The sequence below is a fragment of the Halichoerus grypus genome, chromosome 3 (genome assembly GCF_964656455.1).
Source record: "Halichoerus grypus chromosome 3, mHalGry1.hap1.1, whole genome shotgun sequence".
Taxonomy (NCBI): domain Eukaryota; kingdom Metazoa; phylum Chordata; class Mammalia; order Carnivora; family Phocidae; genus Halichoerus; species Halichoerus grypus.
The window spans coordinates 155526490-155650602 of record NC_135714.1 but is presented as its reverse complement, the minus strand read 5'-3'; the positions used below and the strand labels follow the sequence as shown (position 1 = coordinate 155650602).

Below are 124113 nucleotides of genomic sequence, written 5' to 3'. Positions count from 1 at the left end.
CTCTCTGAGCTTCTGTTCCCTTCCTGTAAAATGGGGGTTATAATTGTACCTACCTCCTGAGGTCATTGAGGGGATTAAGTAAGAGGATACTGTAAAAAAAAAAAAATTTCAGCTGACTAAGTTGGAAGATCTAATTGGATTCATTAAATGATTCATGAATCAGGCAGCACCCCATCTGGCAAATAGAGGGGTACTCGGAGGAATTGTACAAAATGGAGAGTTTTTATGGAGGGGGCAAAAAATTACAAGCAAAAGAAAAGAAAGGATTATTGCTGGCAAAATCACCTTCCCATGGTGGGAAGAGCAGGGGTTTTATGACGCAGATTACCTCATCTTCCTTTGGGGAAGGGAGAAGACCCATGTCCACAGATAATCTCATTGGTGCTTATCAGAAAATTCCTGACTGACAGGTTTGAGACCTACATTTCTGGGGGAGATTGAAACTGCAGTTAGGTTAGGTATGAAGCCCAGGTTTGATGACCTGGCCTGGCCCAAGTACCTCCATTTGGGGCCCATGGTTTTCTTTTTAACAATGCACTTGGCCAGTTGCCTGGTACATTAGTCAGCTCAGGCTGCCATAACAAAGTACCACAGGCTGGGTGGCTCAACCAATACAAATGAATTTTCTCAGGGTTCTGGAGGCTAGGAAGTCGAAGGGCAAGATGCCAGATCTTCCTGACTTGTTGTGTCATCTGGTTCCAGGGTCGGGGGTGGGGAGAGAAGTGTCTGGGAGGAGAGAAAAGGAGTGAGAGAGAGAACACTTTTCCTTTTCTTATAAGGCCACGGTCCTAACAGATTAAGTCCCCACCTTATGATCTCATTTAACCCCAGTTACCTCCTAGTATCCTATCTCCAGATACAGTTGCATTGGGGGTTAGGGCTTCAGCATGTGGATTTTGTGTAGACACAATCCAGTCCGTAGAATACATGGCGGTGGTGATTATGTTACTAGCCATTGTCATGAGGGTCATTATACAGATCCAGAGCTTCCTGAATAGCAGTGGCACTCACCACTGTCCTCTGCAGATGACCAGCCAGAACTCCAGCCCCTGCAACTCCCACTCCCACATTCTCTGCATTGTTAGATCCAAGAGTGATCTGGTGCATCACCAGGCTCAGCCTCTCTACTTTCCAAGACAGAAAGCAAAGACTGCTAGAGGTGAGGAGTTTGTCACCATCTGGGACTAGAACTCAGGCCTCTCGGGTCCTGGTCCCCGCAACTTCTCACATCTCTGGTTGTGCTGCAACTCTACTTCTTGGGCCCCTTTGCTGTTGGTCACAACCATTGAGTACCTCCTGATGCACATTCCCCAGGAAGTACCCCCTAGTCCCTTTCTCTCATCAAATGGCCCCTACTACTAATGTGACTCTTCATAGTATCCAGACCATTTTAGGTGCTGCTGGGAAGCCCAAGAGCTGGCCGCAGGTGACGGTGGGCGGGGGGGCAGTGGGGTGGGGCTGGAACCATCAAGCGTGTAGCAAACACTCTGAATCAGTACACTGTTCTGTGCAAACACTGTGTGAGATGGATCCACCCACTTCATAGTGGGATGATTGGGTGGACTCCATGATGGAGTTCCTTCACGGACGTGGAACTGGAGCAGGTCATACTTCTGCCCCGCTGGGCTCTCCATTCATGGTGAGACTGCAGGCTGACAAAGCCCCTCTCTGACTTTTGCTTTCTCTGCTAGGAAACAAAGAGAGTGGTCCAGTCTTGACATTTCATCAGGGAGTCACCTGGAATATGCTGGATTCCTCTATCTTGCAATTCTAACCAAGTGTTCTTCCTCCTGCCCTGCTTAGTTGCCTTCCTGGAACTTGCCAGGGCTAAGGCATTAAAGTCTGAACCCAGATGGAGAGGTGACAGCCTGTGAGATCTCAGTCACTGGATTAGAATCATGGCCTTTGCCATCAGGTTGTTTTAATCCCCACCAGATTTGCAAAGCCTTGAAGGAACTTCTGGGCTTCCTTCTAAGGAGAGCAAAGGGGTTTCCTGGAGGCCACAGGACTGGGATATGTCTAACCCCCCCCCAGGCCTGCCCACCATTCCTCAGCGAGGGCCGCCGCCTCACGGCCCCTCCAGCTGGGGTAGGACATGGCCTAAGCAGAGCCTCCAGAACTTTGCCTGGCTCCTCTTCCCTGGCCAGGGCTGAGCTGGCTATGTGTGCTTGCCAGCCTTGGACACACCTGTCAAAACAGAGCCGCAGGAGAGGCGAGCAGGGAACTGACAAACATGGTCTGACCATGCCGTGCTTTCCAGCAGGGCTGGGCTGGGCTGGGCTGGGCTGGGGAAGGACTAGAGGGACACACAGGCAGGCTGCTCAGCGTGCAGCCTCCCAGGGGATGGCTTGACCTGCAGAAGCACCGGTTGTTTGTTCTCCTTGCCATCACCTGTCCAGTCCCTCTGTTTTCTTTTGAACACTTCCAAAGTGCAAGGCTCTGTGTTTGATGTGGTAGGAGATGCACAAAGATGAGGGCAGTGTTCTTAGCAGGAACAACTACCCAGGAGGCCATGGAAATGCAGACTGCCAAGCTCCACCACTGCTCCAGAAGCACAGATTGGGTGGCATCAAAGGAGGAGTGACGGGGAGCAATCCCCAGGGAATTCTGATGCCCCAAATAAAATTTGAGAACCACATGTGTAAGAGATACAGAAAGTGAATTATGTTTTTTTTTTTTAATTTATGTATAACATCTCATCCAAGTCTCACAAACTAGAAGTATTTGATTTTATACATCAGAAAACAAGGCACAGAAAAGTCAAATAATTCACTTAAGGCATGTAGACGTTATGTGGCTTTGAACCCAGCATTTATGGAAGCCAGCTATAGTGAGATACTTCTTACAGAATGATAGGATCGGGAATTTAGTTGGGCCTGTGCTTTGCAGCTGAGAAAGCTGAGATCCGCAGAAACAAACTTGTTCGAGGCCCCAGAGCAAGCTATTGACAAAGCTGTAATAAGGCCCCAGATCTCAGGGCTGCCAGGCCTCTCTGTCCCAGCTGCCTTGTCACTAAACACATCTGGGGATTAGGAAGAGCAGTGCAGGAGTTAGAGACAGGAGCAGGCTTTCTGCTGTGAAAGCTGGAGGCTTTGCAAAGGAAGCCAGGTGCCCACCCTCAGCCAGGCCACCAACCTCCCTATGGCCTTCTCCCTAAGCCCAAGGTCTCCAAAATGGGCACCCAACTAAATCCTCGGGGGTGAGGAACAAACTATTAAATATTAAAATGTCTACTAATTATGTTTCATCTATTCTAAGCCACAGTTTGTTTCCATGAAATCAGGTCTGACATGAAGTCAGCCAGGAAGTTTGGAATGACCAAGAATATGATCTGAAAATGAATTTATATTCACTATCTTTAATAATAAACAGTGCCCTAAGTGCAATTATGCCTTGAGACATTAGCCAATAATAAAACATAAAAAATAATTTACAAATAAATATATTTACATATATTGGGAAATTTTTAAAAATTCAAAATTTTTTTTCACTAAAGGGGGTGTGATAAAAATATTTGAAACCAACTGTCCTAAGTCAGCTCTGTTGCTTCTGATATTCTCCCTTGTGATAAAGCAGAGCTCTTGACTTAGAAAGAAAGAATCTCCATGTGATGATTTTGGATTTGTAGTCTGATGGTTCCTTCTTCTTCTGAACTTCAAGAACTTCTAAATGCCCTAGACAAGCCAGATTCCTAAGTTTACAACTTGAAATTTGCTTGCTCCCCATCATCCATCATTGTCCTTATTTTAGCTTCATAGAACTCCCTTCTTCCATACGTGGAAACATTTAAAAAATGTAATAGGTAGTATGGAGATCCCACTGAAGTTGTTCACTCATTCAACAAATAGTTCTTGAGCTGCAAGTAGCTGTCACATACTGTACTTGGTAAATAAAATTAAAAAAAAAAAAAAGAGGTGAGCTCCAGATTCATTTTAGCTTCCTGCCCAGGAACACTTTCCAAAGCACCTCACAGAGAGGTGGGGCCCAAGGAGAGAGTAGTGGTCTCACTGGCTGGAAGTAGTAGAGGTCAGACTTTGGGGCTGCCAAGGCAGTTGGAATTGGGTACGAGACAGGGTACTGGGCAGGAAGAAGCTGGGCACAGATTTTCCTTGAATGTGTGGGGCAAAAATCCCAGGGTTTGTGAGCTGACTGTGAACTGATTTTAGACACACAGTAACAAAGCCTTTCTCAATGATTGATGGAATAAGTAAACAAGAAAGCAATAAGGATATAGAAAATTTGAACAATACTATCAACTAATTTGAGCTAATGATAAGACAAGAACACTGCACCCAACAACAGTGAATATTTGTTCTTTTCAAAGGGAGATAAAACATTTACTAAGACAGAGCATACTGTAGGCCATAAAACAAGTATCAACAAACTCAAAAGAATTGAAACCGCTCAGAGTATATCCTCTGACCACATGGGATTAAATTAGAAATGAACACAGAAAGATAGCTAAGTCTCCAAATAAATGGAAACTAAACAATACACTTTTAATTGCCCAGGAGTCAAAGAAAAATATTGCGAGAGAAATTAGAAAATATTTTGAACTTCATAAAAATGAAAACATAACATAACAGAATTCATGTGACATAACTAAAGCAGTGCTTGGAGGGAAATCTGTAACATTAAATACTTATATTAGAAAAGAAGAAAGCTTTCGGGGTGCCTAGGTGGCTCAGTCGGTTAAGTGTTCAACTCTTGATCTCAGCTTAGGTCTTGATCTCAGGGTCATGAGTTCAAGCCCTGTGTTGGGCTCCACGCTGAGCATGGAGCCTACTTAAAAAAAAAAAAAGAAAGAAAGAAGAAAAGAAAAGAAAAGAAGAAAGTTCTCAATTCAATGACCTAAACTTTGACCTTAAGAAACTAGGAAAAGAGGGCGCCTGGGTGGCTCAGTTGGTTAAGCGACTGCCTTCGGCTCAGGTCATGATCCTGGAGTCCCTGGATCGAGTCCCACATCGGGCTCCCTGCTCGGCAGGGAGTCTGCTTCTCCCTCTGACCCTCCCCCCTCTCATGTGCTGTCTCTCATTCTCTCTCTCTCAAATAAATAAATAAAAATCTTTAAAAAAAAAGAAACTAGGAAAAGAAAAGAAAATTAAGTAAACAGAAGAAAAGAGATAATAGAGATAAAAAGTAAAAGAAAAAATACAGAGAAAAGTTCATAAAACAAAAAAACTGGTTCTTTGAGAAGATCAAGAAATGAATAAGCCTCTAATCATACGGATAGAAATAAGACACAAATAACTAATATCAGCAACAGTAGTGGGGCCATCACTACAGATCATAAAGACATTACAATAATAATAAGGACATATTATGAACAATTTTAAGCCAATTTAAGCCAATAACGTCAAAACTTAGATGAAATAAACAAATGTCTTGAAAAACATAAACTACTACAGCTCACTCAAGAAGAAATCAATAATAATAAATGTGAATAACTCTGTTACTATTAAATAAATACAATTTTAGTTAAAAAAACCTTCCCACGAAGAAAACCCAAGACTCAACTGGGCTCACCGATGAATTCTGCCAAACATTTAAAGAAAAAAATAATACAAATTCTGCACAAACTCTTTCAGAAAATAGAAGAGGAGGAAACACTTGCTAACTCATTCTATGAATCCAGCATTACCTTGATAACAAAACCTAATACATATTACAGGAAAAGAAAACCATTATACAAAAAGAAAACTGCAGATCAATATCCTTAGAATATAGAAGCAAAATTTCTTAACAAAATTTTAGCAAATTGAATCCAACATTATATAAGAAGGATAATATATCATGAATGTTTTATCCCAGGAATACAAAGTTGTTTTAACTCTCAAAATCAAGATAATTCACCACATTAATAGAAAATAAGCCAATATGATCATCTCTGTAGATGCAGAAAAAGCATTTGAAAAAAATCCAAAATTCATTAATTAAGAAAAACCTCACATCACACTAGGAATTGAATGGACCTCTCTCAATCTGATAAAAAATATCCTAAGACAAAGAAACAAATAAACAAACAACCTGCAGTTAACATCATACTTCATGATAAAAGACTTAATGCTTTCCCTTAAGATCTGAGAAGAGTCAAGGATGCATACTTTTACCACTTTGAGTTAACCATGTATTGGCAATCCTATCCAATGCAATAAAGGAAGTAAAAGAAAGGAGAAGATATCCAGGTTAAAAAGGAAAAAGGAAAAATGTCTTTATTTGAGGATAGTTTGATTGTCTATGTAAAGAATACTAAGGATTTACCAAAAAAAGTGATTCATAATAATTATGAGTAAATAAAATTTCAGAACACAAGGTCAATATACAAATATCAATTGTATTTCTATATACTAGCAAGGCAAAATTAGAAGTTGAAATAAAAAATAACACAATAGTATCAAAATGTGAAATATTCAGTAATAAATTCGGCAAAATACATGTAATACCTAAAATTTAGAAAATGGAAAATCACATAATATTACTGTGAGAACTTAAAGAAGACATAAAGAAATGTGTACATATACAATGTTCATGGATCAGAAGACTCAATATTGTTACAATATGAATTTACTCCATATTTCTATACAGCTTCAATGTAATCCTAACAAAAATCCCATGAGGAATTTTTAAGGAAATTGATAAACTTATTCAACGATTTGTTTGGAAATGCAAAGGACCTAGAAGAGCCAAAATTATTTTTAAAAATAAGAACAAAGTTGAAAGACTCATACTGCCTGATCTCAAGACTTACAAAGCTATGATAATCAAAATAATGTAGTATTTGCATAGAGATAGGCTCATAGATCAATGGGACAGAATAGAGAATTCAGAAATAGATCTACTTATATATTGTCTATTGATTTTCAACAAGAATGCCAAAGCAATTCAATGGAGAAAGGATAATCTTTACAACAAATGGTACTGGAACAATAGTATTATAGTAATATACAAAATATGAATCTTGACCCTTGTCTCATAACATACATAAAAATTAACTCAAAATGGATTATAGACCTAAATGTAAAAGTTCAAATATAAAATATCAAAAAAGCATAGAAAAATCTTAGTAAGTTAAGCAACAATTTCTTAAATATGATATTAAAACCATGTCAACATGTAAAAGCACACGAACGTGGACTATAAAAGACATTTTCATATAAATGAAGCTGAGCAATTTCATAACCAGTAGACCTGCACAAAAAAGAAATATTAAGGGAAGATCTTTGGGCTGAAACCAGTTAGAAACCTAAGTTCCACACGTAACACTCCCTTACCCAATGAGGGATACCATAAGTGCTAAGTTTATGTATATAAAATACTTTTTCTTTTTATTTCTTGATTTCTTTAAAAGAAAATGTATTGTTAAAGGGAAAATCATCACAATGCATTGTGAAGTTATTACAAACAGAAGAGCAAAATGAGTGATATTAGTGGAACAATGAAAGCGAGGTAGATAAGTGGAACGTTCTTACATTATATGTGAGTGAAAAAAATTAATTCAAGGTAGGCTGTGATAAGTAAGGATGTATATTGTAACTTTTATAGCAACCACTAAAAAATAAATCCGAGGTATAGCAGAAAAGCAAATAGAAGAGGTAAAATGAAATACTAAAAATACTTAATTGATCTAAAAATAGATGGGAAAGAGGAGTTAATGAACAAAAAATAGGACAAATAAAAAACAAAAAGAAGATATGGGCTTAAACAAATTATATAATAATTACATTAGATGTACATGAACTAGATGCTCAAAAGGCAGAGAATGTCAGACTAGATTTTTTAAAAAGTAAGACTTAATGATATGCTGTTTGAAAGAGAGATGCTTCTAACCCCACACTTCTAAATAACTATAGGTCAGAGAAAAAAATTCACAAAGACAATTAGAAAATATTTTTAACTGATATAGTAAATACAACATACCAAAATTTGTTGGATGCAGATAAAGTAGTGCTTAGAAAAAAAATTTAGAGCTTTAAATGACTACATAAGAAAAGAAAAACAATTTTTATTTATTTATTTATTATTATTATTTTTTAAAGATTTTATTTACTTATTTGACAGAGAGAGAGAGACAGCGAGAGAGGAAACACAAGCAGGGGGAGTAGGAGAGGGAGAAGCAGGCTTCCCGCAGAGCAGGGAGCCCGATGCGGGGCTCGATCCCAGGACCCTGGGATCATGACCTGAGCCGAAGGCAGACGCTTAACGACTGATCCACCCAGGTGCCTGAAAAACAATTTTTAAATCATTGATTTATGTTTCTACATTGAGAAGCTGGAAAAAGAAAACAAATGTAAACACAAAGTAAGATAAAGAAAGACAATAATAAATATTAAAGCCAAAATCAATAAAAACAGACAAACAATAAGGAAAATTAACACGGCCAAAAATTAGTTCTTTGAAAATATGAATAAAATTGATATGCTCCAACTAAATTGATCAGGAAAAACAAAGGAAGAAGAAATAAATTACCAATATCAGAAATGAAAGAGAAGACATCACTATGGATCCTACAGACAGTGAAGGATAATAAAGTAGTATTGTGAACAAGGTTATACCACCAAATTCAAAAATCTAGATGAAATGAAAAAATTTCTTGAAAGACAAAAATTACAGAAACTAATATAAAATAATCAAAAATCTCCATAACCCCATATATACATTTAAAAAATTGAACTAATAATCAAAAACTTTTTCCTAAAGACAATTTATTTTAAACATTTAAAAAATAAATACCAATCTTACATAAACTCCTTCAAAAGATAAGGAGGGAACCAGTAAAGTACAAGAAAATAAAATCATAGACCAATAATCTTCATGAATATGAATACAAAAATTCTTAACAAATTGAATTAAAGTATTAGCTAATCAAATCTAGCCATATATAAAAAAAGATAATTCACTGTGACTGAGTGGGGTTTATCACAGTAATGCTAGTTTAGTTTACATTTTGAAAATCAGTTAATATAGTTCATCATATATACAGAATAAAGGAGAAAAACCATTTGATCATCTCAACAGATGCAAAAAATCAACTGTTAAAATTCAACATTTTCTTTTTTTTTTAAGATTTTATTTATTTGAGGGAGAGAGACAGAGAAAGAGAGAGAGAGCATGAGCAGGGTGAAGGGCAGAGGGAGATGCAGACTCCCTGCTGAGCAGGGACCCCCCCCCCCGATGCAGAACTTGATCCTGGGACCCAGGGATCATGACCTGAGCTGAAGGCAGATGCTTAACCAACTGAGCCACCCAGGCACCCCAAAATTCAACGTTTTCTAATCAAAACTCTCAACAGACTATGAATCAAAGTTTGATAAAGTTTTCTTATGAAAATCTTTCAATTAACATCATACTTAAACATGGAAGACCAAATGCTTTCTCTCTAAAATCAAGAACAAGGCAAGGGTGTTGACTCACCATTTGCATTCAGCATTATACTGGAGGTCTTAGCCAGTGAAATAAGGCAAGCAGAGAAAATATAAAGCACGGGAAAGAAGTAAAATTGTCTCTATTTACAAACAAAATAATTGTATACATAGAAATTCCTAATGAATCCAATAAAAAAAAACCCTTACTTTTACCAAAACACAACTTATCAAGTTCAAAGAGCAAAATATAAAAATCAGTCATGTCTCTATATACTAGCTACAAAGAATTAAAAAATGAAATTTAAAAAAATATCACAATACATCAAAGAACATAAAATAATTAGGAATAACTTTAACAAAATTTGTGTGAAATCTCTACATATAATATTATAAAATGTGGCTAAGAGAAAATTTAAAAGACCAAAATAAATGGAGACATATACATGTTCACACACTGGAAGCCTTAATGTTGGACATTCTCCCCAATTGATCTATAATCAGTGAAATCCCAAACAAAGTTCCTGCATGTCTTTTTGTAGAAATTGAGAAGCAGATGCTAAAATGTATATGGTGGAACACCTGGGTGGCTCAGTTGGCTAAGCATCAGACTCTTGGTTTCATCTCATGCCATGATCTCAGGGTGGTGAGATCAAGCCCAGCATCAGGCTCCACACTCAGTGTGGAGTCTACTTGGGATTCTCTCCCTTTCTCTCTCCTTACCCCCTGCCCCTTCCCTTACTTGCACACCCTCTCCCCCACCTCAAATAAATAAATAAAATCTCAATAAAATGTATATAGCAATATAAATGACGCAAAATAGCAAAAAAGAAAAAAATTCTTGACAAAAGAACCAATTTGGAGGACATACATAGTCTGATTTCAGTGATTACTATGAAGATTTAGTATTTAAGATAGTATGGTATTGGCACAAAGACGAACAGACAAATGGAACAGAACAAAGTCAGAAATGAGCTCAATATTAAATAGTCAATTGATTTTTTTTGACAAAGGAGCCAAAAGAAATCAATGAAAAAAAAGAAAGATTCTTCAAAAATGGTACTGCGACAATTGAATATTCATAGGGGAAGATATATCTTGACCTCTAACTCATACTAAACATAAAAATTAATTCAAGATAGATGAAGACCAAATATAAATGTTAAAAATTATAGCACTTCTAGAATAAAACACAGAAAAATACCTTCATGATATTTGGGTGGCAAAGATTTCTTAGCTAGAACAAGAAAAACATTAACCATAAAAGAAAACATTGACAAATTAAATTTCATGAAATTAAAATCTGCACATTAAGAGATCCAGGCACGTAAATGATCAGACATGTTACACATTAGGAGAAAATATTTGACAAATAATTTACAAATAGAATATATAAATATCTCTTGCAACTCAGTAATAAGAAGATAAATAACCCATAAAAATGGGTGAAATATTTCAGCAGACTTCCAAAAGACATTTGTGCATGAAAAGATGGTCAACATCATAAGTGATCAGGGAAATAGAAATTAAAACCACAATGAGATACCACCACAAACCTATTAGAATAGCTAAAATTAAAAAGATTGACCGTGCCAAGTGTTGGTGAGATTGTGGTGAGGATGAAACTCTCATACACTGCTGGCAGAATATAAAATAATACACCACTTTGGAAAATAGTTTGGTAGTTTCTTAAAAAGTTAGACATACACTTATCATATGGTTCAGCCATTCCACTCCTAGGAATTTATCCAAAAGAAATAAAAACATGTATAAAATATACATTTATTCGTAATAGCCAAAAAGTGAAAACAATCCAAATGTCCATCATCAGGACAATGGATAAGTAAGTTGTGGTAGAGCCATACAATGGAATGTTACTCAGCAATGAAAAGGGAAATGTTAATGTTGGACACAAAAATATGAATCTTAAAGTAATTATGTTAAGTAAAAGAAGCCACACAAAAAAGAGTACATAGTGTATAATTCCATTTATATGAAATTCCAGAATAGGCAAAACAAATAAAAAATGATAGAAATAAGATTAGTGGTTACTGGGGCAGAAGTGGAGTGTAATTGACTAGAAAGGGGCATGAGAGTTTTCCAAGGTGATGGAATTGTTCTATATCTTGATTAGGGATGGTGATTACACAGGTGTGTACATCTGTCAAAACTCAAGAAATCACACACTTAAAATGTGTGCATTTTATTGCATTTAAATTATACATCGATAAAATTGATTTTAAAAAGCAACTAAGATACCATAATTTATTCACTAGAATAATAAAGTTGAAAAGACTTAAATATCCAGCAATAATGGAGTATGAGTGGTAGAGCCTCTTTGGAAAACTAGTTTGGCAGTTTCTTGTAAAGGTAAACATGCACTTACGCTATGACTCAACACTTCCACCCCTAGGTATTTACCCAAAAGAGATAAAAACATATTCCACAAAAAGACTTGTACAAAAACATTCACAGCAGCTTTCATCATAATTGCCCCAAGCTGGAAAGAGCCCAAATATCCATCAACAGAGGAATGAATAAATTGTTGTATTTTCATGCAATGGACTATGAGCCATTCAAAAGAAGAAAGAGAAGAAGGGGAGGAGGATGAGGTTGAAGAAGAAGAAAGAAAGCAACAACCAAAAAATACAAGCAACATTAAAAAAAACACTCAAAAATACTATACTGAAGAAAAGCTACACACCAAAGAGTACATATAGTATGGTTTCATTTCTATTAAATTTTGGGAGAGGCAAAGCTACTCTGTGATGCTAGAGATCAGAATAGTTGCAGCCTCAAGGTGTGCAGGGCAAGAGCAGGGACTGATGGAGAGACTGTAAGACAAGTTTCCACTGTCATGGAAATGCTCTGTGCCATGACAGTTGTGTGACTTACACAGATGGACGCACTTGGAAAAACTCATCAAACTATACACGTGATCTGTGCATTTCAACTGAAGGAATGTAAATTAACACTGAATTTTAAAAAATTATTCAAAAAAATAGAAATTCACTTCCAAAAGCTCATGAGTCAAAAGAGAAATTATAGGGGCTTTATTAGTAGAGTACACAGCTCGTGATCTTGGGGTCGTGAGTTCAAGCTTCACTTTGGGTGTGGAGCTTACTTAAAAAAAAAAAAACAAGAAAAAGGAAATTATAGTAAAAATTAGGTTGAAATAGACATAGAAAATATTTCAAAGCTATTTTATAATGAAATGTCTAAATCTCAGAAGTTCAGGTATGTAGTCAAGGGAATACCTGAAGAGAAAATTGATGCTCTTAAATACTTATATTAGAAAAAGAAGAAGGGCTAAAATAAATGAGCTACATGTCCCACTTGAAAAGTTTGAGGTATGCCAGAACACACATCAAGTGGAAAGAAGGAAATAATGAAGGCCCGAAATTAATGAAATGGGAAAAAGAAGATTTGAATGGGGAGGACTGACAAAGCCAAAAGTTGATTCTTTTTTTTAGGATTTTACTTATATATTTTAGATAGAGAGAGCACAGTGGGGCAGAGGGGGAGAGAGAAGGACAAGCAGACTCTGTGCTGAGCATGAGCCCCACGCAAGACTCGATCTCGCCACCCAGAGATCATAACCTGAGCCAAGATCAAGAGTCACATGTTCAACCAATTGAGCCATCCAGGCGCCCCAAAAGTTGGTTCTTTTAAAAGACTAATACAACTGATAAACTGTAAGCAATATTTATCAAGACAAATGCAAGAAAGCATCAATAAAAGATACTAGGAATAAAAAAGATGACATTAAACGGAAATGTTATGAACGTTTAGTGCCAGTCCCTTTGAAAACTTAGATGGACCAAACAAATTCACAGGAAAATGTAACTCATCAAAACTGACTTAAGAAGTAGAAAACCTGAATATTCTGAAGCCATTAGAGACATTGAATCCATGTTTAAAATATCCCCACAAAGAAAACACCAGGCCCATGGGGAAAGACTTACAGGCAAATTCTACCAAAACATTCAAAGACAATTCTAATCCAACACAAACCCTTCCAGAGAACAGATAAAATAGGGAAATTTTATCCTATTCCACGAGGATAGAAAAGCTTGTTACCAGAATCAGAAAAGGAAATAGATGAATAGATACAGAGAAAGTATTTCATAAATAAGGCATCCACTCATGACTTTTAAGAAATCAAACTATGGAAATTTTTTTTTAAGATTTTTTACTTATTTATTTGAGAGAGAGAGCACAAGCAGGGGGAGGGGAGAGGGAGAGGGAGAAGCAGGCTCTCCGCTGAGCAGGGAGCCCGACAGGGGGCTTCATCCCAGGACCCTGAGATCATGACCCTGAGATGCTTAACTGACTGAGCCCTCAGGCTCCCCAAAATGGGAACTTTTAAACCTAAAATGTAGTATCTATCAAAAACGTTCACAGCAAACACCTTTCATAAAAGTGAAAAATGAAAGCTGTTCCCTTTAAGAGAACCAGACATCGCATACCTCCTGACATGATATAATAGACTATACACGGCACCACCTATTAAGTTGACTTGCCAAAATAAAGAAAGAAAAAGAAAATTGCTCCTAATTGTAATCAAGCCTCTAGATCTATCTTTTTTTTTTTTTTTTTTAAAGATTTTATTTATTTATTTGACAGAGAGAGACACAGTGAGAGCAGGATCACAAGCAGGGGGAGAGGGGGAGGGAGAAGCAGGCTTCCACTGAACAGGGAGCCCGATGCGGGGCTCCATGCCAGGACCCTGGGATCATGACCTGAGCCAAAGGCAGACGCTTAACGACTGAGCCACCCAGGCGCCCCTAGATCTATCTTCCAGTCAACCTATGGCAGCTCCAAAGAGACAAACACCTGCCATCTTCATGATCTTGAGTTGTCAACCCAGAATGACTCATTTTTTCAACAAATAAATGGCACGGGAAAAGTAAAGTGGAGGGAATGTTACAGATTAAAAGAGGTTTAAAATTAATCTTCAAGTAAAAGTTTATTAAAGAGAGAGACTTAAATGTATCAACCAAGTGCAATGTTTGGACTTTGGATTTTAATTCAAACAAATCAATTTATAAAGACATTTTTTGAGAAAATCATGGAAATTTGAACACAGATTTGTTATTAGGCCATATTAAGACATTATTAAGTGTAATAATGTATTGTGATTACTTTTTAAAAAAAAAAAACCTCTATATGGGGGCGCCTGGGTGGCTCAGTCAGTGAAGCGTCTGTCTTCGGCTCAGGTCATGATCTCAGGGTCTTGGGATCAAACCCCACATCGGGCTCCCTGCCCAGTGGGGAGCCTCCCTCTCCCTCTGCCTGCCATTCTGCCTGCTTGTGTGCTCTCTCTCTATCAAATAAAAAAATAAAATCTTTAAAAAAACAAAACCAAAAAAACCTCTATATGTTAAAGATACATACCTTAAAATATTTAGAGCTGAAATGATTTGATGTCTGGGATTTGCTTTAAAATGTGCCATGAGATAAGACAAATAAAACACTTGGCAAAACATAGATAATTATAAAATTGGGTGATGGGTGGTACATGGGTACATGGGGGTACATTATCTAGTCTCTTTGCCTTTGTTGGAAACCCTCTATAATAACAACTTAAAAGACAAATAATGCCGATGATGGTAACAACAACAAATGTTATTTTAAAAAGAAAACAAAAAAGGCAAGAGGCCCTGCTCTTCCTTTGCCATCACGGAGCCTCCCAGGGAGACCAGGCTGCTGGTCCCCAGCACACCTCCATGGCTTTTGCTTATACCATTTCTTCCTCCCAGAAGAATTCCTTTTGTGCTTGTCTTTCCAGATCTAAGTCCTGCCTATCCTGCACCCCCAGCTCACCTGCTACTCTAGCAGATGGCTGTTGGAGTGAGTGAACCCCCACTCACTCTTCAAGTAACAACGCCCATCTGTCCATGCCTTTGGATAAACACCTCTAATGGCTCCATGTGGTTCAAATAGGGTTGACCCCGGTACCCACATTCCCTCAGAAGCAGACCAATGACTCAGGTCTGACCGGTGGGAATACCACAGCTCTGTCCACACTCAGTGCAGGAATGGACAAGTTACCCAGGCAGGACCAATTAACCAAAGAGTGTCAGCCTCCACACTTTCAGTGGAAATATTAGAAAAGAAGTACTTTCTCTTTACAAGGTAGCTAGATCAGAAGACTGAAAGCTTGGAGGGGTTGTGGCCATCTTCCTAAAAATGAGAGAAGATCCTGCCTAAGGAAGAAGGCATTCTCAAAAAGCAGACTCAGAGCCATACAATTATAATCCCTGAACATAGCCACACATCCTTCCCTCAATCTTCCAGTACATTCATTAATAAAATGCCCTTGTGTGTGTGTGTGCGTGTGTGCATGCGCACGCGCATACTTGAGAAAGAAAATTCATTCTCTGTAGGATCAAGAACAAGGGTGTCTGCTATCACCACTTGTACTCACATTGAGCTGGAGGTCCTATAAATTTCATTAAAGTAAGAAAAAGAAACAAATGGTATAAGGCATATGGGGTCTGAAATATTTTTCGCCTTTTACTGTCTAATGACATGCTAATTGAGTCCACATCCTTCCCTTTGCCATTGACCCTTTACCATGAACTTAATGGCCTGCCTGCCACCTGATTCCATACCCACCAGTCTGCCGGTCAGTGACCAAACCAGTCAGTCAGAAAAGGTCTGGAAATCAGAGGCAGTGCCTGAAAGGAGTGTGTCCAGGCAGCCCGAAAGGATCCTGGGAGAGAAATTTGATAAACCGGTTTTGGAAGTGTCCAGGGGAGCCACTCTCTAGGTGTGGGGTCTATAGGCCCCACAGTTCTATCCAAGCGGTGGACTTGGGGGAACAGTTGGAGCTTTTGTTTTCTCAGAATCTAGAAAGCTAAGAGGGAAAGGGCTTTGAGCCAGGCTGAGGATGGAGGCTCCTGAGGAATGAGGAAGTGAAAAAGGAGCTGCTGGTCACAAGTGTGATTATTCTGTGGCAGTTCCAAGCTAAACCAATGTGAAGTTGATAATGCACTGAGCCATGTCTCATTTATCTCTCATGATCTTCCCACATCACAGAGGAGGGATTCAGGTGGGTTGAACAGGCTTCCCAAGGCCCTGTCTTTGGAAACAAAAGTCCTATTATGTTTGTATGTGGGTGTTTAGGCACTGAGAAGACACTAAATTGCTCTAGAATCTGGAGAACCCTATGTTAAGGGGTTACTTTGACAGTCCTCTCAGGGCCCCCGTGCATTACAGAACCTGGTGGGAGAACAGGCCCAGGGGTGCTCTCTCAGCTCTGCTCAAGGTGAGCCAGACCCTGGGTGGACCCTAAGGGATCCCAGGCAACCCCCAAGACCAATTTGGACCAGAAAGCTGATTTAGGTTATTTATCACAAAGGACACATACTTCTAGAGACTGATATCTTTATCCTTTATCCAGAGAGATGCAACCTTTCCCAATATTAGGGCACCTGAGAGACTCATCGGAAGTTGCCCAGTTACTTTGGATTGGCCAGTACCTTGCTGAGCTTGACCCCATGTATGTTCAAGGATGTTTATTGTCCAGTATGTAATGGCAAAAGACTAGAAATTAACCTGAATTCCCATTCATATAAGACTAGTTAAATTATGAGACATCTACTACATAAAATTATGAGGCTGTTAAAAAGGCACAGGCTTTTAATAAGGCAGGCTGTTAATAAGGCAGTCCTCTAAACTGATAAAGAATAATTTCTGAAATACATTTAAAAAGTTAAAATTTGTAAAAAGCAATGTGCAAAAGAACATGTACATTACGCTATCATTCGTGTGAAAAATATAAATATACACATAGCTGTTTTTAAATTCTGATCCATAAAAGCCTGATAATAGAAGCCTCTGGAAAGGGGAGCTCAGGAAATGGGCCACAGAGGTAAGAGGGAGATCTGCCTTTCCCTTTATATTCTTTTGCACCATTTGGATTTTGTGACTGTATTAAGCATTGTTTTTATTTTAAAATATAAAAAAGTAAAGAAGCTAGGCTATCTTTCCAAAGCAAGGTATATTTACATTTAATCCAGACTGGGGAGAGTTTAGCAAATCATCAGTATGCATGTGAGAGTACAGCTTTCTAGGGACCACATATTTGAATCCCCTGACTCAGTTTTTCTCCCTTGGCCAGCACAGCAGAATCTCTGAGATTCCTACTTCCTTTTACTGTTTTTTCTTTTTCAAACTCTCAACCCCTTCCCTTCTTCTTGCACTTGCCATGACATCATGATTCATTTCAACATACTTTCATAGCATGCTAACATTTCCAACCAGACCATTCATTCGTTCTGATTATAAATGATGCTGGCACCCCCTGCTGAGGTGAGGGGAGGCTGATTGCCCTCACCTGGTTCCTGTCAATCCACATGCTAGTGGTTTCTGGGAAGGCTCTCTGCTGCATTAATCCTGCCTCCTGTGGATTCCTGTAAGTTTCAGTGCCACACTCACCTGGTTCCTGTCACTCCACATATGAGTGGCTTCTGGGAACACTCTCTGTCTGCTGCATTAATCCTGCCCCCTGTGGATTCCCGTAAATTTCAGGGCTGAATGGCCCTTTTGTCCCCTGCGGGTTCTATTCTTCCTGCTGACCTCATCCTCAATCCCTTCTCCTCTGAGACCTTGGACCCATTCCCTTGTATGATTCCCTTTCTGCAGTTTTCAATTTCTTTATTTTTTTTTGTAAAGATTTTATTTATTTGACAGAGAGAGACACAGTGAGAGAGGGAACACAAGCAGGGGGAGTGGGAGAGGGAGAAGCAGGCTTCCCGCGGAGCAGGGAGCCCAATGTGGGGCTCGATCCCAGGACCCTGAGATCATGACCTGAGCTGAAGGCAGATGCTTAACGACTGAGCCACACAGGCACCCCTGCAGTTTTCAATTACTTTAATCTCTGATCTCCTCAGCTCATTTCTCCTACCCTTCTCATTCTCCTGTGCCTGATCACAAAGCCTCCCAGATTGTACAGGTTTCAGATGGAGATTATAACAGAAGACCCTTGAGATCTGACAATTTCCATCAGGGCAATGCTGGACCATTCCAACTCATGAATCTAGGAACTATATGCTTTTTGACCAAATTTCTTAACAGACATCTTTCTGGGTAGAAAGTATTGCATAGTGAAAAGAGTCCAGATCTGAGCCAGAGAGCTATTGTTTGAATCTTTGCTCTGTCCTTTGTCAGCTGGGTCTTAGGCAAATTACTTTTACTTCATTGAACTCCAGCTTTCTTTCTAAAAAATAAATGTAAGAATCCTTACTTCACAGAGTACTAAAGAAGATTACATGAATTTTGTATGTAAAGGGTTTATTTCAGTGTCTTGGCTCAGAACCAATGCTTAGTGAACATAGTTCTCTCCCCCTGGATGTTTTCCAGCTTCGTTTCATAGAAACTATGCCATGTAAACTCTCACTAACATATGCGGGAATACCATTTGTCAGACATACATATGTAAATCAATTAATATGTGTAAAACAATTTATAAAATAATATAATATAAATTTTATAAATAACATAACATATAAATAATATGTAATAATTAAATAAATGGTATGATGTAAATTGATTTACATATATAAACTGATTTACACAAAGGTATATAGATCATATACATATGGCCCAAGAGACAATAACTTTTTTAAAAAATAGGAAAGCAAGTAGAGGAAAAGCATGTTTAGAAGGAGAAAGGAATGAGCAGATAGTTGGGAAAAAGGACAGCTGAGAAGAAGGTGAGGGAATGTGTGGGAATGAGAAGCAAACAAAGTTCTGATCAATAAGAAGCTCACCTCCATTGATAGTTTGTTAACAAGTTATTTATGACCTAATTTGTAAACCTAACCCATTCAGAATAACAGGAAACAGGAAAAGAAATGGAAGGTTGCCATAGAAAGAGAGATATGTGCCTATTTATTGCCTGCTGAAAGGTGAGCCAAAGTAGTTAAGTACATCTGTGGGTCACCTCAGGTTCCAGCAAGATCAAATCACCACAGGGCAGGGCTATAAATGGAAAAAGGAATACAGATAAAGGTATACATATAAATGGAATGGAAAATGTGGTAGAGTTGGGTAAAGTAATCCATCCTTATCAGGGTAGATCAAGGGTTTTCTAAGTAGTCTCCTTCAACACCTTACCATATGATACAGACTGAAGTGATGTTGAGACTTCCTTATCTGAAATCCACTGGATGATTTCCACTTTTGGATATAACAGAGTAACTGTCCATATCCATATCAGCCCTCCCACCATAAACAACCATAAAACTGGACAAAATATATAACACAACTGTTTTCAGACAGTGGATAATAGGCAGCATAAGACTCCAGTCCCCAAGAGAAAGAAAACCTGCAAGGTGAACTCACGATCATCCTGGGAACAATTTTGTAATAGATGGCAGAGGGTTACAGTCTAATCTAAGCAGAGGGTTAAGGTCTAATCTAAGCATAGTAGTCTTACTGAGCTGAGGAGTCAGCATTCACAGTTTGGGGTAGCTGAAGCAACTGGACACTGCAGGGCAAGGCAAAGAATAAGAAAGAGACATGCAGGGGCGCCTGGGTGGCTCAGTTGGTTAAGCGTCTGCCTTCGGCTCAGGTCATGATCCCAGGGTCCTGGGATCAAGCCCCGCATCGGGCTCCCTGCTCTGCGGGAAGCCTGTTTCTCCCTCTCCCACTCCCCCTGCTTGTGTTCCCTCTCTCGCTGTGTCTCTCTCTGTCAAATAAATAAATAAAATCTTTAAAAAAAAAAAAAAAAAGAAAGAAGGAGACATGCATATAAAATGCCCAAAAGTTGTGTTTGGGTTACACGTGAGGCCTTGGATGAGTCTTTACCTGCACACATAGGTAAAGAGTACAAAGGATTACCTGTGAGGTTAATATGGGCTTGAGAATGGAATAGAGATATGAGATCAAGAAGTCCTGGGGATATTGGAGATCCATAACAGCAGAGTAGAGAGACGTTACTAATACTTTAACATCTCGGGCATCAGGCTGAGACATCAGAAAATTGTGCTTTAAGAGTAAGAACTACACCCTAGAATAAGTCTTATCTTAGACTCACCAACAAACCTAAAGCTAGGCTCTGGAAAATGTCTAAGAGACAAAGTTTTGAGGGTGAGTCCCATGAAGTTAGAGGGCTGGGAATAACAAACGGTGTAAAAAAGCATAAAATCAAGTCAAGTTCAAAGGGATCAACCAGTGATCGAACTGATTACTAGAACAAAAATCAATGCTCTACTGAGGAAAATAATATATTCCATAGTTTTTAAAATGTGTCATCAATAATATCCAAAAATTACTAGATGTGTCCCCCATGAAGAACAAAAACCAGAAAAATGTGACCATCGGGGTGCATGGGTGGCTCAGTGGGTTGCGCATCTGACCCTTGATTTCAGCTCAAGTCACAGTCTCTGGATTATGAGATTACATCCCACATTAAGCAAGTGGAGCCTGCTTAAGATTCTCTTCTCTCTCTCCCTCTGCCTCTCTCTTTCTCTCTTGCTCTCCTTCCTTCTCTTAAAAAAAAAAAGAAAAAAAGAAAAATACGACCATTGTCAAGAAAAAAAATAAGCAGGGGCGCCTGGGTGGCTCAGTTGTTAAGCATCTGCCTTCAGCTCAGGTCATGATCCCAGGGTCCTGGGATCGAGCCCCGCATTGGGCTCCCTGCTCAGCGGGGAGCCTGCTTCTCCCTCTCCCACTCCCCCTGCTTGTGTTCCCTCTCTCGCTGTGTCTATCTCTGTCAAATAAATAAAATCTTTAAAAAAAATTAAAAAAATTAAAAAATAATAAGGGAATATTATGAACAATTTTATGCCAATGCATTTGATTACTTAGATAAAATGGACTTATTCCTTAAATACCACAACTTATAAAAACTAACTCAAGAAGAAATTCAAAATCTGGGGGCGCCTGGGTGGCTCAGTCGTTAAGCGTCTGCCTTCGGCTCAGGTCATGATCCCGGAGTCCTGGGATCGAGCCCCACATCGGGCTCCATGCTCCGCAGGAAGCCTGCTTCTCACTCTCTCACTCCCACTGCTTGTGTTCCCTCTCTCGCTGTGTCTGTCTCTGTCAAATAAATAAATAAAATCTTTAAAAAAATAAAAAAAATAAAAAAAAAGAAATTCAAAATCTGAATAGTACTATATGTGTTACAGAAATTGAATTTTTTGTTTTAAGTAGGGTCCACACCCAGCATGGAGCCCAATGCTGGACTCGAACTCAGGACCCTGAGATCAAGACCAGAGCTGAGATCGAGAGTCAGACACACAACCAACTGAGCCACCCAGGTGCCCCAGAAATTGAATTTTTTTTTTTTTTTTTTTTTTTTTTTAATATTTTATTTATTTGACAGAGAGAGAGAGAACACAAGCAGGGGGAGTGGGAGAGGGAGAAGCAGGCTTCCCGCCGAGCAGGGAGCCTGATGTGGGGCTCGATCCCAGGACCCTGGGATCATGACCTGAGCCGAAGGCAGACGCTTAACGACTGAGCCACCCAGGCGCCCCCAGAAATTGAATTTTTAATTGAAGAAAATTTCCCATAAAGTGAGCACCAGTCTCTGATGGTTTCACAGAGGAATTCTATAAAATGTTTAAGAAAGATATAGTATCATTCTTATGCAAACTGTTTCAGAAAATAGAGGAAAAGAAGAATCTTTTCAATTCAACTTGTGAGGCCAGTACCATGGGCTGAATAATTGTGTCTCCTCCCCAACCCCCCAAATTCATATGTTGAAACCCTAACCTTCAAGGTAATGGTATTGGGAGGTGGAGCCTTTGGGAGGTAATTGGTTCCTAAGGAAATAGGCATCATAAATGGGAGTTAGTGCCTTTGTAAGAAAGACCTAAGAGAGATCCCTTGAGAGACTATGAACCAGGAAATGGACCCTCACCAGACACCAAATCTTCTAGTGCCTTGATCTTGGACTTCCTAGACTCCAGAACTGTGAGAAATAAATATCTGTTGTTTATAAGCCACTTAGTCTGTGGTATTTTGTTATAGCAGCCCAAATGGACTGAGACAGCCAGTATAAATCTGGTAACAAAACCAGAAAAGGGCATTACAATGAAGAGAATTATAGATACATAAGCTTCATGAAATTCTTAACAAGCACAATTAGTAATATTAACAAATTCTTCAAAAGTACAATTAACAATATTAACAAATAAAATTCAATAATAGATTTAAAAAAATAATGCACCATGACCAAGTGGGGTTTATCCTGGAAATGAGAGATTATTTTAACATTTGAAAACTGGTCAAGGTAATTTACCACATTAACAGAGCAAAGGAGGAAACTTATTAAATCTTTTCAAAAGATGAAGAAGAGTAATTTAACAAAATTCAACAGGCTTCAGGTACCTGGGTGGTTCAGTCGGTTGGGTGTCTGTCTTTGGCTCGGGTCGTGATCCAAGGGCTCTGGGATCCAGTCCCTCGCTGGGCTCCCCGCTCAGTGGGGAGTCTACTTCTCCCTCTGCCCCTCCCCCTGATTGTGATCTCTCTCTCTCTCTCAAATAAGTAAATAAAAATCTTTAAAAAAATTCAACAGGCTTTTGTGATTTTAAAAAGTAACTCCCAGCAAATTATAAATAGAAAGAAAATTCTTCTACTTGATAAAGAACATCTATAAAAAATACCCTACAGCTAATCCTATATTTGATGATGAAAGACTAAAGGCTTTCTCTAATATTAGAAACAAGGCAAGGATCTTATCTCTTACTCCTCTATTCAATATTTTGCTGGAGGTTCTCCCCAGTGAAATAAGGCAAATAAAGAAATAAATATTGGAAAGAAAAATGTAAAGCTGTCTTTGTTCATAGATAGCAGAGTTGTTTATGTAGAAAATCCTGAGGCATCTACAAGAAAACAATTATTAATAAGTGAATTTATCAATTTCCCCATATAGATGACCGATACACTAAAACTCATTGCATTTCTACATAACAGGAGCAAAATAATTGGAAAATTAAATTTTAAAAAATGATCTAGCAATAGGAATAAAAACATAAGATACATAGGAAAAAGCTTATGAAAGATGTGCATGATCTCTATATTAAAAACTATAAAAAATTGCTGAGAGAAGTTTTAAAATACCTTTACAAATGGAAATATATATCATGTTTATGTATAAGAAGGTTCAGTGTTACTAAGACATCCATTCTTTCTATAATCATCCACAGATTCTATGCGTTCCCAATATAAGCCCAGCAGATTTTTTTTTAATTGACAAACTGATCCTAAAATATATATGTGAAAATGCAAAGGACCTAGAAAAAGCTAACAGAATTTTGAAGAGGAGTTAAATTAGGGAGCTTTTACTATGTGATATCAAGAGTTACTCTAAAGTAACAGTAATCAAGACAGTGTCATAATAGTGTAAAGATAAACATATAGATCAATTAAACCAAATAGAAAATGCAGATAGACCCATGCATATACTATCAATTGATTTTCCTCAAAGGCACCAAAGAATTTCAATAAGGAAAGAAAAGTCTTTCCAACAAATGATTTTTTTTCCTTATTGAAAAAATTAAGCTCGACATTACCTCATACCATACACAAAAATTTACCTTTTATGGACCATAAACCTAAATGTAAGAACTAAATCTATAAAACTTCTAAAAGGAAACTTAAGAGATAATTTTCATGACCTTGTGAGAGGCAAAGATTTCTGAGTACACAAAAATCAGAGCCACAAAAGAAAAATCTTGATAAATTATACTTTATCAAAATTAAAACCCTCTGTTCTTCAAAATACACCTTTAAGAAAATAAAAAGGCAAACCACAGACTGGGAGAAAATATTTGCAATACATATATTAGACAAAGGACTTTCATTCAGGATATATAAAGAACTCTAGCAATTTAATTTTAAAAGGACTTACAACCCAATTTAAAAATAGGTAAAAGACTAACAGACGTTTTGTGAAAGAAGATATATGAATGACATGGAAGTACATGAAAAGTGTTCAACTTCATTAATCATCAGAGAAATGAAAATTAAACTCCAATGAGATTTCACTACAATGGCTTAAATTTTAAAAACTGACAATACTAAATGTTGATGAAGATGTGGAGCAGGAACTCTCATACATTGATAGTGAGATTGTAAAATGATACAACCACTTTGGAAAAGTTAGGCAGTTTCCTATAAATTTGAGCATATATACTTAACAAATGATCCAGTAATTCCACTTCTAGGTATTTACTCAAGAGACACAAAGACTTGTATGTAATATTCATAACAGCATTATTCAGAATAGCAAAAAAAACAAAAAACCTGGAAACAACTCACATGTTCATCAATAGATAAAAGAAAAAACAAATTGTCATATATCCATACTCCAGAGTAAAAAAAGAAACAGACTACCGATACATACAACATCTCTGGTGAATCCCAAAAACAAATAAGCAAAGGAAGTCAGACTCTAAAGAGCACAGACTACATGATTCCAATTATATGAAGTTCTAGAACAGGTAAAACTAATCTATAGTTACAGAAACCAGGTAAGTGGTTACCTGGTATGGGATAGTTAGGATGGGATTGGCTGCAAAAGAGCACTAGGGAAGTTTCTGGGGTGAGGCAAATATTCTGGTTGGTGCCATTGTCACATGGATATATGCATTTGTCAAAATTCATTGAACCGTACATTGAAGTATGTACATTGTATTCTTTATTAATTATACCTCAATACAGGAGATTTTTTAAAAAAAATCTACCCCTACCTTCCCATTGCCCACAGGTGTTGCTATGGTGAAATTTCCCAGCTCCCCTACCAAGAGCTAGTCTCTACCTTCACCAAGTCCCACGCCTTTGTGTACCCTTTATCAGATCACTCATCACATGCTATTATGTGTCTGCCACTCTTTGCGGAGCATGAGCTGCTTGAGGTCTGGGACTGATGTGACCACCCATCCACGTTTTCATTACTAAAACCGGGAGAATCCCAGGCAAATACGGGTATGTAGGGTTTTGCTTTGTTGCTCTCATGCAAACAAGCCCCGAGAGGTGAAGCCAGGGGCGGTGGTGGATCCAGGCCCAGATGCCAAGTTCACTGTGTCCTGCCCATAGCTCTGGCCTCTCTACCATGACGTTGGGTGTTCTGGAAGGCAGATAAACAAGCCCTGTTGAAGTTTTATGGAGAGCAGACACCTTCCAGAGCCCCATCTCCAGGAAGCCGCACTCCCCACCATCTGGCCTGCCATTTCCCCACTCCTGAAAGTCATCGGACTCCAGGGAGAGTCAACAGTTTCCTTTCTCCCCACGCCTCCCAAACCCGCGGTCAAGTGCCCGTACTACCTGGGCTTAGTGCTGACCTTTCAGGGAGCAGTTTGGTTGGAAAGTGACGTTAGATAAACAAAAACAGCCTTCAGGTTTTCCAGAAGCAGGCTTATTTTCTTCTTCAGGTCGCGGGTCGAAAAATACCCAGTGGGAGGGAGGAGAGAGTGACTGAGGGAGTGACCCTGCCTCCCAGACCTTGGGCCTCTGTCCTCTCAGGCTTGTCCCTCGGGGCCTCCTTTGCCAGAACTCAGTTCTCAGTGGGGAGAGGGGATGGGGGCTGGGGAGGCTGGGGATTTCAACAATGCCACTGTGTCTGGCAGCGGAGCGGGATGCTTGACCTGATTAGGCTCCATGAGCCTGGGGAGAGGGAAGGAGCAAAGGCAGTCTTGAGAAACTATTTCCATTCACCCCCAACAGACTATTCTTCCCTGTGTCTCCACCAGGGCCTCTTCTTCAGGGGAAAACGCTGTATCATCTCCTTTCCACAAAGTCATCATGGCGTTTCTCCTCTCAGCCTGGACAAAAGCTTTGACCTGCCTGTCCTGCCTCCCTTTTGTCTTTCCTTCCCACCAACTAGCTCCCAAACAGAGGGTTTTTCACACTTGCTGCCTCCCTCCTCAGACCCTGCCAGGGCGAAGCTGGGCCCAGGAGTCCCCTGGCACCCACATGAAAGCCCTTCCTGTTGAGAACCCACATGGAACTGAAAGCTGCCCACACCCACAGCCCTGGCCCAGGGTCCCTGAACACAGGGCCACGGAAACTTGGCCACAGTGCTTCAGCGGAAAAAACAGCCCTGAGCCGCACAGGAGTGGAGCCTCCCGTGTCCTGCCAGGCAGGGTACATCAAGGGAGAAAGGAGCCGTGCCAAGGAACCCTGAGCATGCTATTCTGCACCACCTGCGCCTGGCGGAGGACATTCAGCCTGCGGGTACTAGTGCTTGGGGCAGCACTTAGAGTTTGTTAGTGCAGGTGGAGGGAAAACAGGAGCCTGCTGCAATTTCCAACACGGTCGCAGAAAAAGTGAAAGCTGAGAAGTCAAGGGTGAGGCCCAAAGGGATGTGAGGGGCTGTGTAGCCGGGCCAAGAATCTGGGTCTGATTCTCAAAATGGTGGCAAAAGGCAACCGGATGGGGCTTCCTTGAAAGAAAAATGTGGTCTCTCAAGCTGGGTGTGGTTACCGGGTGGCACAGCCGGGCCTTACCCCGCGATTCAGGTGTAGCCTAAGGAAACAGTGAGGCACATGGGAGTAGGAGGGGTGGTGATTTGCTCAAGATGGAGATTCAACTACAGACCCAGGGCTCCTGACTCCTGAAGAATCTCCTGCTAGATTTTGAAGTGTTTAGCCTTACAGAGAAATCTGGGAGAACATACACCAAGATGTCAACAATATGACTACGGGGGGCGCCTGGGTGGCTCAGTTGGTTAAGCGACTGCCTTCAGCTCAGGTCATGATCCTGGAGTCCCGGGATCGAGTCCCACATCGGGCTCCCTGCTCAGCAGGAAGTCTGCTTCTCCCTCTGACGCTCCCCCCTCTCATGCTCTCTCTGTCTCTATCTCATTCTCTCTTTCAAATAAATAAATAAAATCTTTAAAAAAAAAAAAAAAAAAAACAATATGACTACGGGGTGAACTTTAATTATTGTTGTTGTTTTTCTCTTTGGTTTTTGCTCACCTCTACTTTCTATTTTTTTTTTTTTTAACAAAAAGCAAGGGTTACTTGTGTAAAACATTTAAAGGGGAAAAAATAATTCCCACTAGATGATACACTACAAATAAGATGTTTAGCAAAATGAGGGGCTGGCATTTCTTAATGGATATTATTAGCATAAGGTGAGAAGGGGATAAGAAGAGGAAGCAGAAGGAAAGAAAAAAGAAGAGAGAGGAACATCCGAAATGAGGAAGGAATCGAAGCAGAAAGAAAAGGAGTGAAAGAGGGAAGGGGGAAGGAGGAAGGACATGAAGAGTTAATGTTCTCCTGCCAGATTCCTGGGGATCCGTGCTGGCCTCTCAGAGAGTGAGGCACTAGGGATAGCAAAAGAAATTTTAGTCCATGCTCCTTTTGCTTTTCTTACGGCCAATATTAAACACCCTGGCCTGGGCTGGACTAGAGGGAAACTTCCCGAAACAAGCTGTGGTTCTAGCGGGGGAGACGGTTAATAAAAGCATTTACAGAGATCCTGGTTTGTTATATATCTCTGGTTTCTGGAACTGTCTCAGCCTGTCTCTCTGTCTCTCTCTCTCACACACACCCACAAACACATGCACACACTCATACACCAGGAAGACACTGGGCCAACTTCCTTCAGAGCATCATTCCTGGTTTGAAATGAGTGTTCTTCTTGTCTCTCTCCCGAAGGAGCATGAGCTGGAGATGAAGGAGGGGTGTCTTTGCCGCCAGCACCCCACAGGGTAATCAAACCATCCTTGGTGACCTCATGTTTTCTGAGTGGATGTTTGCTTCAAAAGCTGCAAAATAATCTGAACTTTCAGCCCCAACTTCTCCCCAGAGGGCAGTGTCCTCTGAATTGGGCCAAAATAGAACTCATACCGCCTCTCATTAAGGGAGTAATTAGTAAGGGCACCAACAAGCTGCCTCTCTCACACTTCCCACCCACTTCGCCCATAAAAATCCTCATAGTCTGAATTTCTGTGTGTGCCAAGGGCTGGAAAAATGAGTGCAAGGGGGGTTAGGAGGGGAGGGGGAAAGGAAGCACAGGACCAAAGAGCCTGGTGCAGAATGGGGAATGACCCCCATCTGCCTCTCTCTGTGGCTGATGTCTTTTATTACGGGCACTTGGCTAGCCGGAACCCCACTGCAGGATGCTGGCAGACCCAGGCAGGAGCAGCTGAAAATCAATGCTGACGGTAGAGCCACCCTAGAGGACACTGGAAATTTAATCTCTGGAGGGCCAAGGTTAACACATCTGAGCCAGAGGCCAGAGCCTTGGAAAGCAAGTCCAGCTTGAAAGACTAGGTGCCTATCAAACAGGGGCTCCCAGGCCTTGGAACTAGAGAGACCTCAACGCAGATCCCAGCTGGTGAACTTGAACGATTTGCTTGGCTTCTCCAAACCTCACTTTCTGCCTATGAATATGGGAATCCAATCATTTACTTACAAGTTTATTTGTTCAACAGCTACTTATTGAGGGCCTACTATGTGCCAAGTGCTGTGTTAGGCACTGGGGATGCAATAGGAATCAAACTACTGTCCCTGTTCCAAAGGAGCTTGTAGCTTAGCAAGGATGAATCGTGCTACTCTAGGGCTGTATATAGGAGCACGAAGTAGTTTGGGGGTGAGGAAATCTTTCCCAGGGATATGACATCTAAGCTGAGTTTGGCGATACAGGAAAGAGTTTTTGAAAAGAAAAAAGAAAGCAAAGAGCAACATATGCATGGGCGTGGCAGTAAAAGAAAGCATGGCTTATCAGAGGAACAGAAATAGTTCAGAATGGCCAGAAATGGAGCATGTGTGGTAGGAAGGAGATCAGGGAGGAGAGAGGCTGGAGAGGATTGTAGAGGTTGGTTATCCATGCTTGAGTTCAGATTTTATCCTAAGTCTACACTTTAATAGAGGCTTTCAGCAAGGAAATGAGATGCAGCTAGAGGATGGAGAACTGACTGAAGGAGAGAAATACACAAGAAGGTGAAAAGATTGTTAGAAGAAGGCTGTTGGAGCAAACCAGGCAAGAGACAACAAGAGATCTGACTGTGGAGGTGAAGCGAAGGCAGAGAAGGGGAAAACGGAGAAGTGTGAGAGGTGATTGAGAGGAAGAATCAATGGAACTTGAAGACCGACTGGATGTTGCAGGAGTAGAGGAGGCTTTGATGTCGGGAGGAGTAGTTACTATTTTTAGCAGTGAAAGAAGAAATGTGCTAGTGGAGAATGATACTGATGAGGAAAGAGCCATAGATCGTGCCATAGATGCCTGGAGAAACTCAGAATGGAAAGGCACCAGCTAGGGAGGATGGTAGGATGAGGCATGGGAGAAAAATGAGGACATAGGTTGGAAACCTGTCTATCTTCAGAATTCTAGCAGGCAGATACTTATTTCTTAAGCAGGAGATAGTGTTGGAAGAAAGAGAACAGAAGAGGTTACGTACTTAGGGATCTAGGCACCAAATAATGAGGGTGAAATTCAGAGCTGGAAAGGAGGATTTAGTTGAAAGTCTGATTATAGAGCAGGAAGACCTTTAATCCCTTCGTCTTGCCCTATCTGCTAATGGGCATCTTTACCCCAGGTAGGAAAATAGGATTCTTTAAAAGAACTGAATGGTGCCTCTGGATAAAACTTAGATACGAATATTCTGGGGTGGTGTCTTCCAAAGAAATGGCCAAGTCTCATCCCATTCACCCTAAAGTGATAAGCAACACAGAGCTTACAGTCAACTTTTGTAGTTTCTCATTCTTAAACATGAACAACTGATCTCACATATTCATAGAAATATAAGAGGCCATAAAACAAGAACAAGATGCTATGCAAAAGGAATAATCATTTGACAAGAAAGAGTTCTTAGAAATTAATAGATAAAAGAAAACTTTCAATACAAGTGTTAGAAGATAAGATTGAGGACATTTCTGAGGAAGTTGAATATAGAAATAAGAAATAAGCAAGGAAAGATAAGAAAATTAAGGGATCCATGCAAGGGGTTCAACAACTGACTAACAGAAATTCCAGAGAAAGAGAAAATGGAAAAGAAGAAATTATCAAATAAATAATATAAGAAATATTTGCAGAACTAACGAGCACATGTCACAGGATTAAAAGAACTTGCCAAGAGCCCAGAGCGAAGAATTTGAAAAGATCTGAACCTAAAAGTTTGATCCTAAAATTTCAGGACACCAAGCATAAAGCAAAGAATTTACAAGCTTCCAGAGACAGAAGAAAGAAAGAAAAAATACACACAAAAGATAACAATGCCATTGGATTCTTAAATGTATCCTAAAATTATGACAGAAAATTGTTTTCTATATCCAGTTAATCTATTAGCCTAGTGTGAGAGGAGAAGAGAAATGTTTTCTGAACATACCAAGATTTTCCCATCCAAACTGCCTTAGGAAACTATGGGAGAATAGGTGCCAGCAAAACAAAAAAGTAAACCCAGACAGAAGTCATAGATTCCAGGAAATGGGATTGCAACCTAGAAGAGTAGTGAAAAAAAAGCAGAACTAGGATATGACCTGTCCAGGCTGGAGAAATACTGAGTTCTCTTAAAGGGAGTTCTCTAGAAAAAACCCAAACAAACAAAACAAAACAAAACAAAACAGACTTGATGATGTAAATGATGTGGTGGATTATATAACGGAGCTTCCAGAAAGAAGTCTGGAAAATTATGCAAGTAAGAAAAGAGCAATTAGTAACTCAAGGAAAAACAAAAAATTATGCAGGACAGAGAATGCAATCATAGTGTGCTACTTGATTCTGCCACAAACAGTATTTACAAGATCTTAATGATGTAAACCTGATTATTGATATAAAATAAAAAATAGTAACTTAACTATATTGAGAAGATGGGGAGACAACAGGTGGGAGAGGTAGTAAGAGAGCGAATATCATATACTATCATAACAAATAATAAATATATTATGTCTAAAACTGACATATCAAGAAAAAAGTAGTATTATATCATTTTTTATATTGTAGAGTTAACTACCAGTGGAAATGGGTGGAAGTGGTTGTCTAGGTGGTTGGTGAGGAAAAGGTTTTGGAATGTAGGGAGAAGTAAAACAGATGGTTACTGTTTTTCATTAGACTTTTAAAACCACATACAGATGTTTCTTTTATACAACATTTTAGTTTAAAAAATTAAATGTAAATGAAATAGCAAAAAAGAAATGTGAGTTCTCATTCCCATCCCTCCTCACCACCCACGCCCCCAACACACCCTTAGACTGCGAGGAGAACCCCAGCAGAGTCCCCTTGCATTTCAAAGTCAGGAAAGGGGAGAAAGGCAAGTTGCCAAATTTATATCTACAATCTATGATTGTCTTCTGGTCAGAGGGCACAGAGATGAAGTTAGTAAAGTACCCAACACAAAAATCTCCTCAAGAAATGTCAGTTTTCCTTTCTCCCCACCCCTTGAATGAGCACTTCCCATATATTTGATTATTTAATTAAATGAACACAGGTCAGAGAAAGGCGAAGGATCAGGCGGGAACAGACTCCAAAAAAGCAGAAGGAGACTTAGTGATCATGTGGTTTAGCACATAGTTTCTAACCTGTGTGATCATCAGAATCATTTAAGGAGATTTTGCAAGAAAAGATTTCCCTTCTCAAGACCTGAGGTAACTGGGCCCAGGGAGGAGGAGTAAGTGACCAGGCCAGGAAGAGGCAGGACTAGAACAAGGTCCCAGCTTCCAGCCCACAGTGCCATGGCCTCTGCACACCCATCTGGGTTTCTATGCCACCCTGGTTTTCTCTTTCATGGATCCCACTGGGTCCAGAAAGTTTCAACCATGCTTCTCTTTGGATAATGTTACTGACATTCAGTGCTAAGGCAAGGGTAAGGTTTGGGGGAATGGTGCTTCAAGTCCCATGGACTTTAGCTCAGATTCACCTGCCTGCCCTTGGAGTCCCCCAAACCCGAAGGAGCAGTGGAGCTCCCTTGCCTACTGGACAGCTGCTTGACTTCCCAAAATGCCCTTCTCTACCCTGAAGCATGGGGTGCTGGCCCAGGGCTGGAGCCAGAAAATCCAGCTGTACCATTTGCATGGCCAACTTAATGCTAATGCATGGTTCCAGCCAGCTCTGATTCATATACTTAATCACTTGGGCAAGATCCCACCCACTGTTCCTCCTTTCTTCCCTCTCTCTAGATTTCCCTCCCAGCAACTGGTTGATGGGCCGGCCCGGGTAGCTCTACCCCAGGATGTTAGGAACCCCAGGTCAGCAAATTCAGTAGTATGTGGTTGCAGAAAATCAAAGAAAGATTAGGCTTGAATGATTCCCTTATACTCAATTTTCCTATATCCTTATACCTTGGGGCCAAGAAAAATTCTTTTCAGGAGAAGGAATTGAAAATAAAAAACAATCTTGCTTTACATTTGCTTATCATTTTCTACATACAGGCTCTTTCATATATATTATCTCAGATATTTGAGCCTCACAAGCAATTTTTATGTTTGCTATTGGAGACCCTAAGTCCAAGACCTTACCTCATCAGCCTCTTCTCTTGTTTCTGCTCCCTTACTGTTGGGTGGAGAAAGAAGAAAGGTTTTCTGTTCAAGGGGATACAATTAACACAACATGAGAGAGGATCTCCTGCTCCCTTCAGAAGTGTGAGGTGGGCTTTAGGACGCACCAGAGCCAGAACAACCTAGGCAGAAATCAATAGGTACGTTGGGCGTAGTTACATTTACACGTGTTTATTATGGAAATTTATGTATTTGTTTTTTGAGATTATTTATTTGACAGAGAGAGCAAGAGAGCACAAGCACACGGAGCAGCAGAGGGAGAGGGAGAAGCAGGCCCTCCACTGAGCAGGGGGGCTGATGTGGGGCTCGATCCCAGGACCCTGAGATCTTGACCTGAACAGACCCTTAACCGGCTGAGCCACCCAGGCACCCCTATTATGGAAATTTAAAGCATAACCAAAGTAGAGAGCAGGGGCTCCTGGGTGGCTCAATCATTTAAGTATCCAACTCTTTTTTTTTTATTAACATATATTATTTCTTTCTTTCTTTTTTTTTTTTTTTTTTTAACTTTTAAGTATGCAACTCTTGATTTCAACCCAAGTCAGTATGTCAGGGTTGTCAGATCAAGCCACGCATAAGGCTCCATGCTCACATGCTCAGCACAGAATCTGCTTAACATTCTCTCCCACTCCCTGTGCCCCTCCCCCCCCACGCTTGCACTCTCCCTCTCTCTCTCAAAAAAAAACTGATAAAAATAAAATATTAAAAATATAAGTAAAAAAATTGGAGAGCAATGAACTACCATGAACTGATCACTCAGATTTTAAAAAAAGAAATCAACTCACGGCCCCACTTCTTCCAACTGTATCATTGCCCACTCCACTCCTCATCTCCACAAATGGATTGTTTTGAAGCAAATCCATATTATCATAAGCTCTTCAGTCAGTGTTCAAATTTCCCCCAAATGTTCACATCACATTTGGTTAATGTTAAGTTAATGTTGAGTCTCTTTGAAACTACACGTAGTTCCTGCCCCCTCTTTTCCCTTCTGATCCTGATTTTTTGAAGAAACCAGGTCATTTTTCCTACAAAGATTTTCCCATATTCTCAGTTATGCTGGTCACGTTTTTTAAAACCTGTTCCTCTGTCCCAGATATTTCCTGTAAACTGACAGTTAGATGTATACACATGAGGTATGATTTTTGAACAAAAATACTTCATGGGTTATATCGTACCATTAAGAGATACATTATATCTACTGATCTTTTTGTGATGTTAGTGAACACTGCTCATTATCTAGGTCCACTAGCTCATATGGGCTTTGCAGAATGATGATTTTAGTATTACATCTTCACTTACCAGCTGGAATTCTTACAGAGAGAAGACTTTATCCTCGAATAATGGTTATCTCCAATAATGGTATAAAATTCCTATGGGAAAGGCAGATTGAATTCTTTTTCCTCTTCCTTTTTTTTTTTTTTTTTTTGTTGCTGTTTTCTAGTGTTCAGAATATGTTGGTCCCACCACTATATCATTCAAGGATGACCTATGAGTTCTTTTAATTTTTTTATTGATCATTTTTTTTAACATATAATGTATTATTTGTTTCAGGGGTACAGGGCTGTGATTCAACAGTCTTACACAATTCACAGCACTCACCATAGCACATACCCTCCCCAATGTCCATCACCCAGCCACCCCATCCCTCCCAACCCCCTCCACTCCAGCAACCCTCACATTGTTTCCTGAGATTAAGAGTCTCTTATGGTTTGTCTCCCTCTCTGGTTTCATCTTGTTTCATTTTTCCCTCCCTTACCATATGATCCTCTGTCTTGTTCCTCAAATTCCTCATATCAGTGAGATCATATACTTGTCTTTCTCTGATTGACTTATTTCACTTAGCATAATACCCTCTAGTTCCATCCACTTTGTTGCAAATGGCAAGATTTCAATTTTTTGATGGCTGCATAACATTTCATTGTATATACCACATCTTCTTTATCCACTCATAGGTCGATGGACATCTAGGCTCTTTCCATAGTTTGGCTGTTGTGGACATTGCTGCTATAAACATTGGGGTGCACATACCCCTTCAGATCACTACATTTGTATCTTTGGGGTAAATACCCAGTAGTGCAGTTGCTGGGTTTTAGGGTAGCTCTATTTTCAACTTTTTGAGGAACCTCCATACTGTTTTCCAGAGTGGCTGCACCTGCTTGCATTCCCACCAACAGTGTAGGAGGTGCTCCTTTCTCCACATCCTTGCCAACATATGTCGTTTCCTGACTTGTTAATTTTAGCCATTCTGACTGGTATGAGGTGGTATCTTGTTGAGGTTTTGATTTGGATTTCCCTGATGCCGAGTGATGTTGAGCACTTTTTCATGTGTCTGTTGGCCATTTGGATGTCTTCTTTGCAGAAATGTCTGTTCATGTCTTCTGCCCATTTCTTGATTGGATTATTTGTTCTTTGGGTGTTGAGTTTAGTAAGTTCTTTATAGATTTTGGATACTAGCCCTTTATCTGATACGTCATTTGCAAATATCTTCTCCCATTCTGCTGGCTGTCTTTGGTTTTGTTGACTATTTCCTTTGCTGTGCAAAAGCTTTTTATCTTGATGAAGTCCCAATAGTTCATTTTTGCCCTTGCTTCCCTTGTCTTTGGCGATGTGTCTAGGAAGGAGTTGCTGCAGCTGAGGTTGAAGAGGTTGCTGCCTGTGTTCCCCTCAAGGATTTTGATGGATTCCTGTCTCACATTTAGGTCTTTCATCCATTTTGAGTCTATTTTTGTGTGTGGTGTAAGGAAATGGTCCAGTTTCATTCTTCTACATGTGGCTGTCCAATATTGTTTTTATTATTATGATGATTATTATGAACTCATGGGTTTTAAGAATTTGGATGTGTTTCAACCTATTGCACTTATTACTCTTATTTGTGGTCAAATAACCCATCTTTGGTCTCTTCGAGTTTGTTCCTGAATTCTTCTGACCCAACCTTAGTAATTATTGGTAGTTTTCTTGCTTTCAGGAATGATAAAATGTTCTTGGCTTAGCTCGTATATTTCCAGTCTTGGACCTATATTCCAATACTCTTTAAGGAATTTTGATTCCTTTTGGTGGAAAATGGTATTTAGAATTCATAATCTGGGCACAGGAGGCACTCATTGCACTGGTTGATCACTGTTTCTGAATATTTTTGAAGATTTATTTTTTTATTTTAGAGAGAGACAGCAGGAGGAAGAGGCAGAGGGAGAAGGAGAGAATCCTCAAGCAGACCTCCTGCTGAGTGTGGAGCCTGACACAGGGCTTGATCCAAGGACTCTGAAATCATGACCTGAGCCGAAATCAAAAGTTGGATGCTTAACCGACCGAGGCACCCATGCGCCCCTAATTATTTTTAATGGTTAGAGCCAGAAAATACATATATTTTGGTGCTGTTGCTCTTAGTTTTGAAAAAATTCAAACTTATGAAAAAGTTGCAAGTAAAGTATGAAGAACTCCACCTCCCCTCCCCAAAAAATTGAGAGTAAATTTGTGGCATGAATGTCCTATAACTCCCAAACACTTTAGCTGTATTTCCAACAAACAAAAACATTTTTTCCCCATAAGCACAGTATAACTATCAAAATGAGGTTGTTTTGTCATGGTTTCATTGTCTTTTATAACAAGAGATCCAATATAAGATCACACATTGCAATCTGCTGTCATATTTCTTTAGTCTCTTCCAGTCTAGAACAGTTCTCCATCTTTCCTTGAAATTCATGCCCTTGACATTTTTTGAGGATTATAAAGCAGCCATTTTGTGGAACATCCTACAGTTTGTGTTAGTCTGATGTTTCCTCATAATTAGTTTCAGGTTGTGCATCTAGGGCAAAAATATCACAGAAGTGACATCACTGCATCTTATTAGGTGACACATGATTTCAATCTGGTGAATTACAAATGATGTTTGTTTTGATCACTTGATTAATGATGGTGTCTACTAGGCTTTTCTATTGTAAAGTAATTCTTTTCCTCTTTGTAATTAATACATATTTTATGGAGAGGTATTCTAAAAACTCTTTGTCAAACTTTTAATTTAATCATTTATATTAATATAATCATTTATATTGTATAGACTCAAGTTTCCTATTTTATTAAATGGGTTATAATCCATTGCAAACATTATTTAGTTTGGTGCTCAAATTGTCTCAGATATGGTGGTCAGTATAGTTCTGTGTCTCTCTGACTTGTACCCATTATGTTCTAGGTTCATCTTGTCCTTTGCCCATCCCAGCTGTGAAATAAACCATTTCTTCAAAGAATCCAGTTTCTTTTAGTGTAGAATGGTATTTAGAAAGCAAGACCCTAGATGGGCTGATTGCTTTCTGAGGTGTTTGTATTCTCAGGACTTCTCTCAATGGACACAGCTAGGGGAGATATAAATGCACACACACACACACACACACACACACACACACACACACACACATCTATACTTATTTCTATTTCCATAGAGTTCAATTCCAATCTAACACCACAGGGTCCATTCTGCTTTTTCCCTTTCTGTATTTGTAATACATTTTTCCAGTGGTTCAACAATTGCTCCCATTAACCATAATGTATTTACTCATTGAGTCAATCCCCCACAATCTCCCATAGCAGCTACCACTTCCTCTCCTCTGAGGATCCTTCTGCCCACCCTACTGGGGCAGTGACTCCCACTTCAGCTACTGCCATTGACTACATGGACACCTTCTTCATCATGCCCACACTCCAATATTCAGTGTCAGGCACTCTCCTTGTCTCATTCAACTCTGAGCCCCCACACTGGCAGCCCACCTGTCCACAGGGACATCCTCCACACCCCCTGGGCTCCTCTGTCCCAAAACCCAAACATGGACACCTATTTTACTCCTCAGCTGCACATTATGGTTTTAGGAGTTTTTTCAAGGAAAAATAAAAAAGAAGGGAAATGAAAGGAAAGCAGAAGAGGACAAGAAGAAGGAATAGCTACATTTTTTTCTTTAAATAAAGAGAAAATACTTCTTGAGTATATGTAACATTTCCAATTTAGATTTAGGAGGAGTACACAATTTTACTTAACTTCTTTGATTCTATATTTTTATCTTTTTTCTCTTAAGCTAAAAATCTTGATTCCTGACATCCAGATTATTACTTATTTACTTCACCTTACTACATATTTAATAGTTTCAGAATAACAAAACCAATAACATTGCTAATAACTTGGTGAAACAAGTTTAAGATCTTTAAGAATTCTTTTTATCCTTAGGGTATTTCTGATTAAGAGTATACAGCCAAGTTACTGTGCTTTTTAGGTCAATTAAAGTATTACTCTCTGTGTGATTAAGCCTCCAACTCAAAATGTGGTTATGTTTGTTAGTTTCATTTGCCTTTGTATTTTAGGGATAATTGGAGGCCGAAAAGAGAACTGAGAGTGATAAGAAATTTTGGTGAGAACTGTCTGAAGGAGGCTATAGTTCGGGATGGGTGCAGGATAGAGTGGAGAGGTCCAAAAGGTTAGATGGTCAGAAAAAAGGATTGAAAAGCCACAGAAACCATATAACCTCTTTTAAGAGGAACTTAGCAGCATCTACCAACATATACCTGATACTTTACTACCATGTAATATTCTATTACTCATTATAAAGTTACTATGTAAATCTCCACATAAGTCTACTTACATATAGAATTACCCTTTGACCCACAAACCCCACTTCTAGGAATGTATCCCAAAGACACAACACCAGCATAAATATGAAAAGATATGTGTTCAAGGCTATTCATTGTGGCACTGTTTGTAATAGGAAAAGATTAGGGATAACACAAATGTCCATCAAGATGTTGAGACAGGGGCACCTGGGTGGCTCAGTCGGTTAAGTGTCTAGCTCTTGATTTCAGCTCAGGTCATGATCTCAGGGTCCTGGGATTAAGCCTCATGTTGGGCTCCACACTGAGCGGGGAGTCTGCTTAAGGATTCTCTCTCTCTCCCAGCCCTTCCCCTGTTCACTCTTTCTCTAAGATAAATAAATAAACCTAAAAAAAAAAAAAAATGTTGAGACAATCATGAGAACATAGGGCCATGAGGCATCATGATAAATCAAAGTTTGAGGAAGCAGAAACTGTGGGGAAACAGAATTATGAGGGAGAAATATAGGGAGAGAAGAGAAGAATTGATTCAATTGGAAGCTCTGTGAAGCCAGTCAGGAACCTTTCTGTTTTAAGTCACTATAGTATCTCAAATACCTAAAATGGTGCTTGGCACATAATGGGCGCTCAATAAATACTTACTGATAAATAAGCTAGCAAGGTAGGAAGAAAGAATGAATCTGACAGAGAGACGCGGTGACCAAAAAAACCCCCAAAAACAAACAAACAAAAAACAACTATATAAGCCACAAAAAGGAGACAAAGAAAGCAAGTTTTTCTTCCCTAGTCTACCATGTTCTTAGCGTACTTGATTCAAAGCATCCTGGGATCCAAAGATCCAACTCAGGGGTCAAGATAAAATCTGCCCTCTTATAAATTCTACCCCCTGTCTTCTGGAATTATCAAAATAAAAATACGTGGTCAAACTTTTACCTTTTTCCTGTTGAATAGATAAGAAGTGATACCTCTGTGTAGCTTAAATTTGCATTTCTTTTATTATGAGTAAAGTTGATCATATATATATATATATATATTTTTTTTTTTATTTTTTTTTTTAAGTAGATTCCACTCCCAAAGTGAGGCTTGAACTCACAGCCCTGAGATCAAGGGTTGCATGCTCTACTGACTGAGCCGGTCACGTGCCCCTCTTCCCATGTTTAATAGCCATTTGTACTTTTCCTTTTTGGCCCCTCCCATAATGTCCTTTTTGACTTCCTGAGTTGGGAGACCTCTGTATTGCCTTTGGGAACATGATAAGCCTGTCTTAATTACTTTATGACATAAATTGTTTTTTAATTGCACAAAAGTTAATAGCAGCCAGACACAAGAAGGTGAATACAAGGTATAAGTAAAACAACTTCCTAACAAATTCCATTCTAGGCCCGCCCCCTGACCTCACTCCCACTCCACACTCCTCAAATCAGCTCAAACCTCAGAAACAATAGGAAACCTTATTACATTCTTAGCAACATCATCTGGCCAGAAATCTCAATTACTCTCCCCTCCTCTCTTGCTCCTTTCTTGCCCCACCCACTATACCACCTTGTCACCTAGTTGGTGACAAATACAGTCTCTCAGTCCTCACAGTTATAACAACATCTTAACTAACTGGTTTCTCTGCCTCCAGGTTGGCTCTGCTCTAATCCATTCTTCACAGTCTTTCATGATGGGGAAGGCTTTCTAATGATGACTCAAAATCTAGAAACCATAAAAGAAAATATTAATAAACTCAATTATATAAAAATAAAAAATTTTCCACATGGAAAATATTCTTTATGCAAAATCCAAAGGGAAATAGAGAAGTGGGAAAATGGTTTGCAGCTTACGTTGCAGACAAAGAGCTAATCTCCCTAGTAGCAGAGGTCCAACAAATCAAAAAGTTAAGAAGGATGGGAACAAAGAGACAGAAAATGAAATATAAATGGCCTGTAAGAGAATGATGAAGTTAACTCTTAATAAATGTTCTCAAAGGGGGCAATTTGACAAATTTATCCAAATTAAAGTGCACTTGCATCTTTAAACCAGTAACCCTCTCATGAGAATTTATCCTGCAGATTCATCTGTGCATGTACAAAATAATGCTAAACACCATTATTGGTTATTCATTTCAACATTCCAACAGACTGGAATCAATCCAAGTGCCTTTCTAAATGGGACTGATTAAATAAACTGTGGTACATCTACAAAATGGAATGCTATGCAGACTTTTTTTAAAAAGAAATATACTAATAAGAAAGATCTCCTAGACATATTAGTGAAAAATCAAAATGCAGGCCCATGGACACATATACATGGCAGACACTGGCTAGTTGTTTTCCAAAATGTTTCCCCTTTTCTCCTGGTACCGCTAGGCAACAATTCTCAACCTCCATCACAATAGGGCTGCCTATTGACTAAATTCTGGCCAAAAAATGTAAGCAAAAGTGATTTAATGTCACTTGGAGGCCTGGCCCATAAAACTGTTCCGCGGGACATTTGCCATTCTTTCTCTTCTTATACTACTGGCTAGATGCATAGGATCCTATAGAGCTTTCCAAAGCTTTAGTGGATGGTAGAGCTATTTAGAAGAACACAATTCTTGAAGGTCTATATGATCTGCCAACCAATACCAGACTGTTGTGAGCAAAAAATAAATCTATTTTGAGTTGTAGGGACTATTTGTTACACCAGGCAGCACACATTGATTATGATGACATTATGCTACCAAAGTAGTTCATTCTATGCATCAACTTGGGTAGGCCATGGTCCTCGGTTATCTGATCAAATATCCATCTAGATATTGCTGTGCAGGTATTTTTTAGATTGATTAACATTTAAATCAGTAGACTTTGAGAAAAGTAGGTGACCCTCATCCAATCAGTTGAAGGCCTTAAGAGCAAATACTGAAGTCCCCCAAAAAAGGGAAGGCTTTTGCCTCTAGACTGCAACATAGACATTTGCTTGAGTTCCCAGCCTACTGACTCAAAATTGCAACATCAATTCTTGTCTGGATTTCTAGTCTGCCATCTGCCCTGCAGATTTCAGGCTTGCCAGCCAAGCCCCACAATTGCATGAGCCAATTCTTTAAAAAAAAAAAGAAAAGTATGCGTGTGTGTGTGTGCGCACGCGCACGCTGGCTGAGATGGCCAGTAATGGGGAGCCACACAAACATGGCGTTAGAGCAGGTGGTAGGGGAACCTGGTGGTTGGCTACATGCATGAGATTGAACAAGTAAATAAATTGAGGACAATGGGAGTCAGGTTTCTCATTGACAGAGATAATCGGTGTAAATACAAAAAGGGAGAAAAGAAGAATGAACCCTGCAATATGAAACTGAAAGTATGAAACCATGAATCAGTATTCATGGTTTGATAGATAGATAGATAGATAGGTAGATAGATAGATAGATAGACAGATAGATAGATAATAGATAGATGATAGATAGATGATAGACAGATAGATAGATAGATAGATAGATAGATAGATAGATAGATAGAAGATAAATGGACACGTAAAGGGGTCCGTGCATATATCTCCACTGAGAGAGCTTGAGAGCAGTGCTCCCCAGCAGAAATGATCACGTCTGGCTCTGACATCTCAAAGGCCCTGACCCTTAAATACCACTCTCTACTAAAAGGAACCAGGAGTTCATGAAAAAATGACTGATTCCAGGGCTGGGGAAGTACAAGATGAGCCTGGAACTTTTCTTTTTTCTTTTTCTTTTCTTTTCTTTTCTTTTTGGTAGTACCAGAAATTAAGGAAATTCTCAAAGAATGATAGGAATATGTAAAAGGACATGGAAACTATCTTGCAGGGGCTCCTGAGTGTCAAATCTGGAACACTTCAAGCATCAAAACAATAATATTAATAGATTTTAATCCATTACTTAAAATAGGAAATCTATACTGATATATGTAAGCAAACTAATAAATAGATGGGAAGAAGAGAAAGATGTTTCATATAACAAAATGGCACATAATAAATACAAAGGAATGATGAAGTTAAAAAAAAAACACTTTATAGCCACCATAGGAATAATTAAATCAGACCAAAACAAAATTGATGGATGTTAAAACTAGTAGGTGAGAGTGGAATAAGAAATATAATAATCACATAGTCTCAAAGGATTGCCACACCAAGTATCTTTTTGGTACAAAGTAGGAAATACATAGATTTCCAGTGGAGAAACCTGGCAGACACCATCTTAATTAAGTGATTAAAGCTAACACCACCAGGAATGGAACAAGTCAACATCATGTGAAATCTAATAGGGCATAACAAGAACATAGCATCACTTCTGTGCTATTTCTGCCCCCCTCCCAATGCATAATCTGGGCCTAATCCCAAGGAAATGCTGCGTGAACCCAAATTGCAGGATCTTCTACAAAGGCTGCCTTATAATCCTAAAAATATATGCCCAGGGTCTGAAATTCAAGGAGGACCTGTTCCAGATTGAAGGAGACTAGACAGGCATGACAGCTGGGTGTGAAGTGTACCCCAGGACTGCATTGGGGCCAGGGATCGAATATCACCAGGCCAATTGGTGTAACGTAAGCGGGGGCTGTGAGTGAAGTTCTTCGTAGCATTTTTGCAACTTTTCCATAGAATCGAAATGGCTCCAAAATAAAATAGAGATATGGATGTAGCTACAGATACAGGGATAGACGTAGATGTAGATATAAACATTAGAATGATACAAAAAAAAAAAAAAACTAATAAAAAGTGGTAAGCTAAGGCACCAGGGTGTGGGAGAATGGATGGTTGGAGTCAGGTACCAGGACAAGACTTCTCAATGGATATCTTTTAATATATTTTTTATTGCAAACCATGCAAGTATTGATTTACTCAAAAAATAAACAATTTTGAGAAGTGCAAAACACAACTCTGACCATGTCCCTGTTCCGCCTAAACCTTATCGTGGCATTTAGTTCTGTCTGTCCTTCTGTCTTAAGCAAGCTTCCTTGCTGTTCTCATCCCATTCACACCCTTTCAACCCTGCCTCTCTCCCAGATCCTCCCTCAGGTTCTATTACTACCATGAACACTTTTGGGCACTCACTAGGTACTTAGGTTGTGCCGAGCACTTGGCACATACCTTATCTAATTGTATGTGCTTCCCCCACTATGGCCCCGGTTCCATGGAAGACCCTCTACCGAGAATGCTCTTCCACAACCTGGTAAGTTCTTACCGATCCTTTGAAACCCAGCTCAAACCCAGCCTTCTCTGTGGAATCTTCCTTGGCCCATGCTGGTTAATTGCCCCCTCCCCTGGGTTCTCAGGGCACTTTGTCATCTAGTCACTTGTCCACTGTGGATGTGTTTACCTCCAGCAACTTCAGGAGTGTCTTCGGGAAAAGTTATCTACTTCTGCAGATCCTCAAGCAAGACCTGAAAGGGTCAGATGTCTAATGAACATTTACCTATGTCATTTAGATTGAGAAAAATGTTCCCCAAAATGTTAGATCAGCAGCTAAGATCTTTTCTTGGCAAAGAATGGATTTCAAACAAATTTGTGGGTCCTATGGCTCTTCTACCTGAACAGAACCCCAGAGAGCTCAGAAGGTTGAGGAACTCTCACCAGCTCCATTGTTTCAGCTGGACCATTGGCATAACTGTAGGTCCCTTGCGCAATGGGGGAGTATTTATTGGGAAAATCATATAGAACAGTAGAGTAATTCATTTAGGCCACAAAAGATGCAATACATAAGTGTAAGTGCAGCTTTTCACCAGCTGAGGACAGAATGACTTTGGGAGGAAGGGGAAGATGTCCCCTGTCTCCCCACTCTCCATTAAGACTAATCAGAATTTCACAGCACCCAGATGATTGTATAAAAGCAAAAATCTCAGGCTTTTACATTATATTCTCTCCCCTTCTTTGAAGTAAGGTGTCTGTACTCTTATAACTAACTTCCAAAACAGAAAATGATTCTTTTTTTTTTTAAAGATTTTATTTATTTATTTTATTTTAGAGAGAGAGAGTGGGGCAGGGAGGGACAGAGGGAGAGGGAGAGAGAGAGAATCTCAAGCAGACTCCGTACTGAACGTGGAGAGGCAGGGCTCAATCCCATGACCTTGAGATCACACCCTGAGCCGAAACCAAGAGTTGGATGCTTAACCACCTGAGCCACCAAGGCGCCCCAGAAAATAATTCTTATGTTTTTCTGGCAGGGAAAGAATAATGACTTTCCCTCCCTCTTAAATCAGCTAGGCTCAGATACCCAACTGTCTCAAGAGACAAGTAGGTCATTATGCTTGTAATGTCATAGTATTTTAACACAAAGAGAAGTTACTTCCCCTGCAAGAAGAAATGCAAGTTGTTCCACTCTGGGAGGTTTTGAAGACAGGGAAACGGCAGCACGTGTGATCCTGTCCACCAGGGATAGTGATGATTACTTCCCAGAGTGGTAAGGCCCAGGCTGTGTGATGCTGAGCGAGCCGCTGGGCTTCTCAGGGTCGGCGCTCCCATCTGTTTAATGTGCACACTAGCAAAGGAGTCTTAAGGATCGAACAACACTGTACCTGGCACGGAAGAGGCACTTGGTAAATTCCTGTTGGTGGCTTTTTTTCCCCGTGTGCTTTTTATGTTTTTGCAATGAGAGAAGCAAGCGTGGTCCTCGGTAAACGAATTGTCTCCATTCCCAACTGCCTTTACGTAGCCAACCCTCCTCACTTGTTTGAGCTTCTGTCACCAAAATGTCTTTGGGTTTAAGTGATAAAAGCCCAGTCTTTGCTCCCTGGGGACAAATAATGGATTACCATTTACTTTGAGAATTGTTAAATAGAGATCATTCCAGAAAACCAAGAAACAGAGAGAAAGAGCAGGTAAGTCAGCCTGCAGCGGATCAGGGAGAGTAAAGCCTTCCAGGCTGAGCAGGACTTGGCTGGGTCAAAGATGGGAGGGGACCAGGGCTCCTCCCCAGGAGAGACCTACAATTGGGGTTATGGAGATTATAGGAGATGAGGGGTGCTCCACAGCTGGGTATCAGCTGGGTGAGAAAGTGCACCTAACTCCAGCAAACTCGAATCAAGAGGTGCTGAGCAGCCCCGGTAACGGAGGCTGGGTCTCCAGCCTTGCTCAAGTGGCAGAAGATCCAGGGGAGGCTGATGGTTCAGAGGCAGCAGAAGTGGGATGGAGCCATGATCACTGTCTCAGACCCAGACTTCCTCCTTTGTTCTTCATGTGAGCTTGAAGGTCTGGTCTTCTCAGCAGCATATTTGGGGGTGGCAGGTGCAGAGGGAATAGACAGCCTGGGCAGGACTCCATTCTCTCCCTGACTATGAGCCCAGCCCCCAGGACGGCTGGCTTGCCGAGGCCCGCTCCTTCCCTTCTCTCCAGCAAGGCCAGAGCTCATCCAGGAAGAGGAGGGCTTTCTCCCCCACATGGCCCCATTTCCGACCTCTCCAATGAGGCTGTTGCAGGTCCCTACTAAGCCACGGCAGAAAAATGGCACCTTTTTGTAAATCTTGTCTCTTCTCCAAGTTTGGGGCCTGGTGGGCCTGGGAGGTAGGTGGGTCAGTCGTTTAGGGATATGTGTATGGGGTAGGAGTGGGGAGTGAGGTAGGCCTTTTGGTCTGTGCGCAAGACTGGATGGATCCCAGTTTCGGGGAGCCTGAAGCTCGTACAATTTGGCAGGAGGTGCTTTTTAAGAAGAGGAACAGAACATTACAAATGCAAAAATAATAGACCTTGGGTATAGGTCTGTGCAAGTGAGTTGACTCTGCAACTTAAGCATCATTGACCTCATGGTAAGCCCATCCCTGCTAAGATGCTCACCACACCCTCCACTCACTGCACATGGAGCTGGGGGAAGGGGGGGAAGAAGGACACAGGATGGAAGCTACAAAGACAGTAGCAGCCAGGGAGTCAAGACCCTGGTTCCAGTCCTGCCTCTGCCATTCCCTGGATGATGAAATCAGAGCACATCTCTGTCTGGCTCATCTGTAAGGTCCTTTTCATCTTCCTTCCTCTCTCCCTTCCTTCCTTCCTTCCTTCCATTCCTCCTTCCTTCCTTCTTTCCTTCCTTCCTTCCCTCCTTCATTTCATGAGCAAAGCCATTTAAAAGTCATCCAAGCCCCTATTACTTTTTTTTAGAAGCCCCATCTTGCCTCACATTAAATGCAGCAAAATGCATTCATATCACCCATTAAATATATACTTGTATGTTCTGTAAAATCTGGTGTTTTTAAACTTTTTTTAAACTTATAAGTTGAACTTTTTCAACTTCGCTTTTGAAAATTTCATTCGTTCAACAAATATTTTATTGAGCACCTAGTATGAGCCAAGCACTGTTCTAGCTGTTGAGGTACAGAGTTAACAAAATCCCTGCCCTACAGGGCATATGTGGGATTCAGCCCAACAAAGAGATACAAAAAATATATATAGTACGGCAGATGGTGATAAATGCTAGGGAGAAAAATAAAGCAAGGGGGAAAAAAACAAAAATTAAATTTAAAAAATGAAGCCAGAATGGGGGTAAGGTTGGTTTATTGCCCATGAAGTTCCCTGGGTTTCAGTGGTTAGTTCTGGCCTGAGGCCATGATTAATAAAGGATCACTGAAATTAGCCCAAGGGAGATAAAGTCGGTGAGACTGAAGGTCTTGCCAGGAAAATCAGGATCCTGGAGCTCAGCCTTGACTCAGAGATGATTCAGATGTTGTTTGGCTTGGGTGAACTCAATCACTTTATAGATGATTACGATTTCTCAGTCATCAAAGTGTATTGCTAAGTCACAAGTTTAAAATAAAATGTTTATGAATGCTAAATCTAAGCATAAGGATGGCATCCTAGTATTACATTTGTAGACATAGTTCAGTATATATATATTAGACTGTGCTGGTTCCTATTTCAGTTTGGAAGCCAACATGTGTTTTTAAAGGTGTCACCTATTCCTATGCCCTGGAAAGCTCACGGGTATTTTGCCGAGTAAATCGTCCTGTTAATGAGCTCCCCACATTGGGCACGGATGTGACTAAAGAGCCAGGCAGGCCCTGCTTGCAGGGTACTCATCATTTATGTTCACATCTACTCTACATTTATGAAAGGGAGATCATCTCTACCCCACAGGGCGGTGTGAGGCTGCAACAAGATCATTCCTGGTCCTCACACAGAGCCCCCAACTCTTTGTTCCTTCCTCTCTGTTATCCCCAGCATCTGTCCTTGAAAAACCGCCCCCCAGCTCCCCTGCTAGGTCCTGCAACTGTCCGTTCGGCCTCAGCCCCATTCCCGAAAGTCTGACTCCCAGAGCTGCTGTCCCTGAGCCCAGCAGTTCCAGCTTCATCACTGTGAACTTCCACTCCCTCTCAGTGCCTTTCTCTCTTTGGCCCTTCTCCTTAGTCAAAGTGGCTTTTCCCTGTCCTTTGGGGACATTTGGGGAACCCACTGCCATCACGTTCTAGGGCCCTGTAGGAAACTGCCTTGTCCCCTGCTACAGCATCCAGACCACTAGCCCGTCGCTGTCCCCCTACTCCTCCTTGGAAGATCATGCCACCTGACTCTGGTACGTGTCCTTTCAACTCCGGTGACTCTGGCACCTAAGGTGACTTGGAAGATGCCTGGTGCCCTGAACATCAGCAGTGCTCACCTGCACGGGGATGCCCCACCTGCGCCTGTCCCCACCCTCCTGATGTCTTCAGCAACAGGCAGCACCACTTTCCAGGCCACATGTCACCCTACTCCATGCGTCTCCTACTCAGGACCTTCCCTTTCCTACCATAACCAAACTCACTTACCTCTCATTAAACCCCCAGTCACATAACCTATCCATTTGCCCCAGTCTACACCTCCTTTTGCTCCATCTGATTTCCTTCCCCTAGGGCCTGGAGCCCTTCAACCCCTCAACCCCTTTGGTGTGGCCCCCACAAATGGCCTAAACTCACCTAAATTTACCCAGGCCTATCCTGTCTTCTTTCTCCTCTCCTGCTCCTTGGCTGGGAGTTGACCGGTGGAAAGAGTTATCATTCCATGCTAAATGGACCGACTGCAAAATCATCCTCTCTCTACTCTTTTCTTTTGGCAATCTGATGCATTTCTCATAAAAGCATGCTTTCATGATTCCAGTCACTATCTCAACCTGGCTCCTTCACCCTCAAATTCTTATTCCCACTCCTCTTGCCAATTTCTGAAAATTACTTCATCTGCCACTTTCTGGAAGCCAATCATTAAGAGCTTTGTCCTCCTTTCTGTGCTAAAAATGCCCTCCTTGTCCCAGCAGATTAATCTCGTCCCCTCCAAGTCATAACTCCCTGGTCCAGGCGAAGGACATTCCAGGTACTGAAAACTCGTGAAGGGAGGTCATGCAGGCGTTATTTGTGAAATCAGAACTCATGGAAGGTAATAGAAAGCGGAGTTCTGATTTTCTGAGGGTTCTGATTTTCTGAGGGTCAAAAGTGATTTCCTACAACTGTAGGCTTGGTGAGCTTGCAATCATCGCAGGCAGAATTACTGAAGGGCTGCTTTAGGTGATTTAGAAAATGTTACAGCAATTATTAGGAGCCAGTACAAGTTCTCTAAGTCACATTTTGACAACGTTGCTCAATGGGTAAATCAGGAAAATGCCATAAATCTATTTGATCTGGATTTCAAACAAGGTGTTTTCTGATACCTATGTGAGCAGGTAGAAAAATATGGTCTGCATTAAAGTAAAATTAAGAGGATTAGTTACTGGGAGAGTGTGCCCAAAAAGTGTTGAATAATTGATTAATCTCGATCAGAAAGGATGGTTCTAGAGGTTTGCTGAAGGTCCTACCCTGAGACCTTCCCCATTTAATGTTTTCCTAGATTTTTGAATTATAATATGGAAGGAATGTTTACAAATATGTAGATAATATTTGTAAAAGGGGTTATTTTGGAGTAAATATTTAAAGTCAGAATTAAGTCAATGGACTCTAAAAAGATATCTTTAATAGGGAAAATTCATTAAACACATAAACTAAGTGAAAGAAGCAAATCATAGAAAAAAATTTCAATAAGATTCCAAGTGAATGTATCTTTCTATGCACTCCTTTGGGTGTTTGTTACATTTTAAAACCAAAAAAAAAAAAAAATCGATCAATCTATCCATCAGTCAAAACGCCTCTAATCTAAAAAAAACTCCCCAAAGTCCCAACACTCTAATCACCATGATGTGTGGAAAAGAGTTTGGGGACTGAGTTGACAGTGTCGGTCAGAGGTCAGCTGATCAAGGCTACACGTGGAGAAGAATGGTTTCTCTCCTCCTCTGTGCAAGCCTCTGGGGTTAGGGCCAGGGACTGTGAACCCTCGGGGAGCTGCTTTTTCCCTGGGAGTCAGGCAAATGACCGAGTGAGGGGCACTTGCCCCATGCGATGTGAGGGGTCTCTGTCCTCAGATGCCTGTTTTTCTGCTAAGGAGACATTTAGGAGCAGTCCCAGGTAGCAAAAGACAGAATGATGGGTAGAAGTCACTGTGAGACCTGTGTGGCTCATAAGTAACTTTCTAATAGACCTGTGGCTTTAGATTTTTTTTTTCTTTAAGATTTATTTATTTATTTGAGAGAGAGTGCACAAGCAGGAGGGGCAGAGGGAGAGGGAGAGAGAGAGAATCTTCAGCAGATTCTGCGTTGGGCATGGAGCCTGACTCAGGACTCAATGCGGGGCTCGATCTCACGCCCCTGAGATCATGACCTGAGCAGAAACCAAGAGTCGGACGTTTAACCCACTGAGCCACCCGGGAGCCCCTAGATAAATGGCTTTAGAAAGTACTGAGCTTCCTGTCTCTGAATGCATTCATGCTGACACTGGAGGAGTTCTGTTATAGGATGTTGTGAAGGGCACAGAAGAGCTCAATCGGCTTAGGTGACCTTCAAGGTCCCTTCCAAACTCCACGGGATACGTTTCTATGAAAATCCATGATTCTATGAAACCTGTGCATGAATGCCCGTGAGGGAAAGCTAGAGGCTGAATCCGAAACAAAAGAAACCTGTTTTTAAATATAGGCATTATGGGGGCGCCTGGGTGGCTCAGTCATTAAGCGTCTGCCTTCGGCTCAGGTCATGATCCCAGGGTCCTGGGATCAAACCCCACATCGGGCTCCCTGCCCGGCGGGAAGCCTCCTTCTCCCTCTCCCACTCCCCCTGCTTGTGTTCCCTCTCTCGCTATGTCTCTCTCTGTCAAATAAATAAATAAAATCTTAAAAAAAAAATAAATATAGGCATGTTTTGACAGCCATTTTCTTTTTAAATCAATACGTGGTATTGGTTTAGAAGATTCAGTCACCTTCTACCCCACATTTCTAATATTTCAATGGCAAAGAGCTTTGAGACCCCTTCCTCCCACCCAGACACCAAAGCATAGCTTTTCCAGATGTGCTTCCAAATTCTTGGTGCTGGAGGGATACCTGAGGTCCTGCATTCCTTCCCCGATCCAAATGCAAGACCACAATATGGACTCACAAGTTGACAGCTGGAACCACGACTGGACGGAAGCTGAGACCCGTGCTATTCTCTCCTGCCACCTGCAGGCCCTTCCCTTCAGGTCTTGTTTCAGCAGGACAGAAGAATTCATTTCCAGGAGGCCTCTGCCACCCAGAAGGCCTCTTAGAGGGGAAGTGGGGGGTAGTTTCCCTGTCTGTAAGGGGAAAGCTTGGATGACTTCCAGTGGTTCTTACTCAATCTAAGAAAATCGTAACTTTGCAGATGACAGTGACTGGAAGAGACCTTCAAACCTGTTCTAAGCCAGCCCTCGATTGATAGCCTGGTTTGGCCCAGCAGTGTTGAATAATCTTGAGCTAACATATACAAATTTGACTTAAAAATCAGATTTGTGATGTAATTTGCTAGTGGATAGTCATGAAGTGGTAAAGCTGAGAGCAGCCTGTAGGTGAGTACATCCACATTTCAGTCGCAAGACACGTCAGTAATGAGAGTACAATAGTACCAGTCACAAAAGGCCTGCACCTGCCTTGTCTACCTTTCTAGCCCCCGCCCCACTTCTAGAAGAGCTGGCCGCTGGGGAAGAGCGAAGCATCGGGGGAGAGCTGGAAGAAGCAGTGACCAGTCAGACCTGAACTAGCAGATGGGTTGAAGTTTTGAATTATATTTGGGATTAAAGTTTTGATTTAAATAACAACATTTTTAATACCTAAAAGGAAGTTGTAATTTTAAAGTGAATCTGTTCCTATTTGGGAGCACTTGATCAGAAAGTCACGGAATCTGATCTATTAGGCCAAGACGTCATCAAAGGGCGGACAAGAGAATCCAGAGTTCTGCTGAAGGAAGACCTGGAAGGAAACAACCACTCTTTTTTCCGGTCCTATCAAGTTCAGCCCCTCGGATGAAATCGGTTAATAAAACCTTGTTTCCCCACGGCGATTGTTGGCCCGAGCTGAGAAGCAACTGCCCCCCTTAGGAAGCTCACGCGTGGTGTGTGTATGCACTTGCCCATCTCGCCAGCCCTCCTTCCCATTACCTGCCTGACCCCACAGGCTGGAATTTACCTTGCTCTCGTCCTAATCCTCATTTTCCAGTGGGCAAAAGGAAGCCCCAAAGGGGACAACTGGCTTGTGCTAGGTCACATAGAAAATGAGCTGAGTTTCATCCTAAAATCCACACTCCTAAAGGTAAAATCCATGGAAATGGTGTACGGTGTACGGCTCCCTTTCCTTCGTGTTCCTGTGCCTATCCTCACCCATACTAGATCTTTCCTCCCATCCCTTACGTTGCAGGAGGAAGGGGCGCTGGGACACGGGTAGCGAAGGTCGCAGGGGGGTTGGGGTGAGGACATCCTGAGTTGCTTGAGGCCAGTTCTGTCCCCATCACCTCCTTTCCCACCCCCAAGCACCAAACTGAGATGAAAGCAAGCATCTCTCTTCCTTCCTTGTGTTCCTTCTCCACTGAGTTCAGATTGACCTGGAACATGGGAGTTCATCGAGAGACAGCCTGTCCAAACATACGTTGTTTTGTGGGTGGGGACACCAAGGCACTTCTCTCTTGATCCTCTCCATTTCAGAACTCATTAACCACCCCTAAGCCCCAGAAACCAGGTGTGACGTCTGGGAAGTGGCTGGGCATTTTCTTTTGGATTAGATGCCCCAGGAGGCAAAGGCAGAGAGAAGCCCCTCTCCCCTCCCTCCTTAGCTGAGCCGCTGCTACATCCAGGCCCAGCTCAGCTGGGTCCAGATAGAGAAATTCTACCTTTGATAAAAAACTGGTAACACTGGTTGCCTCCAAGAAGGGGAACTGGGAACACATCACTCTGTACCTTTCTCTTCTCTTAAGTAGACTTTATTTTTTAGAGCAGTTTTACGTTTGCTGCGTAATTGAGAAGATACAGAGCGTTCCCATTTACCACCTACCCCCACACCTACACACAGCCTCCCCCACTATCAACCTCCCACCAGAGGGGTACATTTGTTACCACTGATGAACATCCACTGACACGTCATCGTCACCCAGAGCCCAGTTTACCTTAGGGTCCATTCTTGGTGTACATTCTATGGGTTTGCACAAATGTATACTGACATGTATCCACCATTACAGTATCCTACAGAGCATTTTCATTGCCCTAAAACTCTGCACTCTGCCCTTTTATACCTTTTGAATTCTGAACCATGTATACCTAATTCATATAAGGGAAAACAGTTTAAACACTCTTCCCAACTCAGAATGCCAAGAAATCCTGGGGTTGGGGGGTAGTCCTCCAGTGGAGCTCGTTCACAGAGCCTGGAGGCAGCTGTGGGCAAGCTCAAGTGAGGGAGGGTTTGTGTTTCCTGTACTCTTTAATCCCTGCTATATGAGCAGTTGTCTGAATACAAGCGAGGAAGAAACAGTCCAGCTAATCAATGTATTGTTCGGTACAACAAGGTTTTACTATGTTACAAATCTTCAATCATTATCTGGTTTTAAACATGACGGATAACACCTTTCACCATGGCAGAAGAGGGACCAGGCAGGGCCTCACACTGGGGGTGAGGGGCAGGAACATAGATGACCTTCTCCCTTCTTCTGGAAAAAGGAAACATTTTCTAACCACAGGCATCCATAAAGCTTTCTCTGTGACCAAATTTAAGTTTTGTCTCTGAGACCTTCCACCCCTTTCCAGAGACTTTTTTTTTTTTTTCCTCCCATGAGAAATGTAAATAACATGCCAGAAAAGGCCAGGGAGAAGGAATTTCACAGTCCCTGAGCAGACAGCTCTAACTTCAGCTTCTCCTGCAGCAAAGGCGGTGGGAAGACTGGGCTGACCCTGGGCAAAAGCAGGGGCAGGGGAGACTAGGCCTGGCAGGGTGGTGGGAGAGGCCACAAAGTTCCTACCTGCTAGGAGCTCTGGAAGCACCTGGGGGAGACTGGGACATGGTGGTGGGTAGTGGGAAGTGGCTGGGCATTTTGGATTAGATGCCCCAGGAGGCAAAGGCAGAGAGAAGCCCCTCTCCCCTCCCTCCTTAGCTGAGCCGCTGCTACATCCAGGCCCAGCTCAGCTGAGTCCAGATAGAGAAATTCTACCTTTGATAAAAAACTGGTAACACTGGTTGCCTCCAAGAAGGGGAACTGGGAACACATCACTCTGTACCTTTCTCTTCTTTTAAGTAGACTTTATTTTTTAGATGTCTGGGAAGTGGCTGGGCCCAGGGGATGCTTGCACATCCAACATTCACACGTCTTGACAGCAGCTTTGGGAGGTCTCATGCCCATTTTGCAGATGAGGAAATGAAGGCTCTCAGAGGTGAGGTCTCAGCAAACAGCAGAGGCAAGAAGAGCAGGCCCACAGTTTCACGAGAGGTCTGGAGCAGGACTGTCAGCACAGAGGTCCCCATGGTGACATTCTCATACAAGCCAACGTGTAGTCAGGCTGGCTGAAGATAGGCAGGTTGTCATTCTCATTGATGAGGGTGACCTTCACCTTGGCGTAGCCCACATGGTCAGACACACTCTCTGGCAAAGAGGTCAAAGTCATAGTGGTCCATGGTCTCATAGTCCCGGGGGACGGCCACCTGGATATGAATGTCCGCTTTCCTTTGGACAGAGGTAGGGAGATAATGGAGTGCTGGGAATCGTTCCCTACCAGGTACACCTTGAACATGCTGTTCAGGCCCAAGTTCCATTACTCTGCATAATCTTCTTCCCATGGGCCATAGGGCAGGGATGAAGGAACAGTGGAGCTTGGAAACCCCTCCAGAGGAAATGGGAGTTCAGAGTGGTTGACTAAGCCACCCAAGGTCACACAGGACATTGGAGGCAGTGAGGATACAAGTCCAGGCCCAGCTCCCAGGCTGGGCTGCCTTCCAGCCCGGGGGAAGCGGGGTCAGGGCATCCCCCAGTAGCAGCTGCAGTGCAATCTGAGTTACCAGAGCAAACAGAGAGTAAGGCTGAGCACCCCAGAGCCACATGCGAGTGAATGCCAGCAGGTGAGGCCAAGCAGGCAGTTGCCCCGAGGAGGGGAGGTTTGAACTGGCTTTAGGAATGAAGGGAGAATGGACTAGAAGAGTTCCAAAGACTAGCAATTCTAGTTTTGAAATGAGTTACATAAGCCTCGTTGATACTGAGGACATTAATGATAAAATGAGAAAGTTTGAGTCTTGAAGTGACAGAACAGAGCTAAGGGCTTCACAACCGAAGAGAAGTCTGGCAAGGCTGAGCTGGGTCAAGGGCACTGCCGCTAACGGTATTTGTCTCTCGACCTTCTTCAGCCTGTAATTTTGACCCATTGACCCTGGATTTGGCCGAGGAGCCAAAAAGGTTCAAGACTAACGGACCAGCCTTTGGCAGCTGAAAGATCCTATTCTCAGCAGCAGATCCCCGGAATCAGAAGCAAATGTTAGCCTGCTCTCTGCGAGGCAAAGTGCCGAAGCCGAAGCCAAAATACCAGCAGGAGTGCGGGCGCCTAGGCCTCAGCCAGGCAGGATGTGAAATGTCAGGCCATTAGGCTTGTATTTTTACTGCAGCGGTTACAGGATGGCGTTGATGTGGGAATGAAAACGCATGCTGACTTAGGGGAGTTTTTTGGGTTTTTTTTCCCAGTCTTAAATATCGACACCCACTCACCAGGTTCGGGAACGAGTAAACGCTACGGAAAATATTAAGGGTGAACCTTCATTTCCCCTGGCCTCCATTCCCTGGCTATCAACACGGGCAGAAAATGCCAGGTCAGTGCCAATCGGTGCATGCCAACAGCAGAGAAGTTTATTTCATCTGGCTCCGGGGCAGAACTACAGTCACAACGACTAAGGTGGGAAGTTCCTCAAGTAACTGATCCTGTGAGATCAGAAAGGCAGAGGGAGGGGCGCCTGGGTGGCTCAGATGGTTAAGCGTCTGCCTTCGGCTCAGGTCATGATCTCAGGGTCCTGGGATCGAGTCCCGCATCGGGCTCCCTGCTCAGTGCAGAGCCTGCTTCTCCCTCTCCCTATGCTTGTGCTCTTCTATCTCTCTGTCAAATAAATAAATGAAATCTTTAGAAAAAAAAAAGGCAGAGGGAAGCCATCAACGTGAGCCAGAAAAAGAGGTAAAATCTATTCTAATGATAAACCATGGGTGACACGTGCTGTGAGATAGGTATTTGTATTTGCAGTGTATTCCTGAGGCCACCAAGTAAATGCATGGACCTCTACATTTTTGGTATGAAAATTCTGGTTTCAACTTATATTCTCCGTATTAGTTTACTCAAACACTGAAATCCAAGAATTCTCATAGCTAAGGCAGTTAAAACCAAAAGGATGTAGGTACTGCCCCGACTAGTGAGAAATAGGACTCAAAAATGTCTTCTAATAATCATTGAAGAATTCAAATATGCTTTCGTGGCTGGGAGAGACACTTGAATGTTTCTGTGGCTCCCTCTACCCCAAGACCTCCCCCTGCAAACATACTCAGTTACAGAAAAAGCACCACCACAGAAGAGGTGAAACTGTAAATAACGCTGGTCCAAAGCCTCTACATTCATCAGGGATACCATTCCAGGGCCTGGGTGACTCAGTTGGTTCAACTTCTGACTTCAGTTCAGGTTATGATCTCGGGGACATGGGATCAGGTGATGAACCCAGCGTTGGCCTTCTTACTCGGCTGGGAGTCTGTTTCTCCCTCCCTCTGCCCCTCCCCCATTCATGCTCTCGTTCTCTCAAATAAATAAAATCTTAAAAAAAAAAAAAAAAGATACCATTCCAGCAAGTCTTCAGAAGTGTAGCCTCATCCTGGTCAAAATCTCAGCAGACCCCTAAGAATTCTGGAAGGCGGGGTATCAAGTTGTAAACTTCGAATACTAGTGCTCAAACATCATGGCCCTTGAGATCCAGGGTTTTTGCTTCTCTTCCTGGAATTCTCGGGCAATCTTCCCTTCACCCTAAGTTGCTCTTTTCCTCCTACTAAGGAGCAAAACTGACCGTTTGAAGGGTATCATTTCAGGCAGCCAAGAACCTCCTTCTTCCTACTCGCCTAAAAGAGGTATGCACATCCCATCAGTGAGAGACTTGGGGAAGCAAAGTGAAAAGTAAAATCACACACACACACACACACTTGATTCTACTCAAACTATAAGCTTTTATTGTATTTTACATATCATTCCTCCAGGACATGATGAATATGCAGTTGGCATCTTCTCATTTGTGAAATGAATAGCGCGCCTAAGGCCTCCTGCTGCGTGCCGGGCCCAGGTGAGCGGAGAAGAGCTCCAAGTGAAGCTGGAATGGGAGGCTGCCTGGGCGCGGGCAGTGGCCTCATTTCTGAGCTGTCACACTTACTGGATGGAGTGAGATGGGCTGCGACTGACACTTAGCTTGGAATTTCAGTTTCTAATTTTACACTTCTGATTATAGGACAGTTTGATTGTTTTATAGTCTACATTAAGATCAAAAGGTTGCCCACTCACTGGGATTTGTTATTCACAATGCTGTATTTGAAATCAAATAGAGACAAAGCAGGCTTCAATATCACAGCTCAGGAAAAACTCAGGAAAGGAAAGGTGTTCTATTTCTGTGTCCTGAGCGGTTTTCCCAGAACCTGTTCTAGCCCAGAGAACAAGGGCTTTGACTCTCAGATGCAAAGGTGGCGGGAGAGCCGGTCCCCAGCTGGAGGCCAGAGCTGAATTCTTTCTCCTCCTGCTCTGTGTATGCCTGCCACCTTCCTTCCTGAGTGGGGACACCATTGGCACTGAATAGTTTAAAGGCTCACCAAAAGCCGGGCTTCCAGAAAGAGTTAAAAGTAAAACAACAAAATAAACAAGAGCTACTGACAGGGCTCAACTAAAGCGTGCTGTAGTCCACACCTTCCAGACTCCGGTAAGCTTCCCCACGTGCGTTCCAGCACCAGCGCGGTGACGAAGCGCCCTCGCCCAAAGATCGTGACCCTAGATCAACAAAGGCCAGTAAGAAATGAATTCTAAAGCTGTAAAAGAGCTGAGCTTGTGAAGCAGATTACATAATGTGGCCCTCACTGGCATGCAGATCGGAGCAGGGAAATGAGACACAGTTAAAAAGACATACCCTCAGAATGCATGGAGTTGATCATAGGCACAGCTCCTAAATATAAGGATTTGCAATTTTCCTACAGGTAGTTTAGGAAACGTGTCACTAGCAAGAAATGAGATGGTTTCAGCGGCAACAGTGTGACCTGTGGGCACGGAACCAACGTCCTCAAGAGAAAAGGTCCTTGTTTTTTCTGGATCCACGGGCACTGGGGAAAAGACTGCCCCCCACACAGAGGCAGGGGAAATCAGCACAGAGCAGCTCAAGAAGTTCGAGAGCTAGGAATTAAACTTGGGCAATTCAGAGGAGAGGCTTTGACACTTGAAAGCAGTGTGAGGTGAGAATTAGGAGAGGTTTAAAATTCGGACCCCAGGATCTCTCACACTACACTGAACATAGACGTCTGCTCCAGAAGCTGTAACTCTACCTGCCGTAACGGCGGGCAGGGGAGTCCTTCAGAAGCGGTGGCAGGCTGAGGTAACACGGGTGAGGCCAGAGGCAAGCTCTCCCCATTCTAGATGTTGGCCACAGCGTGAAAGAAGTGCCTGTGGGCTGGGCAGGAGCCCTACCAGCTTCCACTCAATCCACAGAGGGCTTGGGAAAGGTCATCCACTTCAGCCCCCTGGGCATCTAGAGGGCAGACGCACGTGGCCACGAGGGAGGAAGAAGCTCTAGAAGCTGCCATGTTGAGCCTTGGATGGACGAGGTTTTTTATAGCCAGATCACTCCAAAACCAGCGTGGGGATGGGGATAACAAGCAAATTCTATGAGTTCATATATTAATGTCCTTCCAAATAAAAAAATGATTCTTTATTTTTACATTTCTAAAATCACAGAACTCCAGGCTGAATGTTATCTCACACACACACACACAAAAAAAAATCACTAATTTCTGGAGTCATCATATGGGAAAAATTTCCCATATCCCCTCTTCAAATCTGGCCGAGTTATGCCTCAGGGAAATTTTCCAGTTCCGCCCCACACACCGACTTGGGATAAATAGAAACACTGAGGTCGTTTAGTTTTACCCACAGTTCCAAAGTGCTCTGACAGGATAACTCTCACCGGGTTAGAATACAGTTAGGAAGAATAAAGCTGCGTGTAGAGTTCTGGGTGTGGTTAAAATGTGAATGTGTGCGCCTCCTGACCTGCGGGCTTTGTTCTCTTCTCCTTTCACTTGTTTTGTTTTGTTGCTTCCTACCGGGATTGCAACAAAAATATACCTTCTATTCAGAATCCCACTGGAGAGTAGGAGGTTCAGATGAGTAGTCCTGTTACATATTAAGTTACTGGGCCTACAACTGAGAAATCTGAACTCTGGGGATACAACTCAAAGTAAATATTGTCTCAAGGTAAATAAACAAATTACTTGGCTGGCTGGTGAAATGCTTCCTTCTAAGATCGTAACCCCAGCACGGGACGTTTGCTTTCTGCAGGTGCATCCCAAGACAAAAATCAGGTAACCTGACATCCTCAAAATGATTCAGATCATGCCTTCCTATTTCTCCCCTCAGCGCTGAGCAATAGCTCCAGAGCCTGGAAGTCGTCACGTATGTGGCTTGGGTTACTCGGCACTCAGGTAAACACTGCCACGTGCCCGACCGTGACTAACACGGACTACTTCTCTAAGCATGATGGTAACTAGGGGGGAGGCCCTTGCTCAGGGAAAGGACGCGGAAGGTGGAAGCCAGGACAAGGGGAGAGCTGAGGACAACGCTGCTAACAGACTCACACGACACCATGGGACGGGAATACTGAAGCCGGCAATCTTCTGAAAATACCACTATCACCATCAAAACCCGTAAGCTTTCTTGTTCTAGTCAGGAAATCGGGGCCAAGGGCAACGTTCGCATACATTGCTCACTGATACATTCTTCTTAACAGAAGTGAAGCTATTTTAAGAATATGAAAAAGCTTCTCAAGACATCTGTTCTCAGGGACAGACCACAGTAACAAATACTTCTCAGAGCTGGTCTGTTCTAAAGTCTATCCCAAGAACAAGGGCAGTCAACTATCATGAGGTACCAAGACATGTTTCAGCAAAAATATTTTCACTTTCCTCAAGTTATATGCTGTTTTTCAAGTCCAAATATATTATAAATATCTGATCCTTTTCCGTCGGCAAAAAAGGGAACACTTTTTTTGTTTTTTAGACTCCAACGCTGGTAATATTTGTGTAGAACGAAGGTAGAATTTTAGTTGTTTTTTTTATAACTCCAAACACAGATGAAATCAAACCGTCTGCAATTGTCCCGAAATTCACATCTTTCAAAGGTCCTTTCCTCCATTCACATGAATTCATCTGAATCATTGCCGTCCTGCAGGAAACAAAAAAGTGAAACTGTAAAAGCCTTCAAAATAAATAACTCAAAATTTTAAAAATGTACACAATTAGTCTTAAGTAACAAGCTTCCTGATGCGTAACTGCAAAGTTCAGAAAGTGAAAGTAAAAAGTAACATCATTAAATTCACTCACCACTTCTCTATCTTAAAGTAGGAACTGTTTAGACTAGCTGGATTTCTATGGCATCATTGTATGGCCTGAATCACACAGCAACAAATGACCAACAGTTTCCAAATTATGAAGTAAAGGCCCACCTGCCCTAGGACAGGATGTAACAAGTGTGACGAAAACAAAATGTGATCACTCCAACAAATACAGCAAAATATGAATCCAAACAGATCCTGCCTCAAATCCTTATGCCAAGGATGCTGCCAATAGGCAATGAGGCAAACACATTTTTGGCCTAGATTCCATTATTTTTAGCCTCAAGGTTGTCACAAGATGGGTTTTTTTTTTTTTTAAATAGGAAAAGTGATTAGGAAGCCATAGGCTAGGTACCAAGTTCAGTGGCCTGCCAAGTTTTTGATTAAAAAACCTTATATGATGGTATACAGTAGAAAGGCCCTGATTTTATTGTGTGTCTTATAGACACGTCCTAAAGACCAAGGACAAAAGTAGAGCCCCAGACTCCTTTTTGATCTATTGCATACCCTGAGAAAACGGCCCTGGATGCCAACATTCACTAAGTGTCTAAGTTTGGGACATCAGCTTGAAAACGTCACAACGTGCATATGGCACTTGCTGTAGCTTCTCTTTCCCATGGCCTGATACCGGAGCTGAGAGAGAAGGGGAGGGCTCAGGCTTCCAGGTATATATGCTCTGCTCCTCCTTAATAGCTCTTATTAAAGATGGGCCAGGAAACAGGAGATCCCAGCAGGAAACGCTGGTTTCTGAGGTCTGCTTTGATCGCTGGTTTCTTTCAGTAGTTCTCTGTGCTTTTCATCAAGGAGCACAGCGAACCGAGGCCACGGCAAAAATGCCTTAGATAATTGTATGAAGAGCAAGCTCATGTTGGTATTCTATGCACAAACCAGAACTGTGACTGCCTTAGAGTCCTACGCTGAAATCAAAGCATCAGAGATGTTCAAAGTCACCATCTATCTTGGAAGGTCAGTATTAGAACCTGAACACTGAGGTGGAAAAATGCTCTTGGACAATTTGGATTGGTGACAATGAAAGTGTGTCACTCCCGATAAAGGCTGTGAGTCAGATTTGCAGAGTGTCTGTCCCATGTGTCTGCGGATCTGTATTTGGGGATTACAGCAACTTTTAAATAGATATCTGAGACCCAAGACTTTATTTGGACAATTTAATTTTTTTTAGAGAGAAAAAGAGAGTGTGTATGAAGTGGGGCAGGGGGTGGGGAGGGGCAAAGGGAGAGGGGGAGAGAGAATCCTAAGCAGGCTCCAGCGCGGAGCCCAACGTGGGCTTCGATCCCAACACCCTGAGATCATGACCTGAGCCAAAATCAAGAGTCGGACGCTAGAACGACTGAACAACCCAGGTGCCCCTATTTGGCCAATTTTTATATTTAAGATTCCCTTTAAGAGTCAATATGTTTTTCAATATAGCAAAATAGGTTTCTTGTCATCTACCTATAAAGTGATAAACAAAATCAAATTGAAAGAACTGTTTACTGATAACAAATTAAAAGATTAGGAAGAAATTACAGATTGAAGAGGATTATTCTAAATAGGAGAGCAAGAGCTCAAAATTAAAACCAACTTCAGAGTGGAAGACTAATATTTTTCCTGATGAATTTATATAAGCCACATGAAAACTCAAGTCCTATCATATATAAACGCAGCTTTAACTGAAGATCAACTGATCATGCAGCCAAACTGGATCATAACAGGTCTGTACCCCCTTAAGAGAAGAGGGTTACAAGGAGAACGAAAACCTATTCTTTGGCAGTATGGGGGGAAAGCTGTAAGAGTCCTTCCACTGCAAGACAGAGTAAAAACTCCCAGTGCAAAACTTCCCTGGAAACATGAATCTGATTGAAATCTGGAGCTCAGGGACAGGGGAGCAAACAACAGACAGAGAGGAATGGCAGAAGAGTTAGGAGTCTTTTCGTCTATAAATCTGACTTGCTAATCCTGGAGCGTATGTATGTATGTATGTATGTATGTATGTATTTATTTATTTGACAGAGAGACACAGCAAGAGAGGGACCACAAGCAGGTGGAGTGGGGGAGGGAGAAGCAGGCTAATCCTGGAGTTTGTTTGTTTGTTTATTCATTTGTTTGTTTGACAGAGAGAGAGACAGCGAGAGAGGGACCACAAGCAGGCAGAGTGGGGGAGGGAGAAGCAGGCTTCCCGCTGAGCAGGGAGCCCAATGCGGGGCTCGATCCCAGGACCCTGAGATCATGACCCGAGCTAAAGGCAGACACCTAACGACTGAGCCACCCAGGCGCCCCGCTAATCCTGGAGCTTTCAACATCTGTCGCTACTCAGATCATGTCTGTATATTTGTATGTGTGTGTGTGTGTGTGTGTGTGTATTAATTCCAAAAGAATGTCCAAAATTTAATAATCCACAATGATGGAAATGAAAATGCCTAAGATTAACATAATCCAGGTGCCCAATTTCTGCTGGAAAGTAGCCTCTAAATCACAGAAGATTTTTAAGCAACAATAACCACAACAAAGACATTAGACTGAGGGTATGTTAAAGACTTCTGTTTAACTGTTAAGCTGTTTTAAGAGTTCCAAGAAATCTAACAGTAGTTTCCAGAAGGGATTAAATACATATCACCATTAATACTGAAACTCTGTGGGAAAAGAGCAGTTAAGGGCTGTATCGACAAGAAATTAACAATGACCATTTATATTCAGAGACTGAGGAACAACTTTCACATATATGCCCTTGTTTAAATTCTAGTGCAGACCCAGGAAGAAATTAAGTCTCCCTTCCACTGCTGATGAATACTCCTTCAGAGAGGTTAAATAACTTTATTAGGCTTATCCATGTAGTAAATGATAGCTTAGGGCTCTAACCTTCAAATTCAAGGTGTATTTAATTACATAATGCTACTCTTGAATTTTTCAAGAATAAATTACAAAGCTACATCTCTGACTCACAAAGGAGCCTCATAAATTTAGTTCTTCACAGAGACAGAAATAAGAATATTGTCCTTACTCATTTTTAGAAGGACATTAAGATATGAACAAGGTGTAAAATCCTACTAAAAACCCCCAATGATGAACTAAATATGGGGTCTGACTAGATGAGATGACCTTTAAGGGATCTTAAATTTTGTTAATTATTTCTAAGCATCTAAGGCAGTAGTGTGTAATATTATTTTCTTTGATGGTGGAAATGTTCTATTTCTGCGCTGTCCAATATGACCACTAGCCACATGTGGCTAGTATGACTGAGCAGAGTTTTTAAAGTAAACTAAATTTTAATCAAATTTAAATGGTCACACGTAATTAGTGCCTAGTATCCTGAACAACAAGATCTAAAGCATACATAGTTGCCCCCTGAACAACACGGGTTTGAACCACACGGGTCTACTTCTACACAGACCCTTTTTCAATAAATATAGTTTGGGACTGTAAAAGTATTTTCTTCTCCCTATGACTTTATGGTCTTTTCTCTAGCTTACTTTATTATGTGAATATGGTACATAATACATATGACATACAAAATATGTGTCAATCGACTGTTTATATTATGGGTAAGGCTTCTGGTCAACAGTAGGCTACCAGCAGTTAAGTTCTGGGGGAGTCAAAAGTTATATGGAGATTTTTCAACTGTGTAGGGGGTTTGGCACCCCTAACCCCCTTACTGTTCAAGGGCCAACTGTATTTGTAAACTATACTATAAAATATGCAACATAGCAAATATATCCACCCAGTTTCGATTTTCTGCAGCCTGTTACATAATAGCTAAATTGGGCTATCTCCAGCCATTTCAAAATAAATTTTGGGAAGAGAGTACTCATGGACAGTAAGTCCCTGACATAGTTCCAATAAAATAATTAGATGCTGATACTAAGAAAATTCTTTCAGTACTATAATCTGGATCTCCATTTCTCTTATCTGAGGTCCTGAGAACATGAAATCAACCAATGTGTCACTTAGGCTGCAGGTAAGATCTTGGGGTTAATACTTCCATTTTGTTTTTTAATTGAAGGTGAGAATTTTGTTTTCAGTTGTAATATAGGATCTACAGTAACATTAATGTAGAATATTAATAAGGGCCCTTCTGCATGCCACAACTAGGAAAGGGGAAATGAGGAGCAAGAACGTTCTGTTAACAGACCTGCACATCATAACAGAGCCCGATGATTTCTTTCCGTGAGGTGACCTACTTAAAAACACATTGCCCCTCTTTCCCTCTTGGCCCAGGAAAAGAGGGGCAATGCCCAATAGAATGCACTTGAGCGTATGATGGTTGCCAAATCATGTCAAGCCATCAGCAACATGTGAATCAGTACTGGCTAGTCACTCAATTATTAAAAACTCTTAATTATTTTAAGGTACAACATTAAAACAAGTAACTTGAACATACCTGATTTGAAGACATATTCTCAACTTTCATTAGTGATGAATAGCTCCTAGAAGAAAACACATTTAAAATAAGGTTATCCAGGGGCGCCTCGTTGGCTCAGTCGGTTAAGTGTCCAACTCTTGATTTTGGGTCAGGTCATGATCTCAGGGTGGTGAGATCGAGCCCCACGGTAGGCTCCGCATTGGATGTGGAGCCTGCTTAAGTCCCCCCTTCTCTAAAAATAAACAAAATAAGGCTATCCAGCCAGCAAGTATTTCATGAACATTTACCATGTACCCAACAGGGTCTTTCGGAGGAAAATATGATCCCTGCCCTCAAGGAGATTGCAACAAATACCTTTGAACAGTAAATAAGATGTGCACAGCACTTTACAGTTTAGAAAGTGCTTGCTCATACTCATTTCATGTCACTTCCACACTGTGAGGTAGGTGGCGTTATTCAGATGAAGAAACCCATCTATGGCCAAGAGCAAACAGGACTCCTTGCTGGGGGCGGACTGCCCGGACTGCAGAGGCTACAGGAACTCATGACGAGATGCACCAGCACAGGGGCAGATCCAGAGAATGGTAGGAGCAAAGGCAAAGAGATGGTATTTATAAAGACATCTCAAGTCCATTCAAGTGCAGTCCGAAGGCAAAGTAGCGGGAAATTAGGCTGGATGTGTGGGGCCCGATTATGTTGTCCTAACTGCGTGAGCTAACACAACGTGATCGGCAAGAAGCCACAATAAAAGATGGGAGCAGAAGAGAGACATACGAGATTCAGCAAGTATTTATTAAATATCTGTGAGGTGTAAAGCCCTGTGCTAAGCCTGGGTGGAGGATGAGATGGGAAGAAAACAGAACATGATGAACAAGACAAAGCCTAGCCCCAAAGAGCTTACCAGGAGAGGAGATAAGACCTATTCAGCCATAAGTCTGCAAAAAGTTCAATTAAAAATACACAAAGAGACAAACGAAAGTGAGACCATAGAACACCAGTGTTTAATCTGTAGCAGACAGAAGAGAGGGAGAAGGGAAATTAAGGCAAAGAGATGAGTTAATAGTAACAGTATTTACATTTACCATTTACCAAGTATCCTTTATTTGCTAGGACCTGTGTTCTATGCTTCATAAATTACCGCTAATCCCCCAACCACTTTATAAGGCAAGGGAGAGTCTCATGCCTACTCAAGACACAGGAGGCAGAGCGGGGGACGTTAAGGAAGTCGTGCAAGCTCTCCCAGCTAACTAGTGGAGAAGCGAGCCTCTGAATCCGCGTCAGATTCCTGAGCTCACACTCCTGCCATCATGCTCCATCCAGTCTGCTGCAATGTTCCCCCACTGAGGGCATGAATCCAGGCTGTTAACAGCTGTCCTGGTAAGAAGGGATAAATCTGAGAGGAATCAACGATGACATCAAGGTTTCTATCTTGGGTGATTTGAAGAAAATAATGCTACAGTTGAGAGAAATGGGCAAATGCTGCAAGGAAGGTGTGCTCGGTGTGGGGCATGTTGCATGTGAAGGAATGGTGAGACATCCAAGTAGAAAATACGAACTGTAGAAACGGAAAACTGAGAACGAGAGGGAAGGAGAACAGTCCCAGTTTGAGACAACCATCCGGGAGACATGTGGAGAGAGAGATTAGGCGAAGCTTGTCGGAGGACGTGGTTATCTCTAAGAAATACACAGGTAAGATGGAGAAGCTGCAAGAGCAGAAAGAGAGAGGCATGCTGAGCGCAAAGTGGGTAGAGCAGGGAATCTCAATCCTGGCTGCATTTCAAAATCGCCTAATGAAGACGGGCATCCCCGCACCGCATTCAAGAACCACTGGGTCTGAGAGCCCACTTCGATGAAAGCAACACACAGAGTTACCCTTTGTTAGGCCATGCCTGTCCTCTGAGCTCTGTCCCATTCATCCATCTGCCTATCTGACATTTTTTTGGATACCTCAAGGTATTGTCAGATTCATATGTCCCTTCACTACTCATGGTCCCACACCAGTTTGGTTCTTTCCCAGTATCCCCTGGGCCCAGAGAACGGCACCGCCATCCATTTCATCTCACACACCAGAAACCTAGCAGTCACTCTTTTCCCCTGCCCGTCCCCTCCATTCGATCTAGCTTCAAATCTTGTCATTTTACCTACAAAATCACTTCTCCCTGGTCTACTTCTCTCTACCCCTCCACAACACTCCCATATTCCAAGCTACCATCACCTGTCTTGTGGACAACTAATAGTTTTCTAATTGGCCTAGCCACCCCCCACCAGGTTCCCCTTCCATTCAGGTCAGCAAAGTGAGCTTTCCGAAGCACAAACCTTATCATACAATCCCCTGCTTAAAAGTCTTTGATGATCTCACAAAAGTCTGATGAAGGATGAAGACAAACATGACACCAACAGGCCCCGTGTGCTCGGGCACTTTGATCCATGCATCCCCTCACTCCTGGGTTCCATACATTTGGGCCTGCCTTTCTAGTCCTGGATTCTGCCTTGCTGCCTCCCACACAGAGTCTTTCTTTGCACACCCAGTTCCCTCTGCTTAGAGCCCTCTTGCCACCCATCCCCCTTTTAACCAGCAAACATAGTTCTGATCTTAGCTCAAGCATCACTGTCTCAGAGAAGCCAATCTCTGTTATTTATACATCCGCAATATATTAACCAATCTTACTCACTGCATATGCAAAGCACCGGATCACACATAAAGGGATGCAAAGATGCATATAAGTGCCTCTTTGAAGGAGTCTGCCATTAAAACGGAGAGCTACAGCATACAGAGCATTAGTTATAGAAGGCAGCAGTGTTCGTGTGTGAGGGAGAAACAAAAGAAGGTCCAATTAAAGCAGTCATTTCTACACTGGACTGTATCATCTTTTTAATCATTGGTCTTTTACCTTTTCTACATGTTGCCACTAAACTCCTCCTACAGGTCTACTTCTTCCTAACATCCTAGGACACCTATGATGGCTCCTTATCACTTACAACCTGAAATTCTGTACTACGCAAAACCTTTTAAAATCCCTCTCCGATGTGCCTAATCTTTTATTCTTTTATTTGCCTATATATGACCTTGACTCTGGCCTTGCCAACCCGTTCCTTTCTTGCCTTACAGGCAGTACGGTGCGGACCTCAGGACTCCAGACTTGAGTTAGAATTCCTGCTTTGCCCCTTACCAGCTATAACTTTCCACACATTAACCATCTTTTTTTTTTTTTTTAAGATTTTACTTATTTATTTGACAGAGAGAGACAGAGCGAGAGAGGGAACACAAGCAGGGGAGTGGGAGAGGGAGAAGCAGGCTCCCCACCGAGCAGGGAGCCCGATGCGGGGCTCGATCCCAGGACCCTAGGATCATGACCTGAGCCGAAGGCAGACGCTTAATGACTGAGCCACCCAGGCGCCCCCCACACATTAACCATCTTGCTAAACTCATCTTTGTCCCCAAATCCAGCTCAGGTTACTTGTCCAAACTGATGATCCATTCACCTGTGACTTGCCATTTTACCTGGGCCTTGTACTTGTCTGACTTCAATCACCCGAGCCTTGGTTTCAAATTTCGACCTCCCAGACTCCCAATTTTTAAATATCTCTATCTCAGGTAGCCACAGTCCCTATCTTTTTCTTTTCTGATCTGTTACTCACTTATCCTCTATTAACTACCTTTTTCTATTGTTTCTTCTGGTTTTAATATCCACATGGTGGAGCTTAATTTTGATGTTGATGTTTGTTATAATACCACAAAGCCCAAATTAGTGAATACAAGACTGAAACAGAACAGGTGAGCTTTCATTTGGATGCAACCATGCATTCCACTACAGAGATGAAACGACGCAGCCAGGACACACTGAAGGGAGCCAGGGATGCTCTTCCCTAGCACCTGCCAATAAATGATGGTGTCCACTGGGAGACTCACCAGTAACCTGTCTAAAGGATTTCTCCAAATGCCGGCTCTCTCAAACCAAATGTAGACTGAGTAGAAGCTGTTCTGCTTCTCACTCTCAAGATCACGTCTAAGACACCAACTACTCTAAAAACCTGTGTTGAATCTCTGCTATTACCTCATCTTAATGTATGGTTGCAGTGTAGCAGTCAGAGAGAGGAAGGAATGTGTGAGGAGGCTTCTTCCCTACACCCCAAACCCCATGAGCTCCTAGGCTCACAGGGCATGTGTCTAAGGAGCTAACGAGTAAGATGGGTAAGTGAGAATATGCAAAATCTAAGGAAGGGGAAATTTTTCCCAATGGTTTAGATGAAGAAAATAAATGGTGAACAGACGGTATTAATATACTGCCCTCTCAACAACCCAAATATTTCTAAAACCTGTCTAAGAGGATGTTCTTTACGTAGACCTATTTACATTATCAGATCATCACAGTTCCTGCATGCTGAGGTCAAGGAGTAAAGGCTCATCGGCAAGAGCAAGATGGAGTTCTGTCTCCAGGGGCTATCATTCCTCGCCTCGGAGCAGAAGTCGTGCCTTCCACAGGGCGGGCTGGGCTTTGTTCATCGCTGAGCTGAGGGCCGACAGAGGATCCTGACTAGAGCTCGGAGAACTTGGAGCTGGATAATGGCAATTCCATCCATTTCTTCTCCCAGTAGATATTAGAAATGAGAGGCTTATTGCCATTCTTGTTCAACAAGTTGAGAAAAGAAAGGGGACAAGAATCTAAATAATGGTTTTAGAATTGGAGGGAAGTTGGATATCTCCGGATATGAGGCTGTTGAGTATTTCTTTGCTGAAATCATCTGGAGGCATTGGGGATAACTTCTGGGATAAGAATATCTCTTGGTTTCTCTGCAGAATCCCCTTCAGACCCAAAAGTCGGTTTCTTAGGCATTCGCAGCAACTAAAGTGGACATCCCCTACCAGATGGTTCAAATAAAAGAACGAGCTGCTGGTGAAAGCTAATGAAATTGTCATTGTCAGAAAACCAAGTGAAAGACTTGAGAATGAGAAGATTCTGTAGGCCCAGCATTTGATCTCTTGGGTGGAAGAGTCAAAGACAGAAACTAAGGTGATGTATAAAGCACTACCAAGGTATAAAAACAGATTTTAAAATGGGGCAGAAGCTTAGAGCTTGTGGCTGGAACTTCACAGAAGCTGCAGGAGCCGGCACGCAAACAGGCAGGTCCCTGGTCTGTCGCTGCGTGGCTTCCCCGCGCTGCAGCCTTGCCTCTCACCCTCCCAGCTTCAGCAGCTTGGGAAAGCAAATCATTGCCGTGGCACAGGTTTCACAGAAATGAACGCATCAGCTGTTTCTGGTTTTCTGAGAGCCATGATCATTTATTAAAAAGAAAGCGTCAGGGAAAAACTGTGTAGAAAAACATGAACTAGAAAAGTGATTTTCCCATTTATTCCACTTACATTTTCCTTTTGATATTTATGGGCCAGAGCGATATAGGACAAAAATTTGTGTCTGAGAAAACAAATGGAAAAATTACAAGTGACGAGGGACAGCTTAGAAAATGGGACTGATCAGATAAATTTGCTTTTGAGGCAAAAATTTCATTCAATAACAATGAGAATTTTTTTCCCCCCATCAACTTATTTAAATATTTTATGTGTTATTGATACTATAAAAGAAAATCTGGGAGATAAGCACATCGTGTTTTAGTTTAATAAAATCAAATATACAAAATCCCCTAAATTTTACTAGTACACAGCTTGTTTTGAAGCAAAAACAAAATGCATTTTAAGATAAATTCCCGTATCTATAAATTACTTGATTCATATGGAATAAATTTTACTTTAACGCTGAATAGACTGAACAGAGGCAGAAAAGAGTGGTAATAGCGTGTTGTGAGCTTGAGAATCAGACAAGACTAGCTCTGTGACTTTGGGCAAGTTACTTAACTGTTTGTCAGGCTGTTTCCTCTTCTAGAAAATGCAGGTAATAACAATATTTGCCTCATATTGGCTATTGTTAGGATCAAATGAAATAATGGAGCTAAATATAGTACAGGGTTTGGCAGATGACAAGTGCCCAAAAACGTTAGCTATTCTTTCTTGTTAAGTTTTTAAGTAAATTAAGTGATATTATATTCCTAACATACTATGTTTCTGAACAAAATTGTTAGATCTGTAGAGGGCACAAGAAGGTACGTTTTCACTCTTTTCCCCACTCCACACGAAAAACAAAAATGAATAAGCTACTCTCAATCCTACATTGCTCAAAATTCCACACATTTTACTGCGCTGATCGAGCTGATAATTTTTCTTTCACTCACAACACAAAGCAGACTCACACTAGGTCAAACCAAATCTGGGCATTCGTTTGTCTCGTGTCAGCAGATTATAACTCAGGATAACACTTCCGGAGCTCTCCATCTGAATATATTTTAAATGCAGCCACTTATCCCGTTTCAGCAGAACCTCCAAAGGAGCACGTGCATGTGGATAACTAAGAAATACCAGTACTTGATCATTATACCTACATTCTGACCCAACAACCTTTCTAATCACCCAGTGTATTCCAAGGAAACCAAGTCAGGACATGGCAAGACAGCTCATTTTGATCCTATGCCACTCCCAAAGGCACAGCAATGCCTTTTCTTCCCCCCCTTCTTTTTGGTATGCTTAACACAAATGATATCTACGGAGAACTGTGGGAAAATCTAGAAATCCTGTGAGTAGAAGTTGCAGGATTAAATTCCCTCTTTGACAAAGAAAACCCAGGAGTCTCTTTAGGTATAAACTATACATCTACTACAGATTCAGTGTGGTGGGCAGACTAATGATCCCAACCATAGATGTCCACATCCCAATCCCCAGAACCTGCAAATATGTCACCTCATCTGGCATAAGGGGCTTTGCAGATGTGGTTGGGTTAAGGATCTTAGATGGAGAGGTTATGGATTGTCTGGGTGGGCCCAATGTCACTGCACTGGTCCTCAACAGTACAGAAGGCTGTGGTCAGAGATGGGGCTGCGACTCTGGAGGGAGGGTCTCAGAGATGCCATATGGCCAGCTCTGAAGTTGGAGGAAGGGGCCACAAGCCAAGGAATGTGGGTGGCCTTTAGGAGCTGGAAAAGGAAACAGATTCTCCCCTAGAGCTCCAGAAAGGAACACAGCCCAGCTGACACCTTGATATTAGCCCATTGAGAACCACGCTGGACTTCTAACATATGAATGGATGGAACTGTAAGGTAGAAAATCTATGTTGTTTGAAGCCACTAAATCTGTGATAATTTGTTATAGAAGCCACAGAAAACTCAGTCTGGATTCTCATACACTAGAAATTCAGGACTCAAGTTGTATTTTAACTACTATTTATCATTTTACTTATTTTTATTTGTTTATTTTTTAAAGATTTTGTATCTTATTTTATTAAGTAGGCTCCACACCCAACATGGGGATTGAACTCACAACCCCAAGATAGAGTCACATGCTCTACTGACTGAGCCAGCTAGGCACCCCCTACTATTTATCATTTTAAAGTGTAGTGCTTTGGGGTAGGCCTCATTACATTAATCACTTCTAACTTACGAAAAAAATTTTTTATTTTAAAAAACAGATTTTAAGAATTACTAGCATTGGGGCACCTGGCTGGCTCAGTCGGTTAAGTGTTGTTTGCCTTTGGCACAGGTCATAGATCCCAGGGTCCAGTGATTGAGCCCTACATCAGGTTCCCTGCTCAGCTGGGGGTCTGCTTCTCCCTCTCCCCTCTGCCTCTCAACTCCTCCTACACCCCCCACCCCTGCTCATACTCTCTCTCTCAAATAAACAAATAAAATCTTAAAAAAAAAAAAAAAAGAATTACTAGCATAGGCCTTCAGAGCTAAGACCACCTTATTCAAGTACCACAGCAAGTCAATGTTAAATCCTTAATATAACATCTTGTCTTTTCCTGAAGATGTTTACAAACCGAACTCTAAAGATGACGGTTTATCTAAGAATAAAATTAGCTCTTTTATTTCACACACACTCATATCCCGTCCCTATAAAAGGGCGTCATTTGACCAACGCCTCAGCATAACTGCCTTTTCCTAGACCGTCTCAGGCCCCGCGTCTGTTCTCTGTCCTGCCCTCCACCAGTATATCCTTCCTACGGGTTGGTCCCTGATGAAAATCAACAGCGAGGAATCTCCAAGGTCAACACCACAGCTCCGACATACCTAAGTTCGTCCATTTCCCGCTTCTTCTTCATCTCTTCCTTCTCTCTCCTTTTCATTTCCTGAATTTGGGCTTTTTTCTCATTCCTCTCTTCTCGGTCTCTGCATTCCTTCTCTGCTGCGAGGTCTGGGAACCGCTCCATTTTGGTCTTTTCTAATCGGTTCAGGATCTCATTCACTTTCTTCTCCACGGTCACAATTTTCACCTTTGAGGGAGATGGGAGGGAACAATATTGAATCTTTATTGTAGGTTTTCCCCCCCAGAACAGAGGCAACGCTTTCTAGGGGCCAAACAACCCAGCTGAAAAGGGATTTAGAAGGCATAGCCTTCATGCTGAGCCTTCAACAATGAAGGCAGGAGACGGAAAAGCCCGGGGCTCCACGGCACCTCCCCCGGCGGCGCACAACACTTACATCCTTCTGCCTGTGAAAGCCTATCTGTCCCACATCCATGTCAGCTGTTTTCTTCAGGTTAGACCACGGTGTATATACCACATTAACGTTGTTCATCTTGCAGCCTGCCAAGAGAAACTGTCTTCAACATGAGGGCCGGAGCATACTGAGTTCCCTCACCCACTGGCCAATTACCAAAATCCAACAAAGGGAAAGGCTGAGTGCAAAACAGCCATTGACGGATTCAAACCACCAAATATTTTTTTTTTTTGAACCCACCCACGAAAGGCAAATGGTAAAGGTGACCAACACAATTCAAGCAATAGTGTTATGAAGGAAAGCAGGGGTCTGTGGATTAGCTTCAGGGACTTCTGAGACTCCCAAATGCTGAAAACAAAATTTATGATACGCATTTTTTAAAAAGAGAAATGGACCAAACAGGTTTCCCTCAGGTTCCCAATGGAGTCGTTGATTCAGTAAAGGCTAAACATCGAGATAAAGCAAAAAGCCATGGTCTGGGATTCAAGAGACCAGCACGAGACCCTGGCACCAACACAAACCAGCTGTGTCACTTAGGGAACGTGCCCAGGGCTCCCGGAATGTCATCTGAAACAGGAAGAGATCGGACTAGTAGAATTTTTTGTTTGTTTGTTTCTTTTCACAGTGGTAGTACCTCTTTTACCAAAGAAAACATATCAAAGTAACAAAAGCAGAGATGCTCTGGATGAAAGGGGTGCCGGGTACCCCATACCCCACTCATTCCTCCTACCACCTCCACCTCACATTTCCCCTCTGCCCTGGACCGCTTCTCAGGCAGCTTGAAGAATCCCAGTTTAATCACTGGCCCAACACTCTTTAAGGCCCTTTTCAGTATATTATATAGTTTATTAAATCACCACATACATTGGAGAAAACTGGTGAATAACTGCTTACTTAAGTGATCAAAATTAACATCATCAAAAATGGAGCAAAATGGCACCATGTGACTCCTGATTGTAACGCACAAGACTTCACTTATATGTTATTCCTGACTGAAAATGCATGTGATCCTACTCAAGTGGAAGCATCAGACCAACCCAAATCACAGGATATCCTACAACTGGTCTCCATTCAAAGCGTCAATGTCTTGAAAGACAAAGAAGTATCTTCAGATTAAAAGAGATCAGAGACATGATGAGTAACTATAACATATGATCTTGGATCAGAAAAAGAAATGCTAGGGTGCCTGGGTGGCTCAGGCAGTTAAGCTTCTGCCTTCAGCTCAAGTCATGATCCCAGGGTCCTGGGATCAAATCCCACATCGGGCTCCCCATGCTCTGCAGGGAGCCTTCTTCTCCCTCTGCCTGCAGCTCCCCCTGCTTGTGCATTCTCTCTCTCAAATAAATAAATAAAATCTTTAAAAAAAAAAGAGAGAAAAAGAAATGCTATAAAGGGATAGTAGCGGGACAACTGGAAAAACTTACATATGGACTGTATATCAAATGACAGTATTCTAGCCATGTTAAACTTCCTGAATCTGGTCACAGTAATGCAGTTACTTAGACAATGTCCTTGTTCTTAGGACATGCTAAAGAGTTATGAGGTCTATAATTTTCCTTCGAATGATTCAGCTAAAAAAAGGAATAATTAGAACATTATAGAGAGAAAGCAAATACATATGGAAAAATGATTGAATCTAAGTGAAGGGCATACAGGAGTTGTATTTTTCTAGCAACGTTTCTGTAGGTTTGAAATTTTTTTTTTCAAAATTAAGATTTAAAAAAATCTCCATGTGTGTGGTGCTACGGGAGATCCAAACATGGATCAGATAATGGGTCTTGTCTTCCAAGACTAAAGGAAAGCAGGTAAATACATAAATAACCTCAATGAAAAGCAGACTTCTTCAGGGCGCCCGGGTGGCTCAGTCGGTTAAGCATCTGCCTTCGGCTCAGGTCATGATCTCAGGGTCCTGGGATCGAGCCCCGCATCAGACTTCTTGCTCAGCAGGGAGTATGCTTCTTTCTCTCTGCCCTCCCCGCCCCCCCACCCCCAGCTCTCGCTCTCTCTCAAATAAATAAATATAATCTTTAGGAAAAAAAAAAGAAAGAAAGAAAAGCAGAACTCATCAAATGCTATTGGAAAGGTACAGGTAAAGTCCTAATGCTGCTCTGAGAGGGCAGTGGTCACCCATGCTGGAAGAAGGGAAAGGCTCCATCAGAGAGGTTAATACAGTTTAGTGGTTAAGACAGAAGACTTGCAGGTCAGACTGACTTCAAATGCACCCACCACCACACTTCAGAGCTCTGAGACGTTGGGCAGGTTCCTTAACTCCCTTAAGCTCAGCTCACTCATCTCTAGAATGAAAATAATAACACATATCTCAGTAGGGTTGATAAGTGAAATAATCTGTGAAGTTTTAGCATATAGTGCCAGGCATGTAATTAATGTTCAAGGTTAGCTATTACTACCATTACTACAACTACTGGGTGGACCCTGAACCTAAGCTTGCATCTAGACACGGGACGACTGAAAGGCAGACAAAACTGAGGACAGAGGAGACAACATAAGCAGAGATATATGGTAGGAAAACAGCCAATACGTGCTTTGGCTGGAGGGTGAAATATGTGAAGGGAAAAAAGCCTGTAGTCAGAGCAGAGATGCTTAACTTCTAGCTTAAGAAGTCTGGATTTATATGTATAATTAAGGTGAGGCGTGTCACAGAAAGTATCTAAGACTTTAGAAAGTTTAATCTGGCAAAAGATTCTATGAATAAACTGACTGACCAGATTCTACGATGACAAACAAGTTTAACCCAATTTCCTTGGTTCTGAGAGCCAAAGGCAGTCTAGCAGGGGGGGAATATTTTAACTGCACAGCAACGCAAATGGAGCATCCTCAGCATCCTCTGCTGTCAACTCATGAGTGAGGCTCCTGGGCTTAGCTCCTTATTCTGCTAAGTGAGCTCTCACTGTGGAAGGCTGAAGTGGAGAGCAGAGAAGGGCAGTGTCATGACTCTTCTGCCTTTTCTGTTTTCTCTAGAACTAGTAAACTATAAAGAGATTAAGAATAAAGAGGCCAGGCCCAGAATAAAGAGTCCAAAGACCCTTTAATAAAGTCACATCTGCTAGCCAGGGGCATGGAAAGGGAACAAGATCATGTGAAAGAGGTTGCAACACACAAGAGGATAATGATTGTTTTAATTTTATTATTTTTACTTTAATAACTGAAGCTCGTGACTGGAAATCTTAAAAACTCTGTTCTGCTCATAAAAATGGAATGTCCTAAAAGACTAACTGCAATTTAATGATTTACAGCGTTGAAAACCAGTGACTCTACACAACCAGACTTCTACTTCTTTGGCTAGGCATCTGACTCAGTAAAGCTGTCCAACTTAGTCTAAGTGATGAGGAAGGGGTACACTGGCCAACTCTTATCCTGTCATCTCCAACCCTGGTACCTACTATCAGCTAAGTGTCTGCCCTCTATCCAAACCATATTTCTTTCCAACCCTCTGGATAATCTCTCAACCTCACATCAAACCAAACTTACCTCCACTCTATCTAGCTGTGTCCTACACCCCAAAATCCAACCTACTAGCTCAACCATTCTTAGCAGAACACCATCTCCTGGCTCCCCTTTTTAACTCCCACTTCCTCCCCCAAAATTGTCCTTCTTGACCTGTACTGACTACTGACCAATTAAATCTACTACTGACAGGGGCGCCTGGGTGGCTCAGTTGTTTAAATGACTGCCTTCGGCTCAGGTCGTGATCCCAGGGTCATGGGATCGAGCCCCACATTGGGCTCCTATCTCAGTGGGAAGCCTGCTTCTCCCTCTCCCTCTGCTGCTCCCCCTGCTTGTGCTCTCCTGCTCTGTCTCTGTCAAATAAATAAAATTCTTAGAAAAAAAAAAATCTACTACTGATAAAACTAAACAAGCACCAAGCCCAGAATTACAGGCCTCCCCTAAAACAGGACAATTGTTCTCAACCAACCCTCTGTACATATTACAATTTCCCGGAGAACACTGGAAAAATACAGATACTCATGGATCACCCCAGACCAACTAAATGAGATTCTTTGGGAGATAAGAAGATCAACAGACTTGATACCTTCACAATATACAGGGAGAATAAAGTATGAAAGAGGAGAAGGAGAGAAAAAAAAGTAAGAAACAGGGATATAGAGACTTGAGTTCTAGAATTTAAGAACAAATGATGGAAAGAAAGACATCACACAGCATTAAAAATAAAGCCATGACACACATCTCTTGCTTAGCTATTAACCTAACCTCATTTCCAAAAGCCCCCCACCTTTTTTTGAAGATTTATTTGAGAGAGAGCACGCGTGCACACGCGTTGGGGGAAGGGCAGAGGGAGAGAATATCCAAGCAGACGCCCGCTGAGTGTGGAGCCCCATGAGGGGCTCGATCTCATGAGCCATGAAATCAGGACCTGAGCCGAAAGCAAGAATCAGTTTGACTAAGCCACCCAGGCACCCCCGAAAGTCTTTCTATGAATAACATCAAGGGTAGGCAGGTTTAGACAAGCTTCTAGTCAAGGTAAGGGGAACACAGTAGAAAGAGCTGAGAAAGGACCACGAACATGAGAGGGGTGGAGAGATTAGCTTTCAGTTCTCAGACAGGCAGCAGAACAAAACAGGGGAAAGGTATATTACATATTATTCATTTGACTCAAGCCCAAGTCACTGACATGTTCTCTAAAATGTATTCAATTTCAGATACAGATATTGGCGTTAATTCTGAAAACACCTCTAAGAGAACTGACCTTGAATGCTATTGGCCTTCACAAGATGGGCACAGTCCATCAGGACTTCCTTTGGTATGTCTTCTATCTTCTCCCCCTGGAACATAAAAATAAACCAGATGGTCCACTACCTTGTCACTGATCAATACTGGAGCACTTATAGGGCTTTACTGCCTTACTAGGCAAAACTTTATTAAAAGCAGAGGCTCTTCACTGTATTTCAGAACACTGAAAAATGAAGTCTATTATGGGAATGTTTGAGAGAAGGCAGTACAAGTAATATGGAAAATATTAATACTTAATAAGTGGGTGAAAAGGGTATAAAAGAAAACCACTAAAGTACTAACTGTAATTATGTCTCAGGAACTTTCTCCTCTTTCTTGTCACTTTCTTCTCTTCATTCTTTCTTCTGGAAACCTTGTGGGGAAATGGTGCCTATTTCTGATAATTGGAAGTCTTCTTTGCTGAGGTCCCTATGACCTTCCTTTCAAAGAGATATCTTATGGTCTTGAGTCTCAAACATCGTTTGAGGTAGGTCATCCATCAGCCTTAATTAGGAACCCCGCTCTTGGTGTGTTCGATATAACCACCCACCCTAAGGGAAAAATAATATTGACTCATTTTCTGTACAGATATTGTAACAAAGTCAAAGCTGAAAAAGCAAAGCCATTCCAAAAGAACAAAAATATTTCAAAGGCCGAACAAGTGGGAATCACCTCAGTACTGGCTCCAGCTAGGCATGGGATTAAAGCAGCACTTCTGTATGGGAATGAAATGTGCCACCTACCTAAATAACTGGAGATAAATTAAGTTTATTCCATTATGTTTCAGAATTTTTTTTGTTTGTTTTTAAAATGTTTTAAAATGAGGATCTCTCAAATACATACCGTTGACCCAAAAAAATACGTGATTTAAGTTTGCCACTACTTTAATAACATAGCTCATAATGTGCAATTCCCTGACCACTTAAAGAAAGGATTCTGAATTTAGCATCTTGATAACACAATGTCATTACTAAGAGTATCAACCATTACACTAGGCCATAATATGGTGATAGTGATGCCTTCGGGAGAATCAAAAATACACAGAAGCAGACTGACCCTATTCTAAATAAATCAACATAATTAAAAAACAAAACAGCTGAAGTACCCACCATGTGCCAGGCACTAAGTAAACAGCCATATGATAAAGATAGTATTATCTTCACTTCAGCAACGATGAAAATGAAGCTTAGCAGGGTTAAGTAACTGGGCTAGGGTCCCCTAAATCTAGTAAGTGACAGAGCTGAGAGATGAACCCAGGCCCAAGGGTTGTAGCAACTGACCCCAGAGTACAGTGCCTTTGGAATTCTTGTGGAAATGTAGTTTCTTGGTCCTGGATGTCAGCCTACATCCTCATATCCCTTCTTGCTACCTGTGTCTGTCACTATTTCTGAAGCAAGCTCATCTTCCTGTTGGCTACTTCTAATATAATATGAGCAGACTTAAAAAAAAAAAAAAAAAAATCCTTCAGCTTAGCGTTATGCATAAAGTCAGAGTGAACTCTGACTGGAGAGTCTGAGGTGCTCTCAATACATAAATGTCAGAATTTTGACTGTGGGCTTTGTGCCATCTCTGTCAATGAGGTAAGAGACCTCTGGACAGCTAAGGGTTTTCCATGGGTTTTCAAAAACCAAAGAAGCCTAGGAAAGAACACTGCTGAATATCTCTGATCTTCAAGGTCTGGGTTGAATTCAACTGAATTCAACAACCAAAAAGTTAACACATACGATGCTTAACATGTGCCAGGCATTATTCTAACTGCTTCAGTCATGCTAGCTCATTTAATGGTCACAATGGCCCAAGAAGATAGGTACTGTTAGCTCCCTCTTACAGATGAGGAAACGGGCACAGCTAGGTGACTTGCTCAATAAGTCACACAGCTAGTACGCAGGACAGCTAGGGCTCCCCTCCAGCAGTCTGGGTCCCCAACTGCTTGGTTTTACTCCATCTCCAACACTCACTTGGTACCTACTAAGTACAAAAGGCTACGCCACTTACTGCAGATCAACCAGATAAACAAACCCTAAAAAGCACATATTTTTATTGAGCACATGATGTCGCTTCCAAAAGAAAATGAAATTAAACTTCTTTTCAAACAAGGAGTAACTGGTAGTAAGTGTACTTGGGACTACCACTATTATTTCCATTTTCTGACACAGCAGAGTCTAAAGGAAAAGAAAAACTTAATCTGAACCAAAAGGAAACTTGGTAACACCATACTCTATTTTCTCTAAACTTAAAATAGTTCCAAAATGGCAAGACGTTGCCAAGGAGAATCCAGACTTTTGTTCCAGCAGAATTCACAATCTTCCTCTTTTTGACATGGCTCATAATGTGCTTTACAATACAGTTCTCAAAAACATAAAGAGTATAAATAAAGATGGGGCACAGTGTATAACCTTGCTAACAGATTAAGAAGTGAATATTATAATCATAATGAAATAGCATCTTATACTTATTTAAAAATTGTCAAAAGGTTGCTATTTTTTTTAAGTTGTAAAATCCCAGGAAGGGTTTGGAAAACCTGTACGTATCAGGTAGCATTTTAAACTAGTGCAATTATTTTTAGAGAGCAATCGGCCTCTGAAAGATTTACCAAATGTTTCTATCTTTTGGCTCAGTGACTCCATTTCTGAGAATTATTGTAAAAAACTTACTTCGAAAGAAAAACAATATGGTTCATAAAGAAAATTTCTTGTTGGGGATTCATAATGTTGAAAACTGTAAACAACTTATATTCTGAAAGGGACGTTTCGTATTAATTGTGGCATATTATCTACCAACTCAAAGCGGCCAGTCAAAACAATAAATATGAAAATAATATGGTAAGATGAAAGTTTATCACACTGTCACTTTAAAAGAGTCATACAATCAACTAGGGGAATTAACAACTGTAATAATACAACAGGATGGAACGTAAACAAAAAAAAATCTAAGTGCATGGCATGACATCTCTCAAAGGCATGTGGTAAAAAATAGAGCAGCTTACAAATAACTCTGGAAAACAGCATTTTGACTGGAAACTAAAGGCAAAAAGACAAAAATAATTGCACGTAAACACTGTACTTTACTTGATAAAGTTGTTTTGAATGGGGAGACAGCTTAACAAATCTGAAACCACTTACACAAATAGTGCAATCAAATAAGCAAATAGATGGTGGATGGTGGGAACCAGGCTTCTCGCGCTGAGAAGGAAATAACAGAGAAGCAAGGAGAAAAGGCTAGAATGGCCTCTGTAATAACAGATTTGTCAAAGACATCAGTATGAGCTCATGTTTTGCTTAACACAGATACAAATGGAGACACAGAAACAAAGATTCACAGGAATTACTAACATGCGTTAGTATACCTACATGTAGTTCCTAGCTCCGTAGCTCATGTATACAGACATGTAGTTCCTAGCCCTCTGACAGGGCCTAGAAGCAATGACACTCCAGGAGCAGTGAGCACACCACGTCCAGATCTTGGCTTCTAAATACCACTCCCCAATAAAAGGAATCAGGGTTGCTTGGAGAAAGGGCTGATTCAAGGACTGGGGCAGGGAAAATACAAGATGAGCCCATAGCATCTTAGAGAGCCAGAGAGCAAGGAAGTGCTCAAAAACCAAAGGATGGGAGCATATCAAAGGAACACAAGAGCCAAGCTGAAAGAGCTCCAACTAAAGCTGGGACAACTTCAGCTACCAAATAACACAGAATTGGATTATAACCCCGAATATAAAATAAACATATGAGTCCATAGTGATACAAATAAACTACTGTATTAAATATATAGGGGAGAAGAGATGAATCTTCCTTATATATGTAAATACTCCCCCCACTGCAAGAAGTAGAGCTTAATTCCATCCCCATCCCCTTGAGTATGGGCTGGACTTGGTAACTTGTCTCCAAATAACAGAGTATGGAAGGGGGGAGAAAAACAAGACTCTAGTGGACAAACCTGGCAAACACTGGGCTGGCCAGGAGATGAAGGTTAGCAACATCAGTGCTAAGTTCTATTAATGCAGGTACCCTTGACATGATGTGATGAGGAGGGCACTCCACCTTTGTGCTATTCTTTCTCCAAAACCCAGAACATCAGTCATGAGAAAAACATCAGATAAACTCAAATTGAGTAATATTCTGTCAAGAACCTGACCCGTACTTCTCAAATTGTCATGGTCATGAGAAATAGGGAGAGTCTCACACTTTCACAGTGTGAAACTGCCACAGACCAGAGCCTAGGCAGACATGACAATTAAACACAATGTGGGACACTGGGCTGGAGGAGGACATTAATGGAAAAACTGGTGAAATCAAAATAGAGTCCAGAGTTTAGTTAATGGTAACGTACCAATGTTGGTTTCTTGGTTCTAACAAATCTGCCGTAATAATATAAAATGTTCACAATGGGGGGAGAACTAGGCACGAGGTATATGGGAACTCTGTACAATCTCTGCAACTTCTCTCTAAATCTAAAATCATTCCAAAGTAAGACATTAAAAAAAAAAAAGTAATACATATAGCAAGTATATATACCCTATGATTCAACTGTATAAAATATAATATGAGGGGCGCCTGGGTGGCTCAGTTGTCAAGCGTCTGCCTTAGGCGCAGGTCATGGTCCCAGGGTCCTGGGATTGAGCCCCACATCGGGCTCCCTGCTCTGCAGGAAGCCTGCTTCTCCCTCTTCCACTCCCCCTGCTTGTGTTCCCTCTCTCGCTCTCTCTCTGTCAAATAAATAAATAAAATCTTTAAAAAAATAAATAAATAAATAAAATAAAATAAAATATATGAAAGTAAAGGCATTAGAAAACCAGTGCTTTTGGGACGCCTGGGTGGCTCAGTCAGTTGGGCATCTGCCTTCGGCTCAGGTCATGATCCCAGGGTCCTGGGATGGAGTCCCACATTGGGCTCCTTGCTCAGCGGGAAGCCTGCTTCTCCCTCTGCCTGCCACTCCCCCTGCTTGTGCTTACTCACTCTCTCTCTATCTCTCTGACAAATAAATAAATAAAATCTTTAAAACAAATAAAAAATAAGTAAAGTCCTCTGCTCCAGAGAACACCTCCACTACCTCAAAAAAAAAAAAAAAAAAAAGAAAGAAAACCAGTGCTTTTATGTTACTAGGAAACGTTGCATCTTTTCCCCTTACTATTCTAATGCTGTTTTAAATGTCCCAAAGAAGCCCCTGATAACTGGGAATATCCACCCTCGGTGAGGGAGTGTGAGAAGGAACCACACATGATCTCCACGGGAAAAGACAGAAGGTCTGGAATTGTCCACTGAAATGAAAGGGAGAGAGAGCAGAGGTGACAAACCAAACAGCTGAACTGGTAGGATAATTACGCAGTGGGGACAGTGGTTCTAGCTGGGGTATATGGACTATGCCCCCTTCCAAGTATCCAAAAATCACCAGACTTTCCCTTAGTGATTTTCCAGGTCAGGGGTAAGACATCTCTTCATTTGCTGATTTTCCAACTTTTGTACATATTTATTACTTGAAGCAATTTAAACTGCAAAAAAAGGACAGAGGACAAGATAGGATGCTCATAGCTAGAGAAAAAGTCATGAGTCCATGTTTAAATCCAGTTACCTTATGTAATCGAAGGTATACATGAGCCGAAGAGAGTTTGTCCACATGAAACCTACAAAGAATGAAAACCACTTTTAGCAAGAGGTACAAGACAACCACCTCCTCAGACCCCTTGCCTTTAAAGCATTCCAATCCAGAAAGTATTAACTCAGTGCTCACCACATGCCAAGCACCATAGGGAGTATAAAACACAGTCACTGCTTCCAAAGGCACTATTGACTGGGAGAGGTAAGATAAACATGGAAGGTTCTGCAGCTGTGTGAGACTAAGTGCCAAGATGAATACTAGAGACGATAAATGGAAATGCCCCGGAAAGGGTGATTTTTCTAGTGAGAAAGAGCTATCCGTGACCAAAGGCTTCATTGATGGACTGAGGTTTAGAGGGTCCCTGACTGAAGCACGGGACTTAGAGGAAACACAGAGAAAGGAATTTCAGGTAAGGAGAGAAAGGAATGGAAGAAGTCATCAAGACTGCGGTGTTGCAAGCCTGGGAGACTGGCAGGACCACAGAGAGAAATACTTTACAGCTGGAGAAGACACCAGTTTGGGGAAAAAAGATGAGAGGTTTGGTTTGGGACATCCTAAGTTTCAAGTGATGGCAAAACAATCCAAAGAGAAGCACAGAGTTGGAAGAGTCATAAAATGGGTCAGACCAACAATTCATCCTGCCTCACATCTGACAATGGCCCTAATACAGGGCTTCTGGGAAAGCATGGGGGTTGCCCTTTATGATATTGTCCTAAAAACATCTGGAACGCCCTCCCATCCCAATGTCCCAAATTTACCTTTTATTAAGGCTCTATCATCTGCCAATTTAATGAAATCTTTCTAAACTTAAATCCTTTCTCACCTATCTTAACGTTTTGAGATACTAAGTTTTTCATATTTATAATTCACCAAATAAAGTTGACTTTCTCTCTTTTCAACTTCCAGAGACACCCCCAGGACTCTAGCACCAAACAACAGTAACACATGATGGTCACTTTGGGATTCTGTTAACTTTAATCATCTCTTCTTTAGTTCCTAACTTTCCAGGCTAAAGAGTTTTCAGTAAAAACCTAAGGAGGTATATATTTCTCTAGACATTTTCTTAGCAATAATGTATCTTTCAGAGGTGAAAATGGTCACACACTCACACCTAGTACAAGATGCAGACAGCATGGTTCTACATAAATGTTAAGATTACGGTGTTCCCTCTTCAACAAGTTAAGCATCTTGTTAGTCACTTTGGATACAGAAAAATATTACACTTTTTTGGCAGTCTATGATGACTCTAGGTTCTATTAACCTTTACTGCTAGCCAGAAGTGGACATTGATTTATTTTTCCCCAACTGGTTCATTTACTCATTTGCATTCCCATATAAGAGATTCCTACTGATTAGTGTCTTCAGCTCGGCCTTTTCCACTGAAAAAAATGTGTTTTTGCAAATCTGAAATTACATAGCTCATTACCCTTTTTCAGGATCTTAGGATTAGAACCCATTAGGAAGCAAGTTCAGCTGAGAAGTAACTTCTCCCATTCCAACTTGTTTTAAGCCAGTTCTCCATTTAAAACAACTCTTTCCTACATACCCACAGTAGCTCGATTGTATTCTGATTTTCCTTAAGATAAGGTCTCTGATGTGGAATTTTGTCAAAAGAAACACACAAATAATTCAATATACATCGAATGGAGCAATACATAAGTAGCTGAAATCCCAAAACACACAGGGAATATATCACTGCTGATACACAGACCAACTCCAGGCTGGTAGGTATACCTCTATAAGGGCACGAGGAATGTGGGGAAGTATGGGGCTTTGGTTGAACTGTAAAAACAAACAAAAAAGCCAGCTCTGTAAACAAACTATCGTGAGCAAGTTTCCTTAAAAAAAACCTTTCCAAACCTTCTAAAATGTTTACTCCAAAAAGTTTAATCATGCCCAGTAGTTCCCTAGTTCCTTCTTATCCTTGTTATCTTCCTCTCTCTCTACTTCATCACTGTTTTCTTTACTGAATGCAGAGACTAGAAAGCTCAATAAATGAGCATCAATGACTGGGGGATGCAGAGATGCAGGCCCTCAGAAGCTGAGTCATTTAACTCCTGAAAGTGGGGTCCCTGGAAATACTGTTCATTAGGGAGTTTGGAGGCAGTAAACACACACTATTTCTATTTTCTTTTGTTTAAAGATAAATTCAGTTCCATTCTCATTTAGTCCCGGGAAAATCCTTTGCTTAAAGGTGCCTCAGAAGGTTTTCTGGTATAAACTCAGATGCTGATGTTCACACAGGTAAAGTTCCAAAATTTATCTCAGAGCGAACCATGCTGAAAAACTGCCCCGGAATGTCAATCAACTGAATCATTCCTAGCATGCCCAGGAATGTTTCCAGGACTGACAGAAGAGTCTTGAAATTTAGGGCTGGCTATTCTACCTCACATTAGGCCTCGAATAGCTTCTAAAAGTGAAAGTCAATCACTTCCAACAACAGTCATTAGTCTCAAGGATGTCAAGATGGGTATCAAGGTATCTGTAGACACCAATTTGGTTAAATAGCATTCCAGGAGATAATCAACCATAATGAAATAAAAAACCCAACTCAGAACACAGAGGGTGTATGTTGTAAATTAGAAATTTCTCTTCCACTTACTTAATTAAAAAAAAAAAAGTCAGGTAAAAGGCTGTGGTAAATTGACTTTCGTGATGCATCTGAATATGTAACCTTTACTATGCAGGTATTTATGCCTCAAACCTGACATGTTTAAAAATTCACAGCAGATAACTACATAACAGGTGTGGCCATTCTAATATCCCTTGACAGAATCTGGAGATCTTTGGGCTTTAAGGACAACTGAAATAATCCAGCTCGGTGACAGGTGCTCAAAATGGAGATACCAGAATGCAGTTATTATGAAGAAATGTCCAGTAGAGATCACTGCTAGAGAGGCAGAGTTAGTTAATTTTTACTGAACGTGTACCATGGGCCAGGTCCTATGGTAGGTAATGGGATGTGGTAGTAAACAAAGTAATCGTTGTCCTCATGACACTTATAGTCTAAAGTTCCAGGAAGGTAAGCAGCACTCAATCTAGAAGCCCTGGGCATTGCAAACCCTGCACCTGAGGTAAGGGGGTACGAAGCAGTGTCTACCTTGATGACACCTGATATTTGAGTTCAGAAGACAGGCCACTGTGCTGGAACAGGGAGGAAATTAAAAAAAAAAAAAAAAAAAAAAAAAAGACTTTAAAATTCCTCAGGTTTATAGTTCCTCTTGGTTCCTTTAGCGAGGACAAACAGGAAAGCATTTCCTCTGCATCATGAATTAGCCCCTCCATAATGGGGTAGGCTGGAGCAAGATAGGAGGCGCCCCTTGGTGGGTGTCTGCAGCTGGGCCCGGGGGGGGGGGGGTCTGAGGATGGCCACATCTGGGGGAGCTTAAGTTAGTCTCTGTGCAACAGTTTTCCTATTAAATGTTCAATGCTGTCCACTTTACTGAAAATCAAGCAGCTCTTCTAAAAAGTGCCTAACCTATGTGTCTCTAGGGAACTGAGTGAAGGATCCAGGCCCACACTTGGAGAAAAGAGGTCCAGAGAGAGCTGCAGCAATGGCCTGAGGGACGAAGGAAGGCACCCTTAGCCAAAGAGCAGCAGCCGAAGGGAAGAAAGAAATTGGTAATTCAAAACTAGAGCCAGCTGGGGGGCCAGCAACAACCAGAGCACATCTGTTCAGTTTCCCTTAGCCTTAGCTTCCTCATCTGAAAATGGGCTTAATACCAGTAACTCTTTTACAGGGCTACTGTGAAATTAAATGTATTAATAAAGTAAACACCTACCAGTACTTGGCATATAGCTAGGTATTCAGTAAGTGTTCATTATTATTATTGTTAAAGCCAAGAGGATCTGTGTGCTTATCTTTAGGGATAGCATTTGGCCGGGGCGGGGGGGGGGGGGGCGGTGTTTGGAGTTGTGGAGACCACACCCCGCTCTATATATAGAATTAGGCTCCAGGAGAGACACATCACAAGAGTAGAAGCTGAAGACAGAAAAGGAAAGCAAACTGAGCCCAACAGTGTTACATGAAAGTCATGGGAGCCCATGTCCTCCTAAAAGGTTTGAGGTCTGAGTGGTAGAAATGCCCATATGGCATTCTAAGGCAGTTAGAAAAGAAAAAGAATTCAACTAAAATGAAGGAGTTTTTTGTTCACTGGTCATCGTTTTTTGGGCTGGGTTTTGTGAACAGCAAAAATAAATTATCTTGGAAGGAGGCAAAGAAAGTATAATTATTATTCTTTAAATTTCCAGAAAATATTTTAGAAAGAGGGAGTAGAGGCTGGATCAAGACAGGGCTAACGTCATAAGGGAGCTGAGAAGACAAAGGGAACCTAGCCTATGTTTTCTTTAAAGCTGTACCTGGTCAGATGCTCTATCTATTCCATCTACACGGAAGCTTCTATTTTCCTCACTGCCACCTGTGAAGCCCTCATCCATCCTTCGTCCTTCCAAGAAGAGTGGTCTGAGTGTTTGAGTGAGGTGGTCTCACTAGTCCACTATGAGAAGACCACACATGAGGTTAAAGAATGTCTTGGTTCCAGAAGCCTCTATGGTCATCCCCAGTTTACACGGCAATTATAAATGAAGGGGGCTGGCAGGCAGCTACTTACCACTGACCATTCATAAACAAAATGCAAAGCAAGAGTTCTAGGTTTCATCATAGAAGTCAGGTGGTTGGCCAAATCTCAGAAAGTAAATAAGGCATAGAAAACAGAACCAAAGTTGTTACTTACCAAATATCTTCAGGCCAGCCATGCTTTATTAGATCTTCATCTATAGTGAGGAACAAGAAAACAAAGAAAAGGTTAAAAATAACCTGTCAAATGAAAATATGCCAGAGTTTACAGTAAGCGGGGGAGTGGAGAAATACCAAGCCTTTCCACAAGTGTTTCTCTCCCTTAATGGAGGAAAGAGTAATTCAGAGGTTTTGATGCTTGAAAAATACAGGGAAAAAAAATTTGTAAAAATGGTTCTTACATTTGGGCCATCATAATTGTTATTATTTTTACAATAATACTTACAAGAAACTTCAAAGATATTTACATTAAAAGGTAGTAAAACTTCAAATTAGAGCAGCTAAGAAGTTAGATGAGGTCTTAGAAAATTGATTCACTGTAAGAAACTTATTTGTTAAAATGGCTTTGCTAATCAGTGGACTGCATTTTACTTTTTAAAAAAGACCTCTCAATTATAAAACTGTAGAACATTAGAAGATAAAACAACCACCAGAAGTATAAAAAAGAAAATAAAAATCACCTAAAATTCTGTCACATACAAAAAGAAAAATAAAATAGAAGAAATAGCTAGAAGTTAAAACTAACTGTCTCTGTGGGATGGAACATGGGTGTTGGAAAGGATAGGGTGAAAAACTAATGTTTTTATGATATGCATTCTGTTACTATTTCAAATTTTAAGCTATGTATTTATTAGATCAAAGTAAAATAAAAAATGAAAAAGTTCTTTGGAAACAATGACTACTTAATTCTATCATGTGAATAAACTTTTCTACTGTTCAGATTTGGATTGTTTTTAATTATAAATGCTTCAGTAAATATTTTTAAAATAAATATGTCCACATTCCTGATTATTTCTTTCAAAGCATATTTATAAAAGGTGAATTATTCATTCAAAATGTATACTTTTACATTTTTAAGGCTAATAATATATATCACTACAGAAAGGTAGTATCAATATACATTCCCAATAGCCACGTTAATAATTAGAAACTAATTGTGTTTAATACAAAAGCATTATTTAAAGTATTAGACACAAGGTTAAAAACTGTAAGATAAACAAAATGATTGATATGATGGTTTAAAATGTACCCAAGAGAGTATAATCTATCTAACTTGAAAGGTATTCATTTTCCAGAAAAACAAAAGGATGATAAATCTTGGATGAGGGTACTCTCAGAAACGGCAGACACCATAAATTTTCTGAAGGGCTTTCTACTAGCTTAAACGGGAAGCTGAGCCAATAGCCAACAAGTAATCAAAAAAAGTAAAGGGAAATGTAAAAACCTCTTTTCCTCAGTCAGGCAATGTTTGGCTCCCTGGTGACACCTGCTGGCTAATAAAAAGAAAACATCTGCAAGCTTTTTAGTGAAAGTTAATTATTCAATTAAAAATTCATTTATGTTCCATCTAGTCATTTGTATGAAGTCATCAAGGCTATTAGACATAAGTATGAAGTGCTAGGAGCACTAGAAAATGGGGTACTTTAAAAATGTAATACCTTTCTTACAAAGCAGACTAGGAAAGCTGACACCTCCAAATGACTCCAAGTGGTCATGGGGAAAAAAAGTTCTATACATAGATTTTTTTCTACATACATTTTAATGACAGCAAAACACTACTCCAGTGGGCTCTGGAAAGAATCTAAATTTACATCTGTAGGCATAAATTGTGTATCTAGATTTATATCTGTAGATACAAGTTTCTACAACCGACATTCCTTTAAGTGGGCTGCAATCAAGCCCATCCTAACCCTTCTCCACGAAGCCTGCTTGGTTCTCTCGCAATCACATTTACTCTCTGCCCCCTCTACTGCTACAGCACTTACTCATATTGCTTCATTTCACCCATACGTGTTAAAACAGGCTTCATTTTTTAGAGAATTTTAGGTTCACAGCAAAATGACCCATTATTTTTGTGTGCACGTCTCCACCTTTAATGCTGTAAAAGCACAGACCACATCTTCGTCTTTGGCTACTCAGACAGGTTGGCATATGGCCCCAAGAAGATCAGCCCCAGCAAATGATAAACTAAAATGGAAGGAAAAAAGAGACATGGTGGGAATGTCACTGGCAAAGCTGCCTTAGGTCAGTACCACCAGGAGCCCAGCAGTGGGAAGCAGTATCAGTGCAGTCCTTCACTGTAAGAAAGTTCCCTGCCCAGAGTCACACAGTGCAGAACCCACACAACGGTACGTAGCAGCTCTCCTTTAGGTGCTTCTCAGTAACCTAAGTCTTGGGCTTGCATCCTTGATGTGGTAGAAAGAAAAGCAGATTGGATCAGGTGTGGATCCACATCTACTGTAGATAACCAGGACTGGTTCTAACAGTGCCTCCTTGCTCAATGTCATACAAGGAGATAGCATCCCCTTCTCAGCCACATTCATCAGGAGGATGCAATGAAAAAAATACAAATTACCTATGATGATGTATGAGTTACTAGGAGAAACAGAAAACTCAAGTATTAATATACAGCAGACTGCTTCTCCATAAGTCACACCAGAGACAATGGCATAAATTCATTATAAGGAAAAACTGTTTAAAAATTATTTTATGTTTTTTTTTTTTTCTCTTGGATAGGATGTTAATAGTCTTGCTTATTCTGATTCTGCTTTATAGCAACCAATATCATTGCAAAGTTCTAAACCATTTATATAGATCTGAATAATAACTATATATATTTACACAGCTATTACATAAATCACATTACATATTTTATATATGTTACACTGTATGTGTTCTATTAGATATGAGTATATGTTAACTATAGTTATATATCTATATATACTACAGTAATATACAACATTACTGTTCTTTGACATTTTTTCCTTTCTGGCTTTATTTATTTCATTCATGTCAAATGTCTCATACTGAAGAATGTTATACTTGCCTCTTTTAGAGAATCAAGTTTAAACTGTTGTCAGTTTCAAACTGCACCTAGAAGAGACTGATGGTTTTGGGGGGGGGGGGAAGCAATACCCGGAGGTTAAAGAAAAGTAATTGGAGGGAATTGGCCAGCTCTCAGATTACTGAAGCGGTCACCCAGCCCTGGAGTGGTCCCAGGAGAGGGAGGAGCCAGCTCTGGAGAGCTAAAAAAACTCCGTCAGTTTACTGAGCACCCACCCTGGGCCAGGCGCTTTACTCAGGCTCTTTCATTTACCCCTCACACCCCTGCAAGGCAGATACTGGCCCATGATGCTCTCCTTACATCTCAGCAATGTGAGGTTCAGAGAGGTGAAGTGACTACAGCTAGTCTGCTAAGAGCTGGGATTTTAACGCAGATGGGCCTGACTTCAGAGAGCTCTTTTCCAAAACGTGACACTACCCCTGTGAGAAGAGCCATTGTGTTTTCTCCAAGCTTAAAGCAGAGTGCTTCTGTCAAGGTCTCCAAGCTCCCCTGCTGGAGATCTTTTCTCCCTCAACTCAGTGCTGTCAACTTACTACTCCAGAGCAAGCAGTTTTCCCTTTTAAACTTTAGTTCACATTGATTAGTGGGTCAAGAAATTAATTTAGCTGGTTGAGTCTAGCTTTGTAAAAATAAAACAAAACAGAAAAGAGGGCATAGCAAAGAGTATGGGTATTTTTTTGTAAATTTTCGTTTTAGTTACATCAATGTGTACAATATGGAATAATGGATTTCATTCTGATGAGAGTGATCAACAAAGCTTGAAAAAATGTTAACATTTCGTAACTCAAAAGGAGCCATCTTTAGCCTCAAAAACCCTAAAAGTATGTTTCCTCTATTCTTAAATGTGGTAAAAATGTACAGAAAATGATCTTTTCAACCAAGTCACAGATGATTTTTACTTCAATAAGTTAGCACAGGTTAACCTCTGATTCGTATCACCCTAAATCAAACGATACCACAAAACTCTTAGTAAAAGTTAAGTTTCTAATCAGCAACAAGTGGTCCAATAGGCCCCAATATTATTTGATATAACTAAATTCTAGGAAAGTTAACCCACTGAAGTTCCTCATAATGGGCTTAACTAGTAGTAGTTAGCTGAAAACTCATATCCGACCAACTGTGGGGGGTGGGGGAGAAGGCAGTTAACACTTACCTGCTGGAAATTTCAAAATCAAATGCTTTTGAAAAACTTACTTTCATATTTATCCTTTCCCATGTAAATAGTGTAAGCAGATGAGTTAACTAAGACAAAACAAAAATATAAAAAACAGTTAGAGAACTTCATCCCCAACAAAACTGCTTCATGGGAAAAATACATGACAAATGCTTCAATTAGAGGTTGGCAACACGTGGCCCACATGCCAGATCCAGCCCTGTTTTTGGACAGCCCCCATGCTAAGAAACGACTTTTACATTTTTAAAGAGTTGAAAACACAAAATGAGGAAGAATAAAGCTACAGAGACTGTATGTGGCTCACAAAGTATAAAATATTTACTACCTGGCCCAAATAGAACAAGTTTATTGACCCTTATTATAGAATAGCCACTTCCCTACTTTCATCAGGGATACAGTTCAATACAATTCCAGTTCAGTCCTATACTTTTGCCTTCTTCTTTCAAAAGAGTAAAAAAACAAACAACAACCCAACCTTCACCTCAACCATTTAAAAATAGGCTCCTCTACTTAGTTGAGTTTTTTCATAATTTTATTTAGGCAATATTAGTTACCTTCCAGGTGTGTTGCATATTATAATGGACTATCCCATTCTGGGGAAAGACGGTTTTTCAAGCATCTTCTACATCAGTGACTCTGAACCCCGATTACACATTAGAATCACCTAATTATGTCCCAGCTCCATTAAGACTAACCAAATCCAAATTTCTGGTGGATAAGCAATGGTGTTTTTTTAAAGGCTCTTCAACTATTTCCAATGTGAAATGAGTGTTAGGAACCACTGCCTTAAACCAAACTGAATATTCTAGGTATGGCTTACCTTGGAAATGACATTTGCTTTACTGAGCTAGTGTCTTTTACTGCAGGCATCCTCCATCTGGAGTCAAACAAAAAGTTAAGTTTCCGAAATTGAAATTCTATCTGGGCACTGGGTTTCCAAGCTAGTCTACCAAACTTGTTTGACCCCATCTGGATCTAAACTCCTGAGTTAATATATTGTCACTGGGCCCCCAGTCTGGGCAGCTTGTTGGCTGTCACTCCAGAGCACAGAACTAGTACATGTGAGTGGAGCTCTGAAGGCCAGGGGGTAGCACGCTCATGTATAAATTCTTAAATTCTTAAATAAATTGCCTGTACTTTCAGCAATGAGAAGCTCTTTAAATTATCAATCATAGTTGCCTCTCTTGGGGAAGGAAAATCCCATTTCCTTCAGTCAACAGTTATAATGATCACAACTCAAAATTACCTGGAAGTAGTTGAGAGAACTATCTGGAAAGGAGAGAATATTTGCACTGACTAGTTGACAGAAATACTTGTCTATAAGCATTACATTAGCTTGGTAAGGCCTTAGCATAGCCAGAACAGCCATTATAACAAATGGCAGAAGTGCAGAAATAAAACCATTTCAGATTGTCTCTGAACAACCTAGCCTTATCCTATGTGTACCCTCTTTGATCCTGTAATGTCACCACTAAGTATATGCTATAATTACTCTATCAAGCAATGATGTTCTTTTTACAACCTCAACACTCATTAAGACTGGTTAAACACATTGTAGAACATCCATAAACAAAATACCACCTACCCACCGAAAACAAAAGGTAGAAATTAAATAACAGTATTTTTCTATACATACAGCAAGATTCAATTTGTAAAAAATGAATATATAGTTGTATACGCATGTTTACAACTAGATGCTTAACATATGTACCTATTTTCTTTATATGTATGGGAAGATATACATATAACTGTTAACAATACTTACCTTGGCTAGCTGGCTTACCAAACATATGGATGGTTTTTATAATCAGAACGAAAGTAATTTTTCAAATGATTAAAATAAAATAAAGCTGTTTGTGCAGGCTAAGCCAACTAAATTATAGCCAAGAGAGTGACAGACAATTGTTTGGATGGTTGACTATAAAATGAGGTGATTAAGAACATAACTCAAATGCAAACTGAGGGGCATTCTACAAAATAATTCTTCAACAACAGTGTCATGAAAGACAAAGACTGAGCAACTGCTCCAGATTAGAATAGGCCGAAGAGTATGAATGACAACTGAATGCAACAACGATTTGTAATGTTCCTTTGTTATAAATGCATTATTAGGACACCAATGAAAACCGAATAAAAGCTGATGAGTTAATAGTATTGCTGCAATGTTAATTTCCTAATTTTGATAATAAGGAATGCTTTTTGATAATAGAACATCTTTGATTTTGGGGGGGCACCCTGAAGTATTTAGGGGTAAAATGTGACCAACAAATGGCTCAAGAAAAAATGTGTGTGTGTGTGTGTACGTGTGCATGCGTATGTGGAGAGAGGGAGATGAAGAAAAAGAAAGAGGAAAAGAAAGAAATAAGTTCTAATGTTAGAATTTGGGGGATCTGAGAGGTTATAAAGGAAATCTTTTATTAATTTTGTAACTTTCCTGAAAGACCGTAATTAGTCAAAATAGAAAATTCAAAATAAAAAGGAGCATGACTGCTGAGCAAGAAGTCTGAATGAAGTTCCTGTGTATGTTAATAGGGATAAAGGAAATGTAAATTGAATTATTCTAGTACTTTTGTTACTCTTGCCCAAAGAACAGGGTTGATTAGTATGAAACTAGTCATCTTAAAGGTACCGGATTCAGGTGTAGCAACCAATCCAACTTTAGAGGCTCTGTGATAATTTCATAATTTACATAACAATCTATCTTGAGGTAGACGCAATTAAAAGGTACTAAAAGTACAGATGGACTTAATGAGCCAAGTGCAGATACTTCGTGGGCCCATAAATCAGATGGTCTTGAATTTGACAGTGGAAATACAGTAAGGCTAATGTTTCATTATTTCCTTAGGACAGAGCATGAAACATGAATAAAGTTTAAGAGATTTTAGTTAGATAATTTTATTTTAAAAGGAAAGGCAATAACTTTGTATTGAGATTTTCTCCCCATTTAAAAAAAGTTCTTATACACCATGAGAGACGATGGACTCTGAAAAACAAACTGAGGGTTCTAGAGGGGAGGGGGTTGGGAGGATGGGTTAGCCTGGTGATGGGTATTGAGGAGGGCACGTTCTGCATGGAGCACTGGGTGTTATGCACAAACAATGAATCATGGAACACTATATCTAAAACTAATGATGTAATGTATGGGGATTAACATAACAATAAAAAAATTAAAAAAAAAAAGTTCTTATACAGTAAACCCTAAGTTGGTTGAAAAGCTTGGCTAGCTATATGAAGTCATTTCCTGGAGATTCTGTATGTTTAGGTTGTTTTCTCTAATGGAATATGTTAAAGTTTTATTACTATTTTACTGACAAAGTTATAATTTTTTCATTAACTTTGCAATTTTATTTTTTAAAGATTTTATTTATTCGAGAGAGAGAGAGAGAACCAGAGCTTGAGAAAGAGAGAGGGGCAGACGGAGAGGAAGAAGCAGGATCCCCGCTGAGCAGGGAGCCCGATACGGGGCTCCATCCCAGGACCCTGGGATCATGACCTGAGCCGAAGGCAGAAGCTTAACCGACTGAGCCACCAGGCGCCCCTTTTGCAATTTTAAAGATTTGCTGCCCAAGTACGTTTTGTTAAACTTAAAGTCCAAATATTTTTCCAACAGGAAGCAGTTCTAACCTTTTAATGGAAGCCAATGAGAAAAATATGACCCATAATCTGCTGAAACATTGTTCTATTACAGGCATCTGTGTAAATATGAATAGTGCTCCAAGAATTTAGAATGGCTTTAAGGAGAATAAGGCAGCTAACATAAAATACATGTAGTACCTATATACCCTGCCTGTATTTTTTATTCCATTGTTGGGCTTCTTTGGATACCTATGTTGTTGCGAACTCTCATGAGTGGAGAAGCTAAAAAGAGATGTTGGAGTTAGGACAAAGTGTGCAAACAAAAAAGAGGGAGGATGCTATTAGGGGCCTATAACGGCTTTTCAGGCTAGTGTGAATTGTTTCTGGTAATTTTAATAATATGGGTAAGACAAACCAAATCTATAAAGGCAGGAAATGGTTTATGGCACCCTGTGGAAATCTAGACTACTGAAAAAAATAATGAGATGTGACAGTGTGATGGAATGGGGGGGGCAGTCTGTGAGCAAATTCCCTGGGCCTTAATGTTCTCATCTTTAGGGAAAGTATCATCACCCTATTCAACAACATGGGGCTAGTTTCGCTTAAATCTCACGTTTAACAAGCAAGCAAAGAGAGTAACAATAGAATAGTATGTGCTATGACTAAGTCAGAAAATACCTTTATTCAACAAGCATTTATTAACTACTATAAGCCAGGCACTAGACTAGGGAAACAAGGAGATACTGCCCCTGTCCTCAAGAAGCTTACACTCTAGATTAAGCAGACAGCATTTAATACCATATGATAAGAGCAATACCAAAGATACACACGGGGTATTAAGAGAGTGCCCCAAAGAGGTTTAGCTAAGCAACCTCTAGCTAAGCAACCTCTGGGTGGGAGTTAGGTTGGGAGAGTCATTTGTAAAAGATGAGCCAGAGCTGTCTTACGGGAATTAATGCGATTGATCAGGCAAAGGGAACAACATACGCAGAAAAAACGAGGTCAAGATATAGCACTTCCTGGGAACTAAAAGCACGCTCTCCTTGGCTGCCAAAGACAAATTAGAAACACTATCATATGTCAATTTTTGAGATCTGGGACGTCAACTCTGCCCAGTGAGTGGCTGTACCGCCACTCCGCGGTCTTTTTATTGTTTTCTGTTGCATTCCAGGACCTACAACGCTATCCTAGAAGGGTAGGGCGAACTTCCTGGAAGGCAGTGTGTTTGGCAGGTGTCTCCTTTCTCCCACAAAGTGGGTAATTACTAGGACGCAGTCAGAATAAAGGCCAAGGAGGTGGGAGTGACACCTGCGACGGGGGTGTAAAGAAGCCCACAAACTGCCCAATTACAGATAGCGAAGGGAGGTCTTTCCGAGGAAAAACAACTCCCGGATGCAAAGACAGCAGGGGTGATGGTCCATCTACGCCCCCCCAGGCCCTGACAAGGGGCACACGGGGACGAAAGGGACGGACACAAAGTGGGGACCGAAAGGGGGCAGGAAGAAGCACCCACTGCCGAGGAGGAGCAGCTTTAGGATGAAGTTCAGGCTGAACAGCAGCTTGGGGTTCCCGGCTTCGGAGCCCCGCTGTCGAGCAAGGATGGAGGAGGTCACGGCGCCCACTCACCGCTGTTGCTGGTAAAGTAGAACACCATGATCCCGGCGGCGGCGCAGATACTCCAGCGCGAAACACAAGCACTCAACTCGCCAGCTCAGGATACCAGAAAGCGGAGGCCGCCTGTCTTCCGGAACTCCTCGCGCACTTCCGGCGGACGTCGGGTCGCGTCATAACGCCAGCCCGTTGGCGCCATCTTTAATCCTGGCGGGGGGGCGGGGGGCGGGGTACGGAAGGGTGCCGGTGGCGGGGGAGGGTGCCGGAGGGCTAATGGCATTCATTGGTTTGGGAGTTGAAGAAGGAAAGTAGATGGAGCTAGGACAATTCGTGGTTGGGAAACGCAGCGGGGAGATTCTATCTTCTTAAAAGATAAATACCTTTGGCCGGCATTATTTTTAGAATCTCCATCGAGTGGGCTGTCCTATCTTGAGGCCTATATGTTGGTTATATTTGCTACCCATCACCCGCTGATGGGCTGGCTCCCTGACAGCATTGAAACCATTTGCCTTCTTCACAGATACGCGTTCACTGCGCCAATCACAGTACTTGGCACGTAGTAGGAGCTCATTTTATTTTGAAATGAACGCGAATTCTTCCACTATTCATATTCTAGCTCCACCACTTGTAAGGCGTTTGTTGGGCACATTCTGTGCTTCACTTACCCGATCTACAAAATGAAGATGAATAGAGCAACTCATTCATAGATTATTTTTCTAAGGTTAAGTAAGTTAACAGGCGTAAAGGGTTTAGAACATAGTGAACGCTCAACTAAAGTGATTTGTTAATGATATTCCCCAGAGGCATATGCTTCTTGGGGTTTGGACTCGGGACTGTTCTACCGTTAAAGCTAAGATCGGCCATCTATTACCTCTGTGATAGGGCAAATTCCAAACAAATGAAACTTAGAAATCTAACTGCTTTTGTCAAGTGAGAATAATATTACTTATATAAAGCTCCCCAGCAGTTAGTTTTGACCTGATTATTTCTCTTCACTCCGACAGACTACATTCTATGAAGTAAAGTGCATCCTTTAACTAAATTTATTTAGGACTAAAAATGTGCCAAAGACTACCAGGATCTGGTGACACAAAGATAATAACAGTAGCTGACAACCCGTGGGTACTTTAAGAACCGTACGGCTTCCCAAAGCAAGAACCTAGCTATATCCTATAAATAGTACTTGTTTTCAGGCCCTCGGTTTTAGTCTCAGTAAAATGGGAATGATAATACATATCTCACAGGTTGTGAGGAGAAGTAAATGAAATAAAACTCGTAAAGGGTGTGAGACTGCCTGGCACATCACAGATGCTTAGAGCCATGATTTAATTTTTTTAATTTAAGTTGAAAAATAAAAGATGAACTAGAAATCTAACATTTTACTAATAAAAAAAGTTAAATTAATGGACAAAGCTTCAAATGTGAAAGATAACTGCCTCGAGAATCTTGGGGAGGCTACTTTACAAAAACATGCTAAACCAAGTAACCCCAGAAGGTACCTCGACCTCAAGAGGGTGACTTTATTCTGCCGAAAACTACAATTCCCAGAATGCATCTAAACCAGACCCCCCCCCCCCCCCCCCCAGACCTCGAGAACGGAGCCCGGAGCTGCCGCAAGGGATTATGGAAGGCGTGGATTCCTTGCGTGAAGAGAGCATTTCACCTGCTAAGGGCGGGAGAATCTTGGAGACCACCTCCCGGATAGGCGGGGCAACGGCTAGTGAGCGACCAATCACCGAGCCAGCCCTTGGAAGGTCTGAAAAGCGGCGAATCAGAACGCAGCAGCTTCAGCCTTCACGGGCGCGCGGTAATTTGAATACAGTGGAGGAGAAACTGGCTCCTCCAAAGAGAGATTCCCGGCTTCGAACCTCAGGTAAGAGCTGCCGGGGCTGAGGCGTGGGGCGGAAGACTGAGGAGAACCGGAGATTCTGTGGAACGTGCGGGTGAATGTCAAGGAAAAAGACCTTTAGCTCAGGGCTTGGCGCCACGGCGGCTCAAGACCGAAACCACCCGGGGGTTCTCCGCACTTTGAGGTAACCGGGTTTCCATTTTTCTGACTTAGGGTTTCCTTGTCTATTTGCCCTGACAAGGTTCGGGAACAGGCGCGCTTTTCTGTCATATCTTTCCTCATTCAGCCACAGAAGTGTCTTCTCTTAAGCCGCTACTCGACATTGAGTTCCAGAGACCTTGGTTTTCTGTTCCACCTTGAAATCATATTTGTGTATTATTTTTTTTAATGTACCTGATCCGAAGGAAGGAGAAGAAACTACTGAGCAACATAACCAGGCTCTCTCATGCTCGAGAATTAACGTGCATGATTGTGTTTATTTTCAGCAGCCGGAGGAGGTCCAAGTCTTTTATAAACAAGGAACAAGCGGCTTGTTCTAGGCTCTTTAGTAAGATGGGAGAGGATTATGCTAAACCCGTTTTCTTGCTGAACTCTGAAGAAAAAGCTAGAAACGGTCTCTGCCTTCATTGAGCATTCAGGCTGTTGAGGAAGACAGTTAAACCAACAAGAAAATGTGTTAAATGGCTTATTAAGGAAGTGTAGGGTCTGGTGAGGGAGATCAACAAGGAGATATCCCAGTAGAGTATTTAAATTTGGTGTTAATTAATCAGGCTAACTAAAGGGGAAAATGTGTCCTGAAATGGAATTTAAAAAAAAATACTTCCTCCTTGGTAGGATCATTTTCCAGCTTGAAACAGATGTACTAATTATGCTTTTATTTCTTCTTCTTAATTGCTATGGTGATGCAGTGTTTTCCTTTTTTTTAATTTATTGTTTATTAAGTGTTCATTAAAGTGATTTGGTTTTTTTAATAAGCTTTTATTATTTATTTATTTATTTATTTAAAGATTTTATTTATTTATTTGACAGAGAGAGACACAGCAAGAGAGGGAACACAAGCAGGGGGAGTGGGAGAGGGAGAAGCAGGCTTCCCGCTGAGCAGGGAGCCCGATGTGGGGCTCGGTCCCAGGACCCTGGGATCATGACCTGAGCCGAAGGCAGACGCCTAACTGACTGAGCCACCCAGGCGCCCCAAAGTGATTTGCTTTTTAAAATACCTCATCCATCAAAAAACCTTTTCAGACTCTAAAAGTGTAATTTTGATATAGTGATTTTTGTACATATTGGATAAATTTGGTTATTATAATTTTCCTATTGCTTTTAGGAGTTCAGTTAAGAAGATGTCAGCTTTTACTCCAAGAAAAAGGAAGCAACATTCTTCGAACTATGACAAGTGAGTCTCATCCTGTGGTTAGAAACTCTTAAAGAAAAATCCACCTTCTTGTCTTTCTTATATTCTCTCTTCTGTTTCTTAAAATTTCCATTATTCCACTTGTCTACTCCTTGTGGCTATAGTAACATTTTATATTCTAATTCTAATCTGGAAATACCGTAAGCTTTCAAAATTAATTATTCAGTGCCTTTGGAGAGAATCAGGAAGAGCTGTTTTCTGTGACTTGGAAATGTATGTCAAATCTTTTATTACCTTGCTCCTTTCTGTTCTCTTATATAATAATTAACATAGTGTTTTTCATACAGTACTCTTCTGTGAGCAATCCTAGAAAGTCTGTTTACTCAGTGCTTACTCCATGTCCTAATAGGAGATAAATTACTCCCCACAGAACAGGCTTGAGGGGGTCAGTTTATTACATAGAATTAATAATTTTAGGAAACTTGTAGCCAGTCAAGCCTGGTGAGCTCTGAGTATATGGCCAAAACTTAGAAATAGGTTTTAAAGCGCGTGCACACACACAATATCAAAGCTTTTTTGTTAACAGTGTTTGTTTTTGCAAGCATTATTGGGACTTTACTTTTGAAAAATATTTGAATGCTTTGGTAAAGACATAATTTGAGAATCCTATTGTTAAACTAATAGATAATGTGTATGGATGGGTGTTTGGTAGACAGGATGTATTGTTTTTAGTATGACCTACAGGTATGGTTGTTTATTACTTAGCAGTAGATTGGCACAAAATTGAAGCAAAATGATACTTAAAATTGGACCTTGTTTCTTTTCATAGCCTATTATCAGACATTCCATCAAAGAAATTAATTTCGGACTTTGCTGAAAATATATTTCCATCACCTGATCAAAATTACATTTGCCAAAGCAGTGATAAAAATGAAGAAAATGTACATTGCCCTCAACAGGGCCATTTCCTTTCAAGTCCACTCAAAACAACTAAAAAAAACAGACTTCCACCTGCAAATCAAGGTTCACCATTTAAATCTGCTGTGTCTACTGTATCCTTTTACAACAAAAATAAATGGTACCTCAACCCATTAGAGAGAAAATTGATAAACGAGAATAGGTCCATTTGTCTAAAAACTAATAATGAAGACAAATCTTTTCCCGTGGTGACAGAAAAAATGCAGGGAAAACCAGTCTGCTCTAAGAGGTTGAATAAAAAACCTCAAAAGAGTTTAACTTCTAAATATCAACCAAAATATAAATGCATCAAGCCTCTATCAAAGAATTCTAAAAATCCCAAGCAAAATCGAGTGGCCTATAAGCCCATTGTAGAGAAAGAGAATAATTATTATTCAGCTCAAAATAATCTGAATGCTCCTCGGGTTCTAAGCCAAAAAGTCAAACCACAAGTTACACTCCAGGGTGGAGCGGCATTTTTTGTTAGTAGAAAAAAGCCCTGTCTTAGAAAACTGACTCTGGAAAACAAGCCATTACTGGGACTCACACAAAAGAATATATCAGACGTGATCGAAGATTCTGATGTAGAGACTGTCAGTAAAAGAAAAACTTTTGAGACAAGGCAAGTGCCAAAGTGCTTGTTACTAGAAAAAGAACCAAGCATCGAGCTGCTTCATGAAAGAAGTAAAAATGAAGAGAAATCAATAAAGGTAAAGAAAACCAAATATGTAACTTTAAAAACTAACTAAAACTTCAGTATACATAATATATATATAACATGGTTGAACAAAATTTTATTTTCTTTATAGTCCAAAGGACTGTTTTATGAAGCTGAATAGTATATTTTAATCACTATAAAGAATTTAGGGGCAGGGTGGCTTAAGGAAGCCTACAACATTTTCTTGCATTAAGGTATGCATTTCATTAAATCCCCTTATTACTAAAGTCCGGAGAAACTTAGCAATTTTTACTTGGTAGTATTTTTAGAAAGTAGAAATAACAAAACTAGGGTACTAGTTTTAAAGTGTATGAGCATATTGCTTTTATTTGTTTGTTTCAGCTCATTAAAGTGCTAGATTCTAGAAAATTTAGAGAAGGCAAAGTATAATTTTTTTTTTATACCTTGTTCTTGCTGGCTAATCCATGACATTCTGATTTTACTAATTCTTCCTATTTTTCCTGCCAAAAAACACCCCTATATCTTGACTGGAGTTTTGGGTTTCGGTGATATAAGTGTGTAAGTTTATCAAAACTGATCAAATTGTATACTTTATATCTGTGAACTTTATATAAATGTACCTCAGTTTTTAAAAATGCACAATTCAGGCTAGAATTCTCAGTTTAGCAAAACAAAGTGGCAATGGGGGGGTGGTATCTGCATTTCCATCCATCCATCTCCTGGTTAATATTCTCCCTATCTATTTGGTAATAAAGATACAGCATTTATACAGTGACGTGATGAATTCTCTGCAACACTCTATTCTGCCTTATTTTCTTTTCTGAACTTCATTTTGTGGGGCTGGGTATTGGGTTCCATCTAGTTTTCAGTAATCTTTGGAAGCTGGGCTTTTGTGCATCTTAAATTTGTGGAACTGAGCTCTGCTCAAGATTCTTAAGATTTTGTTAAATACCCACTACTAGTATTCATCTCTCCTAGCCAAGGATGAATCTTCTTTTCATTAGCGGGTACATCACCTTTCCCCAACTCCTTGTGGAGCCCTGAGAAATGGTGAACTGATGCATTGTCCCATGTCTACTGAGATGTAATGGTCTTGAATAGGAGTTCTACTTTATTCAAAAGGGTTTTTTTCCTTTCCTCCCAAGCTATATATTCTCTAAGTCTTACCAGATAGTAGTGTTAATGAAATACTTCAGAATGTTTCTACTTTGCTTTTCCCCCTTCCCTGCTACTGCCCAACAAGTGGGATTTAGAAGCCTCTCCAGCTACTCCAGAGTGTTCTTTTTTTTTTTTTCCTTGGCTGCCTGTTTTTAAAGCTTATGACAGAAAGTTGTCCCTTCCAGTTTGGTGGCTGCTGGGGAAAATTTTGCCATTTTTGCTAATTTTTTTTTTTTTTTTTACTTCATTATCATAGAAGGGATGTTTTATAATCTTCAATCTACCATCTTTATCAGGAAATGTAATACGTTTTTGACAGGATGACAAATTACAGTATTAAATATGTGCACTCTTAGCTTTTAAAAGATGATGTACATTTAGTAAATATAGAGGAAATTTTCCTTAAAGTAGTCTGAAAATTGATGATTTACAATCAGTTTAAAAGTGTAATTTATAATAAACTAGATATTTTGCTTTAGGAATAAATCTATTGGGATTCATTCATGGGATAGGAAATAATTAAGAATTATAAGTTTCCTTTAATTTTCCCTACTCATTATTTTCAGGATTCATTAGGTGGAGTAGTTTCTTTAAGAGAATGTATGCCTAATGAAAATAAGTGTTTTCCTTCAGAGGATTCTCTCAGTGAAAACAAGGCAGGTAAGTAAGAGAAAACTTCTCAAAATGAGTTTATTTACTTGTAATGATAATTCATTAGTATCAATATGGAATTATACACAGTAATATGTTCGGGGTTTTTTTATTCAGTACGTGTGCTTGTGTTTGTATCTTTGTGTTTGTCTCAGTGACACTGTTTTCTATGGTAAGCAATGCGGTGCATTTTGAAGACAAGGAGACCTTGGGCCAGAATTTAAGACAAATACTGATGCATAAGTTGGTCTATGCGATGTGGCCAAGTTACTTAGGCTCCCTAGAATTCAGTCTTCTCATCACACCTACCCTACCTTTTACCGAAAATAATAGGAAGGAGTAAAAACAACTTATGTTATATATTTGTGATCAAAGTCCTATTGTAAGTAAGCATAATTTACGAAGCCATAGAAAGGACACTGAATTGGGCATCAGGAACCTTGGGATTTTGTCTAGGTCTGCCACTAATTAACTGTGTGATCTAGGGAGGAGATCTCTAAAGTAAGGCGTTAGTCTTCATTTTTAATTTTCTCTTAGTTCTGAAATTCCCATTACTAACTCGTGGTGTCATTGTTCAAATAAACAGTATTTACTAAACTATGAATATATAGAGAGGTTAATTAACATTTTATTTACCAACCAGATTCTTGGTAACTTTACCTTGTTGGTTATATCTGTAATTTTGGAAATAAATTAAAATTCTAGGAGTATATATGTTGACTATAGTGAGAAAACTGCAGTTCATAGGAAGAAAACATAGATAAAACTAAAAGCATAATCTGGAACAATAGCACTTAACAGGACTTAATGATATATATAGAAGGATTGTTCATAATGATGATTCTGAGATACACTGTTAGTAACTAGTATTTACTAGGTGCTGAATATGTACCAGGCAGTGTTAAGTGTTTAGTATGTGTTATGCTTCACATGGGTTGTGTTATTACTGATATAATACAACATGTAACAGAACAATAATGGCTTTCTCTTTACAGTAGTTGTAAAGTTTTCTTTTAATATAAATTTATTTCAGTCAACTAAATTCATTTAAAGAAAAATAATGAATAAAAAATAATACAGATGGCATAAGGATATGGCAAAATTCATAAAGGTAGTATACAAATGGTAAAAGTTGATTACTTCATAATTAGTTTGTAATTTCTCACAACAACTCTAGGAAATGGGTTTGTATGCCCATTTTATAGAAGAGGAAAGAGACTTAGGTTAAGTAACTTAGCCACAGCTGATCAGACCTGTTTTGGCCTTGTTTCTAGAGAATGAGCTCTATTTTTCAATGCAAAGTTAAAAGTTTGCTTTTTGCTACATAGCCCACTTGCAACATATTTTTCTCTAGGCAACTACTATTTTAACTTTGGTCTTTAAAACTTTTTTTTTTTAAGATTTTATTTATTTGACAGAGAAAGCAGGGGGAGCAGCAGAGGGAGAAGCAGGCCCCCCACTGAGCAGGGAGCCCGATGCGGGGCTCGATCCCAGGACCCTGGGATCATGACCTGAGCCGAAGGCAGATGCTCAACTGACTGAACCACCCAGGCGCCCTGGTCTTTTTTTTTTTTTTAAATAGGCTGTTTATTGTGCAATAATTTAATTTTTTAAATTTTTTTATGTATTTATTTTTTTAAAACATTATTCATTTGAGAGAGAGACAGAGAAAGTGAGAGAGCACAAGTGGGGTGAGGGGCAGAGGGAGAAGCAGACTCCCTGCCAAGCAGAGAGCCCGATGTGGGGCCCGATCCCAGGACCCTGGGATTGGGCGGACGCTTAACTGACTGAGCCACCAAAGGCGGACGCTTAACTGACTGAGCCACCCAGGTGCCCCAATAATTTTAGATTTATAGAAGAGTTATAAAGACAGTGCAGAGAGTTCCTATATATCCCTTACCCATTGTTACCATCTTATATCTCCATGATACTTTTGTCAAAACTAAGAGACAGGTGTTATTAGTACATTACTACTAACTGAACTCTAGACTTTATTTGGAGTTCACCATCTTTTCTATTAATGCCTTCTTTCTGTTCTAGGATCCGGTCCAGGGTACCACACTGCATTTAGTTATCATGTCTCATTTGTCTCCTCTGGTCTATGACATTTACAGTCTTTTGCTTATTCCATGTTTTTCATGATTTTGACATTCTTGAGGAGTACTAACCAGTTGTCCTATACAGTGACCTTGAATCTTGGTTTGTCTGATCCTTGTCTCATTAATAGACTGGACCTACAGGTTTTGGGGAAGAATGCCACTAAGGGGAAGTACTCTTCTCACCACGTGACATTACAGATGATGTTAACCTCTGTCATTTGGTTAAGGTCAGGTTTGCAGGTTTCTCCCCTGTAAAATCACTCCTATTCCTTTTCCATACTCTGTTCTTTGGAAGTAAATCACTAAGTCTAGCCCATCCTTTCAGGGAGGGGATTAAGCTCCATCACCTGGAGGGGGAAATATTTACATATTTATTTAGAAATCTTCTGTAAAGTGTTGTCTCTTCTCTCCTAATTATTCAATCTTTAAATGGACTCATGGACACATATTAGTAGGAACTCATAAGTATTTTATATTTTGGTTTATAATCTAACACTACAGTATTTATCCTATTGTTCAGATTGTTCTAGCTTTGACCATTGGGAGGTCTTTTCAGGTCATTCTCTTTGGCATGTCCCGTCCCTTTGTTTTTTTGAGCACTTCTTTATTTTCTGGCACTACAGGGTGCTCCAGGCTCCTCTTGAATCTTCCCTGCCCCAGTCCTAGAATCATAAGGAAACTGGTTCTGTTGGGTTGCTCCTGGAGTGTCATTGCTTCTAGGCGCTGTCAGCAGACAGACTACATGTCTGTATACTAATGCATGCATACACACATATTTCTAGTTGTTCCTGTATCTCTCCATCTGTACATATGCTAAGTAAACACAAGTTCGAACCTGATGTCTCTGACTCTAATCCAGTACCTCAGGGTTTATCCCTTTCTTGTTTATCCATAGCCTCCCACGGACAGTGAAAAACCTGGTTCCCACTATTCACTGTCCACCCACTTAATTGTTCAGTCCCAGGACACCTGCACAGTAGTTTCAGAATTGTTAATTCACACTTCTGTGAGAAATACTTACCAGTTAGAGTATGATATTTACAGTCCTTTTGTCTTTAGCCTTATAATTTCTAGTTAAAACAGTTCTGAAAAGTTACTTAGATCAGCTGCCTGTTCTTCCCCTACCTCTTTATTGCAGTTATGCCGTGCATTTCTGATACACTTACATGCATTTGTCCCAGTCTGCATTCCATCTTGGAATCCCCCACCATCACGGCTGATGTTTAAATTTGATAAAGTTCAACTTAATTAATATTTTCTTCCATGTATTGTGCTTTTGGTGTTGTATATAAAAACATACCCAAACCCAAGTTCATGTGGATTTTTCTCTTACATTTTCTTCTAGAATTATATAGCTTTATATTTTACATATAGGTCCATGATGCATTTTGAGTTAATTTTGTTTTTAAGATTTGATTCATTTATTTATTTGAGAAAGAGAGAAGAAGCAGAGGGAGAGGGACAAGCTGAGCATAGAGCCTGACGCTGGGCTCGATCCCACAACCCTGAGATCACGACTTGAGCTGAAACCAAGAGCCAGACACTTTAACCCACTGAGCCACCGAGGTGCCCCCCATTTTGAGTTAATTTTTATGGAAAAGTATTGTCAGGTTTTTTTTGCATATGACTGTCCAATTGTTCGAGCACCATTTGTTGACTATCCTTTCTCCATTTAATTACCTTTGCCTCTTTGTCAAAAATCAGTTGGCTGTTTTTGCGTGGGTCTGGTTGGGGCTATTTTGTTCCATTAATCTATTTGTCCTTCTGCCAATACCAGACAGTCTTGATGATTACTTGTTAAGTCTTGAAATGAAGTGACTTGAATATTTTGGTCATACTAACCTTTAAATATTTATGATTTAAAGCTTTGGGTTTATTTTGTAATATAAATTATTGTCCTTTTTTCCCCTACCAGTTTCTCCTGAGTCCATTGTCTATCCCATCTTCAGTGTGTCTTCGGTCAATACAAAAAGGTAGGGATTGCTCTTGTTTTAATGTTTAAGGTTTATTTAATTTTGAGTCCTTTGGGTATCTTTCTTTTTTGCACTATTTAATTTGGAGAATATATTTTTTCTTCCCCACTTAGGGGATATTGAGAATAAGATGAAATCAGGCCCTCTCATAGAAACTTCATAAGAACCTAAGAGTTGAGAGAAGGGAAAAATCTTTATGGGTTTGAACAATAATAATTGCTAACATTTTTTTTTTTTAAAGATGTTATTAGAGAGAGAGAGGTAGGGAGAAGCAGGCTCCCTGCTGATCAGAGAACCTGACACGGGGCTCAATCCCAGGAACCTGGGATCTTGACCTGAACCAAAGGAAGACGCTTAACTGACTGAGCCACCCAGGTGCTCCATTTTGCTAACATTTTTATACAGTACCTGACCCATAATAAGTAGTTTATATCCTTTATCTCACTTGATTCTTACAACAACCTAGAAGGTAGATACTACTAATAATTCCATTTTCAGCTGAGGAAACTGATAGTAATCCAGTTACAATTGCACAGCTCTTAGGTGCAACAATCTTAGCAGCCACGACTAGAGTCCATATCTGAATTCGGCTATATTGCCTTTCCTGGGTGATAATATATTAACAATAGTTCATGTTTAATGAGCATTTACAACCTTATGATGTAGGTACCATTATTTACCCCATTTTATAGACTAAGAAACTGACCAGAAGAGTGAGTAACTTGCAGCAGCTCAGTGCTCTTATAAATCCCAGCTGAAGCTACCACTATCCTAGTCAAAGCTAAGACTGGGATGTGGGGACGCATGGGTGGGTATGAGCAGAATAGGTGGGAAAGCTCTGGAAAAGAAGTTTCTTGTAGTCTTAACATCTTCCTAAGTGGTTTTAGTCCTTCTCTCCCCACTTGATAAATAACTGGAGGTATTGAGCAAGGAGATTCTAGCTTGGTTCTACTTTCAGGGCACCTCACCTTAAGTCATCTCAGAGATTGGGTTGGGTGGGCAACTTTCCTTTTTCCAAGGCCGTATTCCTAGATTTTTGTACGTTTCCATTTTTTCATCTATGTCTTCTTTCATCACTATTTATTGAAGATCAAAACCTACCACAATTAGCTGATAAAAGTGTATACACTAATCTAATCTAGCCTAAAGAGATATTAGGATACTATTGGTTGAATTGTTCGAAATTTCTCTTTATGTAGGACCCAAAAGGTCAGATCTCATCAATCCCTTATGGTTTAACCTATGACTTTTAATTTAGGTAGGTTACAGATTCTCCAGGCTCATTGTCTCACATTCATTTTTTGTTTAGCCACTCATTTGGCATTTATAGAGTACTATGCGGTACTGAACTATACTGAGTTTTGGAGCTGTGAAGATAAATAACACATAGTTCTATCATGGAAGTTATGGTTGAAGGAGGACAGGCATTTAAACGAATACATATAATAAAGTGTTAAAATTACTAAGGTAGAATAAAGAGGGGCGCCTGGCTGGCTCAATCAGTTGGGTGTCTGCCTTCTGCTCAGGTCATGATATCAGGGTCCTGGGATGGAGCCCTATGTTGGGCTTCCTACTCAGCGGGGAGTCTGCTTCCCCTCTGGCCCTCCCCCCCGCCCCGCTCATGCTTTCTCTCTCTCTCTCTCTCTCTCTCTCTCTGTCATAAATAAATAAAATCTTAAAAAAAAAAAAAGAAATAGATTGTGGTCATACATGCAGGGATGGGAAGAGCTGAGTTCCTTAGCAAAGGTTGCATAAACAAGGGGGGGTCAAGCAACCTAGAGAGTGTGTTTTATATAACGGGCATGTACCATTAGTGGTTTGTCAGAGCAGTTTAAAAGCATCGTATCTAGCGTTTTTTAAATGGAATAATGCATCTCTCACATTTATTAACAGTAAGTTATTTAGTGAAACTTTTTTGTTTTTAGTTTTATATATGTGTCTGTATTGGTCAAAATATAAAATATATTTCTTACCATGATATTGCCAAATCAGTTGGAAAGATATTCTTCTAGTCAACTGATAACAGGGTAGCTTGGTTTAGCCTTGAAGCATTGGACAGGTTTTTCTCTAGTGTTTTTTGTTTTTGTTTTTTAGCTTGTTAGTTTTCTCTGAATCTCTTGCTTTGGGCCCTTGGTTTTTTCCTTGCCGATTTTCTCTTCCCTCTACTCTCCACAGATTTTTATTCCTTTCGTCCTTGGAAAACCAAGGTCCTTTCATTATAAGACGAGAGTTACAAACTCAGGGCCTATAGAGATTGGGTGGACGTTGGAGCCAACTGAAGAATGCATACCTCATCTAAAAGCATGCACTGTGTTAGTTGCATTCTTTGAAGACATAGTGGTCTGGTGATCTTATAGTGTCTCTTGCAATATTGGAAATACACATTTTTAAGTGAAATCTCTAGATTTTGAAATATTGGTAGCTAATCCAAAGTTTTAAACACTGTGTAAGCCAATCAAAACATACCTGCTAGCTGTATTTGGCCCGAGAGCCTCCAGTTTATAACCTCCGTAAGCCAATCCCAACATTCTTTCCTAATGAGAACAGGTTGCCTCAACACCATCTATCCAGCCAAAGTATTTTTTTCCTAAGTATTTGAGAATAGTGGGGTGGTGCATTAGGTATGAGGACAAGTGAATATATTAGCCTCATTCAACTGCCCAAGTAAAGAGTTGTTGGATCATAATATGCTGGTGGCTAACTTCCTGTGGAACTGTGAGGTTCAATAATAGAATCTACTTATTTGGGGCGCCTGGGTGGCTTAGTCGTTGGGCATCTGCTTTCGGCTCAGGTCCTGGTCCCGGGGTCCTGGGATCAAGCCCCACATCGGGCTCCCTGCTCGGCGGGAAGCCTGCTTCTCCCCCCCCCACTCCCCCAGCCTGTGTTCCCTCTCTCGCTTGTGTTCCCTCTCTCGCTCTGTCAAATAAATAAATAAAGTCTTTAAAAAAAAAAAAAAATCTACTTATTTGCTGTGGTGTTACAGGAATTTCTTTATGCCTACATGGGTAAACATTGTCCTAAAATTTGGCAAAGCAAAAAAAAAAAAAATCACTTTTTAAGGAGGAAGTCAACTTAAGACTGCGTATGTGCATCTGATACTATAAATGAGAGTCCCTTGGACTTGGAGTTAGAAGATGAGGATTTGTGTCTTACTGCCACTCTTTACTAGTTACTTTACCTGGAGGAAACTACTGATCCTCTCTGAGCGGGCCTCAGGTTTCTCATAGTTCTGAGCCCTATTACTTCATCAAGTTACTGTCAATAGAGAGCAATAAAAATTGCAAGGTGCTCTGCAAGTATTATGTACATATCTGTTTTCTTTTCACTGTAATTCCTCAGATATTTTTAATTTGTTTAATATTAAATATTAAATAATTTATTAACTTTCATTTCAAAGATCTTTAGTTGAAGAACAGTCTTCTGTGGGATCCGTCATATCTGCTAACTTCTTGAAACAGATCAATACGCAGAAAAGTACTAATACCAGAGATGCAAATAAAGAAACAAAAGAGCAGCTCATCATTGTGAGTAAATTTAAAACAAAGCTCCTCCTGTTTTGTGGCTCTCACATACAGAACATGAAGTCATACATGTTGTCTTAGCATAGTTAACATGGTTTAGAGACATTATGAGTCTTGTAAATGCCAGCTTTGTTGTAGTGATAGCATTTAAAGCTAGTCAAGTAGATTTTCAAACTCATAATGTAGGCAATGCTAGTAATTTAGTAGAATGCTAATGAATCAGTTGTCTCCGGATAAGGAAAATTATTGTTGATCCACAAAAGATGTAATGAGCATAGCTACACTGTAATAGACCTGGGCTTGGCAAATTATGGCCATGGACCAAATCTGAACCATGACCTCTAAACTAAGAATAGCTTTGATGTTTTTAAAGGGTTGGAAAAAAGAGAATAATATGAGACAAAAAGAGCCTAAAATATTTTCTCTCTGGCCTTTTGCAGAAAAAGTTTTACAACCCCAGTATTCATTCAGAACTTGGTGTTTTCAGTAGCATTAAATATTGCCTCATGAGATAGAATGGAAGTTAGTAAGCCATAAAAATTGAATATTCCTGACTTTCCTACATTCATGAATTTATCTGTGCTTTTTCTGAACTTTTATTATGTATTTATTTTTTTATCAACTCTTGGGGCAAAGAATTTTAATATTCCTAATCACTTAAGGAAAAAATACTATATAATGAATATACAAGGCCTGAGATTTTTGCCCTGCCTCTTTGAAACAGGGCCTTTACACGGCTCTCATTTAAGAGCTTAATAAAGAAGCACTATTGTTCATCTTAGCTATTCTCTTTATGATTTAATCTGATTCCTTCTAGAATTATGGGTCCAGCCAAGGGATCTTGATTTTTTTATACCATCAAAGAGACAGTTTGATTTCTTTCATCAATTTATTGCATTTTTAGGTCTCTTCTCATTCCATTTTGTTTAGGAGATGGGGGAAGAGCATATAGTAACCAGACTTTCATTTAGTATATTACTCGTGCCGGCATAAAAGAAAAATAAGGAGAAATTTGAGTGAGTGGTTACATGAACTAAAATACAGAGCTATTTGTGATATGTTTAAGATGGGCTTTTTCTTTTTCTTTTCCCAATTACAGGACGCAGGTCAGAAACACTTTGGAGCCACCATGTGTAAGTCTTGCGGTATGATCTACACTGCCTCCAGTCCTGAAGATGAACTGCAGCATGTTCAGCATCACTACAGATTTCTGGAGGGCATCAAATACACAGTAAGTCAAAAGTAGTCTTTCAGTTTGTTCTAAAAGTAAAACTGCCTTAAAAGATACATTCCTTTTGCTTAAACATTGAAAAGATATATATATATATCCATAAATACCATCTGCAGTTTTGTTTTCTGAATATTTGAGGCTGACGGTATTTAAAAGCTACCTTTTATAAAAGTGCCAGTTCAAACTTTCTATCCTAATATAAGAGAAGTATTGTTCTAGGCTGAGTGAACACCCTTCATGCTTAATTCTAGCCTTTTGAGCAGAGCTGAACAATTAGGATACAAAACTCAAAGACTTGAGGGAGACCTCACTTCCCTGCACCTCCTCACTTTACTTTCTTCTTTGTAGATAGGATTAGAAAAACAACTTTTCTGTGACTTCTCCAGGCTTTTTCTTTTCTGATAGGAGAGGTTCCATCTTTTTGTCAAGCACCTTTCTAGCCCAGTACATCCTGCTGTTGGCCTTTGTGACTGTTCCTGCTACTCAAATGCATTTCCTTTTTTCCTCTATTTTTAGTGTGGTTTATTAAAGCTCTGCTTACCCTAGCCCTCCCCCACCTTCCTACTTCTAATAATTCATCATTTTTTCTCTATATTCCTATGAAGGGCTCTTTAATTGACTTCATCTTATTTTGTAGTAGATTATGTACATGTCTCCCACTAGGGTGTCAGCCTCCTGAGGACAGGCACTGTATTTTAGGCATCTTTTATTTCCCTCCTCACATCCCTAGAGATGGATTGTGTCTTTTTTATATCATTCATTGTTCATCTTTTTGTTCTCTCCAGACTATTTGATGTTTTTTTTCTCTCTTTTTCAAATTAAACTATGACTTTTTTTTCTTTTTGTCAGGGCTGGAAAAAAGAACGCGTAGTAGCAGAGTTTTGGGATGGGAAAATTGTGCTGGTCCTGCCACATGATCCAAGTTATGCTCTCAGAAAGGTATGGAACATAAAAGTTTTTTAATCCTTGTTCTCCTCCTACTCCCTTTTTCTCCTCTTACCAAGAAATCAACCTAAGTATGAAACACCTTTCCTGAGAGCTAATCCACCTTGGTGTGCATGCAAGGATGACTCTCATAGTGGCTTATACAAAACTAAATTTAGAATTATAAGACAAAGTGTCAGTCAAAGATTAAAGAAAACAGTTATCTGTTTTATCCTTTACCTTCATTTTCACTTGTGAAAGATAAACTAAACTTTTTAATATTGAGAAATTACCCCAGAGTCTTTTTCTGTGTTGGTATTGTCTGCTTCTTGGGCTGGATTTTGAGCCCCCCAGTGAACAGTGAATAAAGCTGAAACAAAATCTCTTCTGGCACTTCCCACTCCTTACTCCCCCAGGAGTCTGCATTTCTTTCTGCTGAAAGTGATCTGTAAAATAGGTTTTTCAAACCCTGTTTCCAGAGTGGCAGATACATGCATCAATAGTGAAATAATTTGGGGAGTGTATAAATTTAGGGAATAGAGGTAAAAGAGGCTAAAATGATAGTAATCATAAATTAATCTCTTTTGGTTTTTAACATCATTAGGTAGAGGATGTCCAAGAACTTGTTGATAATGAATTGGGCTTCCACCAAGCTGTTCCCAGATGTCCAAACAAAACCAAGACTTTTCTCTTCATATCTGATGAAAAGAGAGTAGTTGGGTGTTTAATTGCAGAGCCCATCAAACAGGTATGGTATATGTCTTTTAAATTATTGGCATAATGTGTGAGCAAAATAAAGTAGTTGGGTGAAATCTCAATAAGCATTTAAGAATGCTACCATTGATGACTTTTTTTCCCTACTAAAGTATCCTTGACCATATGAATAATTGAAATCTTTTATTTCTATTATATTTGGTATTTTGTCATATGTAAGCAGAATAAGTCAGTCAGTCTTATGTTCATGTACTCATTTCCATACCCGGACTATAAAATAATAGTGATTTTAAATAAGCAAATCTATAGAGCCCAAATGTTGAACATGTGGTTTAGTGCAGGTTAATGTAGCTGGCAAAATAATTATTGTCCCTTAATTAGAATCTATTTTAGGTGCTAATTAGCAATGTTCTGGAAGAGGAGAGGAGTTGGCAAGCTTCAGCTCATGGACCAAGTGTAGCCCACCACCTGTTTTATAAATAAAATTTTATTGGAACACAGCTATGCTTATTTATTTCCATATTATCTGGGGTTGCTTTTGTAACAGAGATCACCTGGCTCAAAGAGCCTAAAATATTTACAACTTGGCCCTTCACAGAAAAAGGCTGCCAACTTTTGTTCTAGAATAGAGATAGTTTTTGCCTTCAAGGAGCTTATAGTATAATCTTTAGCTAGAGAGAATTATAGTTCAAATGTGTTCTTTTTACTTGACTTTATAGTATCCCACACTTACGTCTCCTTCCTTTTAAAAATACTGTTTCAATATGTCTTAAAACGATACTAGCATAAATTTATCCTATACCTTTGTGTAAGTGCCTCCCTTTCTCCTCTCATTTCTACTATCTTTTTTTTTTCTTAAAGATTATATGTATTTATTTGAGAGAGAGCGCACGCACAAGCAGGGGGAGGGGCAGAGGGAGAGGAAGAACCAGACTCCTAGCTGAGTGGGGAGTCTGATGCGGGGCTTAATCACAGGACTGGGATCATGACCTGGGCCAAAGTCAGATGCTTGACCGACTGAGCCACCCAGGTGCCCCTCATTTCTACTATCTTTATTGTTCTTCCTTATTTTTTCTTTTTATCTGCTTTTTCATTGTATATATATGTGATATATATATATGTGTGTGTGTACACACACACAATATAGTGTCTCTTGTGGGTTTATCAGAAAATGGAGAGAAAAGTAGCTGGTTTATATTAGTGATCAGTTTGGCCTTTTCTTTCATTTTAAAGAAGTAGACTATTTATGTAGTGATGTTAGACAAATATAGCCAAACATATTGTCTTCTACTTTTTCTTATTTCTTATTTCAAAAGCAAAGTTTTCTTGATGGTAGTTAAAACTTAAGTACCCACGTATCAGAACAGCTACATTTAAAAATAGTGACAATACCAAATGCTGGCAAAGATGCAAGGAAACTAGATCTTTTAGACATTGTTGGAATGTAAAATGTTAAGACTGCAAAACATTTGGCGGTTGTTTTTTTTTTTTGTCTTTTTTTAAGACATATTTATTTCAGAGAGACGGAGAGAGAGTGCATGTATGTGCACACAGTAGGGAGGGGCAGAGGGAGAAGAAGAGAGAGTCCCAAGCAGACTCCATGCCAAGCCCGGCACCAACACGAGGCTCGGTCTCACAACCCAGAGATCATGACCCAAGCTGAAGCCAAGAGTTGGACACTCAACCAACTGCACCACCCTGATGCCCTGGCAGTTTCTTAAAAAATTAATCATATGTTTTTCATATGACCCAGCAATCCTGTTCCTGGGCATTTATCCCAGAGAAATGAAAACTTATTCTACACAAAAGCCCATACCTGAATATTCATAGCAGCTTTATTTGTAGTAGTCAAAGCCTGGAAACAATGAAAGTGTTCTTCAGTAGGTGAATGATTGCACAACTGGTACATTCATACAATGGAATATGACTTAGCAATAAAAAGGAACAAACTGTTGATATATGCAACAACTTGGATAGATGTCAAGGACATTGTGCTAGTTGAAAAAAAGACGATCTCAGAAGGTCACATGATGTATGATTCCATTTATTTGACATCCTCAAACTAACAGAATCATAGAGATAGAGAACATACTGAAGTAGCCAGGGCTTAGAGATGGTGGAGGAGAAAAGGTGGGTGTCACTATACAGAGGTAGCAAGAGAAAGATCTTTGAGATGATGCAGTGGCTCTGTGTACGGGTTAGCTGTGGTGGTGCTTAAATGAGTATATAGGTACGATGAATTGTTCCGTGATATGGAACTATATGCATACATTGTACTTACGTTAATTCCTTGGTTTTGGTATTGTACTATAGTTATGGAAAATATAACCATTGGAGGAAACCGGGTGAAGGATACATTATTTCAAAATAGAAAGTTTAAAAAGATCCTTAAATACCAACCAAATTTCAGAGTTAATATGCAAAAATCTTTGGTATTACCAGTTTTTCAGGATATCATAAATATAGTTTAGGCTGGAGAGAATGGGAGAAGTTTATGTACTGGATTAAAAGTAAGAGTCTGATTTTTATAATTTTTTAATCCGAAGAAGGAAGTTTCATAATGGTCTGTAATACACTAGAACGTAGGAATATCTCAACACCAGTAGTTTTTTTTTTTTTTTAAGCATTGTGTGACTAAATGGATAAGAATTCAAAAAGTATCAGAATTTTAACATTTTTGGTGAAGGTATAACAAGATTAATTTTAGATACTTAAGTCTTATTTAAGGAATGGCTTTTAAAAAGAAATGTGAACTCAACTGTACTGTTAGCTCTAGATGCGTCTGTATATCATTGCAGGCCTTCCGTGTCCTTTCTGAACCAACTGGTCCAGAATCCCCAAGCTCTAAAGAATGTCACCGGGCTTGGCAATGTTCAGATGTACCAGAACCTGCAGTCTGTGGAATAAGTAGAATCTGGGTCTTCAGACTAAAACGAAGAAAGCGCATTGCACGGCGATTGGTAGATACTGTCAGGTAAGAAATAAAATAAAATGGATCTAGACCCAGATTAGCTTTCCCAGAACCTTTGCCGGCTCATGAGTCAAAGGGAACGATGTTGTTAAGACACTTCTGTTTAAATACTACCAAAGTCAGGCTAAGGCAAGTGTTGGCACTGGGGGGAAAACCCCACTAGATGTACTCAATTTAGGGCACAACATTCCAAGTGTGAAACATGATAGCCCAGTGCTCATCAAACTACCTGCGGTAAAAAGCTAGTTTAATTATAGACCGACACTTTAATAAAATGAGATGAATTGCTAGAAAATGAAATAGAAAAACAAAACAGAAAATACAAGCCCACATTTTTATTAGATTCAGCAGATGTAAATAAAAGTTAACACTGCAATAAATATAATTTCTACAAACAAAATACAGGTTTAAAAAAAGAATTACAGAAATTGTACATGTTCATTGACTAGTGTGTGACCAGGTATAATTAATGAAGACTTAATATAATTCACAAGTGTAACTAAATGGAAAAGTGAGTTAGCAAGGCAACCCACAAAATGGGAGAAAATATTTGCAAATCATTTATCTAATATATCCAGCATATATGAAAGAACTTTTACTACACAACAATAAAAAGACACATAGCCCAGTTTCAAGATGGGCAAAGGATTTCAATACACAGTTCTCCAAAGAAGAAATACATAAGGCTCCTATCAAGGATTTGCAAACCAGGGACGCCTGGGTGGCTCAGTCAGTTAAGCATCTGCCTTCGGCTCAGGTCATGGGATCGAGCCCCACATCGGGCTCCCTGCTCAGTGGGGAGTCTGCTTCTCCCTCTCCCTCTGCCTGCCACTCTGCCTACTTGTGCTCTCTATCTCTCTGTCAAATAAATAAATAAAATCTTTAAAAAAAAAAAAGGATTTGCAAACCAAAACCACAATGAGATACCACTTCACACTGACTAGCATGACTATAAATTTTTTTTATTTTTCTATTTTTATTTATTTTATTTTTTTTAAAGATTTTATTTATTTATTCATGAGAGACAGAGGCAGAGGGAGAAGCAGGCTCCCCGCAGAGCAGAGAGCCCAATGCGGGACTTGATCCCAGGACCCTGGGATCATTGAGCTGAAGACAGATGCTTAACCGACTGAGCCACCCAGGCGTCCCTATAAATTTTTTTTAAAAGGGGGAAAATAACAAATATTGGTGAAGATGTGGAGGAAATTGGGATCCTTACATTTTGCTGGTAGGAATGTAGAATGGTACAGCTGCTGTGGAATAGTCTGGTAGTTTCTCAGAAAATTAAACTTAACCATATGACCCAGCAATTCTGCTCCTAGGTATATACTCAAAAGAAATGAAAGCATGTGTCCATATAAAAACTAATACATGAAGCTTCATAACAGCATTATTCGTAAGAGCCAAAAAAGTGTAAACAACCAAATTCATGATTAATGGATAAATACAATGTGGCATTTCCATACAATAATACAATGGGATCTTATTTGGCCACAGAAAGGAACGAACTATTAACCTCTACTACAACATGGATGAACCTTGGAAACAATATGCTAATTGGAATAAGCCAGTCACAAAAGGCCCCGTATTGTATGATTCCATTTACAGAAAATATCTAGAACAGGCAAATCCATAGATAGAAAATAGACTAGTAGTTTCCAGGGACTAAGGGCAGGGTGAATGGAGAGTGACTACAGATCGGTACAGGGTTGCTTTTTGGGGTGATGAAAATGTTCTGGAATGGATATTGGTAGTTGCACAGTGGTGTGAATATACGAAAAACCACTGAATTGCACACTTTTAAAGGGTGAGTTTTATGATGTATGAATTGTATATCAAAAAATTGTGATTTGCCATTTTAAACTCCCAGGTTCACACTTGGAACGAACATTTAATTACTTGAAATTTCTTCTGTGACAAATGAACTTACTTCTTGCTTGTTAATGTACATGATCTAGGTTGGCTGGATGAGTTTCACAAAACTTATTCTCTCAACTTCTATTCCTAAGATAACAGGTTACAATCCTGTGACCACACTTTGACCAGACCAGGGACCATGCTTTGAGTAGCGCTAGTCAAGCCTGTTGAGTCCTATACACTTTTTTTTTTTTTTTAAAGATTTTATTTCTTTATTTGACAGAGAGAGAGAGCACAAGCAGGGGGAGTGGCAGGCAGAGGCAGAGAGAGAAGCAGGCTCCCCACAGAGCAAGGGAAGCCCGATGTGGGACTCGATCCCAGGACCCCAGGATCATGACCTTGAGCCGAAGGCAGTCGCTTAACCAACTGAGCCACCCAGGCGCCCCGAGTCCTATACACTTTTTAAGAAAGAACACCCAAAACCACTGTGGGATCCAGTGTTGGGCCATAATCCTAGTCCCCTGCACATTCCTTATAAAGGGGAACAGTGAGAAAAATTAGTGTCTGTAAAGATTTTTATTTGACAGTTAATTATGAAATATCTCTACTTTCTGTATTTTATGTTAGGAGATGCATACATTTGGCATGGGGAATACCAGTATCTAACCTAGCTCCACCAGTCTGTAGTCCAGTGCTTCTCAAACGTGAAAGTGTGTATCAATCACCTGGGGATCTTGTTAAAATGCAGGTGTGATTCAGTAGGTTGGGGTGGGGCCTGAGATTCTGCATTCCTGATAAGCTCCCAGGGGATGATGAATGTTGCTGGTCTGTAGATCGTACTTTGAGTACCAAAGCAATAGGTTATCTATAAGCAATAATGAATAAAAATTAAGTTGCCTTTAACGGAGAAATAAAAACATTCATTTGAGAACACATCTTTCTTCTCACGCCTGGGAATTGAAGATACAGGTAGCATAATTGGCAGCTATCCTGTATATGAGGAGTCTTGGGCAATATATATTTAAATCCCCACAAGAGTAGAATATTGTTCATGGTGGTTTTACCTAAGAAGCAACTGAGGCTCGCCTGGGATTATTAGTACACGTCTATACTGATAGGTGAATAAAAGGACAGAGTTAGGACTCAAACCCACAGATCTAATGTTCTTTCCATAGCTGATATCACTTATAAAGATAGTAAGACCTGTTTAATATTTTGCTTTGGATTCTAGTAAATTTAGCAATAAACTTTGTACGAAATTACATAGTATACCATATGCTTATATCTTCTAATTGAATCCAATCTTTAATTTTTTATTTTTTGAAATAATTTCAAACCTATAAAAGAGTACCAGAAATAGTAAAAAGAAGCCCTTATTTACCTTTGCCCAGGTTCATCAAGTTTTAACATTTACTTTCTTCCTGAATTATTTAGAAGTAAATTATGTACATTATGCCCCTTTAGCCCCTCATACTTCATTCAGTGTGTATTTCTTAAGACCAGAGATAAAAGGTAGTCTCTTTCATAAGCATACTTCAGTCATCAAACACAGGGTATTTAATGTTAATATAATGCTTTTATCTGACGTATAGTTCATATTTCCGTTTTGTCATTTGTCTTCAAACGTCCTTCCTAGCATTTTTTTTTCCTGCCAGGATCACATTGCACATAGTTGTCCTAGCTCTTTCATCTTCATCTTCCTTCACTTGGAACAGTTTCTTAGTCTTTGTCTTTTATGGCATTGAATTTGAAGAGTACTGGCCGGTTATTTTTGGAATATCCTTCAATTTTGTTGAATTCTTTTAACCATTTCATTTTATTACTTTTTTTTTTTTTAAAGATTTTATTTATTTATTTGAGAGAGAGAATGAGATAGAGCATGAGAAGGGGGAGGGTCAGAGGGAGAAGCAGACTCCCCGCTGAGCAGGGAGCCCGATGCGGGACTCGATCCCGGGACTCCAGGATCATGACCTGAGCCGAAGGCAGTGGCTTAACCAACTGAGCCACCCAGGCGCCCTCATTTTATTACTTTTAATCCTAGTTGAGCTGGGTCAGGAGAGTTGTGGTCAAAATGCAGGTTAGTTTTTGCCTCCTTAAAGCTCTGAGCGTGTGGTGTGGTTGAGGAGAGTAGTTGTTGGTTAAAATTGTTGATGGTGGTTTTTTGGTTTTAATGAACTGTGGCTTTTAGTCAGCAATATTATCATCTATTCCTTGCTCATTACCATGGGTCCCCTGGAGTCAGCTAGATGGTTTTTACAGCTCCTTTTGCCTCTCAGCAGAATTTTTTCTGGACCTCAGTTTGCTCCTCTGTGAAATGGTATCATTAGACTTCCATCTCTAAAATCTAAGGCATTAAATCACTTTATCACTTAATTTTTATTTTAATCAAGAGTATTTAGGGGCGCCTGGGTGGCTCAGTTGGTTGGGCGACTGCCTTCGGCTCGGGTCATGATCCCAGGGTCCTGGGATCGAGCCCCGCGTCGGGCTCCCTGCTCCGCAGGAAGCCTGCTTCTCCCTCTCCCACTCCCCCTGCTTGTGTTCCCTCTCTCACTGTGTCTCTCTCTGTCAAATAAATAAATAAAATCTTTAAAAAAAAAAAAAAAGAGTATTTAAAGAGATTGAAATTTTATATTTGGATTGCTTTAAAATAAATTATGCTAATGATTAGTTGGAATTTTAAGTTGGTTCCATTGTTAAATTGTCTTTTCCTCTTCTTTAGGAATTGCTTCATGTTTGGCTGTTTTCTCAAGATTGACGAAATAGCATTTTCTGACCCAACACCAGATGGCAAGTTATTTGCAACCAAATACTGCAACACCCCTAATTTCCTCGTGTACAATTTTAGTAGTTGAAGCCATGTCTACTATAGGACAGTTACTGTGTGGATGAGTTCAGACGGCCCCATATCACATAATATTTAGCAAATATCAAAATAAATATACTAAGACAACACACATACACAAAAACCTGTATCGGTTTTGTTCCTTATGAATTGAAAAGTGAGGGATAAATTTGTTGAAAATTATCTGGGGATTCAAAAAAAAATTTTTTTTTGGATAATATATATTGACTAGCACTGGAATCCTTAATTATGAAACTTTGTAGCTATTACTGGAAAATGACATGCCTCCTACATAAAAACACTGACAAAGCAAGGTGGTTTCCACAGATATGTGACCACTTACCTTTTTATAAAGCACACTTTTGCACCAGGATTACCTCATGCCCAATCAGAAGCAAACAGCAAAATTTAAAGACAGGCAAATAATTTCCATGCCCGGTCTTTAAAGGTAATTCCTGAATTCTGTACACAAATTCTCACTTTATAGGTATTTGGCTGGAGCAATTCAGTTTGAACAGATTTAGTAAGTATTTTGAATTTTTAATTTGTAAGAGGGCTTTCCCCTCTTTATGGTAAAGAATGAGTAAAATTTCCATATCCTTTTATGTAGAACAGAATTCTGTAGCTTAAGGTTTTAATCCTTTTGAAAATCATATTAAGCAAAATGTACCTGTCATCGGATCCAAATACAGTTAAACGTAGTAATTGCACTATTGTCATTTCATGACCTTTGGGAGTGTGAAAATGCTAATTTGTGCTGCTTACCTTCAGTGCGCTTGTTGCTGGGGATTGACGGCATTAACAGAATGGACCCCCAGTTGGATTAGATGATTTCTATGGTTACATTTTTAAAACTTTTGCATGTTTAAAATACATCTGACTTGTTCTGAGGAGTCTGGCTGCCATGCTGACAAAGTGAATAGTAATATATAACTGAGGTCAGTAAATCGATGTATGTAGGTGGATGGGCCAGAGAATGTGATGCCATTATGTAAACACACCTCAGTATGCACACATTTTTCTAGTATAATTCTTGGATACTTACTTTGAAGAGCAAAGAATATTGTTTTGATTCTAAAATTCATGTAACTGCTTACCTGGCAGTAGGACTCTAGGGAAGTAGTTTTCCGGGTTATAACTCTGTAGAATCAGTTCATCTGCATTCTTTTATTTGCCTGTAAGTTAACATGTTCCCAAAATTTAAAAGCCTGGATTCCAAAAAGAATATGGAAGTGTTAAAATGTGTGTAATATGCAAATATTTTAATGCTGTTCTCTGCACTGCTGTTTTTGTTTTAAATATTTTATTTAAAAATTTTTATTAACATTATTTTGCTTGCTTAATGCTTTGTGATGAATCAATTAAAATTCCTTTCAGTGTTCTCTGTCTGTTCTCTTATACAACCAAATGTATTGATTTTCTTTCCAGATTATTTTTGTGATTATAGAAACAGTACATGCTCATTGATTGTAAAAACCAATCATTGAAAACAGATCCACACGAAAACCTGCCCACTGGACGTTTATAGCAGCTTTATTCATAATTGCTAAAACTTGGAAGCAACCAAGATGTCCTTCAGTAGATGAATATACATCCAGACAATGGAATATTATTCAGTGCTAAAAAGAAATGAACTATCAAGCCCCAAAAAGGCAGAGAAACCTTAATATTACTGAATGAAAGAAGCCAATGTGAAAAGGTTACATACTGTATGATTCCAACTGTATGATAGTCTGGAAAAGGCAAAACTATGGAGACAGTAAAAAGATCAGGTGTTTGGCGGGGAGGGAAGGATGAATAGGTGGAACACAGGATTTTTAGGGCAGTG

The 124113-nt window shown here is 40.4% G+C and overlaps 2 protein-coding genes across 7 annotated transcripts; one reads left to right on the top strand and one right to left on the bottom strand.

The window, feature by feature from the left end:
* Window positions 1-56835: 56835 nt before the first annotated feature.
* On the bottom strand, window positions 56836-97664 carry CCDC25 (coiled-coil domain containing 25). 4 transcript variants are annotated; one of them, XM_036074082.2, is made up of 9 exons: window positions 97524-97664; window positions 92342-92389; window positions 88241-88280; window positions 83481-83532; window positions 77890-77965; window positions 73146-73249; window positions 72735-72937; window positions 64641-64686; window positions 56836-60096 (listed from the first exon to the last, which is right to left on the bottom strand). In XM_036074082.2, the coding sequence occupies exons 1-9, from the start codon at window positions 97549-97551 to the stop codon at window positions 60067-60069; spliced, it is 627 nt and encodes a 208-aa protein (XP_035929975.1). In that variant the 5' UTR covers window positions 97552-97664; the 3' UTR covers window positions 56836-60066. The 4 variants fall into 4 exon arrangements, with proteins under 4 accessions (XP_035929975.1, XP_035929977.1, XP_035929979.1 ...); XM_036074084.2 differs by lacking the exons at window positions 92342-92389; window positions 97524-97664 and adding an exon at window positions 92301-92340; XM_036074086.2 differs by lacking the exons at window positions 83481-83532; window positions 97524-97664.
* Window positions 97538-123656, top strand: ESCO2 (establishment of sister chromatid cohesion N-acetyltransferase 2). Of its 3 annotated transcripts, XM_036074081.2 has the most exons (12): window positions 97538-97675; window positions 99095-99381; window positions 100682-100750; window positions 101538-102375; window positions 104069-104162; window positions 108168-108225; window positions 111623-111749; window positions 112846-112977; window positions 113827-113916; window positions 114506-114649; window positions 117414-117589; window positions 122163-123656. In XM_036074081.2, the coding sequence occupies exons 3-12, from the start codon at window positions 100698-100700 to the stop codon at window positions 122293-122295; spliced, it is 1845 nt and encodes a 614-aa protein (XP_035929974.2). In that variant the 5' UTR covers window positions 97538-97675; window positions 99095-99381; window positions 100682-100697; the 3' UTR covers window positions 122296-123656. The 3 variants fall into 3 exon arrangements, with proteins under 3 accessions (XP_035929974.2, XP_077925608.1, XP_077925607.1); XM_078069482.1 differs by lacking the exon at window positions 99095-99381 and having other exon boundaries at window positions 97542-97675; XM_078069481.1 differs by lacking the exons at window positions 97538-97675; window positions 99095-99381 and adding an exon at window positions 99394-99541.
* The last annotated feature ends 457 nt before the right edge of the window (window positions 123657-124113 follow it).

What these genes read in the sequence shown, in the direction of transcription:
- CCDC25 (XM_036074082.2), bottom strand. Translation starts at nt 97,551, where the DNA reads ATGGTGTTCTACTTTACCAGCAACAGCG. An exon ending in GGGAAAGGATAAATATGAAA is followed by an intron (nt 88,281 to 92,341) that starts GTAAGTTTTTCA and finishes TCCTCACTATAG; the next exon opens with ATGAAGATCTAATAAAGCAT. An exon ending in GAAGGCCAATAGCATTCAAG is followed by an intron (nt 73,250 to 77,889) that starts GTCAGTTCTCTT and finishes TTCTCTTGGCAG; the next exon opens with GCTGCAAGATGAACAACGTT.
- ESCO2 (XM_078069481.1), top strand. Translation starts at nt 99,456, where the DNA reads ATGTCAAGGAAAAAGACCTTTAGCTCAGGGCTTGGCGCCACGGCGGCT. An exon ending in TCTTCGGTCAATACAAAAAG is followed by an intron (nt 108,226 to 111,622) that starts GTAGGGATTGCT and finishes TTCATTTCAAAG; the next exon opens with ATCTTTAGTTGAAGAACAGT. An exon ending in TGGAGGGCATCAAATACACA is followed by an intron (nt 112,978 to 113,826) that starts GTAAGTCAAAAG and finishes TCTTTTTGTCAG; the next exon opens with GGCTGGAAAAAAGAACGCGT.